At 38.5% G+C, this 125,588-nt stretch overlaps 1 protein-coding gene and 1 pseudogene across 2 annotated transcripts; both read left to right on the top strand.

Moving 5' to 3' along the window:
* The first annotated feature begins 4,376 nt into the window (after positions 1-4,376).
* SMARCA5 (SWI/SNF related, matrix associated, actin dependent regulator of chromatin, subfamily a, member 5) lies at positions 4,377-57,462 on the top strand. 2 transcript variants are annotated; one of them, XM_067736775.1, is made up of 24 exons: positions 4,377-4,608; positions 16,589-16,663; positions 21,800-21,966; positions 24,360-24,460; positions 25,952-26,052; positions 26,823-27,002; positions 28,359-28,514; positions 28,613-28,744; positions 31,059-31,127; positions 34,281-34,390; positions 40,344-40,570; positions 42,374-42,495; positions 42,573-42,725; positions 44,990-45,122; positions 47,906-48,054; positions 48,256-48,375; positions 49,151-49,261; positions 49,584-49,697; positions 50,147-50,269; positions 51,024-51,156; positions 52,139-52,257; positions 52,667-52,879; positions 55,307-55,414; positions 56,192-57,462. In XM_067736775.1, the coding sequence occupies exons 2-24, from the start codon at positions 16,661-16,663 to the stop codon at positions 56,255-56,257; spliced, it is 2,910 nt and encodes a 969-aa protein (XP_067592876.1). In that variant the 5' UTR covers positions 4,377-4,608; positions 16,589-16,660; the 3' UTR covers positions 56,258-57,462. The 2 variants fall into 2 exon arrangements, with proteins under 2 accessions (XP_067592876.1, XP_067592875.1); XM_067736774.1 differs by lacking the exon at positions 4,377-4,608 and adding an exon at positions 12,752-13,410.
* A 65,296-nt stretch (positions 57,463-122,758) lies between these two features.
* Positions 122,759-124,803, top strand: LOC137223049 (centrosomal protein of 72 kDa-like; annotated as a pseudogene).
* Positions 124,804-125,588: the final 785 nt, after the last annotated feature.

Genomic DNA, 125,588 nt, shown 5'->3' with positions numbered 1-125,588 from the left:
TTAAGAATCCGCCTGCCAATGCAGGGGTCACGGGTTCGATCCCTGGTCGGGGAAGATCCCACATGCCGCGGAGCAACTAAGCCTGTGTGCCACAACTACTGAGCCTGTGCTCTAGAGCCCGCGAGCCACAACTACTGAGCCCATGTGCCACAACTACTGAAGCCTGTGCTCCTAGAACCCGTGCACCACAACGAAGAGGAGCCCCTGCTCGCCGCAACTAGAGAAAGCCCGCACGCAGTGACGAAGACCCAACACAGCCAAAAATAAAAATCTAAAAAATAAATAAATAAAATTTATAATAAAATAAAATAAAAGTACATCTTTCTCTCTCCAAAACATATCATATATGTTTGTGGCAATGGTAGGGAAGAAAAAAATGCTTTTTCCTTCTACCATCTTAGGTTCTCCGGCTGAGGCCCTGCAAAATTAGACTTACAAAAGATTACAAGAGAAAACCAAACAATTGATTAATGTGTAGTGCACATAACGCAAGAGAAACCTCAATGAAGAGTAATTCAAGGGGTAGTTAGAACTTAGGCTTCTATAGCGTCTTCACAAAAGAACAATAAATTTGTAGAGAAGTGACAAGGCAAAGGACAAGGTTTTAGGCTTTCAAGGGGTGTAAACTGTGGGAAGGTAAATATATGGGGGAAAGCGATGGAGTAAGGTTTGTGCAGATCCATCTGGGTGCCAACCTTCTATCTTCCTCATAGCTATAAAACTTCCCTGGGAGAGGAGAGTTATGACATTCCTCATTTTTCAAAAGTTTCTGCTTTTAGCTCCAGGAAGGCTTCTTTCTGCATCTGTTGATTCTCATTTGCTTCCAGCTCACAATAATCCTGATGCCAAAGTGGCATATTTTGGAGTGGATATTCTGGTCTCCAACACCACCGTGAAACTATGACACTCTATGACACCCCCAGTCCTCCATTGTTCCCCTCTTCTTTACAAGTGTTAGCCCTGCATCTCTGAAGATACCCCATACCCGCTTCTGCTTCCCCCTTTTATCCTTAACAGGCGTTTCCCCCAATCAATCTCTTGCATGTCTGATCCTGTCTTGGTGTCTGCTTCCACGAGGGCATGAACACGATATGTAAATAAAATGCCAACCAGCTGGAAGATACAATTACAATCACAATTTCCACCTTAAGGTATCGAGTTGGAATCAAAGTTGCATAAGATTTACCGGTTTGGGCTTCCCTGGTGGCGCAGTGGTTGAGAGTCCGCCTGCCGATGCAGGGGACACGGGTTCGTGCCCCGGTCCGGGAAGATCCCACATGCCGCGGAGCGGCTGGGCCCATGAGCCATGGCCATTGAGCCTGTGCGTCCAGAGCCTGTGCTCCGCAACGGGAGAGGCCACAACAGTGAGAGGCCCACATACCGCAAAAAAAAAAAAAAAAAAAAGATTTACCAGTTTCATAAAGGAAATTATAGCATAATGAAAATAACTACTTCATTGAGAATTTAACTATAACTCCAGAATTAAAATTCGATGTATTTCCAAATATCATGGTACATCAATTCAAAATACTGAAAGAACTGTAGAAGAAGAAAATTCAATGGTAAAAGAATTTTGATTTTAAGTGCTCACCAAAAGGTGTGACAAAAGTGACAAGTAGGAGTGGCCTGCAAAGGTTACAGAGTCTTACAAACTTGTTACAAAGTCAAAGTCCCTGCTCTTTAATTCCTGATTCTCTTACAAAATATTAAGTAAATGGGTGATGCCTCCTTTGACCTCCGTCCTTCTCTTTTATGTCTGAATGTGAGACTTACAAAATCTCTACTTCCTTCCTCTAGCTAGGCTCTGAAGTAGCCTATCTTCTGAGGGCAGAACCAAAAGTTGTGCTATTTTAAGAATGCAACTCAGTGGGTCTCCTGACTCATAACTAAGTCACAGGATTTCCCCACTTACATACCCTCTGGGGCATTTACTATGGACAGAAGATTAAGTTCAGCACTTGTGAAGAGCATCTATTTTGAGAGAAGTCAAAAGCTGAAAGAATTTTTTAGAATTTATAAGATATTAAGTTCATATCTCCTTTCATGATTCTTACCTAAAGAGGTAAGAATCTAATTTTCAAATGGATGAAATTAACCCCCGGCTCTCCCAAAAACATATTTCAAATACAACTTAGCTGAATGTATTTCCAATGCAATTGAGCTTAGAATTGACCTTTGATTAAATTTAAACTGCAGATGAAAATTAAAAGGATCAGAGTGCTTGAATGGGAATATTAGTAGATTTTTTAATAAAAAAATTAATTTTCTGTGACACAAATAGACTGTAGACAGATGCTGGAGATGCCAATCAACGTTTTGCATCTATAACTCTTCCTTTTAAGAGAACCTGCCTCCCATCCCGGCTCCTGCTCAAGAGGTAGTCCTAGGTAACTATATTGGTATCTAGTGGCCCCGACCCCTATTAACACCAAATGAACTTGAGATGAGCACCTGATCTAAACTGGGCTAATCCGTCTCCCAACACCAGGAATTTGGAATTGAAACACGGATAGTAATCCATGAGATACTACAATGCATAGTCAACTGGAAACTTGGCAGACCACATACATTGTACTTAATCAAGAGCAGTGAAACCAAGAGAAAGTAGAGAAAGCCATTCTAGAGAGACATGCAGGAGAATGACAGAAATATATACTACAGTGGTTACCAGCATGGACTTCAGTTGAATTTTAGTTCTTCCACTTATTGTAGAATAAAGAAAAATTATCCAGTTAGGAAGCTACATGATAGTCCAAATGAGAAGTATTTATAATAATTAGGGGCAATGGTGTGTAGGGAAAAATGTGCTTCAATGAAAACTATGACTTGTCTAAAGCCTAGAGGACAACCCTCCGGGTTTTCTGATTCTGCAGCAGTTATTTCACAATTCTAAATCACAAATAACTGATACAAATGCAAAATAATTCTTGCCTATAGCAATGCAAATACTGTCTTGTTCGGCAGAGAGTAACTTGACTTTCTTTCCCCACTGTGGAACTGGTTTTCCCTCCTTTGCACATTCACCATTCCTTTACTTCTCATAAATTTATGCGTTTTTGACTTCTCCTTTGAACTGGTTGTAACATCTCATTAATTTCCTCATTAACTAGTTAAATAAAACATACATTTAATATGCATTCTTTTTCATATACGTATGAGAGTCATAATTTTACTTTTTTGAAAAAAATTTTTAGACCGTTTTGAAAGTCTTCCACCAAGATGCCCAGTGGATTCCCCTAACAGGACCAGGTAAACTTTGCCATGAAAAAGTGCACCTCATGGGGAGTTTAAGTCCATGTCTGTCTTTTCTTGGCTCTCAGAGGTGAATCCAAAGCAGCAGATTTGCTGCTTTTCTATTTTTAATTTCCCTATTAATTTTGTTTTGGTTTGGTTCTTTTGCATCTGATCAATTATTTTCTATTAGTGGCAGCAATGACTGGCGATTTGGTTTTGTAGTTTGACCATTTGGTGATTTCTCTAAAAGAATTAGTGTTTTCTTTAAATTCCTTGAAATTCAAGGGCTACAAACCATATAAGATCTCATAAAGTTATTTTAATAAAAGCATTTGAATGCTAACATTTAATAAGCTAATTATAAATAATTGTTACCCAATTTTTTTATACAACTTAAAAAAATTTTATTTATTTTTGGCTGCGTTGGATCTTAGTTGCTGCACGCGGGCGAGCGGGGGCTACTCTTCGTTGCGGTGCATGGGCTTCTCATTGTGGTGGCTTCTCTTTGTTGTGGAGCACGGGCTCTAGGCTCGGGTTTCAGTAGTTGTGGCACGCGGGCTCAGTAGTTGTGGCTCTCAGGTTCTAGAGCGCAGGCTCAGTAGTTGTGGCACACTGGCTTAGTTGCTCTGCGGCACATGGGATCTTCCCAGACCAGGGCTCGAACCCGTGTCCCCTGCATTGACAGGTGGATTCTTTTTTTTTCCTTTTTTAACATTTTTATTGGAGTATAATTGCTTTACAATGTTGTGTTAGTTTCTGCTGTATAACAAAGTGAATCAGCTATATGTATACATATATCCCCCATATCCCCTCCTTCTTGCATCTCCCTCCCACTCTCCCTATCCCACCCCTCTAGGTGGTCACAAAGCACCAAGCTGATCTCCCCATGCGATGCAGCTACTTCCCACTAGCTATCTGTTTTACATTTGGTAGTGTATATATGTCAATGCTACTCTTTCACTTCATCCTAGCTTACCCTTCCCCCTCCCTAGGTCCTCAAGTCCATTCTCTACATCTGTGTCTTTATTCCTGTCTGGCAGGCAGATTCTTAACTACTGCATCACCAGGAAAGTCCCCATTACTTAATTATTAAAACACCAAGACTTCAGACTTGGAGCAAGACTCTCAGCTAGTAATTTACTAAAAATGTCACAGATACTCCCTTGAATTTTCATAGCTGTTCTCACATGCCCATACTACAAAACTACACATTAGGAAAACAGAAATTTCATTGTGAGAATTTAAGCTGATGCTCAGAAGTGTCATACATAATGACAGTTCAGATAAATGTCTGTAAATTTATATACTTTAAACAAAGCTTTTGTGGGCCATCTGAGAAGAAGAGTTGGAGAAATAAATGAGAACTCCAATTAGGTAAGAATATTTTATGTGACAGACCGTACACTAATAAATAGTTGTCCTCTACCATCTCTGTGCAGTAGAGTTACCTACAGATAATTCTCTTTGGAGAGGATACAGATACCCCAGGACTATGAAGATTCTGATTCATTTTTTTCTCTCTCTGGTGCACGTTGATGTCTTTTCATCCTTGCACTTAGCTTATAATTGTGATATGCCTTGACTAAAGATGAATAAACTGAAGTTTAGAGAAAAAAAAAGCACTAGTGTTTTATAGAGATCTATTTCCTGCTGAGTGAAAGACAAAAGAGTATTGGGCTTGTTAGTCTTTTGTTTGTCTGTTTATCTATTTCGAGTGCAACTCAATTAAGAATTTTCTGACCACCAGGAAGAATAGCTCTTTAATACCTGGACCAGAGACATATTGTGATGTTGTGTTTATTTTTGCTTGACTTGTGGCTGAAATCTTAGAATTGAAACTGTAAGTGCTCTCTATGTGGGTCTGCAATTCAGAAAGACCTTTACTTTTCATTGTGTTTCTTCATTGTGTAAGTGTGTAATGCTTTCCCATCTTAGGGTGTTACTGACTGAATAGGTTAAAACTCTTAAATTAAGCGATCTTGTTCTGATTGGCTAATAGAGGTAAATAACCACTTACATGGATTAAATATTCCTAAAATTCCCAGAAAATAAACTTCTAATACTTTAAATGTGCTAGAATCTAAAAGGAAAGAAAAGTATTCTTAGCAAAACTAACAAGTGACTTTTTAAGAAGCCAAGCTCACAGAATATAGATGAATCTTTGGCAAACAAAACTAGTTTAATATTTTGGTTTAATAAATCCAGCTGTGCCTTTTCTGATTTATCACTGTTAAGGATAATGCAAGCCTACATTTTACTCTAGTTGGGAATGACCTTCCTAAATTTATACTGGCTTATTGATCAAATAAGCTAGCATTACTTCCACTTAATGTTTAAGATTAAAAATATATAAATTTGTGCTTAACTAAATTGAATTATTATTCTGATTTTCAATAGAAGTTACATTTTATAGTATGTTAGATTGAAAATAATTTATTTAGGTAACTTAAAACCTTAGGCTTATATAATTAATTCCCAGATGTTCATTGGATGCCTAAATTATCAATATTTCTAAATCATGGAATGGAAACATTGATTACTGAGCATGATTTTCAGTTTATATGCTTTTGTTTTGTATTTTAAATGCTACAAAGAGGGTATTTCTTTGGGTCTGTTAACGAAGGTGCTTATTTTTGCCACTGTGAAAAGCCTTATAAAGGATGTGTGTGGCTATAGAAAGTTGTGTTCCGTGTATTCATAAGCGTTGCTAGTCTGCTAAAATGCCATATATCATACAGTTCACAATTACTTACCCTGTAGTTTTTGTAAAATAAAAGTTACTTTGGTTAAAAGTTACTATTAATACAAATGATTGAGACCATATACTTAAAAGCAATAGTTTCAGAGAAATACAACTGTGTACCTACTTTTGTTTTTCAAGGAAAATAATTTTTTCGTGAAGCAGCCATTCTCAGGGTTTTTGGTCTACAAACTCCTTTGCACCACATTTCCACCAGCAACGTGTGAGTGATTCATTTCATTGGTATCCTCACCGGCATTCGGCGTTGTCATTATTTTTAATTTTAGCCATTCTGTTAGGTATGAAGTGACATCTCATTGTGGTTTTAATTTGCATTTTTCTAATGGCGAATGCTTTTGACCTCTTTTGATGTGCTAATTTGCCATCTGTATATCTTCCTCAGTGAAATGTCTCTTCATTTATTTTCCCAGTGTTCTAAATAGACTGTTTGCTTTTTTTCCTGTTGAATTTTGAGAGTTCTTTATATATTCTAGACACTCATCCTTTGTCTGATATGTGTTTTGTAAATATTTTCTCCCACTCTGTAGCTTGTCATCTCACCTTCTTGACAGTCTCTTATAGAGCAAAAGCTTTTAATTTCGTGATTCAATTTATTAATTTTTCCTTCCATTGATCATGCTTTTGGTGTCAAATGTTAAGAACTCTATGCCCAGACCTAGATCTTTAGCATTTTCTCCTATTTTTTCCCAAAATTTTATAGTTTTCTGTTTTACATGAAATCTACTATCCATTTTGAGTTAATTTTTATACAAAGTGTCAGATTTAGGTCAAGGTTCCTTTTTTTCTTCCTGTGGACATTTCTCCAGGACCGTTTGTTGAAAAGTCTCTTTGCACTGAGTCTACATGTTCATTGCTAGTTTATTAAAATAGAGTTGATTTTTGAATGTTTATTTTATATCTTGAAAACTTGCAGAACTCACTTATTAGGCCTTTGGATTTTTTGTAGATTTCTTGGAATTATCTAGTAAATAATCATGTAATTGACAAATAGGGACAGTTTTATATTTCCTTTCCAGCACTGTATTGAATATCAGTGGTGTGAGCAGAATCATTACCTGTTTCTGATCTTAGAGGAAAAACATTGTCTCACTAAGCATCATGTTAGTGGTAGGTATTTTAGATGCTCTTTATGGAGGAAGTCTCCCTCTTTTTCTTCTTCTGAGAGTTTTTATCATGAAAGGATGTTGAAATTTTGTCAAATGATTTTTCTGCTTTGCTTGATATAATCATGTGAGTTTTCTTCTCTAACCTGTTAATATGGCAGATAATATTAATTAATTTTCAAATATTGAACTACTCTTGCATCTCTGGAATAAATCCTATTTGATCAGGGTGCACAATTCTTTTTATACATTGTATAATTGTACTTGCTAATATTTTGTTAAGGATTTTTGCATCTATATTCATTAAGGATATTGGTCTTTCTTTCTTTTATATAGCATCTTTGGTTTGGTATCAGGGTTACAGCAGCTTCATAAAATGATTTGGGAAGTGCATCTACTTTTTTTTTTTTTTTTTGCGGTACGCGGGCCTCTCACTGTTGTGGCCTCTCCCGTTGCGGAGCACAGGCTCCGGACGCGCAGGCTCAGCGGCCATGGCTCACGGGCCCAGCTGCCCCGCGGCATGTGGGATCTTCCCGGACCGGGGCACAAACCCGTGTCCCCTGCATCGGCAGGCGGACTCTCAACCACTGCACCACCAGGGAAGCCCGTATCTTCTTTTATGGAGGAGACTGTGTAGAATTTGTGTAGAATTGTGTAGAAATATATGGTAGAAATCTCCAGTAAAGCCATCTGGGCTTGGAGATTTCTTCTGGGGAGTTTTTAGGTTATGAATTTAATTTCCTAAATAGTTATAAGGCTATTCAAATTATCTATTTCATATTGTCTGAGTTATGGTAGATTTTATTTTTCAAAAAAGCAGTCTATTTCATTTAAGTTGTCAAATTTATGTTTGTAGTATTCCCTTTTACCCTTTTGATGTTTTCAGGGTCAGTAGTCATAGATCCTGTTTCATTCCTAATATTGGTGATCTGTATCTTTTTTCTTTGTCAGTTTTCCTAACAGTTTGTCAATTTTATCCTGTCAAAGAACCAATTCTTTGTTTTATTTTGTCTAAGTTTTTCTGATTTTAATTTCAATGATTTCTGCTCTTGCTTTTATTATTTCCTTTCTTCTGCTTACTCCATATTTTGCTCTTCTTCTAGGCTTCTGAGATGGAATCTTAGATTTGAGACTATTCCTTTTTTTCTGAATGTAAGCATTTAGTACTATAATTTTCTTTTCAGCACTGCTTTAGCTGTTTTCCACAAATTTTGATATATTGTATTTTTCATTCAGTTCAAAGTACTTTTTCTCTTGAGACCTCCTCTTTGACCCATGGGTTATTTAGAAGGGTGTCATTAAGTTTGGAGATGTAATTTTTGGTTATTGATTCCTAGTTTGATTCTACTGTGGTTGAAGAACACTGTATAATTTCAATTCTCTTAAATTTGTTGAGGTTTGTTTTATGGTTTCTCTTGGTATATTTTCTGAAGGTTCTCAAAAAGTATGTATTCTATTTCTGTATGGAATGTTCTATAAACGTTAATTAGATTCTCTTGGTTGATGGAGTCGTTGAGTTCTATATCTTTCCTGATTTTCTGCTTAGTTGTTCTATTAATTATTAAAAGATACCATAGTCTTCACCTATAATTGTGGATTTTTTATTTCTCATTTCAGTTGTCAGTTATTGCTTCTGATACTTTGCAGCTCTGTTGTTTGGTGCATACATGTTTCAAATTGCTATGTCTTCTTGGTGGACTGACACTTTCATCATTATGTAACACTTTTGCTCTTTGTAATTTCCTTTGCTCTGAAGTCTACCTAATAATGATATAGTCACTCTTGTTTTCATTTGAATAACATTTGAGGGATACATCTTCCCATCTTCTTACTTTCAATCTTTTGAGCAAAGGAACACCAACTTTCTTAACCACAGCTTTGGCTACAGTTAATTCATTTGAAAATATTTCAGGAGTAGTGGTGGTTATAATATTTGGGTTCCAAGAAGTTTTTTACCTAGAGCCAATTTAAGAAAGAAGAAAATATCTTTCACAAGGAAGGAAACGCACAGAGGACTCGAATTTTTAACTTGTAAATAGTAGGGGAAAAAAAGGTAATTTTACATGACTACATAAATACATGAATTAACATCCAGCAGACACAAAGTCACCCACTGATATGAGTTGGTGACCAAATATGAGGGGGGTGCATTGGAACCTTACTTAATGTTTTTGTTTAATAGTAGGAGAATTCTGAAAAAGATACATATGTGATCATTGGTACCTAGTGTTGGAAATCCCCATTCTTAAGATACTCACAAACTCAACACTATTTTATTGTTGTCACGTAGTAGTCAGACTTTATTTTCCTAGGCTTTCACAAAATAAATGAGTATGTGAGGAAGACAGCCTCAACATTACTACTTTGCTTTTGATAAACTTAATAAAATCCTTTCTGTTACCATTCAAGGCCAAAATGTTGAGAGAGTCCTGGCTCTTTGGCATCTTTTGTCCTCTGGCAATATCTCTTTGCTCCACTCTATTCAGCATACAACATGCTGTTCCAGCACACTAAATCCAATAGAGGGAATTTTAGGTGTAAACAAAATGTATTTGCATATTTGAGATTAACATGATTTTACATTGTAGTATTCTATATCTGGGAACATGTTTAAAGTAGTAATTCCTTCTAGTGTTTTCGCGACACTACTCCCTTTACCTTCCTCCTTATTAAAAAACAATTAGATTACCCTTCCTACAGCTAGAGGCTGACCCTTAGGCTTATGAGTCTTCAAGATGAGAATACCTAAGACTTGAACCCAGAGCTCACTCTATGTCAAGCACTGTATTAAACACCCTACGTACACTAGGGTGTTTTACAATTAAATGATTAAATGTCATTTAATTCTTATGACATTATTATAAGAATGTTATCCAAACATAAAGTCGGCATAATATAATAGCAAAAAGATGAGAAAAGACTGACTTCAGAGAAGTTAGATAACTTGCCTGCATTCACACAACTACTAAGTTCTTGAGCCTGCATGGGAATCTAGGCTTGCCTGACTCACTAGCCTATTCTCTTGCCACTATACCAATCCTATGTTATACTATCAATTTCGGAACTAGCTGTTAGTTTTATCCTCTTAGTATTTGAAGAACAACAGGTCTTTGTCATTTGGCCACCATATAAGTACTACCATCTGCCTAACTCAATTAATGTCCCTATAGCTCAATTTCCAGGCATCCTGTCTTTTCTGTAACTCCTCTCTCCCCTTCCTCCCTGCTTCTAGACCCTGCTCAAAATTGGTTTCTCTGTCCCTGTTGTTAGATTAGTGATTCAAACATTCAAACATTGTTTTCTCTTCTTCCCTTTTTTTTTTTTTTTTGGCTGCATTGGGTCTTCAGTGCTGCATGGTCTTTCTCTAGCTGCAGCAAACGGGGGCTTCTCTTGTTGTGGAGCACGGGCTCTAGGCATGCGGGCTCAGTAGTTGTGATTCATGGGCTCTAGAGCACAGGTTCAGTAGTTGTGCACAGGCTTAGTTGCTCCGCGGCATGTGGGATCTTCCCAGACCAGGGCTCGAACCCATGTCCCCTGCACTGGCAGGCAGATTCTTTAACCACTGTGCCACCAGGGAAGTCCTTTCCTCCTTTCTTTTAAGTATCTTTTCTCTATAATTTTCCCCACAAGATTCTCATACAGCGTTCATATGCTCATATGAGAAACGCACTCACAATATAAATGTGTATGTTAAAAAAGACAGTTGTCATTTTGGAGGCAATTTTATTTATTGTTTTTCTTGCTATTTCTTTTTCTTAAATTGTCAGACTTAAGCTTCATCCATTTATATATTCAGTATATTTTTAGGGTTTCCAAACCAGGACCCAAGATATTTACCTTTCATTATAGGGTGAAGAAATACTCTGAATATTAAATAAATGTTATATTCTTTCTACTTAATGTCAATATTAAATAAATATTTACTCATAAGTATTTATTTTATTTTTATTTTTAAAAATATTTATTTATTTGGTTGCGCCGGGTCTTAGTTGTGGCAGGCTGGTTCCTTAGCTTTGGCATGAGAACTCTTAGTTGTGGCATGCATGTGGGATCCAGTTCCCTGACCAGGGACTGAACCCAGGCCCCCTGCATTGGGAGCGCAGAGTCTTAACCACTGTGCCATCAGGGAAGTTCTCATAAGTATTTATTGAGTGTCTGTATGTCAGCTACTCCCCTAGACACTAACTTTTTACCCTTCCACACAATCTATTTTTGGTGAAAGTATTTTTTAGATATTAAAAATAAGTTTGCTCAATATAATAATACACAAATTCATTTTAGAAAAAATTAAAAAATACAAACAAAAAAGAATTAGGAAATATACACCAACAACAATCACTTTCAATACTTTTATGATTATCCTTCCAAAGTTTTATTCATATTTTTGAACTGCTAAATTTTCTTTTCAGTTAACACTATAGAATAAACATTCTTCTACATTAATTGTTGTTAAAGGTCAAGAATAGTTCATTTTGTGGGTGTACAATAGTTTTAAAATCATACTTTCAATGTTGGACTCTTAACCTATTGCTAGTTTTTTTGCAATTACATGCGAAGCCTGTGATGAACATCATTTAGGTATTCTTCTTTTCATATATCCTTAGGCGGTTCCTTATAGTCTCAGAAATAGCATTTATAATGGACTGGGGGACATTTTTCCAGATCTCAATTAAAGAATTATCACTCGATTGGTTAAAAGTTTGCAGCCTATATATTCATAGGAGATCCCTTCTGTTTGAAATTCAACATAATCAACAGTTTGCTCAAGCCTTAACTCTTTAAAAGTGTGTCTCCTTTATTCAATACGTACTGATAAGATACTGGTCATGGGGATACAAAGATGAATAAGAGCCTGTGCAGGGCAGATAGCAATTTATTGCAGTGTGCAGATTTGCTACTGAATAGAACACGCTGCGCTTAAAATCTGCAGCAGATGGGTGCGCAAGACCCTCAGGCTGTGTTGAAGAGAGGGCAAGGCAGTGTACAAACCAGTGGTGAATAGTTGTAACATTTCTTAAGAAGAGAAGAATGTACATTTTAATTTAATATTTGGTGGTTGAGGAAAAGATACAACCCATCGCCCCTTATCTATTGATTACTCACGTTTCTCACTTACATGGTGGTGGGCACAGTTTGCTTACTTTCAGCATGTAAATTCAGAGGAAATATCGCCTAACTCTGCACCGAAGAGTAGAAGGAATTTAGAAATGACTGATATAGCTAACATCTGATGACATAAAAAATCACACTAACGGGCACTCTTCCTTAGACAACAAAACAGTGAGACGTCAACTGGAATAACCACAACGTCGTCAACACAGTGGCGTCACGCGTATAAGCGAAGGCGGTTAAAGTGTTAAGGCCTGCCCAGACCTCCATGCTGCAGTAGGCAGCGCAAAACCTGTGCAAATTTTCAGGGAGTGCCGCCGATCGCTGCCAGCCACAGGAGATGCGGCGTCCGGGGACCGTGTGCCGTTAAGAACGCCTGTAGGATTGCACTCGCGTCTTGCCCGGGAGCGGAAGCACACACCTACGCGTCCGAGCCCTCCCTTGAGGCCCCGCCCACTCCTTGCCCTAGAGCTTGCTGGGGGCCCTGGAGGGGGAGGGGCCAAGGGCGAGGAGGAGAGAATGCGCATGCGCAACTGGAACTCAGTCATTTAGCCAACTATCAATCTCGCGAGTGTTGAAAGTCGGTGGCGTACGTAGTAGACCTGGATGCAGGCGAGATAGATGATATCTACCACAGGAAGAAGAGGAGGCGGCCAAGTCACTGCGCGCTCCCGGTCCCTCTTTCGCTTTCCTTTCCTTCTCCCTCAACCCTCCGCCCTACAGTAAATCAGCCCGCCTTCCTGACCTCAGTGACCCGGGTGACCCCGCCCACTCTCGTCGACGTGATTCCCGCCGTGAGGTAAAGCGCTGGTGGAACCCCGAGCCCGGCGGAAGAGGAGGACGACGAGAGGGGGAGGCTGCTGGGCCTGGCTAGGGCTCGTCGCGGAGCCGCGGCGAAGGGGGCGTTCGGGTGGTCCTCCCGCTCCTCCACCAGCTCATTGCGACGTAGCCTCCCAGGCCTAGGCCTCCTCCTCATCTCTGCCGGGCCCGGCCTCTGGCAGCAGCGGGTGACGCAGAAGGAACATCATGTCGTCCGCGGCCGACCCTCCGCCACCCCCGCCTCCCGAGAGCGCGCCTTCCAAGCCCGCAGCCTCGGCCGCCGGCAGCGGGAACAACAACAGCAACAAAGGCGGCCCCGAGGGCGTCGCAGCCCAGGCGGCTGCCTCTGCGGCCAGCGCCAGCGCCGCGGACTCTGAGATGGAGGTGAGAGCGGCTCGTGGCGTGGGGAGACGGCGGGATGGGGAGGAGGAACTGGTTCCCTCGCCTCTGTGTTAGTGATGAGACGCAGAGCCGAACTTCACCCCTGTGCACCCAGACTCGGCCTCGGACCCTGTGGATCCTAAATGATGCTCTCACTCCTGCGCCTAGCGCCTAGCCTATCCCAGCCGACTCAAATGGATCTCTGGCACTTCACATTTACATTATTTGTCTCTTTGGCGAACCTTGCCAAACCCTCGAACGCTCTTGTTAGACACATGTTCTTGATTACTGAGGCCGAGTGGGATCTACCTTTTTTTTTTTAAGCTAGACTCCCATAATTCCCTCGCCCATCTCTGAATCTCGATTTTAGTTTCCACTAAACTTGGGGGGAGGGCGAGGGAGATTTCCCCTTAGGAAAGAGGGTAGATGGGCGCGGTGGGGAAGGCATTTAAAAGGGGCGCCTCTGAGGACTTGGGCCTCCTTTTCTTCATCCCGGTCCTTGCGGGGGAGGTATCTGTTCCGGGCAGAAACAATGGCGAGAGCTGGATAGCCGAGGGCGCAGTGGGGATAAGCGGGGCGCAGCTGCTCCCTTGGAGGGAGAGGAGGCTCCTCCCAGGCACTGTTCCATGGGGAGGGAACTGACCAAGGCGGCAGCAGCTGTCTTGAACCCCCATCTCATTTGGGGAGGAGTGATGGATGGATGGATGGATGAATGAGTTAGTGAGTCAGGGGCTTTCAGACCAGCGCAATTCCTCTTTGGGGGCCTTGGCCTTTTTTTTTGAAAATTGGTACCTTTCGCTGCCGAGCCTGTCTTCTGGGCTGGGGCTGGCCGGCCAGGGGATGGTGACAGTACTGCGGGGGTGGAAAGATTGGGGAACTGCCAGGCGGGTCTCTTGGGTGTGCTCCAAGGCTTTGCGATGTCTGGGAACAAAGTGATTGCTTGCTCCTTCCAGATTTTATTCTTGGCCTTCAGTCTGTTTTGAGATATTTTATAGTTGCAGCCCAAAGATTTCTGGGAGTTTTCCATCCTTGGACAGATTGAGCGAAGGTAATACTGTTCTAAAAACGAACGTTGGTGCAGGATTAATAAGGAATTGGTAGCGCAGTTTACCATTGAAGCATTTGGCGCAGTAGTTTTATTTGGGCAACAGCGGTCTAATCTAGGGTGAAGTAACATGTTACTAGTTTTTGAAAGAACTTTTAGGTGACGGTGGGTTTTGGTGGATTAGGACATCTGGTGTTCTGTAGTTTTCAGTGACGAGATTTGTTTCAAATTCATATCTGGTGTTGCCTGTTTTCTCTTTCTTCAGGTTTTAAATGGTTCTTTTGCATTCCCAGGGTTAACTTGGATTCCTGCTTCGTGGTTTAAGGGGGTTTGAAGTTTGACACTAAAAGCAATTTTATGTAAATATGCAGTTCTCTGCAAATTGCTGTCCTTAGTTGTCCTCAGCTTCTCAAAAGGGGCTGTCATTCAACTGTTGGAATAACAACCAAAGTCTCACAAGAGGTGTTACGGAAACATCAGAAAGCAGAATAATTTAAAGCCTAAACTAAATATTTTGGCTTTCAGTTGCTATTTTTAAGTTAAAGTGGAATTAAAGTTTAACTATGAATATTAATGTTACAACAAGTACCAAATGATGTCAGTGGTATTTTTATTTGCCGGATGGGGAAATTGAGTCTTCTGGTAAGTAGAACCCACATCTGGCTCTGAAGCTGACCCTTTCCCCGAATATCTTGCCCTTTCATATTCTTACAAAAAAGGTGTTTGACGATTTCATTTATTGAAGAATGACTTAGTTATTTTTACCTTCTTAGAATAGGAACATCAGTAATTTTATCAATCTTTTTACTGACTAGTTTTAGTTTTTATTTTTTCCTTCACATTATACTGTGATTTTTCTTTTCTTGGTCTTTTAATTTGGGTTTTTCCAAAATCATTTATTTTCTGACAGAGCCCACTTTCCTAGAAATATTAGCTAGCTTTCCTATGTATTAGGTTAATTTTTTCTTTTTGCTTGGTACTGATAGGTCACGGAAGCAGTCTCATTTTTTGTTTATTATTGTGATCTTTTTGGCAATGTGGATGGGGCCTGTCTTTGTTCATCCTCATTTCTCAGTATTGACTCGACTGATAGGTAGGTACACTGTATACCAATAACTATATGACCTCAAGAGTCCTAAATCCAAACTTTTTTTTTTTTTAATTAAAACTGTGAAAGAAATAATGACTGCTGTTGGAAAGCACATCTTATTTTTTTAGGATGTATTTGACCTTCCATGGTATCCCATTACCATTTTGTGAAGTAGGCTAGGTTGGTGGCTTTGTCATTTTTACTTGTGGAGACCAGAGATTTGTGATGAGCTTAAGGTTACACAGGTTCCTACAGGTCTTAGCAATGAAGTTAGACTTGAATTTGGGTCAGTTGACCTCTTAATTTTAGTGCTATACCAGCCCCATCCCCCCAACTTCTTAATCACAGGTAGCTTTATTACAGTATGTATTGACACACACAGATTAGTACATCATTAATGAAAACTAGACTTTCACCAGCTCTTATGTTCTTTTAATGGATGAGTGAAACTTTGCAGTGTAGTTGTTGCTGTTATTTTGTTGTTTGTGGCGTTTTGAATGTCAGGGTGAATAAATTTGCAAAAATAGCACATTTATTACCAGTTAAGGAATCAGATTGTACTTAAAGGGTATTCACTTTAGGCTGCATGATGAAATTTTTTAATTTTCCAGAAGATGGGAATCACCGTGACTAATGCGGCTTTCCAGGTGTGTATTTGTGTAGCAGTACAGTAGATACTGCAATTTTATGATTAAAAGGGAACGTATTTTCTCCACATTTTATACTGTTGAATTTAGCTTCATAATTTTTGATTAGAAAATGAAACATTTGCTGAAAGTAATTTTGTTCTGGGATGATGGAGATAATAATCTTGTGTTTCAGTCTTGGCAGTAGCCATGCAGTTTACATATTTGGATTAAATAAGTTGTTATCATCATGGTATTTTTCATCAAGGTTTCCTATCAGGTAGGATGACAGCCATTTAAGTATCTGGGAAATTTGGGACAGGAGTGTATTACTTTGAATGTGTTTTGGGCAGAAATCAGTCTAATAATGGTGTGTTGAGTATTCTTGAAGAACAATCCATGATTTTTCCCTCCTACCAGGAAGTATTTGATGATGCGTCTCCTGGAAAGCAAAAAGAAATCCAAGAACCAGATCCTACCTATGAAGAAAAAATGGTATGTTCTAGGCATATGAAGAGTTTTATATAAGCTTTTATTAGGTGATTAAGTGTACCAAAATTGAAGCACAGATACCCAATTTAAATATGTATAATGTGGAGTACTATAACTTTTGTACCTTACTTGACTTACTTGACTGTGTAAACCAAATATAGAAGTATGGCATGAATTCACATATTATGTAAATATGTGGGTTATGCTAACACCCCTTATGTTTTAAGATTTAGCATTGGGAGTGAGGTGAGTTAAAGACCGGAGAAGTAATTATTCAAGGTAATGTTTATTCTGCATGTGTCTGGCATTGTACTCTACTGGTTATAAAGCAAATAATACATGCTCCTTGCCTACAGCCTTCTTATAATATGGATGGGATCTTTACAAAAGAGAATATGAATGTTATACTTGAAAAATACCCAGCTCATGTTTCATATCCTCTTAGGAAACTTTATTTTACCCTGAGTTAACCAGTACCTACAAAGAGCTTTAAATTTAAATTTAGATTCAATAATAATGACTAATAGTGAATGATTATTATGTAGCAGGCCCTGTTCTAAGTGTTTTGTATGGATTAAACTCATTTAATTGTTTTGAAGTCTTAAAAAGTTAAAATAGCAGGTGTAATAATAACACCACTACACAACACAGTATGCTTCTTAAGAGTGGGGACAGTCTCTTCATCTTTCTGTCTTCAACACCCAGAACAATATCTGGCACATAGTACATTTTAACAAATCTTACTTTCCCCTTGTTCTTTGACTTTCTCTTCAATATCAATAAATGTTTATGAATCTCTTAAATAGCTTCAAAATCCTAAAAGTATGCACATGTGTATATGTATACACACATATAGTGTGCATAATACATATTGCAATATGTAAAGTAGAAATGATGTATTATTCTGTATGATTTCTATTACATTTATATATGTGTATATCTGTAACTGTCCTGCTGCCTTTCTTTGTTGTCAAACTTAATTGAAGGAAAAGATATAATTTCCAGCTCTACTTTTCCCATTCGTTCCTTTAACGCTTCACAACTTAGATTCTGTCATTAACACTGTACTAGTGATTCTAATGGCCAGTTCTTTGACTTAATTGTAGTTTGATTTTCCTTGCTGTCACTTGTGTTTGACACCATTGACCACTCCACAGAATTTTTTCTTGCCTTGAGAGACCTTTTTTTCCTTGATGATATCCTATTTACTTGACTAATTCCTTTGTCCTTCTCATTACATTCTGAACATTTGTTCTTGGACAGTTTGATCCTTGTCACTGGTTTTCATCTGCCATCTCTAAGTGAATACTTCAGATGCTTCCAACCATTGCATTTTCATTTGTTTGTTGGACGTTTAAGTCCCTTTGGTACCTCTTATTTAGGAGTATCCAAAATTGAATTCCTTATCTCTACCCCACACTTACACTTAGGATTATCTCAATGAATGAAACTTTCTCTTAATAAATACTCAAGCTGTTACAGTACCTCATAGTTTTAATAGTCTTGGCAAATTTAACTTCATAAATATTTCTCTTATCTTTTCCTCATCACCCTAGTTCAGTATTCTTCTGTTGCATGAATAATTGTGTTGGCATCTTTATTTGGCTCCTTTCTGATGCTCTGGCTTCTTCCACATCTCTTTGTGTTTTTGCAAAGTATATTTACAACACAAATCTGATTATATAATGGAGGTTTTCATGGTTCTTTACAATGCTTCTTGTCTTTACGGTTCCCTTTATTGTAAATTTTTTCTCACTTCCTACAGATTTTTTAGTCTCCTAGTTTAATTTCCTTTTTCAACATCATGATCTTGAGAAGCAGTTTTCTTCCAAGCAACTTCTTTATCATCTGCTAGATCCTATTCATAGGTAAGTCTTGATATCCACTCTTCATTCTTGAACCCAAGATGCTGAGTACTACTTGAGAAAACTAAAATAATAGTGCTGACTGGTACCGGAATAAGTTTATGGTTTTTACTGTCTTTGGCTTTCAACAATCCCATTTAGCCATTCTAAAACTTTGCCACTCTGATTAAGTGTTCTACTCCTTTTCTGCCACACCCTCATTTTCAGTCTTCCTCCACAAAGAATTGCAGGCCCATCATCAATTTACTTCCTCTCTGTTTCCAAGCATGTATGGCTTCTACTGTCGTGGTCGTTTCCTTCTGTCTCAGAGAAAGAAGCTTTTTCCAAGGCTATTGATTTTAATCTTCCATTTGATTTTATGCTTCATTCCTTTTAGGTTCCTAATCTTATTCTATTGTTTCTGATTTTTAGGAAGCGATTTTTCTCCTTAAACCTTTTTTTTTAATTGAGGTGTAGTTGATTTACAGTGTTGTGCCAGTCTGTGCTGTACAGCAGAGTGACTCAGTTTTACACGTATATGCATTCTTTTTTTAATATTCTTTTCCATTATGGTTTATCCCAGGAGATTGGATGTAGTTCTGTGTGCTAAGAGTAGGACCTTACTGTTTATCCATTCTAAATGTACTAGTTTGCATCTACCAACCCCAAATTCCCAGTCCATCCCTCTTCCTCCCCTCCCCCCCATTGGCAACCACAAGTCTGATCTCTATGTCTGTGAATCTGTTTTTATTTTGTAGATAGGTTCATTTTCCTTACCCCTCTTTTAAGATCTCAAGTCATTTTTATCTTAACCTTCTCATTTTTTCAAGCAGCAAGGTCTTTGCTTGTTATTCCCCTCAAACCTTTGCCACAGTTCTACTGAAAGCTTATTCTGTGTGTTCTGAACTTGGTTTTTTGCAACTAGTTTGTAACCGAGAGAGAATTTTGGAAATTATGGAATCTTTTGTAAGGCCCTGGTGAAACTTATATTTAATTCTTTAAGACAGTAGTTCTCAAACTTGACCTTGTAGAAGATAACAGAGAACAGAGATCTTGGATATTTTTGGTCTGATGGATCATGAACCACACTTTGAAAAAAATACCACCTTAAGACATCTAGAGCCATTAAAGGTTTTTGAGCATTAGAGAGGTGTGATAAGGTCTAAGAATTGGGGGGACCCCCTCCCTTCTCTGTTGAAACATTACCTCTGTTCGGATTTTCCTGATCTTCCTGGTTAAAATTTCAGTGCTACTTGCACTTGCCATCACTCTGCTTTATTTTTACTTCTGAGTATTCATCATTTTCTGACAATCTTACATAATTTACCTATTATGTTCTGTTTTCAATATTGGATTATAATGAAAACTTCCTAAAGAAACAAAACACCTTTTCTGGTAGACACACAGAAGTATTTTTTGAATTGAATAGGTATTTATGAAGAAAATGTTGATTTGAAAATGTTTTTAAAGAAGTGAAGAATACATATTCAGTGATTTGAATACTGTAGAGTACTTTTACTTTAAAATATCTAGACTCTGACCTATCTGAATTTATTTCCAGAGCTTATTTATCTTGATCCAAACATAGCAACAATAATAGTCTTTTTTAAGTAGCAGCATCTTTCTCATTGCATGTCTTGGCTTTTCTTTTATTATACATGTATTAGGAAATGAAATTGTGCAAAATACATATATGTATATGGATCTCAGTTCAGTACTTTAAAACAGTTTTTTAGTCTTCAGAAACAAACAACTGAAGCTTGTCATCTATAGGACATTACTAAGGAGAAACATGTTGACCTGTTGTTAGTTGTATGGATTGGGCTACATTTGTGGTCCAGTGAAACAGTCACCCTGTGCCTTCCTGATAGCAAATTGGGCTTCAGTTTTACCTTGGTATGATTTAAAAAAATTATGTTTTCCTTTAAAAAATACATAGTTTTTACAACATTACGATGTTTGAGTATCTCTGGTGTTTGCTAGGTAAAATATTGTTTTGGAATTCATTCTAAAATTGACATTTTAAGCATTTATAGGTAGAGATGTTGAGCTGAGTAACTGGTTTCTCTGTTTATTGAACTCTTGTCTTCTTGTTTCTCCTTTTTTTAACCAAACTGTTAGAGTGTCTGTAAAAAGGTCTTAAAGTGTCTTAAAGGCACAAACTGTTAGAGTGTCTTAAAGGCTCTAGATTTCCCTTGTTTATTTATTTTTATTTTTTTAAAATTTTATGCAGTGTTTCACAGAACTAACCCCCGAGGGTTGTTTTTTTTTTAAATAATTCTACAGCATTTCTATTGATTGATTGATTGATTGATAGGCTGTGTTGGGTCTTCGTTTCTGTGCGAGGGCTTTCTCTAGTTGCGACGAGCGGGGGCCACTCTTCATCGCGGTGCTCAGGCCTCTCAGTGTCGCGGCCTCTCTTGTTGAGGAGCACAGGCTCCAGACGCGCAGGCTCAGCACTTGTGGCTCACGGGCCTAGCTGCTCTGCGGCATGTGGGATCTTCCCAGACCAGGGCTCGAACCCGTGTCCCCTGCACCGGCAGGCAGACTCTCAACTGCTGTGCCACCAGGGAAGCCCCACCCTTGTTTATTTTTATAAAAACTTGATTTCAAGATCTTAAATGTTTTTTGGTTTAAATTCTTCCATTCTCTTTGTGTGATAATAGGGAACATTCAAAGCAGTAGATCTTAGATATGAAAATAAGAAATGGTATTAAGAACTGCATTGGGTTAATGAGTATTTCATGAACTTAATAGATGTTTTTCAAGCCTGATAGCCTTTTAAAATTTAAAACAGCCTAAGTGATGAATGACCAATGCATTTTTCCCCCTTCTGAATAAATACACTTGTATTGCATAATGTCTTTTGATTTTTTATTTGATATTTTTTCGTCAACTGTATTGAAGTATAATTGACACACAATAGTTTTATATTTGTAATTCAGTGAGTTTTGGCAAACACATGCGGTCATTTAACCACCTTACAGTCATGATGTAGAACAGTTCTGTGATCCCCAAAATTTTTGCTCCTGCCCTCATCCCCTTGCCACTTCAGATCTGCTTTCTACGAAATCACTACTTAGAATTTCATATAAGTTGGATCGTATAGTATGTAGTCTTTTATGTTTGGTTTCTGTCATTTAGTATAATGCTTTTGAAACTCATCTGTGTTGTTACCCATAGCAGTAGTTTGTTCCTTTTAATTTCTGAGATTGTTGTGTGGAGGCATGTTGAAACCTTGATTTCTGAAGTTGTATTAATATTCTGATAAAATGTGTTTTAAAATTTTTTGCAGCAAACTGACCGGGCAAATAGATTTGAGTATTTATTAAAGCAGACAGAGCTGTTTGCACATTTCATTCAGCCTGCTGCTCAGAAGACTCCAACCTCACCTTTGAAGATGAAACCAGGGCGCCCACGAATAAAAAAGGATGAGAAACAGAACTTGCTGTCAGTTGGCGAGTGAGTAATATTTGATACTTAATAGTTGAAGCAAACTTATTTTTGATAGTCTTCATTAGGAGCATAAAATCACTTTATTAAAAAAAATTGTTTTGGTGCTGTTATTTATTTGGCCTGATTGGCTTGGCAGGATATAGCCATACATGTATAAATAAATAAAAATTTGCATAATGCTTTATTTTTATAGGGACTGAATAGGGAATTCATATGTATTCCACTCCTTGGAGTGGAAACAAATGCAGAGGTTAAGCGGCCTATTTAACATCACCTAGAAGGAATTAGAATAATCCAGCTTTGAACTTAGATCTGACTTGCGGTGTGCTCTGGTCTCCTGAACTACATACATGCATTGAGGGTATTGCTGTTATCTGAAGTCTGTGCTTGTGTGTGGATGTTGTGATGATTTATGCCACAGCAGTTTGTTTAAAATTTTTGTTACATACTTAGTTTTCTTTATATAAATTGAAGTGTCAAGGTGTATGATGACACTGTTAGGTGGTGGTTCAATATGTGTAAAGTAATTCTTACATGTTGAATTTATAAATTTTTTTTAGAATTTGTGCTGGTTGGATAACTAAGATGTTCAGTTTGTAATGATAAATTTAGGGCAATCTCAGCTCCCTGGAATGGCTATATGTAATTTCCAAAGTGAAAAATGAAATGTGATCAGTAATTAAAATATGCTAGGTTATCTAAAAGAGGAGAATACAAACGGTTATCAACACTGTTAAATTTACTACATAGTATACAGAAACATGGAGGTATTAGCTCTATCTCGAGGACATTATCATCAAAAAGCATAGTACCTTAATTTTATTTGGGGTATTCTACTCATCTGATATATCTTTTTTGCTAATCCATTGTTTGTAACCAAAGTGCTTTTGTTTTAATACGTATGAAACTTCATGAGAACTTTGCAATTCAGATGTATTTAAATTTTTCAGACTTGAAGTTTGCAGCTGTTTAAATAGCGTCAGTCTCGTGCTCTGGAAATGCAGACTGCTGTAATCGATATTGTTATGGGGTCATCAGTATGATGGCATGAGAAGAAACACTTCTATTAAGAGCCTGTAAGATAAAGATACCATGTAGTAAATAGATAAAAAATTGTTCAGCTTTGATCTTATTAGTGTTGGTGAAGAAAAGGAGTCTTGGTTAATAGATTTCTTTTCTACCCATCAAACCATCTTAAATGGAAAATTAGCTTAAGTGAAGTAATTAGGGTAATGGTACTGTCCTGTCCTTCAGTAAAAGTAGATATATGCTTTTTTTCCCCTTTCCATCATCCAGTTAACAATCAATGATGCCTCAATTTGAAGTAATAAAGCATATTCCAGCTTTTATCTTCAGTTTTAACAACCATAATAATTATCTTGATAATATATTGTGAAGGAGATTTTATAAAGAAAAAAACGAAGTTAAAATTCTCAGTTTATGGAGAATAACTTGGGGTTGGGGGGGCGGGTAGATCTTTGCACTAGGTTTCATAGGGTTGGAATGCAGAGAAGCACAAGAAATAACACTTTTCACTGAGACCTTCTGATTAGAAGCACATAAAACAAACAAAAACATCCTTGCGTTTTTATTGCCTTGGCCTGTATTTCTGAGGAATATTTCTCTGTCTGGGAAGGCTGATTATCCTCTCCCATCAAGCATGTAGTTTTGGTAGAACTAAGCAGTAAGTTAGATTTAGAGGTCACAAGAGTGGAATAATCTACTGTTTTCTAATTTAAATGAAAATATTTGTCGAAAATATGAAGGTATAATTGGAAACTTGAGAATTGGGGAGTAAATAGTTTTACTTACCTGAGTCCTTTAGAGATTAAGACATCTGGCAATATTATAACTACAGAAAATCAGTTATTAAGAGGAAGTCTCTGATTCTCTTGGGATGTAGAATCTGGGCAAGTGTATTTAAAATGCTTTGAGTAATTCTGATGAATCTAGTTAAGAGTCATTGCTTAAGCCCAAAGTCTCTATTCTGCATATTCTGCAGCTTTTGGTGAAAGCTGTAGTTTTAAAAATGTGACTTCTGGTACTATTTGAGGTCGGGGGGCAAAATACTTAACTTTAAAATGCAAATTATGAGGTTTTTCTGACTGCATATTTCCTTGAAATTAGATTATCACATTTATGTTTATCAGGTTCTGGTTAACCTAAGGTATTACTCTATTTTAAAAACTGTATGTATATCTTAGAAAGCCACGTAAAACATTTCAGGTTTAAATTTACTGATGATTTCTACTGTTTACTTTTTTGTCTTAATTTACATCCCTGTTAAGAAATTATTGTGTAATCTTGGTCAGCCTCTTGACTATTATGTTGAAATAGTAGCTGGTAGTCAAAATTAAAGCCAAAACTCAAATCACTTGATTTTATTTTAAACTTGACAGCTATCGGCACCGAAGAACAGAGCAAGAGGAGGATGAAGAATTATTAACAGAAAGCTCCAAAGCAACCAATGTTTGCACTCGATTTGAAGACTCTCCGTCATGTACGTTACACATATTTAATTACTTGATCTCTGAAACATCCCCTTGTGAGATATCCTTTGGTTAATGTTTTGGATTTTTCTTGGCTGTAATTTATAAATGGAATTTTTAGTGATCTTTTGAAATTTATTGATAATGAAATGAACTTCAGATATTTTTTGGATGGAAGCCATAGTATATTAGTACAATAGTGGTGCTGTATTTCAAAGGGTCATAAAACGCCATTGTGCTTGTTGTGGCCTGAATGTATATGTAAAACTGGGAATGAAGTTTGCCTTATATTTGCCCTAGATAAGAAGCCTAATGTGTAAAAAAGGGCACTTCATAAAGACTGTTTTTACTCATCTTCTGATTTTCTATCTGTTTTAAATTTTTTTCCAAAATGTACTTGTTATTAAAGGTTTTCCAAGAGAAAACATGGTTAACAAGGTTTAGGTTTTACCCATATATGATCTTGGTTGTCTGGTGGCACGGTTGTCTTCACTGAAGCCTAGCGTTTTTTCCCTGACCTCCTTTCTCTGTCTCACTTGATGACAAGTTTGTATGATCATAGTGGTTGTAAGCAAAAAAAAATTTATAATAGTCAATATAGGATGTATAGTTTGGATTTGTTATCTTAATAATTAGCAAACTGAACTTCGGGGAAGATAGGATTTGGTTAGAAATTTAGCAGGCTGGTTAAAGCGTGTACCTCCAGATTTTTTTTTTTTTTTGCTACACAGTACGCAGTTTCCATTTCTTTTCATGAAGCTAGAGGCCAGAACCAGATTTACAAGGAGAAAGGAAATTTGAATGATTTGTTATCTCTTTCTCACATTCCTACATTGTAACTAGTTTTCCCAGCATTGATGAACTTTTCATCTCAAAGCAGTGTTTTTCAAAAGGGATGGAGTACAGAATACATAGTTTTTTTAAAAAGTTGGGTTATTTATGATCCATATACTTAGTAATTATTATGGGGTGGGAAATATGTAATAAACCCTGAAAGAGATACAGTTCCTTTTTGTAGGACCCCTTGGAAAAGTAAAAAAAGTAAATTAAGGAAGGGTAAAGGAAAAACAATCTCTTCTAATTCCTATTTCCCCTTTGTTAGGGCAAAAACAAAGTCCCCAGAGGTCATCAGGGAAGGTGAAAACGTTTGGTTAGAAACACTTGTAGTAACATTGAAAAAGGAAATAGAGAGACTAAAGAGTCTCTAGGACCAGTATATGGGTAACATAGGAACTGAGTGATTGAGGTACTCTGATGCCACCTGTCATGGTTCCTGTACTCGGTTGTCTTCCATATCTGTCATCTCCACTCCAGACCACCGCCACTACTTCCACTGATTTGAAACTTGCAAAATTCCCATTCTTAAGACCTAGTAAAGAAAGTACAGTCAGAATAAACATGTGTAGGCCCAAGTTAAACCTCTGAGTATCAGATGGAGGGGGAGCTTCCCACCTGTTTTTATTGTCTTTAAAATGTGCATGTCGTTTTTCTTTTGTTCTTAGATGTAAAATGGGGTAAACTGAGAGATTATCAGGTCCGAGGATTAAATTGGCTCATTTCTTTGTATGAGAACGGCATCAATGGTATCCTAGCAGATGAAATGGTATGTGTTTGATAGCTTTGTACAAGTCCACATTTTATAATTTAAAACCTTATACATCATTAGATTTATAAAAGTTAAGGCTTGCAGCATATAGTTTATTGATTATACTCTAGAACTGTTAGCAAACTAACCCTCTGTCAAACTGATAAAAGCTCACTTTAGTTGCATAAGTGGGATCTTACATCTGTACTTCAGCTGTGAGGAATTATTATCTATGAAAGTATAATACATTTAAAAATAATACATTTTGAGAAACATGCCTTTGGTTGACTTTTACAATGTAATGATTTGGCCATCTCCCTTCAATTCTACAAAACACAGGTGGTGGGGTCAATTGAATGTCATCGAGAAATATTTTATCCATGATGGTAGCTTGTACAGTTCTGTCCCGTAAAACATTATATCTTGTTTACTATTTACTAGTTATGTAGTGAATGTTTTATGTTTCCCTATAGCTATAGTGCCAAGACAATTGCTTAGAGAAAGTATGGAACCAAAAGAGATAGGTCTCAATTCTAGCTCTGCTAGGTGACCTTGGGAAAGTCACTTAAATATCTGGGCCTTATGGAGATGGTAATAGTACATCCTTCAAAGGCTTGTGAAGGTTAAATGACGTAACACTCATAAACTTGACACATACCAATTTTTTGCCATTTGTTAGCTGTACACATAGCTTTTCTTTTAAATGTTTCCGTATATGTCGGGAAGGATGAATATGGAAGTCTGTTTTGTTTTTGTATTTCATTGCTTTGTGTTTATTTTTCTTTCAGGGCCTGGGAAAGACTCTTCAAACAATTTCTCTTCTTGGGTACATGAAACACTATAGAAACATTCCTGGTCCTCATATGGTTTTGGTTCCTAAGTCTACATTACACAACTGGATGAGTGAATTCAAGAGATGGGTACCAACACTTAGATCTGTTTGTTTAATAGGAGATAAAGAACAAAGAGTAAGTTTCTCATATTTCATTACATTTTTGATATTAAAAGAATTTGAATTTAGGTTTTGTGGGAGGGGGATAACTAGAGGAGGGATAAAAGGAGAGAAAAAGGGTCCAATAATAAGCCTGGTCTTCACAAATATTAGTAATTTATAAGTGGAATATTTTTTTGATGGTTAAGATTTATACTATGAAAATGGAGTTGTAGACTGTAGAAAGCTATAAGAATATAGTTGTTTTCTCCTGCTTTCTGGGGGTAGTTATAAAATCAAAGGCTGTGTCTCATTCTAGCAGCATTTTCTTTTTTTTTTTTTTTTTTTGCTGTACGCGGGCCTCTCACTGTTGTGGCCTCTCCCGTTGCGGAGCACAGGCTCCGGACGCGCAGGCTCAGCGGCCATGGCTCACGGGCCTAGCGCTCCGCGGCATGTGGGATCTTCCGGGACCAGGGCACGAACCTGTGTCCCCTGCATCGGCAGGCGGACTCTCAACCACTGCGCCACCAGGGAAGCCCCATTTTCTTATTTTTAAAAGAAGTTTTGAGTGTGTGAGGTGGTTAGAAATTTAAGGAGCCAGATTTTTAGATTGATGTATATAATGGTAATAGTCATGGAATAGTAATTTGTAATAGTAAATAATAATGTAAATAGTAACGTGATGAGTCGGTATGATAACTATCGAAATAAGTTAAAATATTGATAAGTTGGCACATCCTTTTTGGAAGAAGATATGGAAATAATGACATTATTAAGAGTATAAAATTCAGATTAAAAAATATACTCATACTGCATTGAAGGACTATGTACCTAATTTTGTTTTCCCTTTATTCAGATATCAGTGATGACTAGATTTCTTTTCTCCCTTTTTGTATTCTGTTACAAAATTGCTTATTATGCTTTGAAGCCCAATTGTTTAACCAGTCTTTAGTTTCCTCACCTGTAAAATGAGAAAATTAATAGCAATGTCTTAATAGATCTATAAACATAAAAGGAATGAAAGTGCTTACTGCAAACTAGCCTTTACTCCTTATCTATCTTTATGTCAGAAAACTCTCTATCCTTTTCTAAACCTATGTGCTAAGAATTTCAGCACCTAGTGGAATCGAGGAAAGAAGACATTTTAATAGTTAGTCTGTTGACTTTTGTACCGAAGAATTTTGTCAGTTTGTTTTTACTAAATGGCTCTGACATGATTACTTCATGGTTAATGAAGTTACTTTGAGCTGGTTCTAGCTGCTTGCGTACTATAGATGACTCTTCTTTTTACTCTTTCCACCCCCTTTTACATAGTAGATTACATCCTTGTCATCAGTAAATTTAATGTATAGTTTATTTCTGCATGGTGTAAATTTTTTCTTTTGCTACACAGGCTGCTTTTGTCAGAGACGTTTTATTACCAGGAGAATGGGATGTATGTGTAACATCTTATGAAATGCTTATTAAAGAGAAGTCTGTTTTCAAGAAATTTAATTGGAGGTACTTAGTTATAGATGAAGCTCACAGGATCAAAAATGAAAAATCGAAGGTAATTTGATATTTAGATGTGCAAATCATTTGTACCTTAGTTTAGAATTCGATTGATGTACAGAATATTCATTCTAATAATGAATTTGTTTCTTTCAGTTGTCAGAAATAGTGAGGGAATTCAAGACTACAAATCGACTATTATTAACTGGAACACCTCTTCAAAACAACCTGCATGAGCTTTGGTCACTTCTTAATTTTTTGTTGCCAGATGTCTTTAATTCAGCTGATGTAAGTATTTCTTATTATTTTCTAGTTGGAATAATGTTTTTTAATACTATACATTTTTGTAATAGAATTGGCCTGCTTCAGAGATCAAACAAATGGGGCTTCCCTGGTGGTGCAGTGGTTGAGAGTCCACCTGCCGATGCAGGGGACACGGGTTCGTGCCCTGGTCCGGGAAGATCCCACATGCCGCGGAGCGGCTGGGCCCGTGAGCCATAGCCGCTGAGCCTGCGTGTCCGGAGCTCCGCAACGGGAGAGGCCACAACAGTAAGAGGCCTGTGTATCGCAAAACAAAAAAACAAACAAGTGAACTCATAGAAAAAGAGATCAGATTTGTGGTTACCAGAGGCAGAGGGAGGGGGGGAATTGGATGAAGCCAGTCAAAAGGCACAAAGTTTATTGTACTTATTTATCTTCCACTTATAAATAAGTAATAGAGATGTAATGTACAGCGTGATAAACGTAGTTAACACTGCTGTATGTTATACATGAAAGTTGTTGAGAGTAAACAACAACTAAGAGTAATTAATAGTAATAAATCCTAAGAGTTTTCATTACAAGGAAAAATATTTTTTCTGTTTCTTTGATTTTGTACATATATGAGATGATGGATGTTCTGTAAACATTGTGATAATCATTTCATGATGTGTGTAAGTCAAATCATTGTGCTGTACACCTTAAACTTATCCAGAGCTGTGTGTCAGTTTATCTCAATAAAACCAGAAGAATAAAAAAAAAGAATTGGCCTACCTTTCAGTCTACTTGAGATAATCATTACTTTTTCACGCCTTTAGGTAGTTAGCCTCGTGTAACCTACTAAGTTTTGTATGCATTCTGAGAATTTACTTTTGTGCCTTTTGATTTTAGTCTTATTTTAGAAATCATGGTTTGTTCTCTCTGGAATGTCATAGATTCACATTCTTATTTGGTCATCCTGTTGGCCTGACATTGTTTCAGTGGCTCTAGGTGGACTGCTTATGTTTTTAAGGTAGTGCTCAGGGTGTTCCCCCAAGTGAATTTGCGTACTTCATGTTGCCTGTGTTTTAAGTCCCCAGGATGCCCTCTCCCCAAGATGGCCTTCAAGTTTGGTGAAATATGTCTAACCATTCTTTCTTACGGTCTAGCAAACATAGAACCTAATCCTCACCTTTGATAGATTATTTGCAGTGATGGAAATGGTTAATTAACTATTTGAACTGTTGGTTGTACTTAGGAACATAATGTACATTATGTCGAGAGTCTGTGCTTATTAGTAATTTCATTTTTTTGTTGGACTAGAATTCATTTTTGACCCTTAGTTCACATTGCTGGAGTGTGTGTGGCTTTGAAGAGCTTATTCAAATAAGTTCCAAAAAGGTGTTAATTTTGGTTTGTTGTGTTAAGTAAGGATCATTTTAAGAGTAGAGAAAATTGTGTTCTTGAAAGACATTTAGTCAGTGTCATCAAGCTACTTTAGTTCTGCTTTATGTATTTTGATTTTGTTTTTGAGATAATTTTTTTCCTACCACATTGACACTTCCATTTGTTTAATAATCTCTGCTAAAGCTTTGTTTTAGTTAACACAGTGAACTCTAAGATTATGTTTACTAACAAAGCAAATACAGTTGACCCTGAACAATACAAGTTTGAACTGGGTGGGTCCACATTTTTTTTTTTTCAGTAGTAAATACTATAGTTCTGCATGATCCACAGTGGGAGGGCTGACTATAAGTTACATGTGGATTTTCAGCTGCATGGAGTATTGGTGCTCCTAACCTCTGCATTGTTCAAGGGTCAGCTGTATATAATGAACATGCTAAAGAGATAAAGATAGGGAAACTGTCCTTGTTCAAATCCTACCCAAATACTAATGAAATGCTGATAATCTCAATTTCACTTTTAGTAAGTTTAATGAAAATTGACATTGCTCTAGAAAGCTTGTGTTTGAGTAGTCTGAATGGTCTTTGAGAACAAACCGTGAAGTGGTTTTAATTTTTAAGGTTTTCTGAAACTGAAGAAGGATATTTTTTCAAGGATATTGATTTTCTAATTCTGTAAAACTTGGTTTCTAACAATTTTCTTTTCACTATGAAACTTGGCATCTGGATGTTTTTGAGAAAAATGTTAAGGAAATTATGATTCTCAAACTAGTTCTAAAATTAATTGCTAACAGTAGCGCATATGAAAAATAAAGAATTGAACTAAATGATTTTTGTGGTTCACAACTCAAACATTAAATTAATTTTAGAAATTATTGTTATATGTTATATAACTAGCATAACAGGGTATTTGTAGTTAATATTATCTCTGATCTTAACGTATTTTTTATTTGTTAATCTAGGACTTTGATTCCTGGTTTGATACAAACAATTGCCTTGGGGATCAAAAGCTAGTTGAGAGGCTTCATATGGTAAGTATTTTGGAGTAGGGTTAGAAAGCATATTTCCAATGGGAAAAATGCTACAGATTTAAATTAGTGGATTATTTTTCTGTTAACAGAAAGCACAGTGGCTTTAGCATCAGATCTGTTTGAATCCTGCCCACTTAACTGCTTAATCTTATGATGGGAGGAGGGGTAATATAGGCAGTTTTAGCCTTAGAACCTAGGGTGGAATACTAACTTTATGAAGGAAAAAAGTAATCCCTTAGGGTTAAAAAAGTACAGTGGGAGAAAGAAGAGTTGCATAAGGACTTAATATAGATAAGTTTTGGAAGCTTAGCTCCATTTACATTCCATAGGAGAATCTAACAGATTTTGTTCTAAAAGGCCAAAGGTCCATCTGTTGTTCTTAAATCCAGTGACTGTGTGTAAGCAGCTGCTAATAGCTCAGTGCGAGAAGAGTTGATATGTTTTTGCCGTGAAGTATGGCTTCGTTTCTTCCTGTGGAGATTCACAAGTGAAAGTTGGTAGGAAGATAGAAATTTCTCTGATAGACCACAAATTGTGATACCCTGGCCTGCAGGGTAAATCATGTAAGCATGACATAGAAGGCCTTTCATGACCTAACTTAGGGTTCCTCAACTTTTGTTGACATTCTGGTGTAAGTAATGTTTTGGAGGGCGAGGAAGGGTGGCTTTCTTGTTTGACAGCATCCCCAGGGCTTCTGTGCTCTAGATGCCAGAGTATATGCCCTCATTTGTGATAATGAAAAATGTTTCTAGGCATTATAAACATGTCTTGCAGGGCAACATTGCCCCTCCTCCAAAACGTTAACCTTTCGAGTATTTTCCAACTTCTGTTTCACTTCTTATATCAAGCTTTAATTTGCTAGAGTTGCTGGCTCCATTGTCAGTTTTCTGTAAACATTGTGCTAATCTCAGTCTCTCTGCTTACCTTTTTTGCCACATCTAGTATCCCCTTTCCTGCCCTCTTACTGATAACACCTAGGCCAAGACTCAGTGGTGATGTCACTTTCTCCATGAATACCCAGGCTGAGGCCAGCCTAGAGACTCCTTCTGTATATTCTATCTTTACTAATCTTGACATTCTAAGTTATAGGACTTTGCACAGGGTACTGAAATGACTTATTTACACATGTTTTCCCTGCTGCATTGCAAACACAAAGGCAGAGTATGTCTTAACATTTGTTCTTGTATCCCTAGCACAATGCCTGGCTCAAAGTGGATATTTGATTAAGGGGAAAAAATTAAAAATTTTATGAATGTTCCGATATTTCTTTCTACATAAATTAATTTTTAAGATACTTTAAAATTCTATGTACTGAAATTTTATTTTGTTAAACATTTGAAGATGATTATCTAGACACCTTTGTTTCAATTTAGATGGCATTCAAGCATGTAAGCACTTAGATTTATCTGTCTGAAGGACTGTGGAGTATATATGTAGGCTTTGCTTTAATAAATAGATGGGTACATGTAGGTAAAGCATACTAAAATCCACACAACAGAATACCAGTTTTGGCATTTGTTTGTTTGTATGAAGATACTTAACAAATCAGGGGGAAAAGGTCTGGTGGCTACCATTCTGCTCTGTCCTGAAAGTCCCACCATAGCTCCTGTGATCTCATAATGAAAGAGTATATTCACAATCACATGGGTGTACTTAGGAATGAGATAATTCTTGTCGTATGAGTTTTCTATTTTTGCAACACCCCCCAGCACCCCCAAAAACCCGCACCAAAACCTAAATTGTATGTGTTTTAATAATTCCAGAAGTTATGAGTTGGCTGAGAGGGCTCTTTGCTGGTTTTACCTGTACTTATCCAGCTGCATATACCTGGACGGTTCTGGAAGAGGGCCAGTGGGGCTGAAGGTCCTTGCTCATGTGTCTGGCAGTTGGTGCTAGCTTCCGGCTAGGGCCGCACTAGCTTCCTTATGTGATGGCATTAGAGTACTGTTGCTTATTATTTTTCTCACCAATTTTTAATTTGTTTTGTGGTGATTATATTTTTATAAGCTAGTGTAAATAGAACAAAGGATGACACAAATAAAAGGATATCTTTAGTTTTATAGATGTCAACTGCATACAATATTGGTATGTCTCACAAGTATAATGTTGTGTAAAAGAAACCAGATATAAATGAGCATGAGTCTTTATAGTTAAAAACAGGCAAAACTAATTTATGATGTTAAAAAGTATGAATATTGCTTACCTTTGGGAAGAAAAAGGGGGATAGTGACTGGTAAGTTTACAGAAGGATTTATGGGATGTTCTGTTTATCTAGGAGATGGTTACATGGGTATGTTTACTTGATTAAAATGCATTAAAATGCATTCACGATTTGTATACTTTGTGTACTTTACATTTGTATACTTTACATTTGTCTACTTCCATAAGAAAATGGTAGTAAATTAAAAAACTGTAACCATGAAGACATCATAATGTAGACCTAGCCATTTCTTAAGTAATGTTAGACAGTCTACATGCAGGTAACTAGTTTGAAATCTGAGAGGCAATGAATGTTGAAAATATCATCTTGAAAATTTACTATTTTTAATACTTTATGACAGTATATATTTTTAAAAAATTTTTGTTGGAGTATAGTTGCTTTACAATGTTGTGTTAGTTTCTGCTGTACAGCAAAGTGAATCAGCCATAGGTATACATACAACCCCTCTTTTTTGGATTTCCGTCCCATTTAACTCACCACAGAGCATTGAGTAGAGTTCCCTGTGCTACACAGCAGGCTCTCACTAGTTATCTGTTTTATACATAGTATCAATAGTGTATATATATCAGTCCCAATCTCCCAGTTCATCTCGCCCTCCCCTTCTCCCTTGGTATCCATACATTTTCTACATCTCTTTCTGCTTTGTAAATAAGATCCTCTATACCAGTTTTTTCAGATTCCACATACATGTGTTAATATAAGATATTAATTTTTCTCTTTCTGACTACATATTGAAAAAATATTAATCTTAACATTACTCTTTAGGAAATCACTAATAATAAGCTATGTATTTGGAAGGAAGAAGTCCTAAGAATAATTTGATGTCCAAGAAGTTACATTTCTTTCTATGTATTTAATAGACACTTTTGAGATCCTGAAATAATACTTATATTACAGATAAGGTCATCTGCATTTCTTTTTGCTCTTTTAAGGTTTTGCGTCCATTCCTCCTTCGTCGAATTAAGGCTGATGTTGAAAAGAGTTTGCCTCCAAAGAAGGAAGTAAAAATCTATGTGGGTCTCAGCAAAATGCAAAGGGAATGGTATGTGTTCCTGAGACGTTTTTGAAATCACTCTTGATCCTGTACTAACTTTCATTTGTATTTTATTTTCCTAACTTGTGTTGTCAAGGAATTCTGTTTGCTAGATTGAACTCAGCCTAAAGAGTTTCCCAGTCGTATAATTTGATTAGGACTTGCTAATCAAATTTGTGATGCAAAGCCTTTATTAGATGAAGGAATCAAGTTGGGAGGTTTATGAATTCAAAAATTAAACTTGGCATTTAACAGGGATGCATTTAAAGCCTGCTGCTTGGGTTTCTATAAAAGAAGCTGTGGTGGCACAGATGTGAGACATGTGGTTAATCCGGTGGTTCATAAATACTGGCCTGTGGGCTAGTGTTAGTCCCTGATGAAGTTGGAGATTGTAGAGGTATGAGAAAACTTAAGTGCTTTCTCTTATCGCAGAAAGCTACATTTATTTAATTTAAAAGACTCCGTTCTGAGTTGATGTTTTATTTTAGGCAGGATAAAATGTCCTTTTGTGAAATTATGGTGATGACACATGGTAGCTACTTTTACAATACTTGAATAGGACATACTAAAAAAGTTGAAAACCTTGTAAGTTTTTATTATCTTTTTCTTCTTTTCTTTTTTTTTGAATTTTATTTTATTTTTTTATACAGCAGGTTCTTATTAGTCATCAATTTTATACACATCAGTGTATACATGTCAATCCTAATCTCCCAATTCATCACAGCACCACCCCCACCACCCTGCGGCTTTCCCCCTTTGGTGTCCATACGTTTGTTCTCTACATCTGTGTCTCAGTTTCTGCCCTGCAAACCGGTATATCTGTACCATTTTTCTAGGTTCCACATATATGCGTTAATATACGATATTTGTTTTTCCTCTTTCTGCTTAACTTCACTCTGTACGACAGTCTCTAGATTCATCCACATCTCTACAAATGACCCAATTTCATTCCTTTTTATGACTGAGTAATATTCCATTGTATATATGTACCACATCTTCTTTATCCATTCGTCTGGTGCTGGGCATTTAGGTTGCCTTCATGACCTGGCTGTTGTAAATAGTGCTGCAATGAATATTGGGGTGCGTGTGTCCTTTTGAATTATGGTTATCTCTGGGTATACGCCCAGTAGTGGGATTGCTGGGTCATATGGTAATTCTGTTTTGAGTTTTTTAAGGAACCTCTATACTGTTCTCCATAGGGGCTGTATTATTTACATTCCCACCAACAGTGCAAGAGGGTTCCCTTTTCTCCACAACCTCTCCAGCATTTGTTGTTTGTAGATTTTCTGATGATGCCCATTCTAACTGGTGTGAGGTGATACCTCATTTTACTTTTGATTTGCATTTCTCTAACAATTAGTGATGTTGAGCAGCTTTTCATGTGCTTATTGGCCATCTGTATGTCTTTGGAGAAATGTCTATCTAGGCCTTTTGCCCGTTTTTGGATTTGTTTTTTTGATATTGAGCTGCATGAGCTGTTTATGTATTTTGGAGATTAATCCTTTGTCCGTTGCTTCGTTTGCAAATATTTACTCCCATTCTGAGGGTTGTCTTTATGTCTTGTTTGTAGTTTCCTTTGCTTTGCAAAAGCTTTGAAGTTTCATTAGGTCCCATTCGTTTATTTTTGTTTTTATTTCCATTACTCTAGGAGGTGGGTCAAAAAAGATCTTGTTGTGATTTATGTGAAAGAGTGTTCTTCCTATGTTTTCCTCTAAGAGTTTTATAGTGTCCGATCTTACATTTAGGTCTCTCATCCATTTTGAGTTTATTTTTGTGTGTGGTGTTAGGGAGTGTTCTGACTTCATTCTTTTACATGTAGCTTTCCACTTTTCCCAGCATCAGTTATTGAAGAGACTGTCTTTTCTCCATTGTACATGCTTGCCTCCTTTGTCATAGATTAGTTGACCATAGGTGTGTGGGTTTATCTCTGGGCTTTCTATCCTGTTCCATTGATCTATATCTCTGTTTTTGAGCCGGTACCATATTGTCTTGATTACTGTAGCTTTGTATTATCTGAAGTCAGGGAGTCTGATTCTTCCAGCTCTGCTTTTTTTCCTCAAGACTGCTTTGGCTATTCGGGGTCTTTTGTGTCTCCATACAAATTTTAAGATTTTTTGTTCTAGTTCTGTAAAAAATGCCATTGGTAATTTGATAGGGATTGCATTGAATCGGTAGATTGTTTGGGTAGTATAGTCGTTTTCACAGTGTTGATTCTTCCAATCCAAGAACATGGTATATCTCTCCATCTGTTTGTATCATCTTTAATTTCTTTTATCAGTGTCTTATAGTTTTCTGCATACAGGTCTTTTGTCTCCCTAGGTAGGTTTATTCCTAGGTATTTTATTCTTTTTGTTGCAATGGTAAATGGGAGTGTTTCCTTAATTTCTCTTTCAGATTTTTCAGCATTAGTGTATCAGAATGCAGGAGGTTTCTGTGCATTATTTTTGTATCTTGCTACTTTACCAAATTCATTGATTAGCTCTAGTAGTTTTCTGGTGGCATCTTTAGGATTCTCTCTATATATTATCATGTCATCTGCAAAGAGTGACAGTTTTAGTACTTCTTTTCCAATTTGGATTCCTTTTATTTCTTTTTCTTCTCTGATTGCCATGGCTAGGACTTCCAAGACTATGTTGAATAATAGTGGTGAGAGTGGACATCCTTGTCTTGTTCCTGATCTTAGAAGAAATGCTTTCAGTTTTTTACCATTGAGAATGATGTTTGCTGTGGGTTTGTCGTATATGGCCTTTTTTTATGTTGAGGTAGGTTCCCTTTATGCCCATTTTCTGGAGAGTTTTTATCATAAATAGGTGTTGAATTTTGTCAAAAGCTTTTTCTGCATCTATTGAGATGATCATATGGTTTTTATTCAATTTATTAATATGGTGTATCACATTGATTGATTTGCGTGTATTAAAGAATCCTTGCATCCCTGGAATAAATCCCACTTGATCATGGTGTATGATCCTTTTAATGTGTTGTTGGATTCTGTTTGCTAGTATTTTGTTGAGGATTTTTGCATCTATATTCATCAGTGATATTGGTCTGTTATTTTCTTTTTTTTGTAGTATCTTTGTCTGGTTTTGGTATCGGGGTGATGGTGGCCTCATAGAATGAGTTTGGGAGTGTTCCTTCCTCCGCAGTTTTTTGGAAGAGTTTGAGAAGGATGGGTGTTAGCTCTTGTATAAATGTTTGATAAAATTTACCTGTGAAGCCATCTGGTCCTGGACTTTTGTTTGTTGGAAGAGTTTTAATCACAGTTTCAATTTCATTACTTGTAGATTGATCTGTTCATATTTTCTATTTCTTCCTGGTTCAGTCTTGGAAGGTTATACCTTTCTAAGAATTTGTCCATTTCTTCCAGATTGTCCATTTTATTGGCATAGAGTTGCTTGTAGTAGTCTCTTAGGGTGCTTTGTATTTCTGTGGTGTCTGTTGTATCTTCTCCTTTTCCATTTCTAACTTTATTGATTTGAGTCCTCTCCCTCTTTTTCTTGATGAGTCTGGCTAAATGGTTTATCAATTTTGTTTATCTTCTCAAAGAACCAGCCTTTAGTTTTATTGATCTTTGCTATTGTTTTCTTTGTTTCTATTTCATTTATTTCTGCTCTCATCTTTATGATTTCTTCCTTCTACTAACTTTGGGTTTTGTTTTTCTTCTTTCTCTAGTTCCTTTAGGTGTAAGGTTAGATTGTTTATTTGAGGCTTCTCTTGTTTCTTGAGGTAGGCTTGTATTGCTATAAACTTCCCTCTTAGAACTGCTTTTGCTGCGTCCCGTAGGTTTTGGATTGTCATGTTTTCATTGTCATTTGTCTCTAGGTATTTTTTAATTTCCTCTTTGATCTTTTCAGTGATCTCTTGGTTATTTAGTAACATATTGTTTAGCCTCCATGTGTTTGTGTTTTTTACTTTTTTTTCCCTGTAATTGATTTCTAATCTCATAGTGTTGTGGTCAGAAAAGATGCTTGATATGATTTCAATTTTCTTAAATTTATTGAGGCTTGATTTGTGACCCAAGATGTGATCTATCTTGGAGAATGTTCCATGCGCACTTGAGAAGAAAGTGTAATCTGTTTTTGGATGGAATGTCCTGTAAATATCAATTAAATCTGTCTGGTCCGCTGTGTCATTTAAAGCTTGTGTTTCCTTAGTAATTTTCTGTTTGGATGATCTGTCCATTGGTGTAAGTGAGGTATTAAAGTCCCCTCACTATTATTGTGTTACTGTCGATTTCCTCTTTTATAGCTGTTAGCAGTTGCCTTATGTATTGAGGTGCTCCTATGTTAGGAGTATATATATTTATAATTGTTGTATCTTCTTCTTGGATTAATCAATCCCTTGAATTGATCATTATGTAGTGTCCTTCCTTGTCTCATGCAACATTATTTTAAAGTCCGTTTTATCTGAAATGAGTATTGCTACTCCAGCTTTCTTTTGATTTCCATTTGCATGGAATATCTTTTTCCATCCCCTCACTTTCAGTCTGTATGTGTCCCTGGGTGTGAAATGGGTCTCTTGTAGACAGCAAATATATGGGTCTTGTCCTGTACTCCGCCAGCTTGAACCAATCCTCACTGTGGTTTTAATTTTCATTTCCTCCTCTTTTTGTCTTTTTTTAGAAGTTTTATGGGTATCTGAAATCTAAAAGGCTGGAAACCGCTGACTTAAGTGTAGTGTTCAGAGGAGGGGAATAAATAGCCAATGTGGTATAACCAGGAGAGAACACATCTCAAGTATATTGTTTCATACTTTATATTGATAAGTATTTGCAAGGGTCTGCAGTTGTTGGTAAAAGGACAGAAGGGATGTAAGGCAAAGAAATGGGGATGTTATCTGGTAAAGAGATGACCAGTGTAGAAGATAGGCCATCCTAAATGTCTTCAAAAATTTTGAAAGGTGTTAGGGTTAGGCTTGTCTTATATAGTTCTAAAATACAGAATTAAGACATGAGTCAATGCTGAGGGAAGACAAATCTTTTTTAGTTATAGTCATATTGAGGAACTTTATATCAGTCAGAATTGTGGGTGCCTTGAGTATTTCGTGCCCCATAATTGGAGTTGTTAAGCATAGATTGCTTTCATTGTTTATGTTATTTTGCTCAGTGGGTTCAAGGTGCTGAATATTTGGTATTTGGACAGATTGCTCTTTCCTTTAGAATAATGTCTAACTTCTTAGTGTATACAGTCAAGGCTTTTCATAATCCAGCCTTAGCTTAACTGATCCCTTCTCTTCCCCCAGCCTGTACACTTTTACTTATATTTAAATCGCATTGTATTCATTTTATCATCATCATATGCTTTATGCTCTCATGATTCTTTCTCCCTCCTTAGCTCTTAATGTTCTTACCCAAATGCTACACTAGCTCCGTTGAATTATAATGGAATAGTGGCACTCTTCTGTTCCGACTACGAATTGAAATTATGTTTAGGACTTCCCTGGTGGCGCAGTGGTTGAGAGTCCGCCTGCCGATGCAGGGGACACGGGTTCGTGCCCCGGTCCGGGAAGATCCCACATGCTGCGGAGCCGCTGGGCCCGTGAGCCATGGCCGCTGGGCCTGCGTGTCGGGAGCCTGTGCTCCGCAACGGGGAGGCCACAACAGTGAGAGGCCCGTGTACCACATACACACAAAAAAATTATGTTTAAAACTGGTCTTTTAAGTTTTGCTTTATTACTTAAAAATGTTGTATCATACTGTTTCATTTCAATTCATCCCAAGGAGACGAATTTACTCTTTCGGGCCTCAAGGCCCAAAGCATTAATGGTACACATTAGAACACTGGGGGGAATAAAGAGAAACAGAAGAAGAAAGAGGTTATAGGTGATAGACTCCTAACTACACCTTAGAAGTTGATGGGTTGTTTCTTACAGGTATTTTGGGTTGAGATGGGATTGAGGATGTAAAGTGGCAGAGACTCGTCCCAGGAACATTTGAGCCCTCTTAAAATGTTTTTCTTCTTACTAGGTATACTCGTATATTAATGAAGGATATAGATATACTAAACTCTGCAGGGAAGATGGACAAAATGAGGCTACTGAACATCCTGATGCAGTTGAGGAAATGCTGTAATCACCCATATCTCTTCGACGGAGCTGAACCTGGTCCACCTTACACAACGGACATGCATCTAGTTACCAACAGTGGCAAAATGGTGGTGTTAGACAAACTGCTTCCTAAATTAAAAGAACAAGGTACTTACGTTACTGGTATCAAATGGAGAAGTAATGGAAACTGTCTTAAGATTCTGATGTTAAGATGAAGGAGCCATCCTACCCTATGAAATGACTACTCTGGCACTTTCTAAAGTTGAAGTGTGGGACATTATCTGAGCTTTCCTCCCTGCCCTCCTATTTTAAGCCTTAAATCTTTTAGAAAGTGATCAGTAGTTAGGGTAGCCACACTCCCTGGATTTGGGGGAGAGTTCTTTCTTATTTTATATATGCTTTCCTAGAAGTGTCAACTTTTTGTTATAAAATGCCAAGAATGCTCTTCTCACCCATATGTAGTTCCCAGAGCCTTTGGTAGACAGTGGTGTTATGTTCATGGTATTTTTTCTTAGCGTTTGTGTGGATTTTTAATTTAATTAAATGACATGTGCATGGACCCAAAGCGGTTTTCTTTGTAACACATTGGCTTTTAATATGAAAATGAGTATATGTACAGATGTATTTAAATTACAAGAATGTAGAGAGAATTTAGTAGGAAGCCAGCTTCAACAATTATAAATTCATGGCAAAACTTGTTTTCATCTACATCGTACCTACTTTCCATCTCCGAGAACGTTTTGAACCAAATCCCAGACATCAAGGCATTTCATAGACAAATTATTCATTCTGTAATACGAAGTATACAGTCAGATTTAAAGTTTCTCCATTTGTGTTTCTCTGTATATTTTGGTAAGAATGAAAATTGTACCAGTAGGTGAATTTCCTCTAGCATATTGACTGTTGAAAACATTGTAAGAGTTGCCAGTGAATTGGTTTACTTTTTTCTTTTTATACCTTTTTTTAAAATGTATTTTGTAAAATGCTTTCCTTGGGCCTCAGCCTGGCCTCACTGCATTCTAGGGGCAGTATCCCCCGCTTCTCCCGCCATTGGCCTTAACCGGCCCTCGGGCCCTCCCACCTCCCAGGACAGGGTGGCACCTGCCACTTTCAGGACCACCCTTCCAAGGCAGAGTAAACTGGGACCCTTTTGCTAAATAAATAAATAAAGATAGATAAATAAATAAATAAATAGTTTTCCTTAAAAGCTTAGTAATTGAAGAAATTGAATACATGGGGAGGAGTGGCAGGAACTTGCTAGGAGACTACTGAACATCCGTATGCATTTAGGATGTGGGAGGGTGGACAAGAGCAGATTATCAGCCTCAGCTTCTAAGAGAAGATAGTTTCGTAATCATTATTTTTTAAAAGGATCCCTTTGTCTTCGTAAGTCCTACTGAAGGTGGTGTGCAGCTGGCTGAAGAAACGCAGTTGGATAATTTGAGTCACGGCATAAGTGAAGGGTGATGGTCTAGATGTGAGGCGCATATTTATGGTCCTTCCATCTGGATTGGGTCTTGAGAACTAGAATGAGACCAGGGTGTTGGGTGTTTGTTCAGAGATGTGTCGGGCTGTGCACAGGGAGGAGTTGTGGTGGAGGGTTATTTTTAAGTATGTGGGATAAAAAGATAGTGATTCTTTCAGCCTTTGGGATGGCAAGACCTCCCAGGCCAGAGGTGTAAATACCCTTTTCTGTTTACAAAAACACTTTCCTTCAGTGTGTTGTGTAAATACTACCCTTTTCTATTTGTGCATTGATGGGAATAATGTGGGGAGTGACTAACTTGGATAATAAATAATGTACAGTTTTTTTCTTGTAACTAACTACGTAACCTGGAATTAAGGAGTAATTGGTTAGTCTTGGTTTTGGTTAGCCTTAAATTTAAGTAATTTTTTTTTTCTTTTTACTTTTGAAGCTTCTGATAATGGGCTGTTAATGTTTGCCGACAGGTTCACGAGTACTAATCTTCAGTCAGATGACGAGGGTATTGGATATTTTGGAAGATTATTGCATGTGGAGAAATTATGACTACTGTAGATTGGATGGGCAGACACCTCATGATGAGAGACAAGTGAGTAAAATCTGGGGAGGGGAGATCAAAAAATTATCAGATAAAATAATTTTCTGACATTCATTTTGTGTCTATAGGAGTCCATCAATGCATACAATGAACCAAACAGCACAAAGTTTGTTTTCATGTTAAGCACACGTGCTGGTGGTCTTGGCATCAATCTTGCTACTGCTGATGTAGTAATTTTGTATGACTCGGATTGGAATCCCCAAGTAGATCTTCAGGCTATGGTAAGAGATAACAAATATATTCTGTGCCTAACAGACATTTTAAAGTAAACTGATAAACAGTCTACAAATGTCAGTGACTTAATCCCGTAGAATTGTATTTTCTCTGACCTCATAGTACAGTGAGGGTATTTTGCTGGTGATCTTCCATCTAAATCAGGGTATTTCCATCTTACATCTTTGCCATATCTTAGGACCTTAGAGTCCTATTATATCTGCATCCTGTTGGTAGAAAGGGGAGGAGAGAAAGCTGAGAATTGCCCAGGAAATTTTTTATGGGGCAGAACTGAAAGTGACCCCACATTCATTAGCCAGCACTCAATCACATAGCATAACTTACTGCAAGGGAGTTGGTAAATGATAGTATAGTTGTGTCCCAGGAGGAAGGGGTAGTGGGTTTGGGGAGCTACTAACCTGCCTGCCACATTAGATGTTTAAAATTTTAGGCCCATGTGTGGGACTATCTTGGCCAGATCAAGAGGATCATTCGTTTTTTTAAAAAAAAAAATTTATTTTATTATTTATTTTTGGCTGCGTTGGGTCTTTCTTGCTGTGTGCGGGCTTTCTCTAGTTGTGGCGAACAGGGGCTGCTCTTCGTTGCGGTGCGCGTGCTTCTCATTGTGGTGGCTTGTCTTTGTTGAGGAGATCAGGCTCTAGGCGTGTGGGCTTCAGTAGTTGAGGTGTGTGGGCTCAGTAGTTGTGGCTTGCAGGCTCTAGAGCGCAGGCTCAGTAGTTGTGGTGCATGGGCTTAGTTGCTCCGTGGCATGTGGGATCTTCCCGGACCAGGGCTTGAACCTGTGTCCCTTACATTGGCAGGCGGATTCTTAACCACTGTGCCATCAGGGAAGTCCCAAGAGGATCATTCTTTTTTTTTAGTTATTTCTGAGATATACATTTTAAAGTAATAACTAGAATTATGACTTATAACATTACACCAGAACATATAAGATTTTTAGAAATTTCATGTAATGTCTGAAACATTTATGTTAACATATTTCCATACAAATAACCCAAAGAAAGTTTAGTATTAGTTTTGTTTTTTTATACTGCAGATTCTTATCAGTCATCCATTTTATATACATCAGTGTATACATGTCAATCCCAATCGCCCAATTCATCACACCACCATCCCCACCCCACCACGGTTTCCCCCCCTTGGTGTCCATACATTTGTTCTCTACATCTGTGTGTCAACTTCTGCCCTGCAAACCGGTTCATCTGTACCATTTTTCTAGGTTCCACATACATGTGTTAATATATGATATTTGTTTTTCTCTTTCTGACTTACTTCACTCCGTATGACAGTCTCTAATCATTCTTATGTTGAGAAAATATGAGAACTTAAAAGTTCTAAAGTTTGATATTGCTAATAATTTGACCTGTGGTATTTACATCTTTGGTGTTGGCCACTTTCATCCTGTGACTGTTTGTAATGGTGGCTGGGGAAATTGATCAATTAGAAGTAGGGGTGCTTTGTAAGATGTGTTTTGTGAACTTACCAGAAGTTAAACAGAAAATGGAATTCAAATTAATTTGATTACTTATATGTAGTTAATTGGGCGCTATTTAAAGACTAGGATTTTTTTTTTTTTTCCGGTACGCTGGCCTCTCACTGTTGTGGCCTCTCCCGTTGTGGCTCCGGACGCACAGGCTCAGCGGCCATGGCTCACGGGCCCAGCCGCTCCGCGGCATGTGGGATCTTCCCAGACCGGGGCACGAACCTGTGTCCCCTGCATTGGCAGGCGGACTCTCAACCACTGTGCCACCAGGGAAGCCCCTAGGATTTTTATATTGTTTGTGGAGATTGTTTATTCATGTCACTTTTTCCCCTAATTGCAATGAAAATTTAGATTTGATTTAGGTAGAAAAGCATTTTGAATTTAAACCTAAGAAAAAAAGATTTTAAAAAAACTTTTATCATCAGACTTGAAGATTATAATTGTGTCTGTCTTGTCTGGAGAGATTATGTATATTTTATTTCCGTATAACCTAGACAAATTAATACAGTAGTTTCTCACAGATTCAGCAACTATGATGTGTTCTATACCTCCTAAAAGATTTTCTTGTGAGATAACCAGTTAATTTGATTGAAACTGAGAATTTAAGAAATGTTAATGGAATATGAATCCGTTATAGTTGTTTTGTTTCGTATTTTTAAAACCATTTTGTACTTGAGAATATTTTCATTTTGTTTCTCAGTGTACACATTCAAATGTTATTTATGTGAATTTTCAACTGGATTCAAAGTAACCTGGTTATTTTTCTAGGATCGAGCCCATAGAATTGGACAAACCAAGACAGTCAGAGTGTTCCGCTTCATAACGGATAACACTGTAGAAGAAAGAATAGTGGAACGTGCTGAGATGAAACTCAGACTGGATTCAATAGTCATCCAACAAGGTGAGCCTTAGGACTTTAAAAATTTACTAGGTTGAATTTATAACACTTTTTTCCTGGATTTTTTTTAGGATATTCTTGTTGTTAAACATATATTAAATCAAGCTACCAGGCAACAATATTTCTATTCCAGACTAAAGTAAGCTTCAGTTTTGTTAAGAGGATGGGTTTGGGCTCAGGAAGGTTGAAATTTGAATATTGACTCAGCTGGTTAGCAATTCTTTTACACTATCTGAGCCTCTTCTTCATGTGTTAAATAGGGATACAGAGATTTTTAAGGACTAAAGGGGATAATGTATATAAAAATACCCAGCATTCAGTGTGGTACATATTAAATAGAGGTGTGATGAGTGATTTACATGTACTAACACTCAATTGACTACTCTGGGGAAACTGAAGAGATAACAATAAAACTCAGAATTCTTTTTTCTAATCCACAACGATTATTGAGCACCAGCAGATGTCAGGCACTGTTCTTAGTGCTGAGAATACAGTGGTGACTGAAACCAACCAGTGTTCTTACTTTCAAGGACTTTATAATTTAGTGAGAGCAAGACACAGAATAAACATTTATGTAAATAAGACTAGATGGTGAAAGTGGGATTTTATTTTGGATTAATTGAAGGGAACTTCAAGTTCTCATGCCAGATCAGCTTTCAAGGAAGACATTTATATTTTCATGAAGCTTAAAATAGAGTTAGTGATGGGATGTGTAAAATGTAAAAACCAAAACAAACCCTCAGTAACCTTGAGCCCACGTTGGTTTCCTTCCTTCCCAAATTGTGTCATGACCAAATGCATTTTATCTGTCTCTAAAGCTAAGAGGTATACTGTTGTATTATCCACTGATTATTACATTTGTGTGTCTTGGTTTTCTCAACCAGTCTCTAATTTCCTTGTAAGGAAGGGAATATTACATTTCTTTGTTATCCCTTAATGCCAACCATAGAGTTAGCCATGTGTCTGTATACATAAAGTCAGAAAGAGAAAAACAAATACTGTATGCTAACACATATATATGGAATTTAAGAAAAAAAAAAAAGGTCATGAAGAACCTAAGGGTAAGATGGGAATAAAGACAGACCTACTAGAGAATAGACTTGAGGATATGGGGAGGGGGAAGGGTAAGCTGTGACAAAGTGAGAGAGTGGCATGGACATATATACACTACCAAACGTAAAATAGATAGCTAGTGGGAAGCAGCCGCATAGCACAGGGAGATGAGCTCGGTGGTTTGTGACCACCTAGAGGGGTGGGATAGGGAGGGTGGGAGGGAGGGAGGCACAAGAGGGAGGAGATATGGGAACATACGTATAACTGATTCACTTTGTTAAAAAGCAGAAACTAACACACCATTGTAAAGCAATTATACTCCAATAAAGATGTTAAAAAAAAAGACAATACATGATTGCTTTATTATTAGTCGTTTTTGTTAATAATTGCTTAACATAGTGAGCTTACTTTGTACCAAGCCATGTGCTAAATATTTAAATACTGAGTATTACCTTCTTTAGTCTTCATGCCAGCTGGAGGTTGGCATCAGAGGTAGAAGCAAGTCACTTATTTACCGTTTACACAGCTAGGAGGTGACTCATCCGGGGCATCAAGAGCTATATAAACTATTACAGTGCAGTGTTTAATTAGGAAGTTCTCTGGGGACTTCTGGGGCCTGCCAAACAGGTTTCTCATGAGTGATGTAATGGCTAGTTTTTTTTCCCCCTCACATTCATCCATGCTTTTAGAAATACATCTGCCTTGTGGTTCTTGTTCTCAATTATTTTCATCTCTGAAACCCTTCTCTTTTTTTTTTTTTGAAGATTAAAAAAATACAAATTCTTTTACAGTCAGCTTAGAAAAGCTTTTTCAGTCTTTTGACTTAATGTTTTTGGGGTATTTTTTTATATTTACTAAGGCAACTTTTGGAGCAAAATTTTGTGCTAGTAGCTTTGTTAATCCCATTTATAGACATATTAGTCAAACAAGCCTTGGGTGCATATGCCTCTGTGTTAACTGTTTTGTGGACTAAGGGGTATAACTAAAAATATGAGAATATACAGAAGTACTTTATGTCTGAAAAGTTCCCTCCCAGTCCACAGGGAAGTAATTTCTGTAAGCTTAAGAGCATTTTGATAGCAGTGAGATAGCTTTCAAGAAACATGTTCTGTGGATACATTCTAACTTTGAAAGTCACAAATATTTGATGGTGCATTCTGTTAGGGATCCAAAACCATGATACAAGTATGTAAGGTCCCAGAAAACAGCTTGTATCTTTACCTACTCATTACAAGTTGGTTGAAGTAGAAAAATTAAAATAGAAGAAGTATATGTGAGTGGCTCTTGAAGTTTGGCAATATGAAGGTTTTTATACTTTTGTAAGTAGAACAAGCTGATTTGGGAGTATTAGTAATAATACTAATCAGTTTCTGCTTATCAGAAACTTCTTGTGTTTATAATGCTCTCACCTTTTGGTACTTAAAGTTATGGTAATAATTTTGATTTTCAGATATCCCAAGTTACTGTCATTCTCACTGTACAAGAATATATTTTATTGAAGTGGCATTTGGTAGGCTTCATTATGTAATATGTAAAGTTTAGAAATATTTCAGAGTTTACAGATTAGAATTTGGTATTTTATATAAAAATGAAAATTATCAGATGAGAATAAACAGAAATGATTGACGTTTGAGGCAAAATTATGTGGTATTACATCTAACATTTAAAATTCCAAATATCCAGTAAACTAAAGTTTGTTTGATTAACATTACACAATAAAACCTTTTTTTCAGGAAGACTTGTGGATCAGAACCTGAACAAAATTGGAAAAGATGAAATGCTTCAAATGATAAGGCATGGGGCAACACATGTATTTGCTTCAAAGGAAAGCGAGATTACTGATGAGGATATTGATGGTATTTTGGAAAGAGGTGCAAAGAAGGTGAGATGCAGATTAAATGATATGTTTAATATGTAAAATATTTTAAACCAGAACTGTTTGAGGAAATGGTTATGTGAGTTATCGGTAATCTGACTTCCACAGAAAGAAGTTTTTATGTAGTATAAAGCCTAATTTATTTTGACTATAGTTCTCATGCTTTTTAAATTCTCCATCTAATAGGATGTTTCTTTTGTTTCCTAGACTGCAGAGATGAATGAAAAGCTCTCCAAGATGGGTGAAAGCTCACTTAGAAACTTTACAATGGATACAGAGTCGAGTGTTTATAACTTTGAAGGAGAAGATTATAGAGAAAAACAAAAGGTAATTTAGAAAGAGATTTTGGTTACTTGAAGACTTAATATTTTACTTGAAACTTGGAATTTAAGTGTTAGGTGTAATGCCTTGTCTCAAACAGCAGTCATTCCTGTTTACTCACAACTAAATTATTTTCATTTTTGTGTTAAATTTAATGCCACATTTTCAGTTGGTAAAGTGAAATGTTTAAAAAGTTTATATATACTGTTACAGTGCACGATGTTGTGTGGGGTGATTATAGTAATTTGGGATATTTGAAAATTAAAACTTGCCAAAAAAAATCGTCACAACCTTATTAGACTTTTTTTTTTAAACAGCAGAATTGGCTGGTAATAATTAAAGGGAATAACTTCTTATTTCATAAGTAATACTTGCTGTTATATAGTGAAATTAGAAAATACCTACAGGGTAGAAGAAAAAAAAAATTCTACCTAATGCTTTCCCTTTTAATGTTTAGGCATGTACATCCTCTGAATTTTTTCTAGGCTAAATATATATCTACATTTCTCTCCTAATTGGGGTTCTAAACCTTCTGTAGCATTGTTTTTCACCTAGTATTCATTTGGTCAGGAAATACTTACTGAATGCCTATGCTCTTCACTAGACCTCCTGTGTGTTAATTGCATAGTCCCTAGCCTCATAGAGCTTGTAGTCTAGAATTTTATGAATATCTTTGCATTTATAAATAAGTCATAGTTATGTACATAGTCGGAGTTGCATTCATGTAGGATTTGCGACTATATAATAAAGTTGGTGATTTGAATTGTTTCCCGTGTGCTAGATTGCATTCACAGAGTGGATTGAACCACCTAAACGAGAAAGAAAAGCCAACTATGCTGTTGATGCCTATTTCAGGGAAGCTCTTCGTGTCAGTGAACCTAAAGCACCCAAGGTGAGTTGACAGAGCACAAATGTCTAAAAATGTTGGAACTGTAAATCATTTTTCTTCTTATACTCTTGAGATAAAATCAGATTGAGAATTAGATTTTATGGTTTCTTACAGTACACCTCCTTCAGCTTTTGTTAAAAGTTTTCTAAAGATTAATTTTGAATGTAAGCATTTAAAATTTGATTAATGTTTGTTCAGTTTTAGTGGAAGATGCATTCAGTTGCTTGGAGAATTGGCTGTCATGATTTTATAGAATGAAGAAAGGTTATAGATAGATTTAAAGCAAAATAGTTGCTTTCTTATGAAGAATACTTTTTGTTTTTAGGCTCCTCGACCTCCAAAACAACCTAATGTTCAGGATTTCCAGTTCTTTCCTCCACGTCTATTTGAATTATTGGAAAAAGAAATTCTATATTACAGAAAAACGATTGGGTACAAGGTAGAAGAAGTAACACTTTGTTCGTAACTAACCTAGTTTTTTGTTTTGTTTTTTAAAATATTTATTTATTTATTTATTTATTTATTTGGCTGTGCCGGGTCTTAGTTGCAGCATGTGGGATCCTCATTGTGGCTTGTGGGATCTTTAGTTGCAGCATGTGCACTTCTTAGTTGCGGCATGCATGCGGGATCTAGTTCCCTGACCAGGGATCGAACCGGGGCCCCCTGCGTTGGGAGCGTGGAGTCCTACCCACTTGGCCACCAGGGAAGTCCCTAATCTGGTTTGTTTTTAACTTAATAAATGCAGAATATCAGTATGTTTTCTTTCATGGCTGGATTAAAAATTGTGAAAAATTTGTGAAATGTCATGTACTTGGTTAAGAGTTTAGTTGATTGCATACTTCCTAAAATATATTGACTGATGACATAGGAAAAAAAAAATATTTTTAGGTGCCTCGAAATCCTGACCTACCAAATGCAGCACAGGCACAAAAAGAAGAACAGCTTAAAATTGATGAAGCTGAACCCCTTAATGATGAAGAATTAGAGGAAAAAGAGAAGCTTCTAACACAGGTATAGCCTTCAATCAACACAGAATTTAGTAACATTATTTTGTAAGGTGCTGTCTTAGGCTGTGTTGGAATATATAAAGGAAGTACATTTTTTTGATTTCAAAAATGGAATAATTGGTGATCATAAAGCATGGGCATATGGTGTTTACTACATTTTGATTGTCATTAGTTGTTGAGGTGGTAGAGAAGATTATGGATTTGCACCAGCCTTGGTAGAATGGGTATCCTTTTGATCACCATTCTTCCAGCACTCCCATCTTCCCTTTCCTGTGAATCTTCTACGTTGCTACTAAGTTATAATTCTCAATGACAAATCTCTGCTCCATACTTTTCTAATAACATCCTTTAAGTTTCAGTCAAGGCCTTTCAGAATCTGGCCTTAACCTACCTTTAAAGCCTTATTTTCCTTCTGTTTTCCCACTTGGTTTATATCTTTGCCCTTTAGTCTATGTTCATTCCTCCTGGCAAACTTCTACTCTTTGAAAGCTCAGTGAAAATGTCACCTTTTTGTGCAGCATTCTTTATTCTCCCACTCAGCTTCAATTGCTTGGCTATCTAAGCAATATATGATGCATTGCTAAAAGTGCTCATCTATGTACATGAAAATCTACTACTTTAAAAGCACTTAACTTAAAAAGAAAACTTGGAGCAACTGAAAATTTTCTATAATACTCAGCAGCATTGGTAAAGTTTAATAGCTTTTCTCCCAAGTTCAGTGTGCTGTGATTATATGTTTTGTTTCCATCGCTTTGAAGGGATTTACCAATTGGAATAAGAGAGATTTTAACCAGTTTATCAAAGCCAATGAGAAGTGGGGTCGTGATGATATTGAAAATATAGCAAGAGAAGTAGAAGGAAAAACTCCAGAAGAAGTCATTGAATACTCAGGTAATTCTCCTATTATTTTAATAGGTATAAGAATGTTCTCAGGCTTCTGGAGAGCTGTTGGAAAGTTCAGGTTTTCTTACTCTGAATACTGTTTTGATAAGCTTAATTTCACTACAACTTAGTGCCTTGGTTTTTTTAAAAAATAAATTTTATTTATTCATTTATTTTTGGCTGCGTTGGGTCTTCGTTGCCACGTGCAGGCTTTCTCTAGTTGTGGTGAGCAGGGGCTACTCTTTGTTGCGGTGCGCAGGCTTCTCATTGCGGTGGCTTCTCTGTTTGTGGAGCACAGGCTCTAGGTGTGCGGGCTTCAGTAGTTGTGGCACGTGGGCTCAGTAGTCGTGGCTCCCAGGCTCTAGAGCGCAGGCTCAGTAGTTGTGGTGCACGGGCTTAGTTACTCCGCGGCCTGTGGGATCTTCCCAGACCAGGGCTCGAACCCGTGTCCCCTGCATTGGCAGGCGGAATTTTAACCACTGCGCCACCAGGGAAGCCCTAGTGCCTTGTTTTGTTTTGTGTTTTTTAAAAATTGGAAAATCTCCCCTTCTTTAAAATGGCATCGTTAATTTTTTTTTTTTACCCCCATTCACTAGCTGTAGCCAAGGAAACAAGAATAGGTCACTGAATAATAGTTCCTTCATTTTTATTTCATTGTCTTTCATAAGTTTTCAAGTGTTATGTGTTTCTGTGTCTCCTGGAGCCAGTCAGATTGTCAGGTGGGTATAGCTCTGGTGGTCCGCCCAGAGCTTCAGAATAGACACAACTAAGAATTGGGGGATACTTCCTATAATCATCCAGCTTATCTTCCTGGTTTCTTCATAGTTAAGGAAACTGAGAAATAATTACGTGACTTACTAGTGTTAGATGTGGGGAAAATGGAAACATTTCTTAATCCTTAGCAAGTAAAATAGAGCACTTACAACAAGAAGTTATTTATCTTTCTGCCCTTCCCCCACCTATCTCATCTGCCCAACTCTTATTCCTACAGCTGTGTTCTGGGAAAGATGCAATGAGCTGCAGGACATAGAGAAGATTATGGCTCAGATTGAAAGGGGAGAGGCAAGAATTCAAAGAAGAATTAGTATCAAAAAAGCACTTGACACGAAGGTACTTTGAATATTGATAGTAAAATAACTCCTCTCAGTAATATGAGAGTTTAAAGTAACTTTTAAAAAGGAAAAGAAATGATGATATAAATTTTTTTTTCAAAGGACAGCATTCAAACATTATAGGTGTTCTCAACAGAATTTACCTCAGTATTTCAGTTGATATATCTCGGTCAGAGTCACTATGATTGGCTCTTTGCTGTGTGGTATACCAGAAAGTCTGAGTCTGTATTTCTTTTTAAAATAATAAAGACTGAAGTTGGTTCAGAACAAAGATTACAATGTAACTGACTTTGGATAGAAAGTTGATGTGAAATACAACATTTATAGCTAACTTTACTAAAGCCGAGTTTGAAACATAGATTATATAGGATTTGTATTTTATATAATATAAAATCTGATTTTCATAGATTGGACGGTACAAAGCACCTTTTCATCAGCTGAGAATATCTTATGGTACTAACAAAGGAAAAAACTACACTGAAGAAGAGGATCGTTTTCTGATCTGTATGCTTCACAAGCTTGGATTTGACAAAGAAAATGTTTATGATGAATTGCGACAGTGTATTCGCAACTCTCCTCAGTTCAGATTTGACTGGTTTCTAAAGTCCAGAACTGCAATGGTGAGTACTGGGAGCCTTTTTCTGTATTGTAGTAGAATTAAACTTCCTCTGACAGTTCAAAGGAAGTAGGTTATTTAATGTTCTTTAAGGTAACTTTTAAAATTCTATTAAGAGAAAACTGTGGTTCAGCTGTATCTTTGAAGTAAATTTTTGTTACAATATTGTTTGTATTACAGTTTAAATCAGTTCCTTAAGAAACAGTTCACATCCACAGTTAAAAACCTAATGTCATAAGTAACTTACAAAGTTTATTTTTTCTATTGTTTAATAGCACATCTTTTAACATCACTATATATGATAGGACTAATTTTTTTATGTGAATTTTAATCAGGTTCTAAGTAGGAGGAAATGTCACCATCAATTTTAACTTCTGAATGTAATGATCACAATTTAAAATTTGACTTTTGGTTTTATAAATGAACACATTTCTATAAAGAAAGGACTTGTACTCACGCATCTGCCCATCAGAATGCTGAGTTTGAGTTATTTAAAAAGAGCTTAATGTAGTAAAACACTATACTGATTTAATCCTAGGTTTTGTTTTTATTCCCAATATCAACCTGTTTCTGATCAGCAAGTTCCATTTGTAATGACCTAAAATTAGAATTCAGAAAAGTTTAGCTTTGATGAATTGCTCTTCTCTTATGTATTTTTTAAACTTTTTATTTGATATTAGAGTATAGTTTATTAACAATGTTGTGTTAGTTTCCGGTGTATAATAGCAAAGTGATTCAGTTATACATATATCTGTTCTTTTTCAGATTCTTTCCCCATTTAGGTTGTGCTATACAGTGGGTTCTTGTTGGTTATCCATTTTAAATACAGCGGTGTGTACATGTCAATCCCAAACTCCCTAATATACTTCCCTCATATACTCCCTAATATACCCGCTTCCCCCCGGTAACCATAAGTTCGTTCTCTAAGCCTTTGAGTCTGTTTCTGTTTTGTAAATAAGTTCATTTGTATCATGTTTTTTTAGATTTCGCATATATCATATGATATGTCTTTTTCTCTGTCTGACTTACTGTATTTTACCACCTTTGAGTTATTAGCTTCATCTTGTGTTCTTCAGGATGATGATAATGCCAAAACAATTCTGTAGTCTTAATTTTGAGATGTACTAGGATAGCAAAGTTTAAACAACTTTATAGTAGGATTTACCTCAGTATATTTAAAATACATTGTCACTCTTCAAGATGGAGGATAGTGTTTAGTCTTTAAATGTGACCACTGAAGGGGTTTTTTTCAGTAAACATCAACGGAGGCTACTGTTTTATGAAACCCTAGTTTGGGGAATGTTGCACTATAAATGCATTATAAATATATAGTTAGAGGAGACACATTCAGTTGCTATAAGCTCTATATTACGTCTTTTAAAGTAGGAACAATTTATATAATTAATAAGTGATTTTGTGGTGAGTGAAACAAGATGCAGTGTCACATTGATTTACTGGTACAATACCATGGTCTAAAACTGCGTGTTATTTCCTAATGTGTTTCATGTTAAGGCACACATACAAAATGATAATATGCGTATGGCCCCTTGTGATAAACAGTTGAGGCATAATCCTTTTCTAAGAGCCAAGAAGATTCATGCCATAGTACATCTGTAACACATTCTGGCATGTGTATCTCAGTGTACCTGTTAAAGGAAATACAGAACTTTGATGCAGTGTACTACCTTCTCTCTATATATACTATTGCAAATATTTCCAAACCTTATATGGTTGTGTCCTATACAATAATATTTTTAAATGATTTTATCGTGACCATTTGTGTAGAATGTCATGACAAGGAGAGGAAAAAAACAGTTTTACTCAGTACGTAGCCAGCAATGATACAAATGGACTCCTGTTTTCTTAAGGGGTATTTACTATTTCTACACTATAATTTAAAATCCTTTCTGGAGCCTGTGTAGACTGCTAAGGAGAGATGAGGTAAAACTCATCATAGATTTCTATGACTATTTTTCCCGAACTGGGAAAGACGGCAGGTGGTACACCGTCTACCACAATTCTAGTGGTAATGCGTTTAAGGGAAAGATTATATATACCTCTTATTAAGTTTCAGTTGATTTTGACCCTCAAGTATGTGCTCTGTTAATATTAAGTTTTGGAGGTAGATGACAGTTTTCAGGCATAGACACTATGTAGCAGAATTGCATATATTAAGAGATGTTCATTTTCACTGCTTCAGTTTCTAAGTGAAGGAAGGATTTATGAAAAATACACAACAGTATGGCCTTAAATAATGAAGTGAAAAGTTTACAGATAACCTTTTTTTATCCTCCTAGCATGGATTGTGTATGAAAATTACCAGTTCCTTTTGCTTTTTAAAATTTTGTCTATTGGGGGTATATAAGTGATATTACAAAACTTACGGATGGAGGATACAAGTTTACCATGTAAATTTATGTTTGTAACTCAGGAGCTCCAGAGGAGGTGTAACACTTTAATTACCTTGATTGAAAGAGAAAACATGGAACTAGAAGAAAAGGAGAAGGCAGAGAAAAAGAAAAGAGGACCAAAACCTTCAGTAAGTACTCATGAAAATGTAAATATTTTCTTGGGGAACTTAACTTTTTTCAAGAATTTGAACATTACTTGGCTATCACTGATGTGTTAGTTGTTTTTTTTTTTGTTTGTTTTTTGGTAAGTAGTATGGCCTTGGATTGCTTTAAAAGTATAAATTAAACTTGATTGCATTGTGTGGGGAAAATCATGTTATGATGGTAGTTCACAGTATGGGGATTTGTGAGAATATGGGAAGGTGTGTCTTGTGAATGGCAAGAGCTACACTTGATGTTGAGAGTACACATTATAATTTTAGAATATGTAAAGAAATATTAGGAAGGCAGTGGCCTTTACAACCTTTACTGTTCACTTCTAAACTTTGATTTATTGTACCAATGATATCTTAGCAATATGAAGGCAAGAATTATAAGAAAAGTCATCTAATAATGTTATCTAATTCTGTTATCTAATAATAATCATCAGGAAAGTCTAGTATACTCACAAAGTATTTCTCATTACTGCTTTCTTTTGATGAGAGGGCATGTTATACATTTGTTTGGTGTATTGATTTACTATTGCTAATTGTGAATTACTCATCTACTTCATTATTAGCATTAAGGTATTTATGTTAGTAAAATATGTAGATAAGATTATTTGGAGAATTAAGGTTATTCTGGTTAAGAAAAGTAATACCTGTTACTAAGTGGCAGTTATTAATAAATTGCTATCATGAGTCTTCCAATGTATTTCATGTTAATATGACTCTTGTGATGAAGATAATCCTTCTGTTTGTTTGTAGACCCAGAAACGTAAAATGGATGGAGCACCTGATGGCCGAGGAAGAAAAAAGAAGCTGAAACTATGAATACATATTTGTTTCATAATCACTAACTTTAAACCAGTAGTTCTTTAATTTACGGGTCTTCATAAGATGTACTGTACAATGCTCAATTGTTATGTCATTCAAAGACATCAGGTTCATCTGTTTACCAAGCTAGAAACATAGTATGTAGTTTCACTTTTTTAAATGCAACAGCTGTGCTGAAAATTTTTTATCATTAACACTTGAAGTAATAAAATAGGCTTCATTTATTAATAAATGTTTCATTTGATTTATTTTTATATTATAGTTCCATTTGTGAGGCTTGTGACTTTTGTTTATCAGCTATAATTTCTACACTTGTAAGGCTTAAAAAGAAGCAAACAAGTTAAAAAACAGAAAATTGCAAATAACATTTGTCCCTTCAGTCTTCACTTAGTTGTGTAATTGTGTTAATTCACTTTGCCTTTGCAGAAGTTTGGGTATCTTTGTAGTGCTATTGAGTCTCATCTGGGAAGATTATGTAAATTGCATTCTCCTTGCTTATTATATGGGTAGAATGGGAAAAAAAGGCAAGACAAATTCTCATTATATTCTATGCATATTTCTGTTATGCTTTCTGTTTCTGTAGTTGGTTCTGAGGTGAATATGCCCTATTCTGTTTGGAAGAATGGCCTTTTAGTTACATAGCCAAAGACATTTAGTATTTTCTGGTTCCTTAAGGTGTTGTTGTACCATTTTGTAAAAGGAATATTATTATTACTTTTTTTAATTGTTCGGTAAATATTTTTGACAAATTACCTTCTGAAGCAGCCACAGCTTAGAAATAATGTCAAAACTAAGGTGATTTTTTTTTTTTAAAAGACCCAGCCAAAATAAGGTGTGAATTTGTCATACTGTTAAAATGAAATTGGTAAAATATATCCCCTTCCAGTTTACTTTTTTGGGTTTTAGAGTAATTGAACGTTTTATTTTATTATATTTAAAATAATTTCTAAGTGTGAGCAGCAAGACTGACTATAATTCCAGTTTTTATTTTCTGTGGACAGACTTGATAAACTGGAGACCCTGAAGCAGGATTACCCAAATTGTAGTGTCAGGATTTTAGCTGTACCAGAGGCCTTTATGTGCTACACATAATTTGTATAAAGTTTTATATGTGCAAATTGGGTACATAAATAGTCTCCATTTTTCTAAGGGAATGCAATAAATGTAGCATCGTGAATAAATATAACTTTTATAATCCTTAAGTGGTCTTTTCTTTCCATTGCTGTAATTTTCTTTTCTCATTTGATTTTTATTTGCTTTTTTCCTTAGGACGTTATCTTTTTTCCTTAATTGGATTTTTTCGTCTCAGATTTCTATCAGTTGTTTTCATTTGCCCACACATAATTGGGATTTTTATTTATAAGGGTGATTTCTATAGTATTACTACTACTGCTTGCTTTTAAAAAGTGGGATTGCTGCCATCAGTGTCAAGCAAAATGCAGTGTTCATGGCAATTTTTGGAGTAATTTGGTTTGTTTTGTGTTCCCCCCAAATTGACTTCTTTATAGCCTTGGATTCTTAAAATAACAATTATGGATCTAATAATATATGCAAAACGTGAGGAATGGTTGTTTCTTCCATGAAAAGAGCTATCATTCTTGATTGGTGGCTTTATTTGGAGGAAATAATTGGGAAAATATAAGGCCAAAGAAAACTTTACGGAGCTCACAAAGGAAGTGGTGATTTCAAGAGGAAGAAAACACAGCCTAATTTGTGTGTGTGTGTGTGTGTGTGTGTGTGTGTGTGTGGTGTTGGAGGACGGAGTGGAGGAGGTGGGAGGAGGTTGAGAGTGGAAATACAAAAGGAACCTGGTGCCAGCTCTTCAGAGCTCAGGGACATGGGAACGTGTACAGGGAAACACTTGAAAAAAACATGAAAGAAACAATATTAAATTTAGCATTGTGGTTTAGCCAATGTGTGAGGCATTTGTGTTTCCCAGGTCAATTAGGATATCACTCTCGTATGTCTATCCAGAATAAAGTAAAGCCAAGTTTTTATTTATACTGCTAATTAAGGGAAGGAAAAATGGTAACTAATCTCAACCCAACTGTTTTAAAAGAGGAATTGGTGGTTGGAGTGGACTCAAAATTGGAATCCAATTTCCAGTTGATTTCCTCAATTTCCAGTTGAGGAATAGGAGGGCTTAAATAGGGGGAAGGAATGGTCCCTAAAGCCAGCTTAGAATAGGCTGGATGTTGACACAGGTGACCAGGGTCACTGTCTATTGTTACCCAGAATATTTCATTTAATAGTTAATTGAGTAAGCCTATATTATTCTGTTGGGAAGATTATATTCTATTGGGGAAGTATACAGGTAAAACTAATAAAATGTAATTTTAACTTAAGTCTTTTAAATATTAATGTAACCTTGGAGAAAAAAGATAATGGAAAATTTTCCAATAGCAAACATTTTTTTAAAAATTTAGGGTATTTCAAATTCATATAGTACACTTAAGGTGTGTGCTTTAATTTTACAGCAGTGCTTACATATGCTCATTTTAATGTGTTAAAGTTTTATTCATTTCCTTAGGAAATCTGAACTGAATAGCCGTAATTGAGGGTAGTGGCATTTATGGATCTCTAAATGTTGGTCTTTAAAGGATACTGTCTACAATATTAAAAAAAAAAAAACCCAATCCAAAAATGGGCAGAAGACCTAAATAGACATGTCTTCAAAGAAGACATACAGATGGTCAAGAAGCACATGAAAAGCTGCTCAACATCACTAATTATTAGAGAAATGCAAATCAAAACTACATGAGGGGCTTCCCTGGTGGCGCAGAGGTTGAAAGTCCGCCTGCCGATGCAGGGAACACGGGTTCGTGCCCCGGTCCGGGAGGATCCCACATGCCGCGGAGCGGCTGGGCCCATGAGCCATGGCCGCTCAGCCTGCGAGTCTGAAGCCTGTGCTCCACAACGGGAGAGGCCACAACAGTGAGAGGCCCGCATACTGGGGAAAAAAAAAAACTACATGAGGTATCACCTCGCACCAGTTAGAATGGGCATCATCAGAAAATCTACAAACAACAAATGCTGGAGAGGGTGTGGAGAAAGGGGAACCCTCTTGCACTGTTGGTGGGAATGTAAATTGATACAGACACTACGGAGAACAGTATGGAGGTTCCTTAAAAAACTAAAAGTAGAATTACCATATGACCCAGCAATCCCAGTACTGGGCATATACCCAGAGAAAACCGTAACTCAAAAAGACACATGCACCCCGATGTTCATTGCAGCACTATTTACAATAGCCAGGACATGGAAGCAACCTAAATGCCCATCAGCAGACAAATGGATAAAGAAGATGTGGTACATATATACAATGGAATATTACTCAGCCATAAAAAGGAACGAAACTGGGTCATTTGTAGAGACGTGGATGCATCTAGAGACTGTCATACACAGTGAAGTAAGTCAGAAAGAGAAAAATATCCTATATTAACGCATATATGTGGAATCTAGAAAAATGATACAGATGAACTGGTTTGCAAGGCAGAAATAGAGACACATGTAGAGAACAAACGTATGGACGCCAAGTGGGGAAAGCAGGGTTGGGGGGTGGTGGTGGTATGAATTGGGAGATTGGGATTGACACATATACACTAATGTATAAAATAGATAACTAATAAGAACCTGCTGTATAAAAAAATAAAATTCAAAAAAGATACTGTCCAGTTAAGTGTTAACAGGTACATGATAAGATAGTAAAAAGGGTCAATATGTTAACATTTAACACTTTAACCAATTAACCTATTTGTTGGTGGTTTCAAGTAATTGTTTTTCTCAAATAGGATTATGCTTTGTAATATTTTATTTCATATTTGTGTATTTTAAAAATATTGCTATTTTTTAAAGATCAGTATGTCAGTGTGGTAGATAAGTTCAGGTATAGTAACATTTTAAGGAACATTTATAAATCCCTTTTCTGAGAGGCCACCAGCCCTTAACACCAGACCGTTCCTGTCAGTGTGTCTCAGGGGGAATTAATTCAGTGGGCAGGCAGGCTCAAGTTGAAAAACTATGAACAGGTTGAATCAAGTGCACAATAATGCACTTGTTTCAGGCATAGAACACAGTTGTCCTGATTCCTATGACCATTTTAAAGGCAGGGGCAGCTCTTTGTAAAAATAATAGTGTAACCTATCTCGTGTCTGGAGCCAGAATACTCCTGCACAGCCCTCACACTCAGATTTGTGCACCAAGTTTTAGAATTACGGCCTATGTTTAGGCAGTCACTCACTGAACACTGGTGAACCTTGACAGCAGAAGCAGTCGGGGTAGTGTTCCAACATCCTCACCATGTACACCTTTCTCAAACCACTTTTCTTTTCTGCTTATATCTCAGGCATCACTCAGTACTGCAAATTGCACTTGGAAAGAAGTATCACCCTGAATCTGATGTATTTTGAGAACGGAGATATCATAGTAATCTGTGGACTTACAGTGATAAACTAAAATCTTCACCCTGGGAGCTTGTAAGAAATGTAGACTCTAAGGCATCATGCCAGACCTGCTGAATTAAAATCTGCATTTTAATAAAACCCTCAAAGGTGATTCATATGCATGGGAAATTTTGAAAAGCGCTGCTTTAAACTGCCAAAGTAAAATAAAATGAAACCTTAATAGGTGTTTAACAGATATATTGACATGATATCATCAGGGTAACAGATCTTTTAGTTTAGGTCAGGAAGATCATTCAATACTATTTCAGAGAAAATGCTTTTATGTTGAATTTTGGATCTGCAGATAGTTTTAGCAGGGGTTCCTCTGGTGAGCTGTAATATACTAGCATTTAAGTCACCACATTTCAATTACATTGGAGCAGCGTGTGGTCCGAGGACCAGCAGCAGTGGCGGCACCTGGGAGTTTGTTAAAATTACAATTGCCACAGCTTACCCTTCCCCCTCCCCATAAAGCAAGAGAGAGGCGTGGACATATATACACTACCAAATGTAAAATAGATAGCTGTGGGAAGCAGCCGCATAGCACAGGGAGATCAGCTCGGTGCTTTGTGACCACCTAGAGGGGTGGGATAGGGAGGGTGGGAGGGAGGGAGATGCAAGAGGGAGGGGATATGGGAACATATGTATATGTATAACCGATTCATTTTGTTGTAAAGCAGAAAACTAACACACCATTGTAAAGCAATTATACTCCAATAAAGATGTTAAAAAAAATTACAATTGCTCAGATCAGATCACACCACACTCCGTTCTGCTGAATGAGAAGCGGGGTTGGGGGTGGGTGGCTTGCATTTATGTCCGAGGCTCTCCAGGTGATTCATACTGAAGTTTGAGATGCACTGGGTTAGTACCTCTCACTATACCTGTTGGTTTCCCCTTCCTTTAAAGGGAACAAATGTTACATAACTTTGGATGGTGACTTGCTTTTTTCTACTCACCTTTTTATAAATCCAATTATGAGACTATAAAAGGAAGCAGGCTGAGTGCGTGGGTCATTAAACAAATCATGCCTGAGTCATCTCATTTTTATAACGAAGGTGAGGCGTTCATGGGTAGAGCTATAAGCCACCTCTCCTTATAGGGATGATGTACAAACAGTGGTTAAAGAACCAGACGTGGTGACAGAAGGGTTTTGGATGAGTGTGTCATCTCTTTCACAGGAAGGACCATTTTTAACATCAAAAGTTATTCTCAGCACATTTGTCCTGCTGTATGTTGTCACTTTCGATACATGGTTGATCTGGTTTGAAGTCAGAAACTTTTGTCCCCCTGTTGACGCACAGACGACAATATCTGCTGCTAGGGATGGTCAAGGTCAGCTTGTAGCATGGTAGACTTCTGAGGAGTCACCATAACTGCTGAGTGGAGTTACTGTCTGGTTGCTGTTAAAGTAGCTTACAGATTGGTCATTTTTCTCATCTGCGACATCAACCTTATGTCTGAGTAGAAGGGAAGTCAGTAACATGAGGCAGCTCAGGAACAGGAGCTGCGTCCCCCAGATGGACATGGTGCTGCTTGGAGGATCCATACCTATAGTTTCTAGTCCCGTGAGCTGCGCCACCTGGGAGCAAGTCTGGAGGAAGCTGGCTTTTTTAAAGGTTCAGGGCGATATGCTGAGCATGGGTGCCCTTGTTTTTATCAGCAGGTGTATCTGGAGATAGAGTCGGGAACTCAGGATTGGCTCTTCTGCATTTGAAGGCTTTGCCCCCAGCAAAGGAGAGTGCGGACTGATAATATTCCGGACTCCTCTTTCCAAACGCTCTGTTTGCACACTTCTTCTCTTTTTTTTTTTTGGCTGCAAGCTTGCAGGATCTTAGTCCCCTGACCAGGGATTGAACCCAGGCCACAGCAGTGAGAGTGCCAAGTCCTAAGCACTGGACCGCCAGGGAATTCCGTCTGTTGGCACTCTTTCTTGATTCGACAGTATAAATTGTATGTATGTACCACTCTCTTTCAGTTGCCACCTTTGAACAAAGAAATCTGCTTTGAGGAAGTTTACACAGTAAGAGAAATTATAAGGGGGTGGGAGTTTGGAAGCTATCGTTAAAGGCATTGGTGGGGCTGCACTTCTTCCAGGGGCTCTAGAGGAGGATCCAGTTCTTGCCTCTGCCAACCGTCCGTGGCTTGTCACTTCGATCTCTGCTTTTATGGTCACATTGCCTTCTTTTCTGTGTCATCTCCACCGATTCCTTCCTATAAGGACACTTGTCAGTACAGTTAGGGTGCCCCAGGATGATCTTCCCACCTCAGAATCCGTAACTTAATCCTATCGGCAAAGATGCTTTTCCCATATGAGCTAGGGCTCACGGGTTCCATGGATTAGGACCTGAATTCTTTGGTGGCCGTTACTCAGCTTGCTACACCTGTCAAATTCAGTTTGTTTCGTTTCTTTGTCTTACCTCCCAATGTTTAGAGACACATTCAGTGAAGCCCAGTTACTGAACTCCACTTTTCTTTTTCTTTTCACTTCTATTGTACTTAGTTTTGATGGCTTGCATATATCTCTTGGTGTCTGGCTCATTTTTCCAAAGTCAGAGTTAATGTTCCCAAAGGGACCCCATACGACTCTGTCCCAAGTTGTGATAATACAGTAGAGAGAAGTCATTACAACCTGTTTAATTTCCTTAATTTCATAAATAGCAACAACTTGCCATTGAAGAGATTTACCAATAGAACTATACAGTAAGTTTGGAAAAAATGAGTGATAATCTCATTACCCTAACACAAAGTTCTTATCTTTTCGAGGCATGTCCTTTTAGTTTTTTTTTTTTTTTTTCAGTACACGGGCCTCTCACCGCTGTGGCCTCTCCCGTTGTGGAGCACAGGCTCCGGACGCGCAGGCTCAGCGACCATGGCTCACGGGCCCAGCCGCTCCGCGGCATGTGGGATCCTCCCGGACCAGGGCACGAACCCGTGTCCCCTGTATCGGCAGGCGGACTCTCAACCACTGCGCCACCAGGGAAGCCCCGTTTTTTCCATATTTTTTAAGGCTTGCAGTAGCAACATGATCACTGATAATCTAGAATTCATTATGCCATCAAGTGGCTATCTCATGATTCAATGAACTATTTCCTGAGTACTGGACATTTAGGTTGCTTATTATTATTATAAAAAAGGTTAGTAGGAGCAATATTGGGGTGACTAGTGTCAAATAAATTTTAGAATGCTTACCTGGCAGAAAACTAATTGTGGAGTCATCCTCTGTCATCACCTGAGCCCTGGTGGGTGTAGCAGCACAGCAAGGACCTGTGCCTGGTGTCTCCACTATGGGAAGTGAATGCCCTTAGCTGCCTTTTTCATTCACCCTGTATGTGGGCTCCTTAAATTTGGCACTGGGTACTGGAATGAAATGTACAACATCTTTCCATTCATAGTTTACACAGTAACAGTGACATCATGGGCATCTGGTATATCTCCATTATGCCTTCCAAATCCCTAAGAAAACTAAAATATTAAATCAGGAAAAATGTATATGCTTTTTCTCCATAAAAATGTTATCCCTCGGGAAGAATATGTGAAGAGTGAAAATAAGCCCAATTTTCCATAGTGTATAGCTCCATTCTTAGTAGGAAATGAGGCATTTTTCACTCTCTTAAGCCATTAGATCATTTTCATAACCCAGCTACCGAATACACCGTAGGTTGTATCTAGAATACACTAGGTTTTATCCTAGAAGCCTAAAAATCTTAGTTTTGCTTCCCTGGCATGTCTTACTGGGAGGAAACTGGGAATGTAACAGATCAACTTCATAGAAATCGTCGTGGGTAACGTCACCCAGAAAAAAAGATGTATGCATAAGCACTGCATTCATCTGAATGTAATTCCTTAACAAAAGACAGAATAAGAGAGAGAAAGAGAGTGATTTTCTGCAAAACACTGAAAGGCTAGGATTAATTTCAGGTGCAAAATAGAATCCTCCATGGCTTTTTTTTTTTTAACAAGGCTGATAATGTGAATTTCTCCTGGGCACAGAAGTACTCAGTGGGAAGGTCAAATTGGTTGCTTCATTTGGAGACTAAGTCAGGGCATCAGTAGGACCTGTTGGGTGTATCTGAGAGTTATCCTGGCCAAGACGTAGTTTTCTATTATTTTTTTTAAACATTTATGAAGGATCCATATCTCTCTGACATGCTGGAGAAGGCCAGTAAGTGTTTGTTGAATTTAATTGAGTTTAAAAGATTTTTGATTGTGGTGGTTGGGAAAATTGGAAGATGAGGGAGGGTGACTTTCTGTTGGTAGATATTTACTCAGACAGGAATTAGAACTGAAAGGGATCTTAACAGAAATGGAGTGCAAACTTCTCATTTTACAGAGGGAGAAGTGAGGTGAAGAGTTGTGAAGTAGTTTGGAGAAATCTCCTCTCTGGTTGGGGAAGCTGATGTTGTCTAGCAATGAAGCACAACCTGGGCTGATGGGAGAGAAGGACTTCTCTACCTATATATGCAGACCCCATGGTAGTCAAGAGCCTTCTTATCCTTGCCCAATATTTTGGGAGATGGCTTCTTCTTTTTTTTTTTTTTTGCATTTGTAGTTTTTTAAATTTATTTTTTATCAAATAATACAATATTGTGTTACTTTCTGGTGTACAGCAAAGCGATTCATTTATACATATATATATACACACATATATATTCTTTTTCAAATTCTTTTCCATTATGATTTATTATAGCATATTGAATATAGTTCCCTGTGTTATACAGTAAGATCTTGTTGTTTATCTACCCTATATATAATAGTTTACATCTGCTAACCCCAAACTCCCAATCCATCCCTCCCCCACCCACCCTCCCCCTTGGTAGCCACAGGTCTGTCCTCTATGTCTGTGAGTCTGTTTCTGTTTTGTAAATAAGTTCATTTGTGTCATATTTTAGATTCCACATATAAGTGATATCACACGGTATTTGTTTTTCTCTTTCTGACTTAACTTCACTTAGTATGATAATCTTTAGGTCCATTCATGTTGCTGCAAATGGCATTATTTCATTCTTTTGTATGGCTGAGTAGTATTCCATTGTGTATATGTACCACATCTTCTTTATCCATTCATTTGTTGATGGACATTTACATTGTTTCCATGTCTTGGCTGTTGTGAATAGTGCTGCTATGAACATAGGGGTGCATGTATCTTTTTGATTATAGTTTTGTCTGGATATATGCCCAGGAGTGGGATTGCAGGATCATATGGCAACTCTATTTTTAGTTTTCTGAGGAACCTCCATACTGTTCTCCATAGTGGCTGCACCAATTTACATTCCCACCAACAGTGTAGGAGAGTTCCCTCTTCTCCACACCTCTCCAGCATTTATTTGTAGACTTTTTTTTTTTTTTTTATTTGTAGACTTTTTGATGATGGCCATTCTGACCGGTGTGAGCTGGTACCAGGAGATGACTTCTTGAAATGGCTTCTGTCATGTGCCATGTTGGCTTGAGAATACGTTAAGTCATGTCTGTAATACAAATTTAAAAAATGTTTTTACAAGAAATACCTAAAAGATAATGATGGGGCACAAAGAGGTGGTTTTCAAAATAGTTTGGAAACTCTAATTTATGTAGTATTAGCTGAGGCACAATAATGGTGATTTATATTGTCAGCTTAAAATGAGTAAAGAATTGGCAGTTTGAAGATTTTACAATTCTTTAAATTTTCTTTGTTCTCTCTTGTGATACTTGCATTTTTACACTTTATTGTTTATTATCTTCTTTTATAAAGGAGTTTGCAAAAGAACGGAGAGTTGATGAAAGGATTTCCCTTCTAAGTAGCCCTGATAAAGACTTGTGGAGGAAGACTGAGCAATGGGCAAAAAGGAGGTTTAGGCTTATCTGCAAATCTCAGTAAGGGCACTCAGCACTATAACCAGAAAAACTGACAGAGGATGAGGGTCTCTCTACAGTTGAAAAGTGCTTCCTGTCCAGCATGAATCAGCAAAGAAAGGTCGACCCTTTTGTTCTTAACTGTTGATTTAATTGAGGACAGTGGGTTTCACTGGCCTTGGTAACAAAGTAAAAGAAAATAGAAAAAAACAAAGAGCACGGTCTAACAATCTTTTGTCGGCTGGATCCTTTCTCTGTTTGTACATATTCATACAGTTACATAAACTAGATTTGCACATATCACCAGAATATATGTAACACCAATGTCAGTTCAATACCATTGATATCCTGGAGTTGCTAAGATCTGGAAACTGTGGTTAGGAGATGTGTTTTGGCTGTTTCCCCTCCCTTGAAGTCTTTCAATCAAAAGAACGACAAGCACTCTGTTTAGAGTCAGTGACGGTGTCATTGATGAAAATGGTGGTTTTACTGGGTTCTCCAATTGCTGTGTCCAGAGGCATCTGGAGAAGTAATTCAAACCTCTCTGGACCCTCTGAGATGGGCTGTCCCAGGTCATCAAGGATTGTCAATCGGAACATCTCAACACACACTCCTGGAGCGAAGGCCAGTTTTGGGCTGATGCCAACATAGTCTAGCCCAGCTAGTGGGAAAGGAAAGCCAAGAGTGAGACTGCAGAATTCACTGCCAGAAGGTTTCCTTCAGAGAAAAAAAAAATTCAGAGACTGTCTGTAGCATTCTTCTATGTACACAGCACTTTCAGATGCATATTTTTTTGGCTTGATCCTCAGAAAGGGGAAATTTCCATGTTCTACCAAATGCCGCAATAGCCAGTGATCTGTCACCACATGCTCTCCATCACCTTCCAAGCACTTCCACAAAAATCCCACCTACAGACTGACGGCTCTCTGAAGGCAAATTCAATTTGTAATGAAAGCGTTTCCCTTTTCTATTTGGAACTGTTAAGATGATGATCATGACTTTTAGTTTGACTAGGTTTCACTCATTCACCTTTGCCAGACCTCTGGTTTAACCTTACAACATTCCGCTCAATTTACTTGGCCATGAAGGCTTTGCTATTTTCTGGGTTATTAATCATTTTGCAAGCTGGCTCACCTGATCGTATTGCTTCTTTGCTACTTATTTAAAAAAATCATCCAATGTCATGACAAATTATAATCAAGAGAATAAAATAGGAAACCCTGAGTGATATAGATAACTATATAAATAAATGGAGGAATAGAATATTTACATTGTCTTAAAGTATCTCTCATAAAAGTCTTCTTAATTGCAAAGGAAGAAAAGTAACTTTATAGTAAAGAAACCTGGCAGGTACCACTTTAACCAAGTGGTCAAAGTTAATACCACCAACAGTGGGGTAAATTGAAATTGTGTGCCATTGGGTAGAATGCAATGAGAATGCAGTACCATCTCTGTGATATTCCTGCTGGAGATGCATAGCCTGAATCTGATTATGAGGAAACATCAGACAAGCCCAAACTGGGGGATATTTTACAAAACTGGTTTGTAATCTTTTTTTTTTAATTTTTAGTTTATATTGGAGCATAGTTTATTTACAATGTTGTGTTAGTTTCAGGTGTACAGCAAAGTGATTCAGTTGTACATATACATATATCTATTTTTTTTCAGATTCTTTTCCCGTATCTGTTATTATAGAATACTGAGTTCCCTGTGCTATAGAGTAGGCCCTTGTTGGTTATCTATTTTATGTAGAGTAGTGTGTCTATGTTAATCCCAAACTCCTAATTTATCCCTTCCCCCTGGTTTGTAATCTTGAAAAATATCAAAGTCATGAAAGTCAAGGAAAGACAAGGAACTGTCCAGATGGAAGAAAACTGAACGACATGATGACTAAATACAATGTGTGACTCTGAACTGGATTGTTTTGCTATGAGTTGGGGGACAACGGGTGGAACTTGAATGAGGTCTCAAGATGAGACTGTAGTAATGTATCAGTTAATTACCTGATTTTATGCTTGTACTGTGAGTATAGAGGAGAATGTCTCTGTAGGAGTTGCATTCCAAGTTTTTGAAGAGATGGGTCCAGATTTACTGGCAACCTATGGTTCAGGAAAAAAAGTGTTTTTACTGGACTTGTCACTTTTCTATAAGTTTGAGATTGTATAAAAAATTTTAAAGCCATTAAATAATTACATTAAGAAAAAACCAAAATGAGATTACGGTGAAAAGTACCAAGTCAGGAAAGTAAGGGAAAGGGGATTTGGGATCTTACGCACTTTGGTCCAGATCTTAATTCCACTGCTTACTTGTACAAACTATTTCATCTGTTTGAGTCTCAATTTCTTTAACTGCAAAATGGGTATAATTATTGCTACTTTACAAAGGTAGTTGTGAAGATTAGAGATAATACAGCAAAGATGCTAGCACAGAGTCTGGCATATAATAATGATAATATAAATACATATGCATAATTATTATTGTTAATTAACCAACCTGAGCTGATGTCAGGTATTTACTAGCTTCTGGAGATTATCAAGTCTAAACTGCTATCTCTGCATATCTCCCATGAATCACCACCTCAAGCATGGATTAGTCCATCCCTACCCGAGAGCTAGCAGATGGGTCATTCATTATTTGTATGCAAGGAGATTTATCTAAATGAATGTTAATTTCTTTTCCCAACCGTAAACAAAAAAGCCCGAGGAGCCAACTGGTCTATTCACTTTTGGTTTCACAAATACATATAGAGTGAGAAATAGCTCTGTCTGAAAATTACAAGAAAGAAAGGAAAGCAAGAAAAATAAAAAAAAGAGCAAAACAACAACAAAAGAACTTTAAGGATCATCACTGGTGTCCTGTACAGTACGATGTGATATATTCCCTGAAGTGTTATAACAGGTTAATTCTCCCAAGAGCAAGCTCTGGGCTGTAAAGCTGTCTTTAGTTTCCTTAACTGTTTCTGGGGTACATGCTGCAACTGGGTTCACATTTTCATAGATACATTTTCTCTTTTTGTCTTGTCCGTTCATGTAGGTTTTAGACTGCTGAGTTTTATTTGCAGGATTTGTGCTTTCACTTAGTTTTTATCTTTACATATTCTCATGCGTCTTGGCTCTATATGATGCTAATCCTTAACTCTGCTGCCTGTCCACATCCCAGGAAACTAAAAGGTCCCTGTTAGCAAATGAAAAAATGTGGGTATCAACGTAGATGGAAATTTCCCTTTCTTTTCCTGAATCCTACTGTGCTTTTAATGTTTTTTTTTTTTTTTTCTGGTAAAGCAGCTGACAGGCTCACCAGAGGAAGTGGTGTTCAGAAACATTTAGCTCCACTGCCAATGTCAAGAAAGGCAAAAGGGAGTGGGACATGAGGACATGCTGCCTGAAGCCAAGGAAAATGTCCAAGAATCAGAAGTGAGACCCTCCTACCCTCCTGGGAGCTAACAGGTGCCTGGATTCTCCCAGGAGTTGGGACCTGCTCAGTCATCACAGGTATGCCTTGATCTGAAATAGTGTTTATGAGCAGCTTATGGTATCTACAAATGTTCTCAACTTTGGAAAATTAATTTGGTCCCAGGCAAGTGGTTAATGAACAAATCATAAAGGTTGCTGAATGAATATTCTATTTATTTTATAAACAGCAGAAGTCATTCTATGTGCCCAGGTAGGAGAAACTTTAAATCAGAGCCCATCCACAAAGACTAGGCATGCTACGCTGACAGACTAGACCTTGCCCTGTACGCATGTCATGATAATGATACATTTTAAAATGGCCCGCTCACCTTCTGCTGGTGCCGGCCCTGTCTTCCTGGAGCGCACAGTGACAGAGGACGCTCGGGAAAGGTCAGTGCCTGTTCTCCAGACACAACCCTCCATGGAGCCAGCACTTTCATCAGCACCAAAGTGCAGGGCAGGCTCTAGGGAGACATAAAAGGACAAACTAAGACTGCTTCAGCCTCCCAGGCCTCTTCTCCTCTGGCCCCGTGGGAGTCTGGGTGTTTGTCACAATCATCAGACAAGACAGTTCCCACAGGCTCGACAAAAAACAAGCAAAACACACGTAAAAAAACACATCAAGGAGTCACATGCCATGGCTTTGATTCCAGGAAGTGCAGTGAGATAACATCAGTTAGAATTTTATTCATTTTTCTGCTTTAAGAGATAGCTGTGGCACAAAGAAACTTCCCAATTGGGAAAAACTGGCCAACTAGCTTGTAACCCAGGTAAAGTCAGCTATTGTTTGGGAAAAGATGGTGGGGAATTCAGGAGGCTTTTTCTCAGGAGAGACGTGCCCTTCATGTTGAGGGGCAGTCCAGCCAGGGGTCTGAATTTGGGCGCTGCGGCTGTGCCTTTTACCATAACATTTGCTTATTACAAAGATAGATAGAAATTCTGGGGATCCTGTTAGCTGAGATGCCAGAAATGCTACCCCCAGAGGCAGAAAAGGGCCCCCCCTAGAAAGAGAAGGCTTAAGGCAGCTGGGGCGGGCATCAGACACTGAGGGTACGTGGAAGAGAACAGCACATCTGATGGGAGGAAAAGCTTGACAATGAGAAAGTCAAGATTCGGCCAAGCAGACGAACCCATCCATCTCCAGTTCCCCCAGTTCTGAAAAGCAGCCTATGAACTTAGCTGACTCTTCAAAGCTTACACAAGGTTTAGCTGTTACACTAGATAGACTGTCATGAAAAAGGTTTGGAAATGAATGTTTTTCTTTGGACTGTGAAATCCAGAGGCAAACAAATGTAAACACCAGGCAGCAGCTTCACTACGGAGGCATGACTCCTGAGACAGTAAATGGAAAATCAACATTACAGAGATGATACCTTGGGAAACACAATGCAACGCAGAAGCATATTGGAATGAAGTTTATTAGATTTTGGAAGGTGGAAATCCAACGTAATAAGTACTATTTGCTCAGGATGTATTTTAGTAGATCTCTTCGTGCTGTGGAGAGTTTTACCAAAACTTTGACCATGGTGTATAAGAGCTCCCATAATCTGACTTGAGTCCATTCTTTCTGGAGTCATAATGTACAACATCTGACCCTGTGCCCTGTGTTCCAGTTACACTAGCTCTCCATGAGCCAGCACGGCACGTGGTCATGGCCTCCATCTTCGCTGGTGATGTTCTCTGAGCTGAAACTCCCTTCCCAACATGTGAATTTCACACAGTCCTTCTGTAAGACTTTGATTGAGTTACCTGCTTTGGGAGGCCATATATGCCCTTAAGAGGTTAGTTGTTCCTTACCCCGTGCTCCCCTGACAGTTTGCATTGCCCTATAACTGCAGTGATGGGTCACACTTGCTAGTTGCTGTCTTCAGGTGCACTGCAGGTAGGAGCCTGCACTCAGAGAAGGGTGGGGTGATCATCCTCTCATTTGACCCAGAAGTTTCACTCCATCTCCCCACTGTTGCTAATCGATGTTTCAGATACCTCCAAGCCTGGGACAAGAAAGAGGGAAGAGAGGCAAGGGAAGCAGGAAAGGTCTTTCTTGATGGGTTTTATCACGGTGATCACGTTCTCGGATCTTAGAAGATGGAAGAAAGCAGATTCTGTTTCTCATGGGCACTTTTGTGTGTTCTTTGGAGATCTCTTGTTCCCATAGTTGGGTATTTCTCATCTGCAGTTCCCTTGATGAGGATGACCACATCCCTATCCTGGCTGGTCACTTAATTCTTCCTCAACCATCAGCATTCGGCAGTGCTTGTGCTGGGGATTGTTCATCCCTCTAGATGGCGCTTTTGGACAAGACCTAAGATGGTTCCATTCTGGCTCTATTGCGTGCATGGCTCACATCTGGTCCATGGCAACCCTCCTGCATCCTTTGCCTTGATAAACCCTAGGAATACTGCCTAATCCTAATGCACTCCCCCTTTTTCGCTCATCCATCAAAGCAGCCAATCAGCTTATCTCCTACACTGAGACTTTCCAGGTAGAGCCAGACCCCAGTTCTCTGTATCCGCCACAGTGTAGGTGACACACATTACACTCCCCAAATGGTCTTGTGATTCAGCACCTCCTTGAAAAGCTAAAATATTAAAGCCACCATTCTTATACACTGTTCTGTGTTTTTATCAGAGCTCTAGAAGCATCTCAAGATCAGGGACCACATTCCACATGTCTTTATACCCTTAGAAGCACATCGGCTGGTATATTATAAGTACTCAAGAATTTGTCGAGTGGATAATTTTAACTCACTTCTGATATACTTTGAACTTATTACAAAAGTTTTTTTTTTTTTTTTTTAAGTTGGGACCAAGTGATCTTTTTTAGCACAGAAATTATTCTGTGTGGTATTGCGGAAGGGAGAGAGGTAAGAAAGATTAAAAAAAAATTTTTGAGTTATATTACTGTTCAGAGAAAAAATGTAAGAATCAAGCCTCTCTGAGTACAGTAAGATACACGATGTAAGAGGAGCACAAGTGTCACTTAGAAGAAATATCATGAAACTCTTCTGAGATGCTCTGTAGATTGAACATCAGGAAATTTGTTGAAATAGAGAAAAGAGCATTATCTCCAAGTCGTCTCCACCCTAGCTCTGTCTAAAAAAACTGAGGTGCTGGCAATAATTCTTAAGGGCGGGCAATTATGAGAGTATGATGTTTTGACCACATCCTACTTATGTTAAATGGATGCCATAGATGTGTTTTTATCTCCTGTAAGAGAGAACGTTCTTTAAATGGAAATAAGAAAGAGAAACATGACAAGGTAAAGCTTTCAAAAGAGATATGACCATCCTTTAAAAATGAGTTCAACGTCCAGATTCAGAGAAATTTCGTGCCAAGATCCAAAGAGGACTTGCAGCTGAAGTGACAGAAATACTGTCGGTAAACTTTGACAAACTACCCGAAACAGGATAGATGCCAAAAGATGGAAGACTGGAAAATGTTTTTTCATTTACCTCAGAAGAGAGAATAGATTCTGGAAACAAGCTGGTAGGTCTGATCGCTAGAAAAAGTCTGGGACAGCTTATTTAAACAGTTTCCAAATGTTTGGATAAGAAAGAGGTTATGCTTATGAGTTAATATCAGTTCTTTATCATCTAGTTTCATGAAATCAAATTTAATTTTTTTTTTTTTTAGTTAAACAGACATCTATTGGACATCCTCTATGTGTTCTAAATGTGCTAGTTACTGGGGATGTAAAGAGATGTGCGTTCTCGTGGTTGAGGTTATTTCTGGTGTAATAGGGCAGCCACACCGATGCCAATCAGCTAAACCCTGAGTGCTTTGACAAAAGAAGGAACCAACCTCAAGGCTCTGAGGGAGGAGTCTTGGGAGAAATAATGCTGTACTAGAGTCAAAGAATGAATGACAACCGATCCATCAGAAAGGGGGGAAGAATGTTCCCAATGGAGTGGCTAATATGAAAAAAGGCACAGGGGCATGACACAGCCTAGCGTTTGTGTTTCTTAGAAACGTGTAAGGTGAGAAGAGATGAATGAGGGAATGAGTTTAGAGAGGAAGGTAGAAGCCAGATCCTGCAGAGACTTGGATCCATTCAAAGTAGATGGGACTTCACTTTCTAGACTCTCCACAGAATGTGGGGACCAATTTTAAGCAGTGGAAACGTGGTTGGTTTTTTGTTTTCTGTACATCTGTCCAACTTTGGTGTGGGCCACAGATTGAAGGAAGAGTTAGGGCTACTGATCAGGAAGCTCTTGCAATTATCCATGTGAGACAGAGGATGGTTTGCACTATGCACTGGTACTAGGATGGAGTGGAAGAGATGGATGTAATAAGGGTCCTGAGCAGCATCCAGTGATTGGATGCAGGTGGCTTCTAGGATGCCCTGCACTCGCAGCTTCAGGAGAGTGGGGCTGGGTTAGTATGATCACGTCTATAGCACAACCAACCATTTCAGCTCAAGTTCGCTCAGCATAGAACCGAGGAAAGATAAAGCAGCCAAAAGAATTTCAAAAATGGGCTGCCTGTTTTCAGCCATGTTAAGAGAAAGAATATTTTCACTATGGACCTTGAGGGTCTAGAACCTTCAACAATTATTTTTGGCCAAGGTAGTGGTGGTTCTATTGGCTTGATGGCGTTGCTAGGATCCCATTCCCATACTCATCGGCCCTTTAAGGAGAGGGTATCAAGCAGAAGATGCTGGTTTTTCCTAAGCTTAGCAAAGTGCTCGATCCTCAATAAATGTTACAGAATCTGAATGCAAGCTCCCTGGATCCAATAACTATGAACAGTGACTTTCTCAGAACAGTATGCAGCAACTAAGTTTGTTTACACTGAACAAAGACTCTTCCATCACTATTTCTGTACATGATTTTTTTTCTCCCATTGAAAAGCCTTCACGAGTTTGAGAATAATTAAGGATCAAGTCAGATGTAATAGAAGGCAGGGAAAAGAGCTTATTTGACTTTGGGTCCTATACTAAGCGCACGGTACGACACTATGAATGTTTCTTGAGTTGCTTGTTAAAAATCTACTAAAGCCATTTCAAACAATATTGGAAGTAATCAATTGGGTCGTACATTGAATTCTGTGTTAATTTTCTTCCTTTATTTGCTGTATTTTTTTCTTCCTTTTTCTATTTGGCATTGGAAATGTCTGCAACTTCTGAACGTAGGAAGATTTAAAACAACTAAGGTTTTAAAGTAAAAAGTAAGTGGTGGTATGGCAGGGCTCAAGGAGGAAATATGTCCTCAAGAAATAGATCTTAAGACATATTTATTTTTGTATATTCCTGCATTTAGCTCTTCCTACAGGTTAGTCCGATTTAGCTCATCTTACTTATTTTGTTGTTCACATAATGACTTTGTAGTTCATATAATACTGTGGCACTAACAATTCATTTCAGGTGTTCCTGGCTTTAGGTTTTTTTTTTTTTTAATTAATTTTATCCAAGTATAGTTGATTTACAATGTGTTAATTTCTGCTGTACAGCAAAGTCATACACATATATACTTTTTCATATTCTTTTCCACTATGGTTTATCACAGGATATTGTATATAGTTCCCCATGCTCTACAGTAGGACCCTGTTGTTTATCCATCCTATATATAATAGTTTGCATCTGCTAGTCCCAAACTCCCAAGCCATCCTTCCATCACCACTGCCCCTGCAACCCGTCCACTGCTTGGCAACCACAAGTCTGTTCTTTTTTTTTTTTAAATTAATTTTTGTTGGAGTATAGTTGATTTACACTCTTATGTTAGCCTCGTTTTTTTTAAAATTTCATTTATTTATTTATTTTTGGCTGTGCTGGGTTTTCTGTGCGTGGGCTTTCTCTAGTTGCGGCGAGCGGGGGCCACTCTTCATCGCGGTGTGCGGGCCTCTCACTGTCACGGCCTCTCTTGTCACGGAGCACAAGTTCCAGACGCGCAGGCTCAGCAGTTGTGGCTCACAGGCCCAGTCGCTCCGCAGCATGTGGGAACCAGGGCTCAAACCCGTGTCCCCTGCATTGGCAGGCAGACTCTCAACCACTGCGCCACCAGGGAAGCCCATAGCCTCGTTTTATGGATTGGAAAACTGAGCCCCAATAGCTCCACTTGCCCGAGGTTACGTGGGAAGGTAGTGGTATCCCAGACTCAGAAGCCAAGTCTTCAAGCCCCCAGTCCTGGCTTTTCTCACTCTATCATTTCACTTCCCCATTCTCTTCTTTTTTTCTTCTCCCATTTCTTTCCTTGTGCACCTTGACCACTAATTAGGTCCAGCAGAGAGTGAGCACGGCTATTGTGCTGGCATCACTCTTCGGCTACAGGAAAAGGTATGACAGTGAAGATAAAAGGAAGTGAAAGCTATAGGTATACCGATTTCAACTTTTTCATGTTAATTCCTCATCACCCTAGAAAACTGAGAACTGGTTATGAAAAGAAAGAGCTACTATGAAGCAGAGTATGTAGAACAATGTAAAAGAAGTCCTTACATCCATAACTTTGCTTCTTTCTCTCTCATTTTGCCCGGCAAACAACTTCTGGGCCTCGAGAACTTGGTTCAGGCAAACCTGTCCCAACCTCTCAGTAAGAGATAGGTGCTCTAGCTATAATGCTAATCAGAACCCTGATATTGATTTTATTTTATTTTTTTTGCGGTACACGGGCCTCTCACTGTTGTGGCCTCTCCCATTGCGGAGCACAGGCTCCGGACGCACAAGCTCAGCGGCCATGGCTTACGGGCCCAGCTGCTCCACGGCATGTGGGATCTTCCTGGACCGGGGCACGAACCCGCATCCCCTGCATTGGCAGGCGGACTCTCAACCACTGTGCCACCAGGGAAGCCCTCCAGCATTTATTAGTTGTAGACTTTTTGAAGATAGTCATTGTGACTGGAGTGAGATGATACCTCACTGCAGTTTTGATTTGCATTTCTCTAATAATTAGTGATGTTGAGCATTTTTTCATATGCCTGTTGGCCATCTGTATGTCTTCTTTGGAGAAGTGTTTTTTTAGATCTTCTGCCTGTTTTTTGATTGGGTTGTTTGTTTGATATTGAGCTGTCATACACATTTTTTTTTTTTTTTTTTTTTTTTTGCAGTACGCGGACCTCTCACTGCTGTGGCCTCTCCCGTTGCGGAGCACAGGCTCCGGACACGCAGGCCCAGCGGCCATGGCTCACGGGCCCAGCCGCTCCGCGGCACGTGGGATCTTCCCAGACCGGGGCACGAACCCGCGTCCCCTGCATCGGCAGGCGGACTCACCAGGGAAGCCCTATCATACAGATTATTTTAAGAAAAAAATAGTTATCTTAATTCTAAGGGGTCAATTTTTGAAAAGAAATTACACAATGAAGAATGCATAGACTTCAGAGTCTACACTTATTCTTAGCCCTTGAGACATGCGAAAATATATTTAGGAACTGAACTTAGTCCTTGGCAATTTCTTTTTTTTTTTTCCCCAAGGCTTTGATGGCTAGCCTCTTTTCCCCCCTTTATTTATTTATTTGGCTGCATTGGGTCTTAGTTGCGGCACACGGGATCTTCATTTGAGGCATGGGGGATCTTTTTGTTGTTGTTATTGCAGTGCATGGGCTTCTCTCTAGTTGTTGCGTGCGGGTTTTCTCTCTCTAGTTGAGGCGCACGCGCACTCAGTAGTTTTGGCACGTGTGCTCAGTTGCCCTGCGGCATGTGGGATCTTAGTTCCCTGACCAGGGATCGAAACTGGGTCCCCTGCACTGGAAGGCAGATTCTTTACCACTGGACCACGAGGGAAGTCCCAGCAACTTCTTTTTCTTAGTGGAGCAAAACTGGCCTATCGTACCATTCTGAGATCTTGTCCACAGGGTGGGATATCAACAAACAAACCCATTTAGGAGACCAAACTAACAAAAACCAAACCAACTTTTAATCTCATTCATATTTTCCTTTGTTCTAGAACAATATAATACATAAATTTGCCATCCCCAACTAAAGAACATATACACTCTTCAACCTCTGCTCCATCTGGTTTATTGCTTGACATAGCTCAGTTTCATGGAAGCTCTGTGCTGTATCTATAAATTCACACCAATTTGGGGTCTGTAACAGCAGCCCAGTCTAGTCCTGTCTAGATCTGAACACAGCAACCCAGAGCCACTCAAATCCTGACAGAGGCGTATTTGAGAGATGAAGCGGTCAAACTAATTTGAGACTCGCAATAAAATAGTCTGATCCCGCCCCTGTCTTTATCAACATTTTCTCTTGAAAGTGCCTCTTGTGGAAAGGACAACTGAGGCCTAAAAAAGTAATACTGGGCTTGATGCTTATTGAGTCTGGGGGTGGAAGGGGTTGGTTCTGAGAGGTGAGGAGCCCCCTATTCTTTTCTGGCTCTGAGTTTCAGCTGGGAGTAGAAGCAAACTCCCCGCCAGGTGGGGCTAGGAAGAGAGATCTGGATGCTTACACGTGGGAGCCCCATGGTGCCCTGGTACCATCTGTAGACTCATGTACTTTCTGTGAGGGAGGCCTTTGTTGGCTGCTAAGATGAGTGTCCTTGTGGGACGGTCCTGGTTGGGCGATCACTTAACCTAGGTCCTCTCCTCAGCTTCCTTATAAGTCTTAGGTCACCTCCTTGGGACATGCTTTTTAAAAAATTTTAATAAACTCATATACAAATAGTTAATCTTCCTGCATTGCTGTGTTGTCCTTGGTGTTGGTGATACCTATGTATTTGAAAAGCCACTCAGAGCCTTTGGAGAAGGAGAAACATCAACAATTCCTTTAACAGACCTTTTAAGTTCGATTTGTCTTTCAACTGTTGAGGGAAAGTACGAGAAGAAGGCAGCTATTGACAAGAGTGGAAAGCAGGAAATGGACTTACCATCATCAGGGTCAGCCAGGATAATCCCCTTGGCGGTGGGGAATTTGGCCCGCAGTTGTCCTCCCATTGGCAGGCTCAGTGAAACGCTGAAGGATCCCTCCTCTTCATAAAGAGAGTCATTGATGATCAGGATCCGGCAGGTGTTCTCAGCCTCATCCTTGTCAAAGCGGAGGATGCTGGTGTGATCTTTTGGACGGGAGATGTAGTCAGAGAAAGACAATGCTGTGGAAGAAACGGTGCCTGTGGCAGGACCTGAGGAAGTAGGAGATGGAACAGAGAAGGTGAGAAGAAATGGAATTCTAAACAGGATAACTGTTCCCCACCTGGGTCTTCTTCAAACTCTTTTTAGACAATAGCTATCAGAATTATAAGGCACACATCTCTTACAGTCACAAATATTAGTATCGTTAGTAGAAGACTTTTAGAACAGACCCTGGTATTTTGACATGGTTCATAGTTAGTGGTCTTTAAATAGGGTATATATTGAATAAGGTTTGTTTAGATTAGGGGCTAAATAAACTGATGGATCATAGGGTGGTGGGTCTGGTTTAGCTTAATTTGTTCATGTTATAGATTGGAAAACTGAGGTACAGATAAATTATGACCAGAGAATCTATACTATGATTATGGTATAGATTTGCCCCTGCCTCTTGTCCTTCCCATAGTGGCAGAGCTGTAAGCAGCATTTGGTAACCTAACCCTCATGCCCTGACTAGAGTTCTTTGCAACGACACCAAAATACAGCCATGAAATTACTTGTTATTTTACAAGGAGTACAGGATTGATTGGAGGATTTCAGTTTAGAGGCAGTGCATTTAAAATTTTATTATAATAATTTACATAAGATTCCCCAGGGGCTTCCCTGGTGGCGCAGTGGTTAAGAATCCGCCTGCCAATGCAGGGGACATGGGTTTGATCCCTGGTCCAGGAAGATTCCACATGCCGCAGAGCAACCAAGCCCGTGCGCCACAACTACTAAGCCTGTGCTCTAGAGCCCGCGAGCCACAACTACTGAGCCCACATGCCACAACTACTGAAGCCCGCGTGCCTAGAGCCCGTGCTCTGCAACAAGAGGAGCTGCCGCAATGAGAAGCCCGTGCACCGCAACAGAGTCGCCCCCGCTCGCTGCAACTAGAGAAAGCCTGCGCACAGCAAAGAAGACCAAACACAGCCAAAAATAAAAACAAATAAATAAATAAATTTGTAAAAAAAACTCCCCAATTTAAATGCACTATTTGATGAGTTTTGACAAATACATACAATCATGTAACCATTACCATAAGCAAAATATAGAACATTTTCATCCACCCACGTGTGTACCCCTTGTAATCCATCTCCTTCCCTGTCTCCCAGCCCTGGAAACCACTCATCCATTTTCTGTCACTATAGATTTATTTGCTTTAATGAGAATTTCATGTACAAGAAATCATGCAGTTTTTTAGTCTTTTGTGTCTGATTTGTTTCATTTAGCACAATGCGTTCAAGATTCATCGACGTATCAGGATTTTATTCCTTTTTATTCCTGAATAGTGTTCCCCATTGTGTGGCTACACCACAATTTGTTTTTCTGTTTACCAGTTGATAGGTTAGGTTTTTCCCAGTTTTTAGCTATGCCGAATAATGCTGCCATGCATATTCAAGTTCAGGTCTTTGAGTCGATATGTAATTTTATTTCTCTTGAGTAAATACTTAGAAGTGAGGTTTCTGGGATCTAGTGCATTGTTTTTAGTGTGGTAAAATAAACATAACCTAAAATTTACCATTTTAACTATTTTTGAATGTACAGTTCAGTAGGGTTGTCTGTTCACATTAGGAAGCAGATCTTCAGGACTTTTCCATCTTGCAAAACTGAAACTCTGTACCCATTAAACAACTCCCCACTTTTTCCTCCCCCCAGTCTCTGGCAACCACCATTTTATTTTCTGTCTCTATGAATCTGTCTATTCTGGGTACTATAGGTAAGTGGAATCATACAGTATTCATCTTTTTGTGACTGGCTTAATTCACTTAGCGTAATGTCCTCAAGTTTCATCTATGTTGTAGCATGTGTCAGAATTCCTTCTTTCTTAAGGCTGAATAATACTTCATTGTATGAACATACCACATTTTTTTTTTTTTTTTGGTCACGCCACACGGTATGTGGGATCTTAGTTCCCCGACCAGGGATAGAACCCATGCCCTCTGCAGTGGAAGCGTGGAGTCTCAACCACTGGACCGCCAGGGAAGTCCCTGCACAAACCACATTTTGTTTATCCATTCAATCAGCCATGGATACTTGTATTGTTTCCCCTCTTGGCTATAATGGAATAATGTTGCTTTGAACATGGGTGTACAAATATCTCTTTGGGACCTTGCTTTCAATTCTTTTGGATATATACCCAGATGTGGGATTGCTGGACCATATGGTAGTTCTATTTTTAATTTTTTGAGGACCCTCTATACTGTTTTCCACAGCGGTTGTACCATCTTATAATCCCACCAACAGTGCAATTCAGTGTATTTTCTTTTGCAGTGTTGAAAACATAGCAACACGTAGGTTTAGACCTAAAAGAGTGAAGAGTAGTCATGGTAATTGAAATGATTTAGACAGACCAGGTTTAGGAGACAAAGACTGTATAAAATAACTAAATACACCAAATAAGTAATTTTTGTAAAGCATGAATATTTCCTACCACTCTTCTCCTTAGTAAGAAGCAATGTGAGGGAGTTCCCTGGTGGCCTAGTGGATTCCAGACTTTCACTACTGTGGCCCAGGTTTAATTCCTGGTTGGGCGGCCAAAAAACAAACAAACAAGCAATGGGATATGACAGTGAGATTCTGGGCGGGACACTAATTTCTGCAAGGGTCTCTCTTGCTCATAGCTAAGGTATATGCATATCTGCATGCTGACACCAATATCCACCTTCTTCTTGCTAATATGAATCAACACAAATACAAGTTGACGTCTATTAGTGGGTGCTGTATGCATTAAATATAGCTTGTTAAAAAATGAGCATTGTTTCCAAATTGACTTCAGAGGATTTGCTCTGAAGTTCAGTGACTCACAAAATGTTTCAGGATGATTTTTTGATAGAACAAGTTTTAGAATTATTAGGAAACAACAAATTGACTGCTTTGTAATTCCCGGAACCTAAAAAAGGTTAGAGATGGAGAAATTGATGAGCATAAAACATGTTGACTAGGGCAGAGAGAGAAACTGCTAGAAATAGACGGCTTACAGGGGGATTTTCACTTGGTAGGGAAGCCAGCAAAGTTCTAGTGCCAGCCTGTGCTTTGAAATTTTATTCCTCCATGACTTTCCCTCCCTGTTCAGTCCTGGGAAATCTATGCATGAAAGAGCTCTCTGAGCTCAAATCAGGAAGGAGAGGCAAGCGCTATCAAGTGCTAGCGACAGGCAGTCCCCACGTAAATGAGGAGGTAAGTGGCTAGCAATCTAGAAAGCCCTCAGGAAGAGACGAGAAACTCTGTCAAAGAGATTTTTTATGCTCCAAGATACACACACAAAAAGGAAAAAAGGTTGTAAATTCTTACAATAGTCTGATTAAGTAATAAGCAATTGTTGGAAAAAAATTTTTTTAAGAGCCTGAGGTTTAAAAAGAATTACACGTTGGAGAATACACTTTTTTATTTCCCCCTAGTCATCTAGAATGCAGGAAGTTGGCATGACAGGTGGTGTTAAGAAAAAAAACAACCTTGTCAGAAACTATGCATTTAACCCCTCTGAATAAATGGCAAAAGCAGATAAACACTAGACTTGCATAGTAAGTACCTAATACTATCTTTATAAATCTTTATTAAATATCTTTCTCAATATATTTCACCTAATGAATAGTCAAATATTGATTTATCACAGTTCACGAAGCAAAAGTGATTGGTATTTCCCCCTTTCCTGTTGATTATTTTTCAGCTGACTGCTCCACTGATTGAAACAGACATACCTTTAAGTAGGTAGATTTATGGGTTAAATAAAAGACTGAAATATAACTCTTATTGAAAATCCTTTGGCTGTGGAGCTAAAACAGAAAGCAAAACAATACATTTTAGCGAGCTTTTATTAACAATGAGAGTCGATGGGGAAAACAAAGATGGTTTAATTACAGCTCACGTAATCAAAGAATTCAGATTACCTAAATGGCCCATTCCTCCTAGGCGTCTGGAAATTTTACTTCGGGAAACCATTTGATTAAGAACACGGAATACTGGTATTTATTTTAGTTTAAAAAGCTCTATTTTATTGAAAGCAAGTTAAGAATCCCCAAGAGTTAGAAACTTCTGTTCCAAAAACATCAAAAAGAACTTGAGATATAAGCTGAGGTCTCTGGTGATGGTCTGGACAAATCCCTTACTTAATAGTGAAGAGTCTCCAAGGAGTACTGATGGGTGATTTCCAGGCTGCTTTCATAAAGATGCTTTAGCAGCTGGGCCTCAAGCCTTATTAGGGCAATCTACCCAGTAGTTGTGCTATAACATCTTTATGAGGAACAGTAGAGGTAGGTTATGGGGCAGAATGGAATGTTCTTCTGAGTATGGGTTTAATTCTCCAAAATTAAAGCTAGAACCAAAGGATTCATCTCAGACTAACTGAGCATGATGTTGTGTTGGTAAAGGTTTAACAAACAAAACAAAACACACAAAACTACCACAGCCAGTTTCACTATCAATGTGAAGTCACTGAATCCAGTGTTGGAAAGAGATGCACCCACTTGTTTCTCAGGAGCAGTTATTGGCTGGATCCAACAAGCCACTCCATCCATGCTGACAGTGGCATGGATTTTCCCTCACCCATGCCCATCTCAGACATCACTGGGAGTCTGAACATCTCTGAAACTATTTTAAAAATTGTTTCTTTACAGAGGGTATATATGGCTCAGTCTTTGCAGCTTCAGAGTACATTTGCTTTGTAAAAACCATAAATGATGCTTGAAGTCAGAGAGAAAGTTCTATCAAGAAGCTACATTAAAGGGTAATTGAATCACTATATTACGGCATTTGATAACTTTATGAGCTGGCTAGGGTACTTTATCGATGTGGAAATCGAGGCAGGGAACACCCCAGTGTCTTGTCCGGGAGTCAAATTCCCATTTCCTGATAGAGCATTTTAAAAAAAAATTTTATTTATTTACTTTTGGCTGTTTTGGGTCTTCGCTGCTGCACGCGGGCTTTCTCTAGTTGCGGGGAGTGGGGGCTACACTTTGCTGTGGTGCGTGGGCTACTCATTGCAGTGGTTTCCCTTGTTGCAGAGCATGGGCTCTAGGCACGTGGGCCTCAGTAGTTGTGGCATGTGGGCTCAGTAGTTGTGGCTTGTGGGCTCTAGAGCACAGTAGTTGTGGTGCATAGGCTTAGTTGCTCCACGGCATGTGGGATCTTCCCAGACCAGGGCTCGTACCCGTGTCCCCTGCATTGGCAGGCAGGTTCTTAACCACTGAGCCACCAGGAAAGCCCAGATAGAGCATTTTTAACCTCTCACTTTGTCTTTAGTTATTATATTACATGATTATACATTCTTTTAAGCATACAAATTTCCTTTCATATATAATTTTAATAGGGCAGCAAGACAAGAAATCCCTTTCTTTAAAAGCACAGCATCTAATTCCTGACTGAAGCACACAGAGTCAGAATCCCCAGGCCCAGTTCATTTCATGCCCAGGAGGGTCCATGACTGGGGGGAGATGGGGTAGTGAGTGGAGAGAAGGGGAGAAGGGGACAGGGCTGGAGCAGCATGGGAGCTTCTGTCTAGAGGAGTCTTTGGGACTTCTGTTCGCAGCAACTTGGCTGGCTAGGTATTCTGGGATACTCTCCCACTATAAAATATCTAGAAGAAATAATAATTCTGCCTTTTCTGTGCTCACAGGAAGTAAGGGAAATCATCAAGGGGCAAAACAAAACAAAAACAATACCCTAAATGCCCCAAACTCCAACCCCTCTAGAGCTAGAGAAGATACTTCCACTCAAGCTGTGATTCAGAGTCAGCACTTCAGGGGAGACTGGGCCATGAGTCTGTGGCACCATCAGGGAGCTGAGTCTGAAACTCTGGGATTTGGCCTGGGACACAGGGGATCAGGAGTGTTTCTGGGTCAGCATAGCTCTCGATCCCAGAAGAAGCAATGCAAATCCTCCTTAGAGGAAAACTTCTTCAAGTAAAGCCCCCAGACCTTTCACAGATTCAGATCAAATAAATGTGAGAATATCTTAAATGCACAGAAAAGATAAATCATTAGAAAGACAACTTTTAGACTAAAGGCAGACTTCTTAACAAGACAATGGAAGCTGGAAGACAATGGAATAATAACTTCAAAATGCTGGGAGATAGTAACTGTCAATCTAGAGTTTCAAGACTGAGGGTGATATAAAGACATGTTCTGATATACAAGAGCATGTACCCCCAGCAGACCTACAGTCAAGGAGCTTCTAAATCATCCAAAGAACCCCTCTGAGATGCAAGATATAACTTCTATAACTTACATATATTCCTATAACCAAATAAATAAGCAGATTTTTTTCCTAAAGGAAAGAAAGGAGAAAGTCTTTTGCTGGATGTGCTTGGAAACTGCTTTTCATCTCCTCCTTAACTTGACCCAGAGAAACAGCCAATCAGAGAAGTGGGGTGGCCCATGGCTGTGGTTTACCACACAATCCCTTTTAACTGGATAAAGCTGATTATTTAAAAAACCTCAGCATACTTGACTTGGGGTTGAGCAAAACCACAGGATGACTCAACACTGTTCCTGTTCTCTTGGTTTTAGGTTCTGTGGTTTGCTCTTCATTGGCTGTTTTTCCAATAGGAGCAATTTCCTAACAACAACAAAAAAAGTGACTAATAAGAAGAAAAAGACAGATGACATTTATTTTGAGAATAAGACAGGGTTAAGAAGTATCTAATTTGCACATCCTTTCCCAGCATATCCCTGAGCTTAAACATTTTACTATAGAGCAATAGTTCTCAGCCAGTGAAGGAGAGTTTATTCCTCAGCTCTTCATCCTCTCCCAGACAATGCTTTTTTAATACAACACCTACATGTTATTGTCTGAGAATACTGACGACAGACATTTTGGGACCTTGAGGTCACCATGAAAGCACAGCATAAAACTAGTCACTTCTTTCACCTGCTTATAAGTGTAATACATGTTTATCATCTGTGAATTATTATTAATGTACAGAGCGTGAGTCTCCTTTCCATTCAACTATTTATACATCAGCTTATGCTTATTTTATTCATGAAAATAAGTAACTGGTAAACATTTATTTTAACAAGACCTCCAGAAAGGTTTAAATAACCAAATTGAACTTTTATCCACTGAGATATTTAAGTATCTGTGGGGAGTGGTGACGACAAATACCACGACACTTGAATATGCATAAAAATTGTGTAAGTTCTCGCTGTCTTATAATTCCACAGAGGTATGCAAGAATCGGATGTGGCTGTGTGTGTCCTGGCTTCATGCTCCAGGGAAGGACCCTCACCCTGTGTACTCTCTCTCTTTTATTTTTACTGCAAGCCTGAGAACCGTCTTTTGTGTGAGGAATCAAAGGTTCAAACCCAGGTGTCAAGCACTCTGAACTGTGTGTCAGCTATGCGGGAAGTTTTCTGGGAACACCAGCTCTCTTGAACCTGAAGACCTTATGTGGAGGCCAATTTGGGTGTAGCTTCTCCCACTTGAGGTGGAGGCATCCCCATATCCCAGCTGGCTCACAGCCAGACACTCTGAGTTTTCTGGTTCCCTCTACTTGTCATCCCAAGGGTAGCTCTTTCCAGAGGCAGAGGGATGGTCCCTTCCATTTTAGCAATTATACATAATCTTCCAAATTGGGCTGTTTACTACTTCATTTCTCCCATTCACAGAATCGTTGTCTTCCAGACACTCTGCTCGTGGACATAGAATATGCCACTGGTACCGGAAGCAGCCCAGCTGGGATCACAGAGCAGAGGATGAGGGCAATTTCTCCATCAGCTGCTCTGCCCACCTGCGGCTACTGCCCCGCTTGCCCAGGCCTTCGTTCCTTGTAAGACTCCAACGGGAGCCCTGTGTGGACTTGGAAGAGAGAGCTGGCGCATCCTCCCAGGGATCAACTGGCAAAGAAGACCTCAAGGACTACTTCACCTTGTTATTTCTTCTTGTTGCTTTTCCTGCATGAGGTAACACCAGGGTAAAACTTAAGAGTTGAAGTTAGATGTAGCTGGAAGTATCTGGTGCCTTCAAGAGGGGAGCTGTACTTAAAGAACAGGCTATAGGGCTGCTCAACCCTAAACATATAGCCAAACACACACATGAAGATCTTAAAGATGTTCTACAAGGCCTGTCCTTAAAGTTGGTTTTGAGTAACTCAAAATAAATTGTTGGCTTACTGCCAAATCCCTAGTCGTCTGGGGCAGAGGAGAATCTATTCTTATTCCTCTTCTCAGTCTTGGCACTACTGATATTTTGGATAGATAATTCTTTATTGTGGAGGTTACACTGTGCATTGTCAGATGTTTAGCAAGTGTGAGCATAGATTTTGACAGATGAGGTATATGCAAGGGGAGTGGTCAGATCATGTGTAAAAATAGAACTCTGACCCACAATCTGCAGTAACTCGTGTAGGAAGTCAAACCACAACCTCTGTTAACAATCCACTCCAAATGGTCAGAACTTAGTAACTCCCGGCTGCTCTGATTTTTGCCCTCACTTCCAATTTAGGAGCAACCAAAGAAACCCAGATATGCTCCCCTAATCAATTACAAAGGTGCCTCCAGCTTCCCCAAGCCAACAGCCCCCAGTCAGGGCATATCTTGAAGCCTTCTCTCTCTCTCTCTCTCTCTTTTTAACATCTTTATTGGAGTATAATTGCTTTACAATGGTGTGTTAGTTTCTCCTTTATAACAAAGTGAATCAGCTAAGCATATACATATATCCCCATATCTCTTCCCTCTTGCGTCTCCCTCCCTCCCACCCTCCCTATCCCACCCCTCTAGGTGGTCACAAAGCACCGAGCTGATCTCCCTGTGCTATGCGGCTGCTTCCCACTAGCTATCGGTTTTACACTTGGTGGTGTATATACGTCCAAGCCTTCTCTCTTTATCACTGTAAAGCTTCCCACTCCTCTGCTTGACTTTGAGCCTCCGCCAGATGCAAGTGATGGTGGCTGGTCCTCTTGCTATAGTGAGCTCCCAGTAAATTAGCCTGTGACATAATACACTTTTGGTCTTTGTCCCTGTTTCCTGTCACCCAGCTCCTAAATCCCTTGGAGTCTTTGAAGCGATGTGGTTTTTTTTGTGTGCTAATGAGATGACTGGTGTCTGGGGCTCCCAGAGGCTCTGGATGGGGACTGGTTGCCAGGGAAACCAACCAGGTGATCAGAAGGTTGGAAATTTTGGTCCCACTCCCTAACCTCCAGGGAAGGGAGAGGGGTTAGAGGTCGAGTTGCTCACCAATGGCCAATTATTTCATCAATCATGCCTACATAATGAAGCCTCCATAAAATAATCCTAGCCAAAGGAGTTCAGAGAGCTTCCAGGTTGCTGGGAGGGTGACTCCCTCAGACAGAGCATGGAAGTTCTGTGTCCTTTCCCACATACTTTAGCCTATGCATTTCTTCCCTCTGGCTCTTCCTGATTTGTATCCTTTCTAGTAATCTGTAACCTAGTAAGTAACCTGTTTTCCCGAGTTATGTTAGCTGTTCTAGAAAAGTATCAAACCCAAAGAGGGGGTGGTGGGAACCTCTGATTTATAACCTGTCGGTCAGAAGCACAGGTAACCACCTGGACTTGCGATTGGCATCTGATGTGGAGGCTGTCTTGTGGGACTGAGCCCTTCCCTGCCCTCCCCAAGTGCTTGGCTCACCACCCGGCCACTCCCAGCATCACCACAGTCAGAGGAGGTCCTCTACTAAGGACCCTATTCCTGGATATCAGTACGCACAAAGCCTCATACCTTGATGTGTAGAGCAAATGACCGTTGAGTTCCTGGCTTGTATCTCCAGACTGTCTTACAGCGATCAAAAGCTCCCCAATGTCCTCCTCTGTTTTGTATTCTGCCTCTGGAATATAAACTGCTGATTCTAGAAAAGATGACAGAAGACATTTTAGCAAGACTTAAGTTTGATTGGTGATATTTTAACCTGAGTGGAAATATACATAATCTTTGACCCTTATATATTCCAACATGATTAACTGCATGAAATACAGTAAGAATAGGAAATATATATCATTAAGTGGAGCTGGAGGGGCAGTGAAATTGAGTTTAGCAGACCCCTTCTGAAAGCTTAGAAAGGTTATCTAGCACTAAAATGGAAAGAATTAGCACAGCACTTTTGTGTCTTTTTTTTTTTTTGAGGTCACATTTTAGGTCTTCTCAATAAAGACCTCAGATTTCTGCCCTTGCTTTACTTTTAGTGTGTGTGTGTTTTTTTTAATGCTTTTAACAATCAGGTAATATAATTCATTAATGCATAAAATCTTTTCCAGCTTCATTCAACAAACATTTGATTCATTTATTGAGCAGATATCATGTGTAAGACACAAGGCTGGACACTTAATATGCTAAGAAAAAGAAGCTACTCATTCCTGCCTTTAACTCTTAAAATAATATTTCCACTGAAATTTCCTGAGCTGGGTATGTGGGTATGTGTGTGTGCACTTCTGTTATATTATTGTAATCTGTCATGCAGTTTGGGGCATTAAAAATATACACATACGCATCATCAGAACAGTCAATGAAATACGAGTATGAATACTGGTCATCTCTTGTTGATGGAATTATGTGTACTATTTTTTGGGGGGCGGGGCTTTTCATTAGGCATGCATTGTGTAGTTAAAATACATGTGTTTGTTTAAAAATATAAAATTTTGAAGTGGGTTGTTCCTACTCACAGAATCAAGTGGAGAACTGAAGTAATTCTCTGGATTAAACCACATTTAATAGACTCAGATCTCTCCTCTGTATCATATATATATACACGCACAAAATTTCTTCCTCTCAGTAATGGAAGCAAGAGGAAAAATATTGGAGTAGACCATCCTTTCTTCTTTTGGAACTATTACTAAGAGTTTACCCAGAACTCAACGTTGAATTATCTAGCTGATCATTTGTTAATTTTTTTCTTCTTTATTTTCCTGCCTAAATTGATCTCAGCAGATACTGGTATCAGTCTTTGGAAAACACTGGTCCCGAGTTACAGAGGAGAAAGACCAGTGATAATTTTAATTCTGCCATTTTATCCCCCTCTGGTAGTCTACTGTCTGGACATCAATTGATTCAAAAAGTTGTCATCATGGAGGAAGTTAAAAGTGAATTACAGTTATTAATGTCATGTGAAAAACCTGATACTTTACGACTGAGTTATTCAGTAACGTTCTCTATTTTCCCATTCTGGGTAGCCTGTTCATATCCATCTAGGAATCCAAATCCCATTTTATTCTTCAAGAGTCAGCTCAAATCCTGCCTCCTCCAAAAAGCTTAATTGTTTGGAATGATGGTGATCTTTCCACTTTCTTAGCTCAGAACTCTGTTTTGGCCATGTACCCTCACATTTGGCTTTCCTAATTGATTCATGTGTTTAAGTGTTGCTATCTACAAAACGGATCAGATTACCTCATTCATTGGGTGGTGAGGGCAGTGTTTTCTATTTTTGTCTGCCGGAGTGCAAAGCATGTAGAACAGTATTTCTCAAATTGTGTTTCAAGAAAACTAGAACTCAAAGGTTTTTTTTCTTTTTTTTATTGAAATATAGTTGATTTACAATATTGTGTTAGTTTAAACAGGTTTCTTTATAGGAGAATTTCTCAGGAGCCTTAATAAGCTAATGTGAATTATGATGCTTCAAAGGAAGGGAGATATTTGAAGTTTCCTAGACTTACTTGGTCCATGGAAAGCTTACTGACCCTGTTGTATTAATTCTATTTTATTTTCTGTTATGCAGTTTGGGACCTGCTGATACAGGAGATTCTTCATAGATTCTTGTGGCATTTAACTAAGACTTCTTTCCTGATAGTTAAGTCATGCACTTCTAGGGGATCCCTGAAGTATTTCAACTCTCATGATAGTCGATGTGTCTAATTAACATTCAAATATGAATACTAAAATCTTCTTTTAGGGACTATTCTACTTTCACAAAAAGGGGCAACAAATAGCACGATCACTCGCTAATTTTTTTCCTTTTTAATGTCTCTGGGGAGATATTTGCTGAATGAATGAACCAATAAATGAACAGAATGAACCGATGAATTCAAGTCTGTGATGCACAGGTGTAACAGAACTTTGTGGAACACATGCTAAAAACGAATCAGTTGGCTGGTTCCCAATGGCCACATCTAGGGCGAGGGATATATGAGGTCTCCACCTGAACCGGTGGGGAGCTCCCAGAAAATTGTGAGAAGATGTGGCCTGGAATGGGTCCTGAGGATTAGCCATTTGGGGGCGAAGCCGCGCCGTATTTAGTGTGCAGAGAACTAAGAGTGAGGACTTGGGCATTTGTTAAAGGAAGGTTGGCAAACCTATATCCCTTTTCAAAAATCCTAAGAACAAAGGAAAAATTACTGCCTTGGACTGATTTACTTAACTTTAAACTCTAAATGGGACTGAACGTGTCCAGTGGCTTATGGAGCTTGAGGGGGGTATAAATGCCTGAAATGGACCCAGAACTATTCACAGTGCCTCATCGTGAGGAAATGTGCTACTCTGAATTGTGGCTTGATGTGTACAGCTCCAGCTGCATGTCTACAGATTATAAATATAATGGGTTTTTTTAAAAATAGAGTTGTACATTCAGGGAAAAGTAAGTAACTTGAGATAGAAGAATTAGAAAATTGGGTAAGAGAAAAAGTCAAATTGCATATCAGACAGATTCTCCATTTTCTTCCCCTAGCTGTTTCCCTTTGATCTTGGAGCTGTAGGTAGCAATCTAAAAAATGTGCTTTGTTAGTTGAAATATGCCACATTCCCTTCCTGCACAGGAATATTTATTATTCCACTCCCATTTCTTTTGTGTAATTCACTTCTCTTCTGTGATTCCTTGGCCTGCCTGGTTGTCTGCCTTCAGTGGGTGCAAACGCCCATGTCCCGGGGCTGTGGAGGAGAGCTGTCTCCTCTTGGAGTCTCCGACCCCAAAGGGTCATGTCCATTCCCTTTTTGGGAAATAATAGGCTGTTTTGTGTAGGCTCACATCAGGTTCTTCAGAAAGGCGGGAACCCAGAGCAAACAGATAAGCTATCTGCAGTCATTTCTCTCCGTGTGCTCTCCTCAGCTACAGCAAGCTTCCTCCCATGCTTCTAAATCCCCTTCTGCAGTCTTTGGAAATGTGAGAGCAGGTGGTGGAGGGAGAAGCCTTTGTGCTCACCTGGTGGGCAGGTGAGGGCAGCAGGGGGCGGCAGGTTTAATGTGTTTTATTTTTTATTTTTATTATTTTTTTAATTTATTTTATTTATTTTTGGCTGTGTTGGGTCTTCATTGCTGCACGCGGGCTTCCTCTAGTTGCGGTGAGCAGGGGTTATTCTTTGTTGTGGTGCACAGGCTTCTCACTGCGGTGGCTTCTCTTGTTGCGGAGCACGGGCTCTAGGTGCACAGGCTTCAGTAGTTGTGGCACGTGGGCTCAGTAGTTGGAACTCGCGGGCTCTAGAGCGCACGCTCAGTAGTTGTGGCGCATGGGCTTAGTTGCTCTGCGGCATGTGGGATCTTCCCAGACCAGGCATCGAATCTGTGTCCCCTGCATTGGCAGGTTTCTTAACCACTGCGCACCAGGGAAGCCCTAATGTGTTTTAAGAAGAAGTGTTTGGTATATTCTTTTGGGAGATGTCTCCAAACTGTCTTGATGATATATTTGGCTCTCCATTTCGAAGGCTATGAACCCAACATGTTACTGCTATGGATAACAATACAAGTTTTCTGTGTCCTTTCCCTCCTTCTTAGAGTTTTTCAATATAAACTCAGTGGAAGCGGTGTGAAAAAATACAGACCACAAGCTTTTATTAGATTCTTCTGTAAGTCTCAGTAGGGGCACCACTGGCTGCTTTTGACACAAAATAAAATTACCCAAGAAACTCTTAAAGCAAGACTTTAGAGAACAATAATAATTTTAAAAAGATTCTATATGTTGATTACTTGATTACACAAATCTATACATGTGATAAAATGACACAGAACTATGCAAACCCAGTATACCAGTGTCAGTTTCCTAGTTTCAACCAGCAGGAAAGTAGAAATACACTTAATGGCCATTTGCGAATGGCCATTTCTGTTTGGGACTTAGGGCTCCATATGGGTTAACTGGAAGGGAGAAAACATTATGCCTTCTTCCTTCTCTAGAGTGTATAGGATTCAAGCAAGATGTGAAACATATTCTTCCTTCCAGAGAACGTAATGTAATGTAATGTAATATAGCAATTTCCTATTTGGAAATCAGAATAATCATTCTCATTTCTGGATACAATCTAGATAGATCCAGACAAAGTGATGGGGTAATTTCATGTATTTAACGGAAGAATCTTTTAATCTAATTTTTAAAAATCTCACTCTATTTTCTTTGCTCTCGCCATTGGAGGTGGAGACTATATTCGATTACTATGCTTTAGGGCCAGGGATGCTAGGGGTCTCTGTTCCCTAAGCAATCTAGCAATTTAAATAAATTGCCCATGACAGAGTCTTGATTTTTCATTAGGGAGAAGACCAGAAGCAGTGAATTCCAGCTCCACACACCAGACTAATGGGGGTGTTCAGGCAGCAAGAGGGGTCGTGGCCCTCAGTATCCCGGAGAGCCAGTCAGTGCCTGACTCGGTAAGTACCACACCCAGGTTCATCCTCTGTGCTTAGTATCACTTATTTCATATTCATGCTTCTGATTACTGACCCTGTGAAACAACTTATGCTCACTTCTACAATATTTATTTGGTTATATCTTAATATAACTTTTCTTTCAGAGATTCTTCCCTCTGTGTTGAGATTGTAATAAGGATCAAATGTGATAAGGGATGTGGAAGTTTTGGCAAAGTTTGAATTTCCCTAAAGCCAAGTTTGCAGGGATCTGAGTGGGAAGAGAGCCTTCTCCACCGGCAGACGTCACGGAGGGAGTGGGATCTCGGCAGGAAGCTGGCCAGCTGAGCAAGTCCTTCTATAGATCAAACCACAGGAAATGACTGTTTTCTTCAGAACAAAAATGTCAGCAATTTTGTGTAGTTCAACTTGGTACGTAGAGATGAGGCAGGATGCAGTGGGAAGAGAACCGGACTCAGGGTGAGGAGACCTGGGCTACGGTCTTAGGGGCACCACTAACTAGAGGTGTAGCCCTTAAGGAAATACTTCCTTCTCAGGACCTCATTTCTTCTTCTCTCAAATGAGGGAGCAGAATTAGAACCTTTCTGAGTTCCTTTGCAGGTTGAACATTTCATGATTCACAGCCATAGAGAAAACATATTAACTTATTATGTCCCAGTTTGGACAAACGATAATATTACTTCGTCTAAGTTGGTGTAACTTGACAAATTAAATGTGAGCGGTAAGGGCTGATTGCTTGTGGCTTTTCATCATGGAGTCCCTAGCACGTAGCACAGTTCCCAGAGATTAATTAGGACTCATTAAGTACCTGTTGAATATGACTAAATCCCTCCTGGATAAAAACTGACCTAAATATAGATTTAAAGAATAGACTGAGCACTGCTAATAATTTAACCTATTTACAAGCTGTAAATGTATTACTTCTATTACCTCACTTCATAAGGATATAGACGATGGTTTAAAAAATCTAGTAATATCATAATATAAAGCTGTAGTTATAGTCTAGTTAGAGCCAGGACCTGCATGCCAGGCGTTTATATTCTTAGCTTAGAGCTTGTTCTTCTACAAAATACTATGCGTACAGAGTGTGAAACAACCTTTAAGTTTGAGGGTCTTGTTCTAGAGAAATCTTTTTAAAAATGATAAAAACAATGCTTTGCATTTCCAGAGTACCTATTATTTAACCTTTTCCCCATGGTCCTGCATTCTTCTCATGTTCTAGAAATTGATACCGTAACACTTGTCATGTAAGTTTGTGCTTGATTGGCGTTAGAAATGAGATCGTATAAGAAAGGGAGGAAGGAAGGGAGGAAAGAAAGAGAGGAAAAGGCCCATTTCCTGAAAAGCCCTAATGCACTGTATGCCTTAGGAAGACATGATCCCTTACCAAACCAAGCCCCTGCAGTTCCATATAGATATCCAACAACAGGACAGAGTCCCCAATGTGGCGATGCTAATGTCAGTGACAAGTGACTCTGAAATAGTGGGCATAATACCTAGATCACCTATCCTCCTAAGAAGAAAGAGATCCGTGTCACATCCCACCCCAGCTCATGTACGTAGTACAAAGGATGTATAAGACAGTTCCAAGAGCAATTTGATTCGTAAACATTAGGAAAGGAGGAGCCACGTGAAGGTCCACATGAAGGAAAAGGGGATCAAAAGGAAGCCTTGTGGAGGCATAAAAATAAAGTTCTACTGATGACAGGCCAGATTTTAGAGCCAAGTGTATCGACATGCTATTTTAAGTGGGTTTGGCCAAACCTTGGAACCATCCAACAAACCTCTAAACAAATGGAGGATGACCTCTGGTTGAGAGCTCTTCCTGAGGTTTGACAAAACAATAATTAGGGAGGAAACGTTGGGAGTTAAAGTAAACCACAGCCCAGCTCTGTAGTAATCATCTCCATTGTTAGTCAGCGCTTTACAAAAACGGTCAAGCCAGGGAGCCCAACAGATGTCATTAGCCTGGTGCTTGGCAAGCACTTATCAGGCGAAGAATATAAGCTGAGCTTTTCTTTTCAAGGGAAGCATTCCATGTGTCAGCAATTCCTTTCTGCCAGACCACAAATCAACAGTTGCTAGATAAATGAAAAGCTTCCACTCAACTTACAAACTCTTGGGTAGAATATTCATTTTCTAGAAAGTAAAATGCCTTTTTTTAATAGCACAAGCTATAAATGGTCCCAGGGGGTTCCACTAAAGCGATCAAATGTCAAATTCATAAATCTTATGGACCCTTGAGGAAAATGGAAATTGAATTATGCTATAGATTGGCAAGAATTAAAAAATGGCAGAATAGGTCTTAGCTCATAGGTCCCTGAGAGTCTGGACTGAACCCCAGATACTGCCTGTATTAATGGTAAAGAAAAATTCAGTTTGAAAATCACTTAGGATATATTTTATTAAAATGAAAATTATTTTGATGACTGTGGATTACATGGATTATTTTGCGAATTATGTTGCTGCATACTTTGACATGGGATACTATTATATAATGATCAGTGGACTTTTAAAGTGGAAAGAAATGTTGTAACTGGGGCCAAACACACACAGAATAGTCTACGCTTCCTGACTTTCTGTGTCTTTCCTTCTCTCTTATTCCCTTCCGTGTGTGTGTGTGTGTGTGTGTGTGTGTGTGTGGTGTGTTTCCTTTGCCAAAGCCCCTTGTCCTCTGTTTCTTTTATCTTTCCCCCCTCCCAAGTATCTGCCTCTCCTTCTGTATTTTTATTTCTTTGTGTAAACAAGAGCTCTTTCCAGCTTCTAGAAGACTGGTTAGTATTTTTGTATACACTCTCTTTTTAAAGTTTAAACACACAAGAAATGATTATTTAATAAGCAGCATCTACAAAGAGGTTTCTTAATTTATTCTTTGCCTTTAGCCTTCCGTTGGAATTAAACCTAGTAGTTCCCTTGAAGTTTGTGATAAAATCTCAAGGTAAATCTCCTACATCTCTCACTGAACAAAGGAACAAAAATGGGTATGATCTCCGAAGTCATTTCTAGTCTTTAGGTCTGTGATTCTAAGTGAGTATTATCATAATAACAACAATAATAGTTTCTATAATTTTGCTCTTTTTTAAATAAAAAAATGAAAGCTCAATCTGAAAAGCATGTAATTTCTTTTAAAAAGTGTTTCTTGGTGTCTGTAAGGAAAAGAAACATTTCCCCACTAAAAGCATATGAACTGTACGGTCCAAGATATAGAACAAAAATATGACTGCCCCTTAAGCCAAGGTCCTGTGTTTGCCCAGCATGGAGTTTCCACAGTTATAGTAGAGTAGTTCTATAGTTCTATAGAGTAGGTGGCTTTGGGGTTTCTCCAGGCAGGCACAGGCAGAAGACATGAATCAAGAATTAAAATATGCCATTTCTGTCATGACTACCCTTTCTACAATTATTATTTTCATAATTTCCCAGAGACTAGCCCTCACTCTACATATCAATAATGGGTGACATGACAAACTGGGAATAAGTATCACCGGGGAAAAGAGGAGAAGTACTTCTTGAGACATATGACGCTGTTTTCTCAAGCACCCTCTGTGCATGAGATTCCGGAAGGGCCTGACGGTGGATCTGTAGTCTGCCTCAAGAGGAGGGAAACTCAGCGCTTTGGGAGGATGGTGAGATGACCAGTGAAAACACTGGGCTTTTGCTGGGGTGAGTGAAGAGCTCAGTGGTCTCTGGAACTGTTTATCAGCTCTTCTAAACGCCCCTAGTAGTGAAACCTGAGAAAAAGAGACACTCAAGCTAGCTATATGTTAGGTGTTGTTAATTTCTCTAATCAGGGATTCACATCCCAGGGATTGTCACGTGTCCTTTAATCAGAACAGCTCCATTTTAGAAGCAGATCCATCTGAGATACATGTGTACTTCATTATTTCATTTGTCGTTATTTCTGGTCATATATTGCACAATTCAATTTTTGATAAGGGATTCACTGCTGAAATTAGTGGCTTGTCAATTAGCATAATGAATGACAGGAATAAAATCTCATTGGTGAAATCAATGAAAATAAAGATAAGAAAATTTGCTATAACATTATAGATACACTCTCCACATTAACTGAATAGGTTATGCATCTAGCAGGTCCTATAGCCTGTGCAGTTGAGAAGCGTGCTTAGGACTTTATTCTTAAAGAATTCTTTGTCCATTTGTTGGCAGGATTTTCACTGGTTGAGGATGATTATAAGCTATCTCTAAGGTATAGGATTCCACATTTAGAATATTATTGTACCTGCCTCAAGTAAACTACTCATGCAAGATCAGGTCAGTGCCTGAAAAAAAAAGAGATGGGACGTTATCAAATTGATAGAAGGGGTTATGTAAACTATTTTCTTTCTTCATCTAAAGAATTCAATAAATGTTGGTATGTGGTTAAAAAAAAAAAAAAAAAAGACACTGATTTACCCTGATGTCTTTTCATCAAGTGAGGGTACTTCTAATTGCTTCAGGAATGGCTAAAACTTTTTGACAGAAATGTCACTGTGATAGTTAATTTTGTGTAAACTTGGCAAGGCTATGATGCCCAGTTGTTTTGTCAAACACTTGTCTAGATGTTGCTGTGGTTCTGTAGATGTGATGAAGACATCAGTTGACTTTTTCTTTTTTTCAGTTTCATTTATTTAGGGACCTCCCTGGCACTCCAGTGGTTAAAACTCCACGCTTCCACTGCCGGGGGCATGGGTTTGATCCCCAGTCGGGGAACTAAGATCCCGTATGCCACATGGCCAAAAAAAAAAAAATTATTTATTTACTTACTGAAGTATATTTGATTTATAATGTTTCAGGTGTACAGCATATATATATATATACACACACACACACACACACACACACACACACACACACACACACACATATATACTTTTCAGATTCTTTTCCATTATAGGTTATTACAAGATATTGAATATAGTTCCCTCTGCTATACAGTAGGTCCTTGTTGTATATCTATTTTATATATAGTAGTGTGCATCTGTTAATCCCCAATTCCTAATTTATCCCTCCCCGCTTCCCCTTTGGTAACCATAAGTTTGTTCTCTATGTCTGTGAGTTTGTTTCTGTTCTATAAATAAGTTTATTTGTATCATTTTTAAAGATTCTACATATAAGTGATATCATATGGTGTTTCTCTCTCTATGTCTACTTACTTCACTTACTATGATAATCTCTAGGTCTGTCCATGTTGCTGCAAATGGCATTATTTCATTCTCTTTTATGGCTGGGTAATATTCTATTGTATATATGTACCACATCTGCTTTATCCATTCATCTGTCGACGGACAGTTAGGTTGCTTCCATGTCTTGGCCATTGTAAATAGTGCTGCTATTCAGTTGACTTTAGGTAACGCATAATGTGGGTGGATTTCATCTCATCAGTTGAAGGCCAAAAGAGCGCAGACTGAGGTTTCCCCAGGAAGAAGCAATTCTACCTCAAGGCTGTAACACAGAAACTCTGCCTGAGTTTCCTGCCTGCTGGCCTGCCCTACAAATTTCAGATTCACCAGTCCCACAACTGTGTGAGTCAAAAAATTTCTGTCTCTCTCTGTCTCCCTCTGTCTCTCTCTCTCACACACACACACACCCCTCCCACTGTTCTGTTTCTCTGGAGACACTTGACTGATACAGTCAGCACGATACTCCCCTCCACCTCCTTTTGCTCTGATATGTTAAACGTCTCTGAAACTTTCCTAGATGTAGGCACCTCCCAACACGTCCTGCCCTAGTTACCTTTCATCGTATTTACATGTTCAGACCCTGTCTTCCTGTTTCATTTGCTTGTTTTAATCCAGTCAGAAGTATTTAGCACATAGACTTTGCAGAGAAACTCTCTGTAGGGAGAAGTCTTCTCCTTCCCCAGTGAGAGAGAGAAAACACTTTAATGCTACTGAATTTGCCAGAGAACTATCAGGATGCTTTAAACCCAGATTAATCATAAAAGAAAACATAATGGATGGAAAAGAAAGATCAATCTGTGTTTCTAAAACCTACGGAACATTTAGAATTGCTTGAAAATGCTAGGAAAGATTAGAAATATGATACAAAGGCTTAAGAGTGTTTTTATATAAAATATACCTAATATTCATTCAAAGATCCTACAGATCCTCCTCTCCGTGAACCTCGCTGAATTTCTTCACTAGTATTTATTTCCTTTCCCGGCAAGTCTATCAACTCAGTGCTCTCTTTTTTTTTTTAATCACTGCAGTGGTCTAAGCATTTCTTTTAATAATATTTGTATGTTTCTATATTACTCACTATTTAAACAGGAGCTAATCCTATCTGGTTTTTGCCAGAGCACAGATAAGTAAGTCCACACTGTTAAACCAGGACTTAAGAAACAACAGATTCCTTGAGTGGTTTTAAAAACACATCCCATTTTCCTGTTTTAAACTGTTGCTAGTTTTGCTCTAATTGTCATAGACTCTACAAGCAAATAGTTAATGTTCATCTATTAGATGGTTTCTGTAATTATTGTTTTGCTAACTCTCTTCAAGCATTTGGCTTGCTGTACATGAATCGAGCAAGGTACAGACTTTTGGTTTCCTATGAATTCAATAAAAGCTCAGAGGATGGGCGGAGATACATGACAAAAGACCAACATCCTAATTCTCAAATACTCAGTGACTTCAGATAAGACAGTCCAGAGTTTCACCAGTAAGCAACCCCAATGTTCTTGATGGAGACATGGAAACGCAGAGGCACAGAACGGAATGCTGCGGCGGGGGGGGGGGGGGGGGGGGGGGAGATGGGGGGGGGAGTGGAAGGGGTAGGGGGTGGTTAGGATTCATTTGCTACCAGAGTGTAATTTGGCTTTCATTTCAGTGGTTATTGATTAGTAAAGTGGTCAAATAAACTGTTATAAATCTGTTTACTTTATTACCGAGTTGATCAGACCCTTGACAGGATCTAGCTTCTACATTAATTGGAACTGTGTCTACCCAAGGAGAACATCAGAAAATATTTTGACCTGTGAGAAAGCAGTTTCTCTCTATACCTCTTAGAGGATGAAGGGGGAGAGAGAGGTAAAGATGACACAGGTTGCTTTTATACAGAAGAATCAGTTGAATGCTGAATGAAATTGTGTACTTTAATTTAATACTATGAATATTTTCATTTCAATGGACCAGTTCTTGGAGCTACGTTTTTTCTTTTTTTAGTTTCTGAGAAACAAACAATTTAAATTTTTTCCATGTTTTATATTTCTGTGTAAGTCTCCAGCTGTGTATAGCATCTCACCATTTTGTGCTTAATTTTAAATGTTGCCAATTTCCTCCCTGTTTATTTGGTTTTTCTGGTGTGCCCTAAAGACATAATTTTAAAAATAACTAAGCTATTCATTCAAATGTGCTTTTTTTCTGCCTTTAGAAGAAAATAATAAAACATAGGAGTTCTAAAGGCCATAATGAACAGAAAATGAAGCTGGCAGATGAAATGGAATATAGAAATAAAGCCCATTCAGTCCCTTTGGATCTTGTGAGTTGGAAAGATTGAGGTAAAGACCATGCATGCTTGTTATGATTCTGATACCAATTCCAGTGTATGTTTTTCCCAGCACCACCAAGCAATCCTTCGACCCTAGCTAGGTGTCCAACCATTCGACTCAGTTCTGACACTATCTACCGGGAAATAGCATCAGATCCCTCAGGTTGTTAGTGAAGATAAAAGGAAGAGATAAATTTGAGTAAATCTAATTCCTTCCAATCTTCTAGCTATACTTGCTTCCCATTAAATGTGGTTCATAGATTTTGCTCTATGATGTATACACCAGGTTCTTCCTAAACAGCTGTGGCTAAAGCAATGCCATCCACTAATCTGGACTGGCCCCGTTTTCCTTGATATTTGGAATTCCTGTTCAAAGAAAAGGAAGATTCCACTTTCCTGAACTTGCCAAACAATAACTCTTGAAACAGTATTTCCAAACCTGTGTTCTTTCTACTATGCCATGCTACTTTGCAGTAAACTGTGCAGAGAGTATTTTGGGCTGGGTAAGGAAACAGGTTAGAGTTAGAGAGAGATTACAAGGAGCCAATGGCTGGAGGGAATAGTCACAGTGCAGCTGTTCTCTCCATTTCCACATCAGGTGGTTCAGGCAGGTAAGTGAGTCCTCGGGGTGTAAGGCTGTGGCTAGGACCTACAGTCTCTGTAGAAATCTGACTGCTAGATCCCTTCCAGATATCCCCATCATACCATGTACCAGCACTTTCCAACTTAGGAGAACTTAAAACTCTTTGTCTTAACAAATGAATTCAAGGGAGAGAAAAATCGAAGCTGCAAAGGGAAATCAATGAACAGCATGAAAGGTGAAATTATGTAGAAAAATATCACGCTTTCATGCTTAATGAATCAAAGAAAATGTGTCTGCCAGCATGAGGCTATTTTATCAGAAAATAGTCCAGGTGGAACAGTTAAAGGAAAGGGCATTACCAAGTCCAACTCTGTCACAAATGACAAAATGAGAAAAGAGAAACACTGCAGACCAACAAAACTGTATCCAGAGGTTCATAACATTGTAGTGTTTTACATCTAGAGAGTACTTTTTCCATGAATCTCTTCTCAGTGCACCCAAATTAACATTTGGGATGATTTCTAACTAATTTTTCAGTCAACTTAACTTTTGAAATAAAAGGCAAAGGTGTAAATTAAGAAAACAACTCCATTTACAATTGCAAAAAAAGAATAAAATACCTAGGAATAAATTTAACCAAGGAGGTGAAGACCTGTACAGTGAAAACTGTAAGACATTGCTGAAAGACACTGAAGATGACACAAAGAAATGGAAAGATATTCTGTGCTTATGGAATGGAAGAATTAACATTGTTAAATGTCCATATTACCTAGAGCAATCTACAGATTCAATGCAATCTCCATCAAAATCTCAATGACATTTTTCACAAAAATAGAACAAAAAGTCCTAAAATTTATATGGAACGACAAAAGACCCTGAATAGTCAAAACAATCCTGAGAAAAAAGAACGAAGTTGGAGGTATCACAATGTAATATATTCACATTATATTAAAAGCTATAGTAATCAAAACAGCATGGTATTGGCAGAAAAACAGACACATAGACCAATGGATCAGAACTGAGAGCCCAGAAATAAATCCACATATACATGGACAATTAATTTACAACAAAAGAGAAATGACCACACAATGTAGAAAGGATAGTCTCTTCAATAAATGGTGTTGGGAAAACTGGACAGTCACATGCAAAAAAGTGAAACTAGACCGCTATCTCATACCATGCACAAAAAGTCAACTCAAAATAGATTAAAGACTTGGATGTAAGACCTGAACATAAAGCATAAAACTCCTAGAAGAAAGCATAAGCAGTACATTCTTTGACATTGGTTTTACATCTTTCTGGATGTATCCTCAGGCAGGGGAAGCAAAAGCAAAAATAAACAAATGAGACTACATCAAACTAAAAAGCTTCCGCACAGCAAAGGAAACCATCGGTAAAATGAAAAGAAAACTACTGAATGGGAGAAGAGATTTGCAAATGGAAACTAAGCTTTTGGTAGTGAGCACATTGTAGTGTATACAGAAGCAGAAATACAATATTGTACATATAAAACTTACATAATGTTATATATAATGTTATAAACAGCAACAACAAAAAAAGGCAAGGGTGTAACTTTGGTGAAGTGCTCTACAGGCTTGTGGGCCACTGACAGGGATCACAGTTTGAAGACTGTACCGGGTAGTTCTAGATCTTTTGTTTTGAGCAAGAGCTAAGAGAATTCTGCCGTCTGAGAAGTTTTAAATTAAAGAAACTATACATTTGATAAACCGATTATTTCTTAAATATATTTAAACACAGGATTTCTTTTTTTCCTTTAATGTAACCCCTTTTAACTACTAGTTCTACAGGACTCCATTCAGGAAATAACATTTAAATTATTTTGAAGTCATGTCAAAACTACCTGAAGAAAATAGATTCCTTCCATCAGTGCTTCTCAAAACCAGAATATCCCTCAGGGCATATGACAATGAACCTGTCCTGAAGAGGTGCAAGGAATGGGACCTGAGGCACAGCTACAGGCTATGAGCTTTGAAGTCTCAGAGATACCTTTCAAAATTCCCTATGAATTTTGTATTCTAATTCATAATATAAGCACTTGTACGTAAAGAAAAGTAAAACTCTGCTCGGTGGATTTGTGCCAACTTTACTGAGTCTTCCCACACATCCACACTCATGGACACAACCCCTGTATTAATGACCAATATCACTTGCAACAAGTGTTATCGAAGCTTTGAATTCTCTTAAGAAAAAAGATCACAATCTTAGGTAACCGAACCTCTCTAATGTATTGCACTACAAATATCTCAGCCCATTGTAATTATAAAATAACTGATTTGTGCATACTCAGAAAATGCCCAGATCTAGATGTGTTTTCTAAATAAATTCAGGGACTTTCCTGGCAGTCCAGTGGTTAAGACTCCATGCTTCCGATGCAGGAGGCGTGGGTTCGATCCCTGGTCAGGGAGCTAAGATCCTGCATGCCATGCGGCATGGCCAAAAAAAAAAAAAAGAAATTCAATTGCTTTCCTATCAGTTGACAATCATTATTATTCTTCCTACTGAATAAAAAGGGTTCCCCAAGGCATCAATGAGAGCAGATATCAAGAAGCCCTGAGTTCTCAAAGCTGAGGGGAAGGCTTCCACTCCTAGGTACATACCCAAGAGAAATGAAAACATATGACCACATGAAAACTTGTTCATGAATGTTCCTGACAGTATTATACATAGTAGGCCCAAAGTGGAAGCAATCCAAATGTCCATCAGCTAATGAACAGATATATAAAAAGCGGCGTATCCGTACAATGGAACATTATTTGTCCATAAAGGCAATTGGAGAAAAGGGAATACTCTTGCACTGCTGGTGGGAATGTGAATTGGTACAGCCACTATGGAGAACAGTATGGAGGTTCCTTAAAAAACTACAAATAGAACTACCATATGACCCAGCAATCCCACTACTGGGCATATACCCTGAGAAAACCATAATTCAAAAAGAGTCATGTACCAAAATGTTCACTGCAGCTCTATTTACAATAGCCAGGACATGGAAGCAACCTAAGTGTCCATCAACAAATGAATGGATAAAGAAGATGTGGCACATATATAGAATGGAATATTACTCAGCCATAAAAAGAAACGAAATTGAGCTATTTGTAATGAGGTGGACAGACCTAGAGTCTGTCATACAGAGTGAAGTAAATCAGAAAGAGAAAGACAAATACTGTATGCTAACACATATATATGGAATTTAAGAAAAAAAATGTCACGAAGAACCTAGGGGTAAGACAGGAATAAAGACACAGAGCTACTAGAGAATGGACTTGAGGACACGGGGAGGGGGAAGGGTAAGCTGGGACGAAGTGAGAGAGTGGCATGGACACATATATATTACCAAATGTAAAATAGATAGCTAGTGGGAAGCAGCCGCATAGCACAGGGAGATCAGCTCGGTGCTTTGTGACCACCTAGAGGGGTGGGATAGGGAGGTTGGGAGGGAGGGAGATGCAAGAGGGAAGAGATATGGGAACATATGTATATGTATAACTGATTCACTTTGTTATGAAGCAGAAACTAACACACCATTGTAAAGCAATTATACCCCAATAAAGATTAAAAAAAAAAAAAAGGCAATGAAATACTGATACATACTACAACCGGGAAGAGCCTTGAAAACACTATGTTAAGTGGCAGAAGCCCGAATAAAGACCACATAGTACATGGTTCTGTTTATATGAAGGGTCCTTAATAGGCAAATTTATAGAGATGGAAAGTAGATTAGTGGTTGCCTGGGCCTAGAGTGAGGAGGTGGGGTAGGAGGAAATGAAAGTGACTGCTGGGAATTCCCAGGTGGTCGAGTGGTTAGAACTCCGAGCTGTCACTGCTGAGGGCCTGGGTTTGATCCCTGGTCGGGGAACTAAGATCCCACAAGCCACATGGCGTGGCCAAAACAGAGGAAAAAAAGAAAGTGACTGCTAATAGGTATGAGTTTCTTTCTGGGGGGATGAAAATGTTTTAAAATTTGTGGTGATGGCTGCATATACTGTGAATATACTAAAAACCACTGAGTTGTATATGTTAATTATGTAAATCCTATTAATTTATTAATATGTTACTATAATATAAATAATAAATGAGCACTATATATTAATAAGTAAGCTATTAATAATTTAATATAATAAGATTTAAAATATTGTACATTTTCACACATTACATTGTAAACATTACATGAAATTGCATTTGTAATTGTAAATAAATAGATTTTGTAAAAAACAAAACAAAACAAAAAGTAAGAGGAAGGTGAAGCCCCAGGAGTGGCTGATTATTTATATTCCACAATAGAGAACATAAAATGATCTAGAAGGGAATTGTTTAGGGCTTTACAAACTTTCTGCTTTCTGCAATTAAAAACACAAGGAAAAACCAAGCTTTATGTATTCACATCCACCAAATAAAATTGAACAAGAACTACTTTTTGACAGTTCATTGCAGCAAATGTATCACATTTTATTCAATACCATCCTTTAGTTATACTCAATTATACTGTTTCTGCAACACACTTGCATTTATCAAGTAACATATTAGTCACATTATGTACTTGTTTGTATACTAATGGTTTCTCAACAGCTTAAGCCTTTTTTCCATAAAGTAGGCTTATACTGAAAATTTTTCTTGAGATGTTTTTATAAAAATAATCCAGGGCTTCCCTGGTGGTGCAGTGGTTGAGAGTCCGCCTGCCAATGCAGGGGACACGGGTTCGTGCCCCAGTCCGGGAGGATTCCACATGCCGCGGAGCGGCTGGGCCCGTGAGCCATGGCCGCTGAGCCTGTGCGTCCGGAGCCTGTGCTCCGCAACGGGAGAGGCCCCAACAGTGAAAGGCCCGCGTACGGCAAAAAAAAAAAAAAAAAAAAAAAAAAAAAAAAAATCCAGTTAGACCTACTGGGCTCAAGCTAAATATTCAAGAAAATTTCATAGAATGGTTGATAGCATTCTTAGACTTTTAGGGCTGGAAGGGCCTTTCCAGATGAGCCGTTCAACCTATTCATACATCAGTGGAGGACCAGCCCTGCACCACACAGAGCTGGTAGGCAGCACAGCTGGACTCACACTCAGGTTTCCTGATTCCCAGGCTCACACTTTCTCACTAAGCCCGTATCCAGAAGATAATTCACCATAGCAATGATGATAATGAATACGGTCTTAATCGGTTACTGGAGCACCAATATCAATCACAGTACTTTTCAGTTGTACAATGGTTGACAGTTTATAAAGAGCTTCCACATAGATAATTTTATTGGAGACTCCTCACACCCTACGAACCAGGCAGGAGTCAGCATCTCAGAATGAGGCTCAAAATGGTTACACGATTTTCTCAAAGCCACAGGGCTGGCAAGCACTGGGTCTGGAATGAGAACTTCACGTTCAACATTTTCCAAGAACTCATTATTCCTTGCCATCATGTCACCCAGTTACCCATGCCAGAAACCTGGGCATCACTCTTTTTTTAAAATTTAAGAAATTTTTTTATTTAAAAAATTTTTTTAAATTTTTCTTGAAGGATAGTTGCTGTACAATATTATATGTTACAAGTGTACAGTATAGTGATTCACAATTTTTAAAGGTTCACAATTTTTAAAGGTTATACTCTATTTATAGTTATTATAAAATATTGGCTATATTCCCCATGTTGTACAATATATCCTTGTAGCTTATTTATAGTTGTATCTCTTAATCCCCTACTGTGAATCACCTCTCCCCCCTCCCACTCTCCACTGGTAACCACTAGTTTGTTCTCTGTGAGTTTGCTTCTTTTTTGTTATATTCACAAGTTTGTTGTATTTTTTAGATTCCACATATAAGTGATATCGTACATATTTGTCTTTCTCTGTCTGATTTAATGGGCATCACTCTTCCTCTTTTTATTCCCTCAAATTCAAGAACTGTTCATTCTAGTTCCTACAAATTAAAAAAAAGTCTATCCACTTCTCTCCACCTTTATTGCCACCACATAAGTTTAGACCAACATCATTTTTCACTTACTTACCTGCAATCTCCCCCTTTCCAATTTTGTCTTTACCTGCAATTTAGTCTCTGCACTGCAAAGGTAGGTGTGCAGAGCACACGGTGATCATGTCACCACCCTCTCTGCACCTGTACCCTTTCTTCATCGCTCTCAGGATGAAGTCCATCGACACATTTAGAGCCTGCTCACTGCTTCAGCTCCTGCTGCAGCTTCTGTATGCTGGTCTATTCGGTCAGAGTGAACTCAGAAGCTCTCCAGACTTCCTCAGCTCTTTCTCCCTTTATGCCTCTCCACTGTTCTTTTTCTTTTTCCTTCACCTGGCTAACTTCTCCTCATTCAGGGCTCAGCTGAGATGTCACTTTCTTGAGAAGCCTTCCTTGAGCCCTCCCACTGGATAAGATGCCTCACCTACTTGTCAACCTAAGCTGACTCTTTTTTTTCTTTTTTTTCGGTGCGCGGGCCTCTCACTGTTGTGGCCTCTCCCATTGCGGAGCACAGGCTCCGGACGCGCAGGCTCAGTGGGCATGGCTCACGGGCCCAGCCGCTCCGCGGCATGTGGGATCTTCCCAGACCGGGGCACGAACCCGTGTTCCCTGCATCGGCAGGCAGACTCTCAACCACTGCGCCACCAGGGAAGCCCTAAGCTGACTCTTTTTAAAAAAAAAAAAATTATCTTTTTAAAATTAAACATTTTTTTCAGTTATATATATACACACAGAGTATATATATATATGTGTATATTTCAGATTGTTTTCTGTTATAGGTCATTACAAATATTGAATATTGTTCCCTGTGCTATACAGTGAATCCTTGTTGCATATCTGTTGTATGTATAGTAGCTTTTATCTGTTAATCTCATAACTCCTAATTTATCCCCCCCTTCTCCTTCTTGGTAACCATAAGTTTGTTTTCTGTATCTGTGAGTCTGTTCCTGTTTCGTATATAGATTCATTTGTATTGTTTTTTAGATTCCACACATATAAGTGATATATAATATTTGTCTTTGTCTGACATTCGTTTAGTATGATAATCTCTAGGTCCATCCATATTGCTGCAAATGGCAGTATTTCATTATTTTTTATGGCTGAGTAATATTCCATTATATATGTATATACACACCACATCTTATTAAACCAATCATCTGTTGATGGGCCCTTCGGGTTTTTTCCATGTCTTGGTTATTGTTAATAGTCTAAGCTCACTTTTAATATAGCATTTACCCAGCCTTTTAACTTACCCCCATTAGACTGTAAGTTCTTTGTAAGCAGGGACTATGTCTTTTTTTTTTTTTTTTTTGGTCTTATCCCAATGTGCCTGGAATACAGCAGGTACTCAATAAACTTGTTAATTGAATGAACAATGTTATAGTCAAGTCAGAACAGGACCGTGCCTGCTCTGAAATTTAAGTCCAAGTTCTAGCTACGTGTTTCTTCCCATACTTGATGACAATCATATTCTGAATCCTGAACACTGAAATTAAGGAAGTGGTTAGAGAAGTTCTCTCATTTAAACACAGAAGTTAGATGAAACCTATAGAGATGAGGCAGTAACGCTAACACTAAGATACTGTTTAATGGTTACAGGGTGATGGTTGCACATCACGAATGAATGTTTCATAATGTTTTACATTGACTGCAGTTCTACACAAGAGATGCAAATTGTTGAAAAGCTCCATATTTTTTGCGCTCTTTTTAGAACTCCAATAGAACTGACTGATTAAATCAACCACATTTCAGGCACTTTCTGGCTTTGCAAAGTATATTCATTTAACTGGCCCTTATGCTCTGGTATATTTAAAGGCCTGAATTTATATTTACCCACTGAATTGCATATTATGTTTTCTCAGCGTATGTTTGTTTGTAAAGATGCTTATTATGTTACCAAACAGGAAAATTTTTTTAATGCTATTTGTCTAGATGATCTGTACTGAACTTGCAAGATAATGCAAAATCACTAATTTTGTAATTATTATTCATTTTAGTTCCTGACACCGAACACCTGCCAGGATTTTATAGATTTAAATTATTTTGCCTTAGATGAAAGAGAAGGCATTGTGCAGAGGTTCTGGACATTTTGGGGCCACAGAGACCCTTTGGCAGTCTGGGGAAACCTCTGAGGCCCTCCTTAGAACAATGTCTCCAAATGCATACAAGAAAATACACAGGATTAGGTAAAAACCAATTATATTGTAATGCGATTATCAGAATATTAAAAGAGAAATTTCTGCAGCTGCTATGGAAGACAGTTTGGCAGTTGTTAAAAAAAAGTAAACATAAAACAAGCATATGAGACCCAGCAATTTCACACTTAAGTATATACCCAAAGGAAATGAAAGCAGGGATTTGAACAGACACGTGTACGCCAGTGTTCATTACAGCATTATTCACAATAGCTAAAAGGTGGAAACAACCCAAGTATCCATCAACAGGGGAATGGATAAACAAAACACAATTTATACACACGCAATGGAATATTAATGGTAATCCGTTACAAGTCTTCCCCCAAATAGTCATTTAACTCTAGTAGTTATATCCAGTCATTTAAAAAACCTAGAAAGTCATTGTCTCAAGAAACCCATTTTCTTTTCCCCCAATTCCTTGCCAACTGGTGCATATTCCACTTTTCTCTCATCACAGGAAGCAGAGACCAAAGGCCATTTTCAGTCTACCGTCACTTTTTCAACTGAGTAACTCAATTGGCACACCAGAGCAGAGAAGCTTCCAGCTGTAATACTGCCAGCTCTCCCAAGGGCCTGCCCTGAGTACGGCTTAGTGTCTTCCTTGATTCCTAAATACAGGATGTCCAGCTGCTTGAAGAGCACCGTGCAAGTGAAACATCTTACTACCAATCTCAAAGGGAGTTCAATTTTCTTTTCTTTCCTAGGACTTTATTTTCTAGTAGAGTTTTCTAATGTTCTTGGCTTTTTTAAACATCATGACAACGCATTGTTTCAGAGAATTTTTACTTCTAAAAATAATAAATTGCGTACCTTCCTCAGCATATTTAATAGATATGGCTAAGGTCAGATAGCTGTTTATTATAGAATGTAAGGATTACTTTAATTATAGAATTGTTAGCTTTATACAAATACTTTTTAATAAATACACCAAAGGATGTTCTATTTCCTAAAAACCATTTTGCAGAATGGAAAATCAGGCATAAGTAGGATTGAGTAATGTAAACAAAGTCACAGGTGGAGTATTGATGGGGCTGGAAAGAGAACCAAGAACCAGGGAACAAAACCAAGAACAGAATGAACAAAATGCACATCCAGAGCTCATTCTACCAGCTGGGCTGAAGAAAGTAAAAGCAAGTGAGGGAGAAAATGAGGATAGAGAATAGACGGAGAGGTAGAAAAAAGAAGACAGTTAAAACCCAAGAACTGGAAACTGAGAGTGTCACTAACAATGATCTGGAGCCCCAAGGAGACCTCTGATTATGCCGCACTGCATAACAATACCTTCTTGTATTCACTTTCTCAAGTGATTGTCAAGAAACAAAAGCAAAAGCAGAACATTCTACCTGCATGTCCTACTTTTAATAACACAGCTAATGACAAAACACTGTGATGCCTGATCACTTAATCAGTTATCCCTTACCTTTAATGTTGGCTTGAGCTTTTATCAGTGGGCTGAAATCACATTGCTACTGACTTTCTAGTTTTGTGCTATTGCAAGGGCACTGGCCTCTGGAAACCTGACTAGGTTAAAGCACCAGGTCTATTTTGCATATTTTACTATATGGTCTCCGGTTAATGAAGCCAGGGTTTGATATCCATTCTGTGCTTCTTACATATATTTTATTTCTCTGCCAGTTTCTCATCAATTTAGGCTGACAGAAACTGTGCAGATGGATATACACATATTCATTCCTACTTTCTATAGATCACTTTAGAAGAGTCTGAGTCATTGTCATACATGGAGACAACCCAGTGTGTCTGGGTCCTGATGAAGAATGATGAGCAAAATGCCCAGCAGCTCGATTAATTTGAAGGTCAGTCAGAATGCAATCTGTAGATAACTTTTCTATTAAAAATATTGTCTTCAGTGGCTCCAGTCATTCTAGACTATAGACAGGTCATCCAACCCACTGTGATCGCTGGGTCCTGAAAGTGGCAATAGCATCATTCAGGCATTTGTGCTCTTTGCCGTCCTCTTACTAAAGGATCTGTTTTATGCCTGTATTGTGTATAAACATCAGCCTCCAGGTGTTAGCCTGTAATTTTTCTTATAAATTAAATGTTTTCTCATTCCAGAGAAACATGTAATTTTTGAACAAAGACTAGATCAATACATTTAAGGATAATTTTAATGGTGACAATTCCAGAAGGATTAGGATTTTGTGATTTTCTTATCTTTCCACGTGACTCCCTTTGAATGTTCAAGTGCTAATAACTTTAGTAATAATAACCATTTCACTCAATGTCATCAAGGTTTTTACCTTCTTTATCCATAAAATGAGGAATAATATCTATCTCATGATTGTGGAGATTATGCGAGAAGTAAGGTATTTAAAGGTCTAGCATGATACCTGGGACAAGAGAGTTTTCAATAAACACAGAACCTGAATTTGAAACTGAAGTATTTTATCTCATCTTCAAGAATATAGATACATTGTAACCAGCCATTCCAAATGAGTCAAAATCTTTTTCTTTCTTGAGTTCTATGTACATTATATATCATAAACTAAAACACACATATATATGTGTGTAGACACACAAACTATTTATTTATAATTATCTATTTATTATCTATATATATGTAAATGGAATTTAAGACTTAATCCTGAGGTTATAAAGTTTCATTTTAAATTTATCCCTGGAGTGATTATTTAAGAGCCTGCTTGCATAATGCAAGACAAGAACAGCCTTGACTCTTTCAAGCAATAAATTCTCTTTTCAAGCAATAAAACATTTCTTAAATTGATGTGTGTGGAAATCTGGATATTTAGCAACTGGAAAATGAAAAGCAAGAGATACACAACAATGTGATCTAAATCACACACTCCCCAAGTATAGCAAGTATTGATTTACTAGTAGAAAATATTAAAAGACCATCATTCATAGTATTTCTTTTCTTTCAAAAATGTTTTCTCCTTTCATTAATCATCTTTGTGAAGTGTGATTATTTTCTTGTACCAGAACTTTCTTAGGTTATTGCATGCTCAAACTGGCTTTCTATTTTTATGTGTGCAACTGCATGGTTTAAAAAAATAAACTATGGTAAAAAAAATAAACTCGTGTTTTATTTTATGGGGAGAAACTTTGAACAAAAATGCTTTCATGCAATACTCAAAGATAAAGAGACCAAGCTATTTTTCTTTGAGGCTCTCTGTTGTGGATCATAAAGTCTACAATACGTTTATTTACTTATAAAAAGTCTCCTTCCAAATCATCTGCAATTTGATCATTATTTTAAAATTTCTTTAAAAATTAAAAAAATTTAATTGAGGTATAGTTGATGTACAATATTACATAAGTTTTAGGTGTACAACATAGTGATTCACAATTTTTTTTTTTTTCTGCGGTACGCGGGCCTCTCACTGTTGTAGCCTCTCCCATTGCGGAGCACAGGCTCCGGACGCACAGGCTCAGCGTCCATGGTTCACGGGCCCAGCCACTCCACGGCATGTGGGATCCTCCCGGGCCGGGGCACGAACCCGTGTCCCCTGCATCGGCAGGCGGACTCTCAACCACTGCGCCACCACGGAAGCCCCACAGCGTCTTTCTGAAAGCAACAGAAACCTCACACTGACCTGCTGGCTTTTCCTAACCTCTTCTCATGTAATGCACGGTTTTCATGGGTATGGGTGGCATGCCACCTTAAATACTGTAGATGACAGTTTCACCAACTGCTTGTACAGAATAACAAATGTCACTAACTTTTTAGCCTGCAATGTTTTTTTACCTGATCACCTGTCATCCAATATTAATGGCTCTGAGATTCTGTCTCCTCTGTTGTAAAGTGGGAATAATAATTTAATACCTAATTAATTAGTGTTATGAGGATTACATGAGATAATATCTAAACATCCCAGAGTATGTAGTAGGTACACAATAGACATTAGTTTTTTCCTCCTAGTAGGGTAATGTCTGGATATTTTACTATTGGTGCTGTTGGGGTAACTTTTAAAACTACTTGCTCTCAAAGTCTCTCATCTTTTTATGTAACTTCGATGACACCTTCTGATTCTATAGAGCTGTCATTTCCAAATTCAACCACTCTTTTCAGTTTTCCAATCGCCGTTCCTTCTACTCTGAACAGAGAAAAACTAAGGCCATCAAGCTGAAACTCTCCCAATTGACATTTCTCCCTATTGTATATTGGAAACCCTCACCTAAACACTCCCTTACCTCCCTTATCTCCTTTCCTCTTCTCAGATGATGAGATGACTCTCGTGTATATGGTCTAAAATCCAAACTCTCTCTTCTCTGAAACTTTCCTCCAAAAACCATCACTTCTCTATTCTATCTCCTGCATCACTGATGCTCCCTCAGTATTGTTCTCTCCTTCCTACCAGCAAAGATTCTACAGTCTCTTTTATATTAAAAATGTACATCAATCCTGCATCTTTCTTGAGCTAAGCTCCATCTGTAGCTTTCCTTTCCCTCCCAAGTTTTTAAAAAGAATTAGTGCATTTCACTTCTCCCTGATTCTTTCCTTAACCCACTGAAATCTTAGCCTCCACTCTGCCTCTCTCTAGCTCCATGTTGACAATTTTAGTGACTTTGACAATCTTGATCTTACTTATTTGACACTGTGAATCATTCTGGAAGTGCTCCTCTGTCCTCTAGGACATCACTTTCTAACCTCTTCTCCCCTTACCCTGTGACTATCCACTATTAGTTCTTTTTCACAGTTTCGTCTTTATTTGTATGCCATTAAAATTTGGTGTCTTCTGTGTCTATCCTTGGTTTTCTTTTCATCTCATTTTATGTCTCCTTTCTAGTCTACTTTATCCTATAGCATAGGTTCAGTCCTCAGCTATGTACTAATGAGTCCCAAATCTATATTTCCATCCTAATCCTCTTTCCTGAGCCCAATTCATCTAACTGCCATTATGGACACATCAAAGTCAATAAGGACATTATGCTTCCCCTTTTGTATTCTTTCTCAGTAAATGGCACCACCATCCACTGTCTTAACCAAGCAGAAAGTTTGGACTCATCAGTAAGTCCTCTTCCCTTTTCCTCATTTCCATGTCCAGTCAGTCATCAACCCTTATTGATTCAGTTCTCGAAATACTTCTTAATTCTTTATACCTGTCCATTTATTTCCATCCTACAGCTACCACCCTAGCTAGGGCTAGCAGCATCTCACATAAATGACTGCAGCAGCTCTTGAACTGTCCTCCTCTCCTGCAGTCTTGCCCCCATCGAGTCCATTCTTCATGCTGTAGCTGCAGTGTTCTATTAAATCAAACATGATTCCTGAGGATACTGCTTCTCTACTCAAGTATTTTCAATGACTTTCCATCGTCTTCAGGATAGGGTGAATATTCCTTAACATGTCATTCAGAGCCTTCCCTGACTTGGATCCAGTGCATATTTCCAGACTGATTTCTGTCCACCCTTCTAGTCACACTTGGCCATTAGCCATGTTGAATTTTTTTTCAGTTGTTTAATGAGATCTTGTTTTTCTTGCCTTCAGGCCTTTCCATACACCATTCCCTTTGTCTGAGGTGTTTCCCTCTCCTCTTCTTTGCTAGTAGATTCTTCCTCAACCTTCAGATTTTAGCTTAAATACAAATTCCTTGGGAGTTTTGCCTGAATTTCAGATTAGATTCACCCCCACTGCTCTATGCTCCTATAACCCCCTGTTCCAGTTTCCTAGAGCTGCCATAACCACGTACGACAAACCGCATGACTTAAAACAACAGAAATTTATTTTCTCACAGTTCTGGAGGCTAGAAGTCCAAAATCAAGATGTCAGCAGGGCCATGCTCTCTCTAGACTCTGGGTAGAAACCTTCCTGGCCTCTTCCTAGCTTCTGGAAGTGGCCAGCATAGTTGGCATTCCTTGGCTTGTAGCCGCATCACTCTAATCTCTGCCTCTGTCATCACATGGCCTCTCTGTGTCTCTGTGTTCATATGGCATTTTCCTTTTCTTACAAGGATACCAATCATATTGGATTAGGGCCCACCTTCATGACCTCAACTTAACTTGATTGCATCTGCAAAGACTCTATTTCCAAATAAGGTGGCATTCACAGGTACTGGGGGTTATTACTTCAATATATGTTTTTTGGGGGCATAGTTCAACCCAGAAGACTCCCCCATAATTTCCTTTTCACAGTACTCATCACTCCATATTGTAATTATTCAATGTTCACCTTCCCAGGTAGACCATCCTTCCCTTTTTCATTGGATCCCCATCGTTTGAGATAATAGAGAGCACTTCTTGAAAGAATGACTGTGAGCTAAGAAGCAAAGTTGTGGGCTGAAGAATGGAGAAGCAGGTCAACCAAGAAATTGATATTGGAAATTTCCAAGTTAAAATAAACAGCAGGATTCAATCACAAGCTGGGGTTACATACAGAGTGGGCAGAGGTGTGGGGAAGGTACGGAGCAGGGTCAACTCAAGCACAAATTTTATAGGAGCAGAATTACTCTTTGCAATTTGCTGCCTCTCTTTTGTGTGGGGTTTGCCAGCTTCCTGGGCAGGGGACAGAGCCCTAAATTTCTGGATTTTTTTCTCCAGAGCTGCTGAAATGTTTTTCTATGTCCTCACAAATCTCTTAGTCTAAAGGGTGTGATTATGTTCATACAATCTGGGTTCCTGAAAACAAATTTTACAATTCACAGGGAAGAGAACAGAACACAGAGAATGTACACAATATTTATGAATGTACTGTTATGTTTCTCTAGCTTTTATTTATTGCCTTTTCCTAGAAAGAGAAGCTTGTATGTATGATTCAGCGGCTGATTATTCATGCACTTGGGTCCCCACATCCCAGCTCACAAATACTTTAGCTTTGAATTTACTACCCGAAGCAAATCACAATCAAAGTTTCATAGTACATGATGTGAAATCTTTCAACTTAGTAATTTTAAAAACACTTTTATTAAGGTGCTGGCAGAAACCGATGCAACTGACTAAAACAAGTTAAAATATTTTCTGTGCTTATTGTGTGTATAATTTCTTTTACTATCACATTAGAATTGATCAAAACAAGAGTCATGGTGATAGTCCAGCTGTTTATTGGTTGTAATGGAGTATCTTTTTGTGATTTACCATGGGACACAGGGATTTGGGGATCTAATTGTGGAAGGGAGAGATGGGAATATAAATAAACAAACGAATAAATAAAATATAATTTGAGGGAAAATTTTAAGAACTACCGGTTTAGTTTATTAGATCTACTGGCCTAAGGTTCTCTGAGATAATTCTAATACATACATGCCTGCTTACATACGTACACATATGTGATTCTATTTAAATTATTTATAATTTATTTAAAAGTGCTTTCAGGGTAAGTTTAGAGCAGTGGTTCTCAAGCAGGGACAGTCTTCCTCCAGTGGGACATTTGGTAGTGTCTGGAGATATTGTCAGTTGCCACATGGGTGGGGAGGAATGGATGAGTGAGGATGCTACTGGCATCTAGTGTAAAGGTCCAGGACGCTGCTAAACATCCTGCAATGCACAGGATGGCCTCCCACTACAAAGGGTTCCTGAGCTCAAAGTGCCAACGGTGCTGAGGGTGAGAAACCCTGGTTTAGAGGATAAACATTTAGCTGATATAGAAAGGAATTTCCTATTTATTTCTCTCAATTCCCCCCCTTTTTTCCATTTTAATTCTACCACCCTCCAACAACAGAAGAGAGGGAGCAAATAACCTCATTTACTGACTTTCAGTCCCTGGTTCCAGTTCTTTTTGAGACCTGACTGTGTCTCCTACCATTGAGTTTTATGAGACATTCTTACATTTTTTTCTTTCACTTGAACTTAATTCATTGAGTTCTGTTGATAGTAAGAAAATAGTCCCTAACTAAGAAAAAGAAAGTAATGTTAATATGAAAAAGTTTGAAAGTAGAGATATACAATGCAATGTCAAGTGTGTATGTGTGTGTGTATGTATATATATATATATACCTCATAATAGCCTATTAAAGTTTGTCCTACATTCTATGGTACACCTTGAAATATGTTTATTCATGATTAGAATTGAAGGAGGTGATAATGTATGTGAAATTAAAATGGTGAATATTATATAATCATAAAACTATAAGGATAAAAGGAGAACTGAGATAATCAAGTCATCTTATGTTTCCCACCTATTTCTTGTGGTGGAGAACTATGCCATTATTATACAGTACAGCACCTGGATAAGAAATATTATTAAATATTAAACATTTAAAATTTAATACGGAATTTGGTTTCTTCTTTGCTTTTAAAAGTTTCCTAGCAGCAGTTATTTCTCAAGTGTTAGACTCTCCATTGGGGTAAGAAGTTGGAACTTCTAAGATAATTTGTTGAATAGGCTGTATTAAACAAATATTTATTGAATGCCTCTTTTGATTGGAGCACATAGTCCTCAGCCCATCTAGTGTTTAATAGGTTAGGCCACAGGAAGTTCTTTCTAGATAAATGGAAAACTCAGGAGAAAGCAAAGTCAGGGAGAACAAGTGTAAATTACGAGCCTGTGAGGAGCAAATTCAGGTCAGACTCTATCTGGGTCGAGACAATCTCTTCACTTCCCGTTCAGACAGTGGGGTAAATCTCTGACCTTGAAATCCAAGGCTCCCAGAAGAGCTAAGACTTTCATGAGCTCTAGAAAAGAACCCTAATTTGCAGGATGAGGAAATGGAAGCAATGGTTCAGACCAGCTCCAAAGGGTAGCTGTGCTCTCTCTCAATAAGAAATCAGCTAGAAATGTGCCTCAGGTAAATACAGCCAAAATACAGAGTACAAAATACAACACCGTGACCAGCAAAATAAAAGAACCATGTGATGCATGCATGGTAACACAGATGTAAACATGCTATTTAGAATACTAAGGAAAATTATGAAGTGCAGTTTATTAAGATCTTTATTGTAGGATAGCTTATTTCCTATAGAGTAGAATTCTATTCCCAGTTTTGGTTGTAATCGTGTAGCTAAGTGAGGATTGGGAATAGATATCAGAAGGCCTTTCTTGAAGTGTACTTCAAAACTCTATAAAGAAAAAAAAATATTGTAAATATTTCTGAGAGGTAGCATCTGAGTACGTCTCTGCATTAAGCAATTGTAGTCTGGACCCAGCTACCTTATCTCTATCGATTTTCCTTACCTGTCCATTTATTTCAAAACTCAAACGTAATCAATAATGTGTTTTTGTTCATATGTGAATAATTGTTCATATGTGAATATGATGTGAATTTGAATATAATATCCACCTAATAATAAGGCTTGGGGCTTGCTAAAAACTCTTCAACGCAAAACTGATAACTGCTTTATGCAGATAATACAGGACATTTTTGCTGACTTTTGTAAAATAACCTTGTATCTTGGGCTGTGCTAGGATTGATTAATTCTAGTAGTTATTTTTATATTTCTTATCATTTTTTATGCAAGCAATTAAGTAATCTGAAAATAGAGAGTTTTATTTCTTCCTTTTGCATGTTTATGAATTTATGTCTTTTTCTTGCCTTACTGGAAGGGTTAGGACAACCAGTATAATGTGGAGTGGAGGTAGAAAGAGTGGGCATTCCTGCCCTGCTTCTATCTCAGGGAGAAATTACTCAGTATTTCACTATTAAGTATGACATTAGCTGTAGGTTTTCTATAGATCATCCAGAAACGAAAATTTTTCATGTAAAAAAATCCGTTCAGAAAAATCTAATTCATCTTATACGTTATTAATTTCTGTTTTCAAGTATTTAAGTAATGAAAACCCAAGTAATTTCTTTTTTAATAACACATTTATAGACTGAGCTTCAAAGATAAGAAAAGATTAATTTAAGATAATGGATATACTTTTCTGTCCAAAGATATCAAAACCAAGAAATAACATTATAATCACAAAAGTAGTATGCAACAGAAAAGAAAAAAATGGTTCAATATAATGAACGTCTTCTTTAAAAAAACAAAAACAAAACAAATAAAACATATTTTCTTAATATGTGCCCAGCCAAACTCCATTCTAAAATCTAATAGGCTGAAGAAGAAAAATCAGAGTAAATCTATTCGAAAATAAAGATAAAGCTGCTTTACCAAATATTTCTAATTCTTTTTTCTCTGTGCATAATAATTACCAGCACTTGCCTCCTTTTCTGTGGAGTGGTACAAGTTGCTGCCAATGACGAAACTTTCCTCCTAGCATAAAACATTGTTAACTTTCTCTATCAACTAAATGACTGATTAATATTAAGTCTGTATCACTTTTGAATGTAATAGAAAATGCTTACTAAAAGCAATTTAAAGCAGAAAAGCAAACTATTAGATAGTATTCTTGTTTACATTATAAAGTAAGGAATTCATAAAATGGTACAGGGCCTTGTGTGTAATCTAAAAGAAATGTCTGTAATTTAAAAAGTGGAGGTTTCTGACTTTTAATTCAGAATATTTGGGGAAACTTTCTTTTCTTTAAATCCGGAAGGCTTATTAACACACATTTATGAAGCTGAAATGAAGTTAAGATAAATGTTTTAGTAGAGCAAAAATGGAAATAGCTGTAATTAAAAGATTACTTATGTCTTTTCTATCTTTTACAATCCATAATGAACAACTTTATTTACAGAAGCCAACTGAAATATGCTTAAATTGAACTAAGAGCTATTATTTATCATATCTCATACACATGGGGTTTAGAGTCACATTGAGATATATACAATTTCAGGGCTTTTTCTTCTTTTTTGGTAGGAAAAGGTTAATAATAACCCTGAAAATAGGAAAGGGCAAGACTTCAGTTTGCAATCAATAAGTCATATTTTTAACCTTTTTGACTTAGAATCAAACAATGGAGTTCTGTTAATATAACAGTGTATTAACTTACTGCTTCCAAGAATCTAAACTTAAAAAAACTAATGTCCAACTAAAGAATTAAAGTCATATCAGGCACTGAAAGACTATATAAATAAGAACTGTCATTAACATAACTGATAAACCCTATTTCCAGTTCCTCTGTTATCCCACTGTGCAGTCAGCACTGCTGACTATTTCTAGTCCAAAGCCAAAGAGCTAGATGATTTCCTGGCACACAAGTTTCTACCAAAGGAAAGAGAATGAGAAACGATATACACTCTTATCACACTCTCCTATGTAAGATAAAATTCACGCTAATTTACAAATTTTTATTTACATTGTTTTATATACATCCTAGTTGATGAGTTTTGTACTCATATTGATCTCAGATGATCATTTACTACCACATCTCTTTGATTTTCCAACAGAAAATGGTGGAAGCATGGGATTAGGAGAAAAAAATATATACCACTGGTCAGGTAAGAGCAGACAAGCATATAAGGTAAAAAGAGGGGAAAAAAATTGTTGAATTTTGCTTGTTAAAGCATCCACTGTGATCCATGGACTACCACTGAACGTATATGAACACCACTTGTAACAGCCATTTTCATATTTACAAATTGGGTATCCTATCAGTTCAATTATTAGCTAAACCATTCAATTTCTTTTGCTTAACATAAAAAGGTAACAGGCATCTCAGCAAGACAGAAAACAAACTAGAAGGGTACTTAAAAAACACTGTTGAGACTTAACCTTCATTTAGAAGCTCTTAAATGGTCCATATAAAGAGAAGCAATTTGGAACCCTATTACTGACTTGTACCATGATCCCAAAACCTGTATGGGAAGTAAGAGTATCTCAACACCAAAAACACCCCAAGTCTCACCAAAGAGTGGGGGCAATATCGTAAACATCTTACTTTGTTCCTATCATCCACTGCATACACGTACGGCTACAGTGACAGCCCTTATTCCCCGTTACATTCACTTCTACACAAATCTCTCTGAAAATCTGCAATAGCGCCACAGCAAGCAGCTGTGCACAGTCTTCCGGCAATGGCTCAGTGAATCTCCATTCAAAATGCTTGGAAGTAAGAATATGGAGTAAGATCAAAAAATGATCTTCTTTCCTCCCATAGTTCTCCAAGATATACTGTTGTACTTTAAGAGGTTGGTAAGCTAAAAAAATATAGAGTATTACATATCCTTGATAGTTCTATAAAAATGTTCCAACTATAGATGAAAATTCCACAAAAACACACTTTTGAGTTCACCCTAACACTTTAAAAAATTAATTGTTTAAGTGGTTCCATTTATCTAATCAACTAGGCAAAATCTATTGATTTTAGAGTAATACAGTTCATAAAAGCAAAAGTGAACATTTATAACATTGGGGAGGCAGAAAACAAATCCTGGTCTAACACTGTTATGGATACAAACAGACTTTAAGATTCTATATATGTAACTAGAATTTGCCATTTAAAATGGCCTTTAGCTGTTTTTACTTACATTAGCGTTAAACATCTTGAAATAATTCCAAGTATTTTAAAGCACTTGTCTGAGAATATAAGGCACCTGGAATAATAGAGCTAACTCCCCATAAGATTTCTCAGAGAATAAATTTGTGGCTGCATATTTTGAATACGCAGATCCGTTAAGCCAATTTTGTGCATGGGGACTTATATGACCAAAGCGCAAGCCTTGTCAGACTAATTTTCAAAGCAAAGTTAAATATCACTACTAAACTCTACACAGCAATTTTTGAAACCTGATACTTATCAATCCCAAAGGATAGATATCTAACTTCCTTCCATATAAATAATTGCCTCCCTTTCATCCTCAAACAAAATTAAAAATACACTTAAAAACAAGGCAAGACAAAATAAAACCACATAAGCCCTTCTGCTGTATTTCTGCTTAATTCACATTTTGTCCTAAATGTTCCTTACTGAATCCTTTTAGTCACCTCCACATATTTCTCTGAACTTACATGCATCAATCATTAGCTGTCACTCTAAAGACAAGGAACCAAACTAAAATATGAAACCAAAATTAAGTTAGAAGTAAAAATAATTAATCTGATATTTCTTTGGCCCCAAGTATGATAAACTTGCTACATTTGTTTAGAAAACTGGTAATAAAAATCACTATTTAATAACAAACAGAGGCCCAGAACATTCCAATAAGTTAATTATTTGCTAAGAGGCGCAGCAGCGGGCAGGTGCGCACCATTTGATTTCGGTCATGATCTATTCCTGGAATTTACCAAGAAAAGATGACTCACCTAGGAAATTCTTTGGTGAGCTTAACAGGTCTCAAATCTCTAGATCTCTCACGAAACTCCTTGGTTAGTCTGGAGGGTATCGAGGTCCTGACTCTCCGGAGAGCCTCACCCTCTGCTACCAGCGTATCTCCTCCCCGGTGGAAGTGTTCCGCCTCTGCTGCTTGACTTCCGGCTGAACCCGGCGGTGAAGAGCGAGTCTGACTCCCGCCTCTTCGTCGTGCGCATGCGCCCGGGGATAGGCTGCGCGGGAGCGAGGCTGGGGGCGGGGGTTGGTGCTGGACGACCGCCCTGTGAGGGAGGAGCGAGCAGTAAGCGTCCCGGCTGCATTTTACTTCGATGAGGAATCAATGGCCTCAAAGCAGAGCTTCCCAGCCGTTTTCAGCGTCGAAAGACCGCGCCACTCCAGAGCCAAGTGCACTGCCCCCTCGGCCAAGAAGTGCTCGGTCATGGACGCAGATGACGAGGTGGTCCTGAACCTCATTGCCAAGTGCAAGCGGGACTTGAGCAACCCTCCGGGGAGTGCGAGCTCCAGCTGGAAGGAGTGAGAGGCCGGCTTCCAGAGCTCCCAAGAATCGCAGCCCCTGCCGAGTCCTCAGGCAGTACAGCACCAGTGTGGGGACTCCCGGTGGCAGGGCCCCCGAGAAGAAGAGGAGCGTGCGGGCGTGCGAGGGCCGTTTGTGCAGAGCCGGGGCTGCAGGACAGCGAGTTGGCGAGCGTCCCCCTCTCCCGCCCCCCCCAGCTCTTCGCCCCTCCCTCAGCCTCCACCGACCTTGAGGACGCAGTCCCTTCTTTGGAGTCGAATTTGTTGACCCAAAAGGTGTTACATCCCTTGCCCGCTCCCAAAAAAGTACAGGAAGTGAAGGATGCCAGGCGGGAGGTTCCGGGTGCCTTCAGACCAGTAGTGTCTGAGCTGCCTGAAGGAGGGTCTGAGCCGGAGGAATGGTTTGGAGGGCTGGAGCGAGGCGCCCTGGCCCACGGTGGAGCTCGTTGGAGCGTGAGAGCAGAGGCCCCCCCCCCCCCCCCCCCCCCCCCCGGTGTGAGCGAGGTGTGTCCCAACCTGTACCCGGCTGCGCCGCCCGCCCGTGAAGAAGGCCGCCCTGGAGGTGAGGCTCCTGGCAGCCCTCCTCAACCTGATGGGCAGGTACTGGAGTGGCTGCCGGCCCCTGCACAGCGACGAAGTGTTCCTCGCCCAGGCAAGACACGTGTTGCCATCTGTTCAAGAATTTACAGCCAATCCAACGCCCAAGTTGCCAGTGGAGAAAACTGGACCCAGAGGGGTTAAAAGACCTATTTAAGGCCACATAGTAACTTAATGGCCAAGCAGGCTCTGGAAGCTGGTCTCCTAATTCCTAATTCAAAACGTTCTGGTTTATCAGAGTTTATCAAATCATTAGCTCGTTTTCTAGTCCTAACTATCCAGTTTCCTCATCCCTCTCTGTCCCATGGAGTTGTTATATCACTTAGGGCAAAGGGCAGCAAACTATAGGCCACCTGCCAAATCCAGCCCACCACCTGTTTTGTAAATAAAGCTTTATTGGAACACAGCCAACCACCACCTCCTGCCCACTCCCCCCCCAAATCTACAGCCACTCAGGACTGTTCAACAGTTGTGAATGAAGAAATTCGCTACCTGACTCTGGAAAAGAAATCTTTGCACAGTCACCTTGCTGAGCTACAGCAGCAGTATGGCGTGATAATGAGTGAGGTGGTATAGGAACTCGCTGACACTGGGAAGAAGATGGATTGCCCGAGGCAGCATCTCGACAGGCCTCTGGAGGACAGCAGGAGCTGGAAGTCTCTTCTGTTCCGCATGAAGAAAGAAGCGAGAAATGCCGACACTCCAGTTGTTGAACTTGCAGATCACTGGACTTCAAACAAGCGTGAAGAGCCTCTCTGGCAAGATGGTGGAACTAAAGCAGCCTCTGGAGCGCTACAGGATCCGGGAGCTCACCCAGCTGCTGCAGGAGAGCCACACGTTTGCAAGCCAGGCCTGGGCAGCGACTGATGGGTGACACCGTGCCGCAGCCCCACAGACACCCCCAGAGTTCCTGGTGAGTGTGGTTCTGAGTCAGAGCACCTGTGACATCAGCACTACTTGTCCCATCACACTGACAAGGTGATGCCCTCATCATTCCTTAACAGTAAGTGCAGCAATAGATCGCATCTATATATACATTTATTTCCCTTTCCCCAAAAAAACTTAGTGCGAACTAGTAGCGTATTATCCCTTTCAAGTTTGAGTTATGTGTGTTTCCTTTGTTGTTTGGCTTGGTTTGGGGAACAGAGAGAGAGTTAACAAAAGCATCTCCAGGTGCAGGGCGAGCACCTCCCGGGACTGCCTGGGGCCACCACTGGCGGCACTCTCCACGTGGCTGTGGACAAAGGCCACACACCTGAGCCAGGGGATTTCAGAGCGTTCAGTAGTCAATCAGTGCAGGGAAGCTATTCAGGGTCAGAGTTCTAAGGACATTCTAGCCTCGTGGTGACGTCACACTACAGCTGAGTTGTCAACCTGTGCCGTATGGAACAAGTGACGATGGTGTCCCCATCTGGGGGGGCGGGCAGGTTGGGGTGTGCCAGCTTGTGCAGGAACACCGCAGGGAGAAGAGAGCCCACTGCATCCTCCGGGCAGGGCCAGCACCAGCGGCCTTCCCTGTAAAGGACCAGGCAGTGACTGTTACAGGTTTTGGGGCCATGGTGTCTGTGACCCATCTTCTCCCCACCACCAACGTAGCTGCAAAAGCAGCTACAGACGATGAGAAGGGCACAGTGGGACCATGTGCCCTTACAACTTGGT

Source organism: Pseudorca crassidens, chromosome 4, assembly GCF_039906515.1.
Source record: "Pseudorca crassidens isolate mPseCra1 chromosome 4, mPseCra1.hap1, whole genome shotgun sequence".
Lineage (NCBI taxonomy): Eukaryota > Metazoa > Chordata > Mammalia > Artiodactyla > Delphinidae > Pseudorca > Pseudorca crassidens.
The sequence above is the reverse complement of the archived record's forward strand: the minus strand, read 5'-3'. Positions and strand labels throughout refer to the sequence as shown.

Bases quoted from the DNA above. Each gene is read 5' to 3' on its own strand.
- SMARCA5 (XM_067736774.1), top strand. From the start codon at position 13,234: ATGTCGTCCGCGGCCGACCCTCCGCCACCCCCGCCTCCCGAGAGCGCG. The intron at 13,411-16,588 runs GTGAGAGCGGCT...CCCTCCTACCAG, and splicing joins CCGCGGACTCTGAGATGGAG to GAAGTATTTGATGATGCGTC. The intron at 24,461-25,951 runs GTACGTTACACA...TTTTGTTCTTAG, and splicing joins ATTTGAAGACTCTCCGTCAT to ATGTAAAATGGGGTAAACTG.